The sequence below is a fragment of the Hakea prostrata genome, chromosome 5, assembly GCF_041222555.1.
Source record: "Hakea prostrata isolate BN-2017 chromosome 5, UWA_Hpros_2, whole genome shotgun sequence".
Taxonomy (NCBI): Eukaryota; Viridiplantae; Streptophyta; class Magnoliopsida; order Proteales; family Proteaceae; genus Hakea; species Hakea prostrata.
In genome coordinates, this window is record NC_142604.1 from 16,142,912 (window position 1) to 16,252,983 (window position 110,072).

At 39.4% G+C, this 110,072-nt stretch overlaps 9 protein-coding genes and 3 pseudogenes across 12 annotated transcripts; 6 read left to right on the forward strand and 6 right to left on the reverse strand.

The window, feature by feature from the left end:
- The first annotated feature begins 965 nt into the window (after positions 1–965).
- LOC149015428 (putative xyloglucan endotransglucosylase/hydrolase protein 23 pseudogene) lies at positions 966–2,109 on the forward strand (annotated as a pseudogene). Its single transcript, XR_016173564.1, has 3 exons — positions 966–1,462; positions 1,545–1,738; positions 1,821–2,109. The product of XR_016173564.1 is annotated as a putative xyloglucan endotransglucosylase/hydrolase protein 23 pseudogene (transcript).
- A 4,912-nt stretch (positions 2,110–7,021) lies between these two features.
- LOC149015429 (uncharacterized) lies at positions 7,022–9,864 on the reverse strand. Its single transcript, XM_089156530.1, has 3 exons — positions 9,640–9,864; positions 7,458–9,206; positions 7,022–7,141 (listed from the first exon to the last, which is right to left on the reverse strand). The coding sequence occupies exons 1-3, from the start codon at positions 9,862–9,864 to the stop codon at positions 7,022–7,024; spliced, it is 2,094 nt and encodes a 697-aa protein (XP_089012656.1).
- Positions 9,865–9,964: 100 nt separating this feature from the next.
- Positions 9,965–11,377, reverse strand: LOC149015430 (uncharacterized). The gene has a single exon (XM_089156531.1). It carries the CDS (start codon positions 11,375–11,377, stop codon positions 9,965–9,967), a length of 1,413 nt encoding a protein of 470 aa, XP_089012657.1.
- A 6,162-nt stretch (positions 11,378–17,539) lies between these two features.
- LOC149015431 (putative xyloglucan endotransglucosylase/hydrolase protein 23) lies at positions 17,540–18,878 on the forward strand. Its single transcript, XM_089155042.1, has 3 exons — positions 17,540–18,002; positions 18,089–18,282; positions 18,384–18,878. The coding sequence occupies exons 1-3, from the start codon at positions 17,715–17,717 to the stop codon at positions 18,784–18,786; spliced, it is 885 nt and encodes a 294-aa protein (XP_089011168.1). The 5' UTR covers positions 17,540–17,714; the 3' UTR covers positions 18,787–18,878.
- A 1,224-nt stretch (positions 18,879–20,102) lies between these two features.
- On the forward strand, positions 20,103–20,964 carry LOC149015432 (xyloglucan endotransglucosylase/hydrolase protein 22 pseudogene; annotated as a pseudogene).
- Positions 20,894–22,398, reverse strand: LOC149015433 (putative xyloglucan endotransglucosylase/hydrolase protein 23). The gene is made up of 3 exons (XM_089154993.1): positions 22,069–22,398; positions 21,792–21,985; positions 20,894–21,685 (listed from the first exon to the last, which is right to left on the reverse strand). Exons 1-3 carry the CDS (start codon positions 22,342–22,344, stop codon positions 21,283–21,285), a joined length of 873 nt encoding a protein of 290 aa, XP_089011119.1. The 5' UTR covers positions 22,345–22,398; the 3' UTR covers positions 20,894–21,282.
- Positions 22,399–29,630: 7,232 nt separating this feature from the next.
- LOC149015434 (putative xyloglucan endotransglucosylase/hydrolase protein 23) lies at positions 29,631–31,428 on the forward strand. Its single transcript, XM_089155122.1, has 3 exons — positions 29,631–30,252; positions 30,337–30,530; positions 30,634–31,428. The coding sequence occupies exons 1-3, from the start codon at positions 29,965–29,967 to the stop codon at positions 31,034–31,036; spliced, it is 885 nt and encodes a 294-aa protein (XP_089011248.1). The 5' UTR covers positions 29,631–29,964; the 3' UTR covers positions 31,037–31,428.
- A 6-nt stretch (positions 31,429–31,434) lies between these two features.
- On the reverse strand, positions 31,435–32,557 carry LOC149015435 (xyloglucan endotransglucosylase/hydrolase protein 22-like). Its single transcript, XM_089155120.1, has 3 exons — positions 32,204–32,557; positions 31,929–32,122; positions 31,435–31,837 (listed from the first exon to the last, which is right to left on the reverse strand). The coding sequence occupies exons 1-3, from the start codon at positions 32,501–32,503 to the stop codon at positions 31,438–31,440; spliced, it is 894 nt and encodes a 297-aa protein (XP_089011246.1). The 5' UTR covers positions 32,504–32,557; the 3' UTR covers positions 31,435–31,437.
- A 1,415-nt stretch (positions 32,558–33,972) lies between these two features.
- On the forward strand, positions 33,973–36,030 carry LOC149015436 (diphthamide biosynthesis protein 3 pseudogene; annotated as a pseudogene). Its single transcript, XR_016173528.1, has 2 exons — positions 33,973–34,393; positions 35,844–36,030. The product of XR_016173528.1 is annotated as a diphthamide biosynthesis protein 3 pseudogene (transcript).
- A 2,047-nt stretch (positions 36,031–38,077) lies between these two features.
- On the forward strand, positions 38,078–52,516 carry AMY2 (alpha-amylase-like 2). Its single transcript, XM_089156003.1, has 13 exons — positions 38,078–38,682; positions 39,726–39,809; positions 39,975–40,008; positions 41,967–42,004; positions 42,274–42,400; positions 42,487–42,713; positions 47,312–47,457; positions 47,547–47,656; positions 49,478–49,566; positions 49,713–49,835; positions 51,021–51,056; positions 51,858–51,956; positions 52,043–52,516. Exons 2-13 carry the CDS (start codon positions 39,792–39,794, stop codon positions 52,232–52,234), a joined length of 1,239 nt encoding a protein of 412 aa, XP_089012129.1. The 5' UTR covers positions 38,078–38,682; positions 39,726–39,791; the 3' UTR covers positions 52,235–52,516.
- A 14,159-nt stretch (positions 52,517–66,675) lies between these two features.
- LOC149015438 (rop guanine nucleotide exchange factor 1-like) lies at positions 66,676–71,858 on the reverse strand. Its single transcript, XM_089155857.1, has 6 exons — positions 71,280–71,858; positions 70,975–71,091; positions 70,348–70,880; positions 68,253–68,606; positions 66,989–67,478; positions 66,676–66,912 (listed from the first exon to the last, which is right to left on the reverse strand). Exons 1-5 carry the CDS (start codon positions 71,560–71,562, stop codon positions 67,059–67,061), a joined length of 1,707 nt encoding a protein of 568 aa, XP_089011983.1. The 5' UTR covers positions 71,563–71,858; the 3' UTR covers positions 66,676–66,912; positions 66,989–67,058.
- Positions 71,859–74,405: 2,547 nt separating this feature from the next.
- Positions 74,406–109,708, reverse strand: LOC149015439 (uncharacterized). Of its 2 annotated transcripts, XM_089155051.1 has the most exons (5): positions 109,455–109,708; positions 109,166–109,377; positions 107,737–107,811; positions 77,956–79,071; positions 74,406–74,800 (listed from the first exon to the last, which is right to left on the reverse strand). In XM_089155051.1, exons 2-4 carry the CDS (start codon positions 109,263–109,265, stop codon positions 78,227–78,229), a joined length of 1,020 nt encoding a protein of 339 aa, XP_089011177.1. In that variant the 5' UTR covers positions 109,266–109,377; positions 109,455–109,708; the 3' UTR covers positions 74,406–74,800; positions 77,956–78,226. The 2 variants fall into 2 exon arrangements, with proteins under 2 accessions (XP_089011177.1, XP_089011176.1); XM_089155050.1 differs by having other exon boundaries at positions 109,166–109,708.
- Positions 109,709–110,072: the final 364 nt, after the last annotated feature.

A 110,072-nucleotide genomic window follows, 5' to 3' on the forward strand; every position in this document is an offset into this window, starting at 1 on the left:
TATTAGGCAAGGACGTTACTTATACTCTTAAACTTTTGATAATAATACTAAGACTTCCGCTATAATAACTCTAACATTCTTTCTTTTACACTTTGATTATGATTTTGATTAACTTTGACTATTAACATGAGGTGATTGTAATAACCTTGATATTTTTTATTTTTTATTTTCTTGCTCTTGGATTATGTAGTTATGGATTGGCTATAAATCTAAATTCCGTGGTGTAACAAGCCCCACGGGTATTCAAGCATGTCTAGAATCGACTGGGTGGGGTGTGACAAAAGCATGTGCTTTAATTCGGATAGCTCATAATTTCTTCCTATCATATGCTCAGATTCTTGGACTTGCAATTCATGTTTCGTGTCAGGATCATGGGAATTATCACACTTATGGTTATGGCGTTCCTCTTGTCTATGGACATGATGATACATACCCGTTTTTTAGGAGTTCGTACTACTATGGACATAATGATGAATGAATTTGGATGACTCTAGAGGCTCTAAATGGACCATATCTACTTATGGGGGTTATGATGATCAATGATGAATTGTACCTTGGTTCCAATACATGTAGATGAGTTCACATTAGTGAGCCATTCATTTAGTAATTTTTTTAATTAATTATTACTTACAGATGAATGACAGAATGAGAGGTATCTATGAATATTAAAAAAACATATAAAACAAAATAATTCAACCGTAAATGTGCGCTTTCCTGAACATGCTTGCAGCGGATCAGCATGGTCAAGGCTTCATTCCATACCCTACGTAGTCATTGAAGAAGCAGCTCCAGTTTCGTCTCTTTGTCGGCGTCTACCATTGGTTGGCAGCCACCCCACCCCGCGTGATGGAAAAGAAAGGAAGTTTTCAACTTCAATTTATGAGAACCCTGCCTTTTCCAGGCTGTTAACTCATTTGGATCCAACTCTCACCAAAACAACTCATTTGGATCCAACTGTGAACAGCTCAAATTCCATTCGATGCGCTCTCAAGTCTCACTTCCCAGTCCATGCCTTTCTTCCCTTCACGACTCCACTTCTCTCCTCTATTCCCTGCCAACCCTCTTCTATATAAATGTATAGACCTCCAATGCAGCCACAACTACTCAGTCTCACTGCAGATTTAAAGCAAACACCTTCCCTTCAAGTTTAGCATATCCACTGTTTCTAGCTCTTATGGCTGCTTTCTCTTCCTCTTCCTTCACTGTTTCATTAGTGTTGGTGTCTATCTTATTGGGCACCTCTTTAATGGCTGTCTCTGCAAGTAATTTAAACCAAGATTTCACTCTCACTTGGGGCGATGGTCGTGCCAAGATCCTCAACAATGGGGACCTTCTCACTCTGTCTCTTGACCAGGCCTCTGGCTCTGGTTTCCAATCCAATAAAGAATATCTGTTTGGAAAGATTGATATGCAGCTCAAGCTCGTCCCTGGCAACTCAGCTGGAACTGTCACAGCCTATTATGTAAGCTCCAGTTGATTCTCACTTCAATTTTCCATATCTGTTCTCAAATGATTCCTAATTCAGAAGTGGTATTCTGTTGCAGTTATCTTCAAAAGGGGCATCATGGGATGAGATCGACTTTGAATTCTTGGGAAACCTCAGTGGAGATCCTTACATTCTTCACACTAACGTGTTCGGTCAAGGGAAAGGCAACAGAGAGCAGCAGTTCTATCTCTGGTTCGACCCAACTGCAGACTTCCACACCTACTCCATCCTCTGGAATCCCCAACGAATCATGTAAGCATTGTTCAAACCCACCCAATTTGAAGTACCATCTACAGTTTAGTTTCTGATTTTGATCTTCTTTTCCCTCCTCTAGATTCTCCGTTGATGGAACTCCCATTAGAGAGTTTAAGAATTTAGAGTCAAAAGGTGTTCCCTTCCCAAAGAACCAACCCATGAGGATCTACTCAAGTCTCTGGAATGCAGATGACTGGGCTACGAGGGGTGGGCTCATCAAAACAGATTGGACTCAAGCTCCATTCACAGCTTCCTACCGTAAGTTCAATGCAGATGCCTGTGTTTGGTCTTCTGGGTCGTCTTCCTGCAACTCGAATTCACCTTCCTCTGCATCTGGTAACAGCTGGTACTCGCAAGAAAAAGGTTAGATGCGGGCCGGCTTGTGTGCCGGGCAGCCGCCTCCGATGGCAAAGTTAGATGATGAACCGAATGAGGTCTCGTGCAAAAGCTACACAAGATTATGCTCAAAGTGTATTGGTTGCTTACCGGAGGGGTAGATCTATGCATTTATAGTGCGGGTGTTACCTTTTACGTGTTTGGTAAGTTGGCTTGACAAGGACTGATGTTTCTCCTCGGATCATGCTCCCTTGTCGTTAGCCCCCTTCAATCGTTTGTCGAGTTGACCTTCTATAATAAGGATGATTGCTATATTTGTGGCGTACGTTACGCCTTCGGTTATAGAAGATCGGCATCCCTCCCGACTAACAGCAATGTGGAGCCCCATTCAGCTGGGACCCGATTACGTTGCATCATGATATGGACGGGTGTAACCCGTTTAATATGACGGTACCCATTAACTCGGGTTATACCCGCCTGGTGCATATCCTTCCGTATCATAAGCCCCCTATCCCGATCGTTGCTTGCGATGTTCGGGATAGTTAAGTGGTTGGAATGAGTCGTGTCTCGGGAGGCTCCTCGTCTTCCCTTCCCTCGGGACACTTCCAGGGATATCCCTTAGTGGGCGCATTGAATGCCTGCGCACTAAAGTGACCAGCCGTTTTTTGTAACGGCTGTCCTCAGGACTTCGCCCAACCTGGGATTGACACGTCAGGTGGCTAGGCGTAGGCCTCATAATGAGAGCTTCGGGGGAGGCGAACCGTTTTTGCTTTGCAACCGTTGATCGTCAAGAGTCGTAACCGTCTGATCCAGAAGTGTAACGCCTCTTCCGGTAGTATAAATAGGGGCCTTTACCTTCCTTTTCTTCTCACTGTTTTCTTCGCTCTCGACTAAGCAACGCTCCCGACTGACTTCTGAAGCCTTCTCAAGCCTTCCCTGCTTTTTAATCAGTAAGTTTCTTTTTCCTTATGGCCCCGAGAAGATATAAGGCCCCGAAGAAGCCAAAAGTAAGCTTGAGAGGGTTTAGGTATCAAAACAAGGTTCCCGTCCCCATCTACCGTGATAGGCGTCGTCGGGCTGAGGGTTATACCAGCGAGGGTGATAGCGATCAAACGAAAAAATACAACCTGACCGGGGATCGCCTGAAAGAACTCCATGAGCAATCTTCTGATGAGGAGAAATCCAAATCTAATAGCTGCTCAACCCAGGACGACGATCCCCGACTCTATGATGAGATTCAAGAGATGTTCCGTAAGGACAAAGAGAGGCAGGCGATGCAAGCCTCGGCTCCATCCCTCGCACCCGATGAAGTGGAAGGGGAAATAGAGACCGGGGTAGAAGCAGAGGAAGAGGCCGAGGTTGAGACCATTCCAAGTGTAGAATCTCGGGAGGGTCCTGATCAAAGTTTCGATTCGAACCCTGTTCTCGTTTCTGATTCTGCCACTCCTTCCGCTCAGAGTGCCCTAAGACCCGAGTCTACGGCCACTTCCCGAGATCCCCCTGCCGTATCTTCCCAAGCCTTTCTTCGGACTGATGTCCCATCTACCTCCCGACCATCCAGATCAAAAGCTCCCCCTCGACCGCCCTTTCAACGTCCTAGCGGTTTCCGGGGGGCCATCCCTCGTAAACCTGACGTTAAAAAACTCGACTCCGCGGCCTTAGAAATTCTTCAAGCCGAACCCTTAACTCCCTGGCACATTAATTTTGTCCAGAACTCCTCGGGACCTGAATTCTATCTTTGCTCCTTGTTTCCCGAGGATCTGGATAGGTTCTTGGGTAGTTTTGGTATTCCTGAGGGGTATCAGGTTATTATCCCGACTGACAGCCAGAGAGTAAATAGTCCTCCCGAGGGATTTTATCCCTTATATTATGATGCTTTTATCGGGGGGTTACGTCTTCCGTTGCATGATCTTTTCATAGATGTGCTTGAGCATTATAAGCTCAGTCCTTCCAATTTGAGCCCGAACAGTTGGAGGATTATGATCGGGTTCGTCGGTTTCTGTAAGTCGATCGGGGTCTTCCCGACTTTTGGCTTATTCCACCATTACTATTCCCTTCATCCTCACAGCCAACGCGGCTGGTTTTTCTTATCCAAAAGAATTTCCCCTTCTCAAGGGAACTTTATTCTGAAGGATTCCCTCCCGTCCACTACCAAGAAATGGCGGGAGTTTTATCTCTTTTTTAAACCGCCTTCTCCCGAGCCCTTCCGTACCCAATTCCAAGAAGTCTCCAAGGGGAAGATTGACCGTCTGAACATTCCTGTCGCCCTTCATCCCGAGGAGGAGGACTATGTAGATATAATAAACTCGGTTGACGATGACGAACTCGCAGTCCATGGGTATTCCATGGAGTACGAGTCAGTTCTTCAGCTATGGGGTTTCTCCCCGAGTAAGTCTCTTTTTGTTATTTATGTGTTGTCTATGTTGTGCTGACCTGATACGTACTCTTCGTCTTTCAGTGAGTCAAAACATCTCCGAAGATGATCTTCTGGCCATGGCGCTCGGGAATATGGATGAGGCCAAGCGACGGAAGCCTGTGTCTACAAGCAAGACTCCTTCGGGAGTACTCAAAAAAGTCCCGGCTCAAACTCCTGCCGCTGCCAAGGCGATAGCCCTTCCTCCCAGGGCATCCCCGGACAAGAGTTCAAAGAAAAAGGCTCCTTCCTCGGGAGCTGAGAAGCGTAAGGGAGACGGCGTCCCTCGTCCTTCAAAAAGGGTTCGTATTGACGAACCGGCTCGGGAGGTTGCCCCTTCTTCCTCGGGTGGTGACCTTGGTTTCAACTCCGTTTTCAGCGACTCGGAGTATGCTTGAGCGGTGGCTGAATGATGCCACTAACGATGCTGATGCAACATATCTGTGCAACCTCCCGAACAGGGAATTTTTTAATGAGGGATTCAGGTACCTGTCTTTCCTCTTTTTTCTCCCGAATCACTATTATGAATCTTCTTACCCGGGTAAATTCTTTCTTCGGATATGTTCGTTGGTCTTGTGCACATTTTTTACGAGTCTCTTCGCAGAGCTCGGGACCAAGCCAAGCAGTTAGCGCTGGCCGAACAGCTCCATGGGGAGTCGAACGTTCGGGCCCGCACTGCTATTTCTGCCAAGGAAGATGCGGAGAAGAAAATGAAGGACGCCGAAGAGAAGGCGGCGAAACTGAAGAAGGAAAGGGATGTCCTTTCCAAAAGCAAGAGCAAATACAAAGGGAAGGTCAGTGACTTGGAAGAGAAAGTCGGGAAGATGTCCGAGGATCTGAAGGCATCTGAAGCCCTTCTATTGGTGGAGAAGAATGAGAATGCCCAGCTGAGAGACAGATTGAAAGAGCTGGAGTCCTCGGGTACAGGAGCTTCAAGGCGAAGTGTCTGGAGGAATACTTCTCGACTCCCGAGTTCAAGAGTCTCCTCCGGCGGTGGCTACTCCCCTCCTTTAAGAGAGGTATGCGGGTTGCCTTTAAGAAGGCTCTGCGCAGCAAAGCGACCTTCCTCGCCCCGAGAGAGCTGGAGAAACTCTTTGGACCCCCCAGTTTATGATGAACTCAAACGCCCTCGTCCCGAAGGCCTTCCCGAGATTGAGGATTTCCCCTTTCCTGATGCTGTGGACTACATTGATCCTCTTCCCCAAACCCCTCCTGAAGACGAAGTAAGGGAGGAAGATGAGGACGAAGCAACAACAGTTCGGGAAGGAGATAGTGAGTTGCCGGAGGAGCATGAACGGGGCGAGGAGGAGATCCAAGGTTCGCCTGCCAACACTGTAGGCCTGCTGGAGTCCCTCGAGGGCGTGACCGAACCAGCTGTTGCGGAGGACCTTCCCGGGAGTCCTTCGATTAAAATTGATTAAGTCTTAATGCTGAATATTGTAATCCTTTTATGTTGAATCAAATTTTTCTTCGTTTTTGCATAAACACGAGTATACGATATTTTTAAGAAAAAATGCAATTCCCATTTAAGAAGGAAGTAATTAATCAACGGGAATCATCCCGAGGGGAACACGAGTAAATGGTATCTTTAAGAAAAGATGCAAGTTCCTTTTAAGGGAGTAATTAATCGGGGCGAGGGAATCATCCCGGTGAATGGTATCTTTGAGAAAGATGCAAGTTCCTTTATAAAGGAGTAATTAATCAGACGGGAATCATCCCGAGTGAATGGTATCTTTGAGAAAAGATGCAAGTTCCTTTAGAAAGGAGTAATTAATCAGACGGGAATCATCCCGAGTGAATGGTATCTTTGAGAAAAGATGCAAGTTCCTTTATAAAGGAGTAATTAATCAGACGGGAATCATCCCGAGTGAATGGTATCTTTGAGAAAAGATGCAAGTTCCTTTAGAAAGGAGTAATTAATCAGACGGGAATCATCCCGAGTGAATGGTATCTTTGAGAAAAGATGCAAGTTCCTTTATAAAGGAGTAATTAATCAGACGGGAATCAACCCGAATTTATTGTGTCTTCTTTAGAAAGATTTGATCCGAAAATGTGAAGTCACAAACGGTATTGACCCGATGTCTTTATTGGTAAAACTTCTTCAAATTTGTGGAATGCCATGAGCGATCAATCGGGTTTCCGTCTTCGATTCTCTTCAGTCGGTATGATCCTGGCCTTGTTTCTTTTTCCACCAGATAAGGTCCTTCCCATGTTGGAGCTAATTTTCCTTGATTTCTTGGGTCTGAAGCCCCTGTTCGTCTTAAAACCAGATCCCCCGATCTATATCTTCGGTTGTTAACCCGAGAGTTGTAGTGCTGTGCCACTCTTTTTTGATACAATAGATTTTTCTGTTGTGCTTTTGTCCGGGTTTCTTGTAAGAGATCTAAATTCTCCCTGAGTCCTTCATCATTTTGTTGTTCATTAAATGTATCATAACGCAATGATCCCGCCAATACTTCCACGGGAGCTAGGGCCTCAGTCCCATAAGCCAAACAAAAAGGGGTTTCGCCGGTTGGGGGTTCGTACCGTAGTTACTGTATGACCAGAGTACACTCGGGGAGTTCCTCGACCCACATTGCCCGATTATCCTCCAACCTCTTTTTGATCCCGTCAAGAAGTGTCCTGTTGGTGACCTCAACCTGCCCATTGCTCTGGGGGTAGGAAACCGAAGCGAATCGATGTTCTATATGGTACCTCGTACAAAAGGCTTTGAACCCGGCACCTTCAAATTGTTTGCCGTTGTCTGTTACTAGTATCCGGGGTATCCCGAACCTGTATATTATCTTCTCTTGAAAAAACTTTTCCATCTGTTTCTCCGTGATGGAAGATAATGGCTCAGCCTCGACCCACTTTGTGAAGTAGTCTATTGCAACCACCATGTACTCCCGATTCTTGGGAGCTTTCGTAGTAGTTCCCGACTAGGTCCATTCCCCACATCGCAAATGGGGTCGGGTTGGAGATGGATACCATGGGGACCGCTGGTAACTTTGGGACATTAGCGTGTTTCTGGCACCGTTCGCACTTACGAACATATTCAATCGCGTCTTTTTGTATTGTAGGCCAGAATATTCCCGATCTTAATATTTTTTGTGCTAACGCCTTCCCACCCATATGTGCACCACATATGCCTTCGTGGATTTCAGCAAGGGCGTAACTCGCTCGGGACGGTCCTACACATTTTAAGAGAGGATTCGTGAAGGACCTTCTATATAGGTGCTCCCCGACCATGGTGAACCGAGCAGCTTGGTTCCGAACTTTCTTTGCTTCTTTCGGATCAGTCGGGAGGATGTCATCCCGAATATACGAAATTAGAGGTGTGGTCCAGTCTGATTCCTCGCTGATCTCAAGGGTTTCCAGTTCTTGGATACTCGGGCTATTTAACTCTTCAATGTAAACCGCTGAGTCCAAGTTTTTGTAACTTGCCATTGACAGTCGGGAGAGTTCATCTGCATTCTCATTTTCCTTTCTTGGTATCTGTCGGTATGTTACCTGCTCAAAGAAGGTTTGAAGCTGTCCAACTTTGACCAAGTATTTAGCCATTCTTTCATCCTTAGCTTCATACTCCCCCCTGATTTGGTTGACAACCAATTGAGAATCACTTCTCACTTCCAGCTCCCGAACCCTGAGAGCTCGGGCCACCACTCGCAAGCCTGCTATGACTGCCTCATACTCTGCCTCATTGTTTGAGGCTGGGAATTTGAATCTTATTGCGTAGCTGATGGTGAAGTTCTCGGGACTACAGAGAGTCAATCCTGCTCCCGATCCTGAAATATTACTCGAACCATCAACATGTAGAATCCACAACTCGGATTTCTCTTCTGTTGGCACTTGGTCATTTCTCTGTGGTATAGTGCTTTCGACTATAAAGTCGGCCAACACCTGGGCTTTTATAGCCGTCCTCGGCCTGAATTCAATCTGGTACTCGCTAAGTTCCACGGACCACCCGACCATCCTCCCTGCTACATCTGGCCTTTGAAGTATTTTCTTTAACGGGAAGTTAGTCGGGACTATGATCGGGTGCGACTGGAAGTAGGGTCTTAGTTTTCGTGATGCCACGAGAAGTGCCAACGCTTGCTTATCAATGTCCGGGTACCGTTTTTCAGCATCTATAAGCACATGGCTCACATAATAGATTGGGTTCTGAACTGTATCACCCCGAACCAAAACTGCACTGACCGCTGTTGGCGAGATTGCCAGATAAACCGTAAGAGCTTCTCCAGACGGGGGTCGGGCCAAAACTGGTGTTGTCCCGAGGTATGTTACAAGATGATCGAAGGCCTGTTGACACTCCGGTGTCCAAGCAATTGTTCCCGAGCTTGACGTGGTCTTCAAGGCTTTGAAGAATGTATTACACTTTTCCCCAGCTCGGGATATGAACCGATTCAAAGCGGCCACCCTCCCGGTTAAACACTGGATTTCTTTTATAGTAACTGGTGGTGTCATGTTGGCCAATGCTTGAATCTTTTCTGGATTAGCCTCGATCCCTCTTTGGGAAACCATGAACCCAAGAAACTTTCCCGAGGATACCCCAAAGGCGCATTTTTCAGGGTTCAGGCGCATTCGGTATGTCCTAAGCACATCGAATGTCTCCTCCAAGTCAGCCAAATGTCCTGCCCGAACCAAACTTTTTACAAGCATGTCGTCCACATATACCTCCATGTTCCGCCTCGATCTGTTTTTGAAAGATCCTATTGACAGCCCTCTGATAAGTTGCCCCTGCATTTTTTAAACCGAATGGCATTACTCGGTAGTAATAGCTCTCCCGGTCAGTCATGAAGGAAGTGTGTTTCTCGTCTTCCCGACTCATTAAGATCTGGTTATATCCCGAGTATGCGTCCATGAAGCTAAGGACCTCATGACCTGCAGTAGCATCGATCAAAAGATCAATCCTCGGGAGAGGATAGCAATCCTTGGGGCAGGCCTTATTCAAGTCGGTATAATCGGTACACATTCTCCATTTCCCATTTGCTTTTTTCACCATAACTACATTGGCAAGCCAGGTTGGGCATTCGATTGGTTCTATGAAACCCGACTTCTCCAATTTTTCTACTTCTACCCTGATTGCCTCATGCTTTTCAATTGCGAAATTTCTTCGTCTTTGGATGACCGGGGTAGCATCTTTCTGTATCCAGAGTTTGTGCTCTGCTACCCGTCTGTCTATCCCGGGCATATCATTTGCTGACCATGCGAAGATATCTGCATTATCACACAAGAACCGGGTAAGTCCCTTCTTGAAATCGTCTGGCTGCTCTGAACCAATGAACGTTCCTCGATCGGGAAAGGATTGACTAAGTTGGATCCTTTCCAGCTTTTCGACGGGTTCCGCCCGCTGCATGCTTTCTTCATCGCGGTCATCCCGAACCTCGACGTTCATGGCCGTTCCCGAACTTTCTGGCTTACGCTTTTCCTTTAGATAGTTTGTATAACATTGTCGGGAAGCCGATTGATCTGAGCAACATTCCCCGACTCCGGATTCAGTCGGGAACTTTAACTTCATATGCCTGGGAGACACTCTTTGCTTCAAGTGCGTTCAACGTTGGTCGTCCCAGAATGACGTTGTATGCCGACAGTTCCCGGACCACCATGAAGTTTACCCGAACCGAAGTATCTCGGGGTGACACTCCCACTTTAAGATCGAGATGGATAGTTCCTTCTGCCACTGTGGATGATCCCGCGAAACCATATAGTGGCGTTGATGATGGTGTTAACAAATCATCAGCCAACTTTAATCTTCTGAAGGCATCATACGAGATGAGGTCGACAGAGGATCCCGTGTCCACCAGAACTCGGTGAACCTCCCGGTTGGCTATCTTGACTTTAATGATGATTGCGTCATCATGCGGTGACATGACACCGTCAAGGTCAGCGTCCGTAAAGGTTATTGGCTCGGGACATACTGGATTTTGCCTTTTCTTAGGCAAATGTACAGCCCCCACGAACCGAGCCTTTTGTTTCGCCTTTCTGATCGACTCCACAGTTGGTCCCCCCATTATGACGTACACGGGTGTTTCCTCCCGATCTTCCTTCTCCTTGCCTTTGTCCGCTTTTTTGTCAAGCTCTTTTGGGCTTGGGGATCGACCTCTTTTCTTTGGCGCCGGTGAATATGCTTGACTCTTCCCCGACTGCCTCACGTATTGACCCAACTTTCCTTGTTGAATCAATTTTTCTATTTCGAACTTCAGATTCCGACAAGCATCCGTATGGTGCCCGTAATCTTGATGGAATCGGCAATATTTGGTCATATCCCGGTCTTCTGGAGGTGCACGTATCTTCCCGGGCCATTTCAACTCCTTTTTATCCCGGATATTCATCAGAATCTCTGACGGCTTCGAGTTTAAAGGAGTATAGTTTACCTGTTCACGCTTCCAGTTACTTTTTGGCCTTTGATGCTTGTCACTTGGGGATGGTTTTTCCTCACGATCTGATCTTTTGTCCCGATCCGATCTCCTTTCCCGATCTGCTTTAACCCGGGCATCTATCACCTCATAGACACTGGCTTGCTTTTGGCACCTGCGTAACAGCATGCCGTACGTTTTTGGCTTGTCCGTAAGCAAGACCTCCAGAAGCCTTTGGTGAGTAATGCCACTCCAAAGCGCGCTGTATGCCACTTGGTCATCTAGCTCCTCGATCTCGATGGCAACTTCATCAAATCTTTTCAGATAATCCCGGATGGACTCATTTCGGCCTTGTCGTATGCCAAAGAGACTGTCGGATGTCTTTTTACTCCCGATTGCGCTTCGGAACCGAGCTATGAATTTTTGGGCCAGCTCCCGGAAATTATTTATTGATGCCGGACGTAGACTGCTAAACCATTTTATAGCCGGGCCCTTCAGTGATGCTGGAAAGGTTCTGCAGAGCAATTCATCCTCCCGACCTAGCACCGTCATCACTGACTTAAAGTAGCTGATGTGCTCTTTTGGATTTGTTTTTCCTTCAAAAGGGGTGAAGGTTGGCATGATAAAATTCCTTGGTAGAGGCATGTTCATGATTTCGTCTGAGAATGGCTCCCGATCTACTACATCAAGATCCTCGTCATGATCCCGATCTTCTAGTTTTCGCTCGACCTCGGCCACTCGCCTCCGCAGCCGGTTCTGCCTTGTACCTTCCTCATCGGATTCGACTCGTTCCTTTTTTGAGTGAAGGTTTGTAGTTTCCTTCCTTTGGGATGGTGCCCGAGAGGTCGAGATTCTCGATCTTGAAGGTTGGGGCTGGCTTTCTCCTTCCTGCTCCTTCTCCACGATCTTATCAACATGCTCCCGACTATACCTGGGGGGCAAAGACCCTGTTTTAGGCGGCAACGAAATACGTTCTAAAGCACTGATCCTTGTCCCATTAGGCGTGGTTTGGCGCTTGCTTCGATCAGATTGTACCTCCCTCTGCTCCCGAGTTATTTTTGTTCTCGGGATGCGCCTTGGATGTCGGGCTCCTCGCACCGTCCTGAAGGCTCTCATTAGCCTTCCCGACTGAGTGTTACGCCTTGGTCCTTGTTCGACCCCAATTTGATGTACTAAACCACGTAATACCCCTTGCATTTCGAGCATACCTTTACGCAGTTCGTCCATATCTGCCATAATGGCCTGGTCCCGAGGTCCTCGTGATGTCCCTTCTTCAATTGGATCGTCCAGAACCATATTGTCCGGGAGCATCTCTTGTTCTTCGTGAACTGGCGGATTAATCGTTTCTTCGGGAATTACTCGATCATCCCCAGCACTTTCTTGTCGGGAACGTCCATTTGTGCGTCTTACCATGACTTGAGGTTTTTGTCGTTCCCACAGACGGCGCCAAACTGATGCGGATCAATTATGCTTCTGGATCCGACTGAGCCTCCTCTCGTATCCGGGACGATGAGTCCTGCAAGAAAGGTTAGATGCGGGCCGGCTTGTGTGCCGGGCAGCCGCCTCCGATGGCAAAGTTAGATGATGAACCGAATGAGGTCTCGTGCAAAAGCTACACAAGATTATGCTCAAAGTGTATTGGTTGCTTACCGGAGGGGTAGATCTATGCATTTATAGTGCGGGTGTTACCTTTTACGTGTTTGGTAAGTTGGTTTGACAAGGACTGATGTTTCTCCTCGGATCATGCTCCCTTGTCGTTAGCCCCCTTCAATCAGCTGTCGAGTTGACCTTCTATAATAAGGATGATTGCTATATTTGTGGCGTACGTTACGCCTTCGGTTATAGAAGATCGGCATCCCTCCCGACTAACAGCAATGTGGAGCCCCATTCAGCTGGGACCCGATTACGTTGCATCATGATATGGACGGGTGTAACCCGTTTAAAAGCCCAAAGGGAACCCCGCGGGGGCTTCCCCCTATTATAAATATAAAAAAAAAAAAAAAAAAAAATACTGTTTTGATCTCTTTCTACTTTGTACAAGAAGATCCGTTGACATGCTTATGATCTCTTATATTCCAGAAATAATCAATCAACTTCATTATTTATTTTACTGCCATTCAACATAAGTTCTCTCAATAATCACTGTGTGTATCTATTTCTCATGGTATAACACAATGAAGCAACGAAGCCATCTTTGGTTTATCGACTGTTGGTATTGATGGAGCACTTTGGAGGAAGACCTTGAGGGAATCGCTTGGCATCAGTGCAATACTTGTAGATCACACATAGTTCTTTTGCACCCATTTCAGTTTTACTTGAATTCATCTCTTGATACATCCAAGTGTTATTCTTCGAAGAAAAAGCACATGAAGATGATGAGGAGCTACCAGAAGACCAAACGCATCCATCAGCTTAATTTATAGTTTCTATAGGAAGCTAAGCAGTGAAGGGAGCTTGACTATACTCCAGTTCGTTTTCAAAAGGCCTCCCTTTGTGGCCCAATCATTGGCATTCCAAATGCGTTCGACCATAAAGTCTTACTGTTTGGTTCTTCGGGTAAGGAACCCCAGTAGATGACTGCCTGTTCTTGAATTCTCTGATAGGTATTCCATCCACACAGAAACTAACAAAAAAATTCTTGACTAGGTTCTTAATGCAAATTTAAAAATCTAAAGTGTAAATTAAAACTAATTTTGTAGGAGCACTTATTCTAATTCGATGCACTTCATCTAGCAGGTAATCTTCTTTATCCAATTCGACTGTTTGTTAAATTTTGGTTCCATTTTTCTCAATTTCGTGAAGTTTTAATTTTAAGTGGAGAGTTTGCAGATACGATTTTGATGATGTTTCTAACTGCCTGTATTTAGACATCTGTCAGTTGGGAATCATGGTCTTCACTAATTCCACATGGTTAATTCAAGAGATCTCATTAAATTACATCCAATTTTTTTAAGAAAGTATTCCTACTGCATTGTCTAAATTGCTACATTTGACCACATTACTCTTGTATGTTCTACCATTATGTTTTCATGAATTTTGGCTGAATGACGGGATAGCCGACTAGAGGGGTCCATGATTTGGGCTTATTGGCAGCAATGGGTCATCTTATTATCAACATGGTATATGTTAGATGCCATGAATTAAGGTTAGAGAGACACGAGTCAATTTTACGTGGTTTAGTTAATCTTTGCAACCTACATCCACGATAATGTGATTTACTTCTTAAGAGATAGAGAGAGATAGAGATAATCAATTTTATGTGGTTTGGTTGATCTCTACAACCTACATTCACGAGAATGTGATTTACATCCTTAAGAATGATTGTAGTACATATTACATATTTATAGTTACAAGAGTCCTGCTCAACATTAAATCTTAGACTCTAACTTTAGAGTTTGATTTACTCAAGTTATCTATTTGTGTTTGGTATGAACTGTCTCTTGTGTGTTTGCTGGAGTTTCTTGAGTAGTTGAGTTTGAGTTTGGTTCTTGAAGTCTTGCACGCATGGAGTAGTGGTGGCTAGGGTAACCCTAGATCCGGCTAGGGTTGCCTGTGATTTTTCTGTTTTGCCCTCAGACTATGAAAAACCATTTTTATCCTTAACACGCCCCTTCAAACTCAAGGGCGGAGATGAGACCTTGAGGTTGGACAAAAGAGTACTAAACCGTTGATGCGATAGAAGCTTTGTGAAGATATCTGCAAGTTGATCCTTAGTAGATATATACTGAACTTGGAGATCACTCTTGGCAACCTTATCTCGAACAAAATGAAAGTCAATCTCCATGTGTTTAGTATGTGCATGAAAGACAGAATATGCTGTAAGATATGTGGCCCCCAAATTATCACACCAAACAATAGGAGTAGAAGGCAGATAAACCATTAACTTTTTGTTAACAATGATTGTAACCAAGTGAGTTCAATAGCCGCATTAGCTAGGGCTCAATTTTCCACCTCAGTACTAGAGTGAGCTACAGTTTGTTGCTTCTTAGAACTCCAAGAGATAAGATTGCAACCCAAAAAGATATTATAGCCACCAATATATTTTCGATCATCAGGGCAACCGGCCCAATCAGCATCAGCAAAAGCCGATAAAGAATTCGGAGATCGACGATGAATAAAATGCCATTAGAGGAAGTGCCTTTTAAGTAGTGTAAGATGCACTTGATGGCAGACCGATGATCGACAATGGGAGAGTGCATGAAATGACAAACTTTAATGATTGCAAATTAAATATCAGGTTGAGTCATAGTTTCATATTGAAGAGTACCAACAATGCTTTGATATAGAGTAGGATTCACCATTAATTCACCTGTAAACTTACTTAGTTTGTCAGTGGTGGAGGTAAGAGTAGAGATAGGCTTGCTATTAGACATATTTGCCCTCTTAAGAAAATCTTGAATATATTGATGTTGAGAGAGATAAAGACTATCATGAGATTGAGTGATAGACATGCCCAAAAAAATAATGAAGAGAGCCCAAGTCTTTTAGGGGAAAAACAGAGCCAAGGTCATTGAGGAATCGAGCCAATAAAGCGTCAGAACTGCCAGTTAGAATAATATCATCAACATATACCAGAATAAACATAGTGCCAGCATATCCACGAAAAATAAATAAAGATGTGTCAGTTTAGAGCCAATAAACCTGTATTCAACAAGAAATGAACTAAGTTGGTCGAACCAAGCTCGAGGAGCCTATTTTAAACCATAAAGAGATCGGTGAAGTTTGCAAACATGGTTAGGATGAAGGGAGTCTATGAAGCCAGGTGGTTGATTCATATATACAGTTTCATACTTTCATGCAAAAATCTATAAAGGAAGGCATTTGAATATCTAGTTGGCGAATAAGCCAAGACTTTGAAAGTGTTAAGAGCCAGGATTAGCCGAATGGTAGTTGGTTTGACCACAGGGGTAAAGGTTTCATTATAGTCAATGCATTTTTGTTGATTAAAACCCTTAGCCCCTAAGCATGCTTTGTATCTTTCAATAGAACCATATGCCTTTTGCTTGACTTGAAAAACCCATTTAAATCCAATGACATTATGAGAAGGAGGAGGAACAAGAGACCAAATACCATTATGCAAAAGTGTAGTGAATTCTTTATCCAGAGCCTTTAACTAGTGAGGGTATTTGTTAGCAATAGTAAATGAAGTAGGTTTAATGTGGGGTGTGACCAATTTGGGTGAGATGACCCCTAGGGTTTGCTTTTGATCTAGTGATAATGGGATGAGTGTTTTGTGAAAATAGGGAAGTGACGGGTGGTAGAGTAGCCTAGAAGTCAAAGGGTAGGTCAACAACTATATAAATAGGAGAGAGAGAGAGAGAGAGAGAGAGAGAGAGAGAGAGAGAGAGAGAGAGAGAGAGAGAGAGAGAGAGAGAGAGAGAGACTCGGCCAAGGGAGGTGAGGAGGGAGAAGATTCAGCCAATGGGGCGGGGGAAACTCTAGAAACGTGGGGACTAGGAGAAAAGGCCATAGGGGAGACCCAATGGAGGAGGTGTGAGACCCAATGGGAGAAGTAGGGGTGCAAGGGGTCTCCAGGAGAGTTCAGCTGAGGTGGGGCTCTTAAAATTGAGGAAATGGGGGTAGGGTTTCCCATTAAAGGTGGAAGCCCTAATAATTATGGAGGGAAGTGGTGGGGTAGGGGAGGGAGTTACCTCACTCGTAAGGAAATGAAATATTCTTTTATCAAACACAACATGACAAGAAATCAAGATTTTTCCAATAATAGAATTAAAACACTTGTATCCTCTATGGTGAGAAAGACATGTAGTTCGCCTTCTGCCTTCTTGCGAGGAGTTTTGTTTGATAAGGTTTTTTTTAAATTATTTTTTGGTAACATTTATTTTGTAGGTTGAATAAAAGAAAGAAACTTCAAAGGGCTTAAAGACATTTTGGTCATAAAAATTACTAAACCTACGAAAACCATTATAGTTATTAACATTATGTCCTTAGTTGGTCTTTCCAGGATACCTTATAGGAGAGGCAAGTGAAAAAGATCATCTTTTATTGACCAAAGATGATATGGATCAAACTTTAAGGGGTCTAAATAAAAATTATCCTTTTTTTTTATTGGTGGTTGGTGGTTTTTCTTCACCCATCTAAGTGCTATGCATAATATGAGAAACAAGGGTATTTGAGTACATTTGTCTCTTCTAATTTCATAGAAAATTATTTTGGTCATTTAACAAAGGAAGTCAACTGAATTTGACCACGTTAGTTCACTTGTAACCCAAAATTAATTTTAAGCATTTAAATAACACAATCCGAGATTCTAGCCCATAATAAGTGACTCAAACCTAAATAACTTAAAATAATAAATGCAAGGTAGTGGGTTGGTCATGGCCAATTCAGATGAGTTCACATCTGTGGGCCAGTCATTTAATATTTTTCTTTGACTATTTACGTATGAATGAGAATTAAGAAGTACCAATTTACACATTTAACAAAAAATAGAAAACCAAATAATTTTGCAGCACTTTCCTGAACATACCTGCAGCGGATCAGAATGGTCATGGCTTCATTAGTTCATTGGATACCCTACACAGCCATTGAAGAAGCAGCTACCCGATTTCGTCTCTTTGTCGGCATCTACCATTGGTTGGAAATTTGAATGCACACCGCGTGAGAGAAAGTGAAGGGTGACTTCCATTTTCTATGGGAAGTTGGGAACCTTGCCTTTTCCAGGCTGTTACTCATTTGGATCCAACTGTGAACAGCTCAAATTTCATTCGAGTCCATGAGTTCTCGAATTCACTTCTCTCCTCTACTTGCTGCCAACCTTCTTGTATATAAATGTATAGACTTCCAATGCAGCTACAACAACTCAGTCTCACTGCAGATTTAGAGCAAACACCTTCCTTCAAGTTTAGCATATCCACTGTTTCTAGCTCTCATGGCTGCTTTTTCTTCCTCTTCCTTCACTGTTTCATTAGTGTTGGTGTCTGTCTTATTGGGCATTTCTTTAATGGCTGTCTCTGCAAGTAATTTCAACCAAGATTTCACTCTCACTTGGGGCGATGGTCGTGCCAAGATTCTCAACAATGGGGACCTTCTCACTCTGTCTCTTGACAAAGCTTCTGGCTCAGGTTTCCAATCCAATAATGAATATCTTTTTGGCAAGATTGATATGCAGCTCAAGCTCGTCCCTGGCAACTCAGCTGGAACTGTCACGGCCTATTATGTAAGCTCCAGTTGACTCCTCAGTACTTCAGTTTTCAATCTCTGTTCTCAAATGATTTCTAATTCAAAAGTGTTATTCTGTTGCAGTTATCTTCAAAAGGGGCATCATGGGATGAGATCGACTTTGAATTCTTGGGAAACCTCAGTGGAGATCCTTACATTCTTCACACTAACGTGTTCGGTCAAGGGAAAGGCAACAGAGAGCAGCAGTTCTATCTCTGGTTCGACCCAACTGCCGACTTCCACACCTACTCCATCCTCTGGAATCCCCAACGAATCATGTAAGCAATATATATGTAAACCTATCCAAGTCTGAAGTATCATCTCCAGTTTATTTCTTAATTTCTGATTTTCTGATCTCATCTCGATATTTTACTTTCAGATTCTCTGTTGATGGAACTCCCATTAGAGAATTCAAGAATTTAGAGTCGAAGGGTGTTCCCTTCCCAAAGAACCAACCCATGAGGATCTACTCAAGTCTCTGGAATGCAGATGACTGGGCTACCAGGGGTGGACTCATCAAAACAGACTGGACCCAAGCTCCATTCACAGCTTCCTACCGGAACTTCAATGCAGATGCCTGTGTTTGGTCTTCTGGGTCGTCTTCCTGCAACTCCAATTCACCTTCCTCTGCATCTGGTAACAGCTGGTACTCGCAAGAGCTGGATTCAACAAGCCAAGAAAGATTGACATGGGTTCAGAAGAACTACATGATCTACAACTACTGCACCGACACAAAACGCTTTCCTCAGGGCTTTCCTGCTGAATGTACCATCACCGCTTAATCTCATCGATCTCCATACACGCAGAGGCTCGAGAACCTACATGATCACTCAGTTATTAATTCATTCATTGATTTATTTATTTACTTTTTTTTTTTTTTTTTTTTTGGCCCTTTTGTAAAATCCATGTAACCAAATTCTTTTATTTGTTTATTGATTATATTTCCCACAACATAAACAAATTTTCTAAAGAAAAAATATTAGAAAAAAAACTTGTTTCTGCATACTATTTTGTATAAGAATATTTCATTGACTTTTTTTTTGGTAGAAGAAGATTTCATTAACATGCTTATGCAGTTATGCTTTTGATTTATTTTGACTTGTTTCTATTTTGTATGACCTTGCCCTCTAAGAGTATAGAAATTACAGTTCACTCCCTTATCACTTTATATTCCATTATAACGAATCAATATCATTTTCTATTTTAATGCCATTCAACATAAAGTTTCTCAATAGTCACTGTGTGTTTCTCTTTCTCATGGTATCGCTTGGTATCAGTGCAGGGGTTGTAGATCATATGGTTCTTTTGCACTCATTTGAGTTTATTTGAATCCATCTCTTGATACATCCAAGTGCTATTCTTGAAGACACATGAAGATGATGAATATCTACAAAAGCCAAATGCAACCATCAACTTTATAGTCTCTATAGAAAACTATGAAGAGAGCTACCAAAAGACTAAACTATCCTAGTAGCCCAATCATCTGCATTCCAAAACCTACCATAAAGTCACAGGTGGACCTAGGATTCAACACCGGAGGGGCTGAATAATAATTACAAAATTTTTAGTACTAATTTTTAGAAAGAAAACCTTATTGATAATAATTCAAAATTGATATTAGATTCTTAGAAAAACAAAAGCAAGTGAAACCCACAATACACATTTCTAGTGTCAATATCAATGGAACTTTTCAAAAAATGTTGCAGGTGTTAAAGAGTCTAAAATTCTAGATATAATACAACTCTCCTATTTTCTTGTGTTTTGAATTCTAGGGTAGAGTTTGTATTTTGTTGGGTTTGAATTTAAAATTTAAATTTGATTTGGTATATTAAAAACAGGAATTTTTTTTCAGATGGTTAGATTTAAAAAAAATTACTCAATAAGATTTAAATTTTTTTTTTTAAAAATAATTACCAAATCCCAATAGTTGACTTTCTTCACTTGAAACTTGATTTTAATTCCAGAAGCCACTCAACACTGCCAACTTGGGCAATCCCAGTGTCCCTGCCTCCATCCCTCCTTGGTTTACTTCTATTGCTTTCTCCACTTCTACAAAACCCAATAACCACTCACATATGTATATAGAACCCAACCCACCATGCAGACAAGTAATAGACAGACAAAACCAAGCCCTGAGCATCATGCGGAATCCTTGTTTTTTTTGTTGGGGGGCCTTTTTTTTTTTTAAAAAAAAAAAAAAACCCCAAAACAAAAACTCTCTCTCTTTTCCCCTCCCATTTTACCTTTAACACCTCCCCCCCCCCCCCCCCCTTTCTTTTCCCTTTTTCCTATAAGTCAAACCACTAATATCTACACACAGGGAAAGGGCAATAAGGAATGACAATTCTATCCATAGTTCGACCTAACAGAAGATTTTCAAAACTACTCTATTCTATGGATCTCTCTTCGCGTTGTGCAAGTGCAACCCTTTTCACATTTACGTCGAATTCACCCTTGAAAGCTAGCCTTGAGCAACATCTCATTTTTGATCTTGGTTTTCAATTTTTTCTTAGTTTCAATGTGGATGGAATACCTATCAGAAAATTCCAGAGGACAGAGTCATCTACTACTGGTGTCCTTACCTGAAGAACCAACCAATGAGACTTCATGGTGGAATTTGGAATGCTGATGATTGGGCTAGAAGGGGAGGCCTTGTGAAGACGAACTGGAGTCAAGCTCCCTTCACAGCTTCCTATAGAAACTATAAAGCTGATGGTTGTGTTTGGTCTTCTGGTAGCTCCTCATCATCTTCATGTGCTTCGTCCTCAAAGAATGACACTTGGATGTATCAAGAGATGGATTCAAGTAAACTCAAATGGGTGGAACAGAACTATATGATCTACAACTATTGCACTGATACCAAGCGATTCCCACAAGGGGTCTTCTTCCAGAGTTCTCTATCAATACCAACAGCTGATAAACCAGAGAAGGTTTCGTTACTACATTCTATTGTACCATGAGAAAGAGAAACACAAAGTGATCTTTGAGAGAACTTATGTTGAAGGGCATTAAATAAAAGATGAAATTGATTGATTATTCTGGAATATAAGAGATCATAAGCATGTCAATGAAATCTTCTTGTACAAAATAGTAAGTCAAAGCATGTTTTTTTGTGAGAATTTGTTTTCTGTCGTAGAAAATATAATCATATACTATGAAAAATAAAAGAATTTTGTTACATGGATTTTACAGAAGGAAAAAAATAAATGAATCAATGAATGAATAACAGAGTGATCGTGTCTATTCTCAAGCCTCTGCGTGTATGGAGATCGATGAGATTAAGCAGTGATGGTACATTCAGCAGGAAAGCCCTGAGGAAAGCGTTTCGCGTCGGTGCAGTAGTTGTAGATCATGTAGTTCTTCTGAACCCATGTCAATCTTTCTTGGCTGGTTGAATCCAGCTCTTGGGAGTACCAACTGTTACCAGATGCAGAGGAGGTAGAATTGGAGTTGCAGGAAGACGACCCAGAAGTCCAAACACAGGCATCTGCATTGAAGTTGCGATAGGAAGCTGTGAATGGAGCTTGGGTCCAGTCTGTTTTGATGAGCCCACCCCTCGTAGCCCAGTCATCTGCATTCCAGAGACTTGAGTAGATCCTCATGGGTTGGTTCTTTGGGAAGGGAACACCCTTGGACTCTAAATTCTTGAATTCTCTAATGGGAGTTCCATCAACAGAGAATCTGAAAGTAAAAAAAATATCGAAATGAGACCAGAACATCAGAAATTAAGAAATTAAACTGGAGATGATACTTCAGATTTGGATAGGTTTACATATATAATGCTTACATGATTCGTTGGGGATTCCAGAGGATGGAGTAGGTGTGGAAGTCGGCAGTTGGGTCGAACCAGAGATAGAACTGCTGCTCTCTGTTGCCTTTCCCTTGACCGAACACGTTAGTGTGAAGAATGTAAGGATCTCCACTGAGGTTTCCCAAGAATTCAAAGTCTATCTCATCCCATGATGCCCCTTTTGAAGATAACTGCAACAGAATACCACTTTTGAATTAGAAATCATTTGAGAACAGAGATGGAAAATTGAAGTGAGGAGTCAACCGGAGCTTACATAATAGGCTGTGACCGTTCCAGCTGAGTTGCCAGGGACGAGCTTGAGCTGCATATCAATCTTTCCAAACAGATATTCATTATTGGATTGAAAACCTGAGCCAGAAGCCTTGTCAAGAGACAGAGTGAGAAGGTCCCCATTGTTGAGAATCTTGGCACGACCGTCGCCCCAAGTGAGAGTGAAATCTTGGTTGAAATTACTTGCAGAGACAGCCATTAAAGAAATGCCCAATAAGACAGATACCAAAGTGAGGGAAGAGGAAGAAGAAATCGCCATGAGAGTTAGAATGAGTGGATATCCTGAAATGGGAGGAAAGGTGTTGGATATAAATCTGTAGTGAGACTTTGTTGTTGTGGTTGCAGTACAAGTCTATACATTTATATACAGAGGGTTGGGAGGGAGTAGAGGAGAGAAGTGAATTCGTGGAAGAGAAGAAAGGCAGTCGAAAGCTCATGGGCTCGTAAGTTGAGAGCGCAGCGAATGAAATTTGAGCTGTTCACAGTTGGATCAAATGAGTGACAGGCTGGAAAAGGCAAGGTTCGCATAGAAATTGGAAGTTACTCTTCGTTTTCCGAGTGAGACTTTGCGCTGCTGCCAACGGTAATGGTAGACGCCGACAAAGAGACGGAACTGGGGATTCGCTGCGAATATGTTCACGAAAGTGCACATGTTAAATTATTTGGTTTTCTTTCTTTTCTTTTTGTATATTCATAAATACCTCAATGATTGCCTCCCTGGTGTGAATCTACATGTATTTGGAACCGAATTTGCCATTACCAATCCACTACCTTGCATTTATCTTATTTTTTATTCTTTTTGGGTACTACGGTTCGTCATGTTTTTTTTTTGGTAATTCAGATCTTTATTGAATAGAAGAGCAGGGGTTATACAAAGCATCCTGATTACAAACATCAAGAAGTCAAGATTCAGATAATTGCCATACTGTCTGGCCTGCTAAGGACAGGGCATGCTGTGCTAGAGAATGTACTACTCTATTAGCATCCTTAATGATATGACCAAACTTTAAGTTGGTGAAAGCCTCTAAGAGGAATCGAATCTCCTCAATTATCTCCGAACCGGGGGAAAGAGTCGGGCATTAGCGGATGAATTAACGAAGGCAACCGACCACCTCACAATGAACAAAACCCTGCTAAGCTGCTACTGAAACTCCTTCCTTAACTGCAAGGCCTCTCCCATCCGTGCATAAGTGACATTATCATTTTGAGAAAAAGCAAAAATAGGGATACCTCGATGATCACGTATAATAACACCAAGACCTCCGAGTGAGCCAATTGGTAGGGCACAGAGATCTCAAATATGGAGCTTGCAGTGGTATCCATACTTCAGAAACCTTGATCTAATTAAGGTGATCACAGGAGGAGAACAATCCTGGGTGAGCTGCAGCAAACTGATTTTAGGATCTTTGAGCCTGTGCAAGTAACTCCTCAGAACTAGGCTGTTGGATTCCAAATGCGAGATCTTTGGTTCGTCAAGGTTACATTCTCATGGGATAGCTTTATATGTAGGACAAATAACTATTTTATATATACGGTGGGGTATTGAGTCTAGTTTTAAGGAGATTTAAACCATTGACATGTGAAGCATTGGTCTTTATCAACTGGGCCAATTCCTTGAAGTTACATGTATCAATGTTGCTTGGAATCCTCCATGACACATTTAGGAGAACAGCTTATTTCTGAGCATTTCTAATCCACTTTATCAATGTCAAAAGGTGGGATCATCTTCCCAAATTTTGGTGAAAAGGTGTGAGGAGTGTATAATCGAATAACAACCTTTGTATATTTTTTTTTGGGTAATTTTCATCTGACCCTGAGGTTTGGTTCAAGTCACTTTTGGTCCAGTTTAAGTTTTCTTTTACATATGGCTCCCCTGTAGTTTCAATAAATAATTAAATAAGGACAAACTCAACAGAAACCATTAATTTAATAATTTTGTGACAAAAATACCCTTGTTATTTTTTTGATTTAATTGTTTTAGTTTTTTTTTTCCTTTTAATAAACTTCTTTCTTTTCTTCAATCTACCAAAACAAAAAACAATTAAAAAAAAATTCTAGCAAATAACTCCATCTCCAAACGAAAGTGAATATGCAAGTTGAAGCTTGAAAGCTCCACCCTCTGCAATATCTCAAAACGAAGGCGAAATGTCAACAAACTATTCATTTGGCTCTTCATTTTTTGGACGTCTTGGTTTCGATCCTCGAGGTTTTGAATCTCCTCTTGAATCCTTTGTTCCATTTTGAAATTAGATTTGGAAGCAATGGCAGCAAATTCTTAGCAAATGTTTAGGTTTGAGATTTCAAGACCAAATTCTTAGCAAAGGTTTTGCAAGACCTTTGCAGCATTACGTTTCAAAGTCCTGGAAAACTTGGGATATCAAGTTTAGGAAGAGGAAGATGGACCAATTCTAGGATATCAAATTCGAAAACGGGGTATTCTGGTTATCGAGGCTGTTGATTCAACATGGGACCAAATCGCTGTTGATTGATCTCTCTTCTCTCCCATCTTCTGCTCCACGATTCTCTACGATCCTTAACAAAGCTTTTGATTTTGAATAAGTTTTTTTCTATTGGGATTAATGTTTTCCCTCTTTTGGATTTTGCTTTCCCTCATCGTTTGAGATTTTTTTTTGCTAAGGTTAATATTACCTTGGTTTTTCTTGCTTCCTTCATTGTTTTAAATTCTCAAGATGTTTATTTTTGAAGTTACTGGTTTGGTGATGAAGCTTATGTGGACTAGAGTTTCTGATCTAGGCACGGCCCGAATCAAGAGAAACCAGCTGTAGCATCTCTCTTTTTTTTTTTTTTTTTGGGTTTGCCAACCCAGTTATAAACCGTGGTCACCCCACGACACATGGTGGTGGGTGAGTCTCCGAGCGGGAATTTTCACCACAAGGATCGACACCGAAACCGCAAGTAACCAAGCCTACCATTTGGACCAACCCCCGAGGTAGCATTTATTTTTACTGCATTTTTTTCATTTTATCTCATTTTTTGGGTTGATTTTCTGAACTGGGCATCGTCCCTGAATTTGTTTGAGTTTTTTTTTAATTGTTTTTTGTTTTGGTAGATTGAATAAAAGAAAGTAACTTATTAAAAAGAAAGGGAAAAAAATAAAGCAATAAATTGGAATTAAAAAAACAACGGTATTTTCGTCAAAAAAATTATTAAACTAATGATTTTTGTTAAGCTTGTCCTTCTTTAATCATTTATTGAAACCACATGGGAGCCATATGCCAAAGAATACGTAAACTGAAATAAAAGTCACCTAGACCAGAGGGGTATAGATGAAAATTATTATTATTTTTTTCCCCTTCTGAAAAGGTAGTTCATTTATAGGATATTGTTGTAAATTATACAGGAATTTTAAAGTCTATAATGTAATTAACCAGCAGTATCATCCCGCGATAACACAAGGAGAGCCGTCCACAAGTGATTACAATTCAACTCCACCTCACCCAAGTATCTACAAAGCTGGCCAGAAAATTGGAACAGGCGTTGAGCTCGCGAGCTAGGCTGGATGTACAAGCACAAAACCTTTGTGACATCTCTCTGATGTTCTCTATTAATCGTAAAGAACCACGGAACTGCAAAATGAGTCATTGATAATTGAGATGGCACCGAGAGAGTCAGAGCACACTTGAGCACGCCATTTGATAATTGAGATGGGCACCGAGAGAGTCAAAGCACACTTGAGCATGCTGATGTCTTTTTGTCATCGCGATGGTCGATCGTTCCAATCGATTAATGTTGTCATCCTGAGCTGCACCGAGGATTATAAACTCAGGTCTCCATGTTTATTCCTCCCTATCACTCCGTAGCCACCTTGGCCATTAAAATGGATCGACACCCAGCCATCACTCATCGAGCGTAAGGGTGTCAATCGGTACGGTTTTGGTAATTCGGTACGGTACCAACTTTTGAGTAGCAAAAACCAAAACTGTATCGTACTGAATTTACACTGTACGGTACGGTTTCGGTATTTGCAAAAATAGTTCGGTATGGTTTCGGTATTAAATCGGTACAAAAAATGGTGTAAATACAGTACCTAGTGCGGTACAGTTTTAGTACGAATGAACTTATGCCATTTTTGTTATTAATTTATTAAAATCATAATGAAATTGCGGTCGACCAATCGATAGAATTTGATATTAACAGAGACAAAACAAATAAATCTAAGAAGATGAGTGAAGGATGAAACAAAAAACTGAAATACGAAATTAGGGATAGGGTAAAGGTAAAGTGTTTTAATTGCAAAATTACAATTTATATCCCTTAATTTGGTATGGTACTAATTTGGTACGGTTTTGGTACATATTGACAGTATGAGTACCTAAAACCGGAACCATACCGAATAAATTCAGTTTCGATACGTACCATACCGAATTTTGAATGGTATGGTATGGTGCGGTTTTAGACGGCGTAGTTCGGTACGGTTAGACGGTTTCGATATGCAATTGACATCCTTAATCAAGCGACTTCTCCCAACAAAGTCCCTTAAGAATAAGGTGATACAAAATTTACCTTAATCTACCCCCTCTGAAAGAATGTTTTGTTAATTGAATTGTCAACAATGGGCTTTATTAAGTTGGTAAATCTGTTTTGAGTATCATTCGCTGATAAACTGTATAAACAAAACTAAGTAGGTAGACTTGAGATATTAATGATTCACCATTGAAATGTCCCTGGACCCAACTCAGTTTAGTTGACCAAGAATTTTTAGAGCTACAGTTGAATCCATTGAGAAGATGGACTCTGCACCATATTTGCTGTTGTAGAATCCCCTAAAATCCTAACTCGATAAATCTTCATCTTAGGTTCATGAACTTGGAGTGCTAGTAGAAGGCAGCTATGGACCATCAAAGTCGAGGCCATGTGTCCAAAAATTGATCCCATGGATACGATGATGAAGGAGATGAAAGGGCCACCATTTTGGATTTTTAAAAAGAGAGAAAAGTCCACCTGAATATGTTAAAAAGGCATTTTTGTCATACACGGAAACCGAAGTAAGACGACTCCAATGCCAAGGTTAAGTATACCATTGAGTTAAGCATAATTAGAGGTTTCTACCCTGCAAAGCTCATCGGAAACTGCTTTTGAATGAAGAAGATATAGGGGCGGTTGATCAAACTAACTGATCGGCCTCTACCTAGAGAAGCGTATTTTCTGGTTTTCAAGTCTAGAAACCTAATCTTAATGTTCTTTAGCCTCATACATGAATTGTTTTCATATTCTTTGGAGGTTGAAAGGTTGGGAAAGGAAAAAAACTTGGGGTTTAGTGGAATCTTTGCATGATTGACGACGCCAAAGCGCTAATCACAATGATAATTGCGTGTTGAAGTAAGGAAACCTCTAAAACCCTCTCTGCAACCATTATTTTGAGGTATTTAAGATGATTGTATGCAATGATTGTAGTGGTTGTAGTAGTTGGTTGGATTTGAATGGTTGTTCATGTTTACCTTTAGGTCTTCCAACTTTAATGAGTGATGGATTGTGTTATTCATTTCATTTGAGACCAATTCATCATCTCACAGATGTCCGTGGGCAAGACTCTGTTAACTAAATTGGGACTTTTTAGTTGGAGACTTATTTGAGTGTTTGGAAGGTGTTTTTGAGATATTATTACTAATTCATTGAAGTCCTAAAAGTCCACATTAGTTTGGGTTTCGAAATAGAGCAAGAAGAGGCATTTTGGTTTGCAGCCATGGGGCAATCAATCGAGGCAAGCTGCCCGTGGTCGACCGGCTCTGACCAACCGGCCCTTGCTCGGGTGCATGGTTTTTGTCCAATTGATGTTTATTCTTGTCTCTAACTTGAACCTAATTTAATCTATCTACATATTTTCTAGAGTTCTTGTAGCTTGTTAATACTTTAAATTGTAGGTTTTCCTTGGAGTCTAGGAGATCATTTTGTCATTGAAAGATGATGAATACATTATCATGTATTTGTATATTTGATTAATTTTAATTATTGTTATTGCAAATGTTGTATATATTTTTATGAATTGTATGTGAGACTATGCACAGATAGAATGTAATATGATATTTTATGCTTATGTAATTATTCAATTCATTCAATTGATGATTGTGAAATTGATATGTTGGGAATTGGGTGGTAAATCATTACTTATATGTCAACTTGGAGTCGTGGGTTTACCCATTGCCCCTAATGCCTTTGCATTCATTTAGTCATTTATGTGCATTATATATAGGTATCTAGATGCATGACCAGATTACATTTTGCATGTTACTACCCATTCAACAAGAGTATTAAATCCAAATTACCCATCATAATAGTGGTTGGGTCCTGTGGACATCCAACAGAGGTATCAAGTCCATGAGAAGATATATACCCAATGTTATCATGCAATGATAATGTTGCATATATGGAAGGTTTGAGCTCGTAGTCGTTTAACATAGGTAACCAATCCGTGAGGAGAGACAAGAGCGTCCACCTAAGCATATGTACGACCATAGGGTTATGAAATATTAGTCCAACAGAGATAACTAGTTCGTGAAGAATAACATTCCTAGGTGGAGAATGATACACAGACCAAGATGACACTAGACATGAGGAAAGATATCCGGACTACATGTGGTAAAATATGAACTACATTTTCAAAAGAACAAAAAACTATTAGAATTGGTATTCAATTATACGCTCCTCACACCCTTTCACCTCAAATTTAGGAAGATGGTCCCACCTCTAAACATTGATCAAGTGGATTAGAAATGCTCAAAAGTAAGTCTGTTCTCCTAAATGTGTCATGGAAGACTCCAAACAAGGTCGTTATATATAAAATTAATGCGTTTGTTTGCAAAGATGGGGTGTGAAAAAAAAATATTTGGGTCCCATATGTAGTGGGATAAGGGAGAATGAAATGAAAGGGTTTTGTAGAAAAGTGATAGAGTGGGTCCCACTTTTTACTTTTCCCAACTTTCCCATAAAATTCCACAAAATATGTGGGGTGGGAAAGTTAGGCTGCCATATCAACAGACAAGAATCATTCAAGAAAACTTATCTCTCACTTTCCCACTCTAAACAACTAAACAATCTACCATTTTGGGATTTAAAGGAAAAGTAAAAAATCTACATTTTTTTCAAGAATTTTTCTCACCCCACCTTTATTCCAGCAAACAAACGCAGCCTAAAGAGTTGAATTATTTGACAAAGACCACCATGTCACATGTCAAGAGTTTAATATTCCATAAGACTTGACTCAATACCCCCACTTTATATAAAATAAGATAAATGCAACGTAGTGGATTGGTAATGGCAAATTCGGTTCCAATACATGTCGATGAGTTCACATCAGGGAGGCGGTCATTTAGTATTTTTTTTTTAATTCAACTTTTTGTTATTTTTTTGATAAGCTTTAATTAACTATTTACATATGAAGGAGAGGTATCTACGAATATATTAAAAGAAAAAAAAGAAAACCAAATAATTTAACCGTAGTAGTGCACTTTCCTGAACATACTTGCAGCGAATCAGCCAGTGAAGAAGCAGATCCCCAGTTTCTTCTCCTTTTTCGGCATCTGCCATTGGTTGGAAGGCACCCCGCGTAATGGAAATTGGAAAACGAAGGGTACCTTCCAATTTCTATGAGAACCTTGCCTTTTCCAGGCTGTTACTCATTTGGATCCAGCTGCGAACAGCTCAAATTTCATTCGCTGCGCTCTCAACTTATGAGCCCATGAATTTTCTACCGCCTTTTTTCCTTCCCTTCCAGGAATTCAATTCTCTCCTCTACTCCCTGCCAACCCTCTTGTATATAAATGCATAGACTTGCACTGCAACCACAACAACAAAGACTCACTACAGATTTAGGGCAAACACCTCTCCTCCCATTTCAGGATATCCACTCATTGTAGCTCACATGGCGATTTCTTCTTCCTCTTCCTTCACTGTTTCATTAGTGTCGGTGTCTGTCTTATTGGGCATCTCTTTAATGGCGGTCTCTGCAAGTAATTTCAACCAAGATTTCACTCTCACTTGGGGCGATGGTCGTGCCAAGATTCTCAACAATGGGGACCTTCTCACTCTGTCTCTTGACAAAGCTTCTGGCTCAGGTTTTCAATCCAATAATGAATATCTGTTTGGGAAGATTGATATGCAGCTCAAGCTCGTCGCTGGCAACTCTGCTGGAACTGTCACTGCCTATTATGTAAGCTCCCGTTAACTCCTCTCTTAAATTTTCCATCTCTGTTCTAAAATGGTTTCTCATTCAAAAAGTGATATTCTGTTGCAGTTATCTTCAAAAGGGGCATCATGGGATGAGATTGATTTTGAATTCTTGGGAAACCTTAGTGGAGATCCTTACATTCTTCACACTAATGTGTTCAGTCAAGGGAAAGGCAACAGAGAGCAGCAGTTCCATCTCTGGTTCGACCCAACTGCTGACTTCCACACCTACTCCATCCTCTGGAATCCCCAACGAATCATGTAAGCATTGATCAAATCCACCCAGTTTTGAGTACCATCTCCAGTTTAATTTCTGATGTTCTGATCTCATTTGGATTTTTAATTTTTTCTTCTTTACTTTCAGCTTCTCTGTTGATGGAACTCCCATTAGAGAGTTCAAGAATTTAGAGTCCAAGGGTGTTCCCTTTCCAAAGAACCAACCCATGAGGATCTACTCAAGTCTCTGGAATGCAGATGACTGGGCTACGAGGGGTGGGCTCATCAAAACAGACTGGACCCAAGCTCCATTCACAGCTTCCTATAGCAACTTCAATGCAGATGCCTGTGTTTGGTCTTCTGGGTCGTCTTCTTGCAACTCGAATTCTCCGTCTTCTGCATCTGGTGACGGCTGGTACTCGCAAGAGCTGGATTCAACAAGCCAAGAAAGATTGACATGGGTTCAGAAGAACTACATGATCTACAACTACTGCACCGACGCAAAACGCTTTCCTCAGGGCTTTCCTGCTGAATGTACCATCACCGCTTAATCTCATCGATCTACATACACGCAGAGGCTTGAGAATAGACATGATCACTCTGTTATTCATTCATTGATTCATTTATTTTTTTCCTTCTGTAATATCAATGTGACAAAATTCTTTTATTTTTCTCCTTCTGTAAAATCAATGTGACAAAATTCTTTTATTTTTCGTAATGTATGATTATCTTTCCAACAACAGAAAACAAATTCTCACAAAAAAACATGCTTTGACGTAGTATTTTGTACAAGAAGATTTCATTGACATGCTTATGATCTCTTATATTCCAGCATAATCAATCAATTTCATCTTTTATTTTAATGCCATTCAACATAAGTTCTCACAATAATCACTGTGTTTCTCTTTCTCATGGTACAGTAGAATGTAGTAACGAAGCCTTCTCTGGTTCATCAGCTCTTGGTATTGATAGAGCACTCTGAAGGAAGACCTTGTGGGAATCGCTTGGTGTCAGTGCAATAGTTGTAGATCATATAGTTCTGTTGCACCCATTTGAGTTTACTTGAATCCATCTCTTGATACATCCAAGTGTTATTCTTTGAGGAAGAAGCACATGAAGATGATGAGGAGCTACCAGAAGACCAAACGCAACCATCAGCTTTATAGTTTCTATAGGAAGCTGTGAAGGGAGCTTGACTCCAGTTCGTCTTCACAAGGCCTCCCCTTGTAGCCCAATCATCTGCATTCCAAATGCTACCATACAGTCTCATTGGCTGGTCCTTTGGGTAAGGAACACCAGTAGATGACTCTGTGTTCTTGAATTCTCTGATAGGTATTCCATCTACAGAGAAACTAACAAAAAATTGAAAACGAAAACCTGAAATTAGTTAGTCTTTCTTGTTAAGGATGAATTCGACATAGATGCGAAAATGGTTGCACTTACACAATGTGAACAGGGTTCCATAGAATAGAATAGTTATGGAAGTCTTTAGTTGGGTCGAACCAGAGATAGAACTGTTGTTCCCTGTTGCCCTTCCCCTGTGTGTAGATATTAGTATGAACAACATAAGGATCTCCACTCAGATTTCCAAGGAATTCGAAGTCGAGCTCGTCATGGTTTGTACCTTGAGATGATAACTGCAACACAATCAATTAAGATTAACCACAAAGGTAGCTCTAGCTAAATGGAAATTGAAAGAGAAAGCTTGATAAACTCACATAGCAGGTGGTAACTGTGCCAGCTGAGTTACCAGGGACAAGTTTGATCTGCATATTAAATAAACCAAAAAGATATTGGGTTTTGGATTGAAAGCCTGAACCAGAGGACTTGTCCATAGACAAAGTGAGAAGTTCTCCATTGTTGAGTATTCTAGCTCGACCATCTCCCCAGGTGATGTCAGTGTCTTGGTAGAAATTACCATCAGCAGAAGCTGTGATAGATGTTAATAGTAGACAAACCAGCCACATTAATGAAGATGAGCAGCTAGTAAAGGAGAGACTAGAAGAGAGGGAAGACATTAAAGCTCGAGAGTACTAAATGGGTAAATAGTTGATTGACTTAGTGATGCTAAAGGTTGGTTTTGTCTGTGTATGTGTCTGCGTGTTGGGTTGTATATATAAGCTAGTGGATATTGGGTTTGGTAGAAGTGGAGAAAGCATTAGAAGTAAAACCAATGATGGATCGAAGCAGGTTGGATTGTGGAGTTTACTGGGGCGTGAGCTGGCAGCATTGGTGGCTTCTGGATCACGTTTCTAGAACTCGCGTGGTAAGTGAAGGATGTGAACGAAGCATAATAAGATGGCTTGGGAAGGGATTCCACTGGCAAGAAGCATAATATGTGGTTGTGAGGTGTGAATGAAACACAATTCTTTCTATCGCACTATGTGGTTGTGAGGTGTGAATGAAACACAATTCTTTCTATCGAGTGCGACCTATGCAAGCATTAGCCCTGTGCACTACCAGCGTAAGTACTAGCCCCGTCAGCGGAGCCCCAGGCCTAGTATAGTCCACAGAAACTGATATGAATCATGCCCAGGCCAAAAAGCACTCAACTGTCCAATGCAAGAAACAGAGGAGTAAAGGGGATTCAACCCTAGGACATAAGGTTTACCAAACCACTTGGGAATGAGTTTGGGACCACTAGACCACCACCCCCAGTTGTAAATAGATCAGATTTGATCAGTGACAATACTATATCGACATCCAATTATATTTAGACGAATTGAGATCAATATCTTATCTGTTTTTAGACATTTAGTTGTTTACAGACATTTGAATCTAGATAAGTCTTTATATAGATTCTTTTAAATAGATATAAATAAGATTGAATACAAGTTTTTGACTACATGTTGACAATTTTATTTGAGAGAGTTAAGTTTAAAATTTAAGAATTTAGCACCAGTTGATCGATTGGATGATAATAGGTCGAAAAATGGGTATACCATATTTGTATCCTTTTAGTAAGATACTCCTAACCCTAAATGAATACAAATTTGAATCCAGAAACATATGTGAATTATCATTTCCTTTTGTTCTTCTTCAAAAATTTCTTTTGCGGTGGAGGGTTGGATAAAATAGTTATCCGTCTACAACCCTACTCTCTAGAGTGGAAGATCTGAAGTCTATTTATGAGGGATTTATATCTGAGAATTGACAACGTATATTATGGGTAGTCTCCCCTTAAAAATATGTGATGGAGGGATGTGAGTGTGGTGCAAATTTTACCATGGTAAGGTCCATGCATATATGAGAGACAAAAAAAATAAATAAAAAAAAAACGAAAAAATAAAATGATAAGTGACCACTCAACAAATCCAATGCCCAATGGTTTAGGTCAACTTATTTATGGGCTTGAAAAAAAAGGCCCAAGCCCAGGCCCAGGCCCAGCCTAGAGAAAAATTAAAATGGGTTTCAGCTCTCCTTCATGAATTCCTTGCATTCCTTATATTAGGACGGGAATGCAATTCTCAACCGGCATGGCCTGAATTCTGAAAGCCTTCCGTCAATGTAAAAGACTTTTAAGCCCTAATCCATCTCTCTATAAACCCTAATCTCTTCATTTCTCCTCGTATCTGATCTGTTCTTCTTGGTTTCATTAATCAAAATTCGTTTAGTCGATTGGAAGGGAAGAACAACGATGTCGTACGATGATGTAGAAATCGAAGACATGGAGTGGAATAAAGATCTTAAGGCTTTCACCTATCCGTGCCCGTGTGGTGACTTGTTTGAGATCACCAAAGAGGAGTTACGAATTGGGGAAGTAATCGCTCGTTGCCCTAGCTGTTCTCTTTACATAACCGTCATATACAATATAGAAGATTTCTTGGGAGAAGTATCCAGCAAGAGTAATCCTGAGCTTTCAAAGCAGCAATCCATTGTTGTCGCATAGAAAATTTCATGCCATATTGGTAAGTCCGCTTGTTTTCTTCTTCGAATTTCCCTTTCTGGTTTTGTAAAATTGATAGTCTATAAAAAAAACAAATAGAAATCAGCACGATTAGGTTAAACCGTAGAATTCTTTATAAAGGATCGCAAATTTTTGTTGCCTTGAGGCTGTAGAAGTCATCAGTTAGAGCTTGAAGGTGATTACATTATGGATAGTGAAGAGTAGATAACAAATATACTCTAGGTTTATCCGAAGATGTTAATTGATGGTGCCTAATTTAATGATTTCATTATTTTAAATGCAAGCCATTTGTTGTGTTTGATAAATTTCATCAATAATCTGAGGTATGTAGGATTGGTTTGTCATATGATGGGACTCCAAATTCATTCAAATGGTTATTTAAGGCGTCCCTAAAAGCACATATGCATAAAAAACCTTAACTACTTGTATTGATTAGGATGTTGCAACGGAAATGGGATTTGTGTGGCATTGTTTGTGTACTTAGCATTCGATGCAGAATGGCTCAGATATATGAGGAATTTGATATTTAAGATTTTAAAACTTACTTGTTTCATTACAAGGAAATAATAGCGGTTGAAAACTTATGGGTTACATTGCATTTTAATTATCTAGTTAAAGGCTCTTCGTTGTTCGCATTAGGAACTCTCTTTACTTGCAGAACCCTTTGGAGATTTGTCTCTACCTAAGAGAAAGATTCAAGGGAAATAGACCCCTGCTAGATTGGATTATGAATGTTATATTGTAACACGTTACATGGCATGGAATTGGAATCCAGGGAATTTGTCCTGAACTCAAGGGATTCATCCTAATGTAAATCAGTTGATAAGAAATTTTAAGTTCTGGGTTTGTTTAAATTGAGTCCACTCTCAAGAAGGGGGTGAGGAAAAACAAACAAATAAGCAAAAAGGCACAAAGGGGGGGGACCCAGAGGAAGGGGGAAAAGGCACCGGGGCCCGACCGGAGAGACCCGACAGGAGGGCAAGGCGACAGGGGGGGGGGGCGAAGGGGAAACGACAACCGACACAACACAAAAAGACCACAGGTCAACCAGGGGGGGAGGAGAAGGAAACCAACAGCCAGAACAAGGGGGAGGGAGGGGGCAAACCCAACCCGCAGGGGGAGGACACCCCACAGCAAAGGCAAGAACTTAGAATTGCAGGGGCCAGCGGCCGAGGGCGAAGAACACCACAGGGAGGTGCACGGAGGGGGGGCGCCGGTGAGGGGCCAATCCTAAAGACACACGGGGCACCATGCGGGGCGCGGTGCAACCAGCCTTCGGTTGCTATTCTCTCTCAATGTGCTCATTTTGTTGTTTGAGTTTGTTCTTACCCCAAGATGGGGTTCCATGGAGCTTTTACAATACACCATTCCTAACCATCTTCACTGAACTATGATGAACATGCTGCTGTCATGCATGATATGCTTACTGGTGTTATTACTTGTTATTGCAGGACGGCACAACATCCCAATGAATCGCACAAGTGTTTGGTCTTTTTGATTCCTGCATGGCATATGTATTGCAAAAGACCACAGGCTTCCGCACCCTTTGAGCAACTACAAGTGCTCCCTATCGCCTTATATCAAGGTCTTCAAAGGGCAGCGGTTTTAAGATAAAAACGTGAATTCATCGTTTCAGATTTTGATCCATGGTGCAGATTAAAAAAATTGGGCGAATGATTTTTCTGCAAAAAACATATTTTTAGTGACACTTGTTATTACTCAACTTAGAAGTTTCCGCTCCTGAAATATTTGAAGAAATTTCAAAGATGAGCTTCTATTACATTCTTGTAATATGAAATATTATCATTTACCTGCCATTTGTGAGTACTAGCTTCCAAAGATTACCTTTTGTCTTGAAATATTGAGATGAGAATCCAACCATTTTTGAGTACATAGTGTCTATTTTCGATTGGAAATGGGATTCTAATGTTATCTTTTTACCTACATGGTCCTCTTGTTGCTTGCAGGAAGCTCAAACCATTTGGTATTCTGCACTTTCCTGCTTTTAAAACCTTTAATTAGATGAAGTCATTCCCATCAAACCATTTGGCATTCTGCACTTTCCTGCTTTTAAAACCTTTGATTAGATGAAGTCATTCCCATCCATTAAGAAAGGTAAATGGAGAAAGGGACACGATAGGTAAGAGAGTTTCAAGTTGTATTACACATGGATTTAGTGTTTGCAATGGTTAATTAATCATAATTGTAATTCGATATTGACATCAACTTGTATTAAAAATTGCTGAAGTAAGGTTGCATATAGAAAAAACACCCCCAACTCCTAAACCTTACTTATGTGGAAGCTTACTAATTACGATGTTGCCTTTCTTTTTTTTAAAATTTTTTTATCATCTATTCCAAAGTTGACTAATAATATTATTGATTACTGTTGTTAGGAAAACCCTATCTATTGTATATAAGACAAATTAATGGCATTCCATTCTAACCAGGCTATACTTGATAACTCCTTGGAATAATTTTGTGGACATGCTTATCCTCCATACATGTCCTCTCAATCAAAAGAAAAAACAATTAGTTTTTATTTTATTACCTGATTCATCTCTTAGAATAATTTGCTGATTAGGTCTTCTCTAGCTTTCAACCAAAATAAATAAATAAATAAATAATCTTCTGCAGTTTAAAAAGTATGCCATGTGTCTTTTTTGTGTTTTTATTAGAATAATAATATGAAAATAAATATAAAAATGGAAAATATACCAAAAGAATTTATGAAAATGCTAATTAAGGAACAACTTTTTTTTTTTTGGGTAAGAAATTAAGGAACAACTATGTGCATAGATTTGAACAGAAGATCAGAGTCGATGGTTTCTTATTATTTATTTTACAAGAACTAAAATGTTTTATAGAAAATGAGTGAATTTGTAATGACTTCTTCTCAATCATACTTGCTTCGATTGGCTAATTTATTTTGTTTGATACTATTTTGGGTATTGAAAATTATACATAGCATGATTCAAGAATCATATACAAAATAAATACGACGAAATATGTAAGGGTATCAATTTACATCGTGAGTCATTTACCAAAATCATAGTACTTATATCGTATCATGCTACACTAAATAAATATGATACAATACATTATGGCATAGTTATATCGTATTATATTGGCCAATGTATTTTGGTACAATTCAATAGAGAGACCTATTGATATGTATGATGTCGGTATTCGATATAGTTACATATTTGTTAGTATCATATCGTGGGATATTTTAAATCTTACTTTTAGATAAATGATATGATATAATATGAGAAAAAATGAATCGTGTTGAATATTTATCATACCGACACTAGGGTACTGAATTGACACCCTTACTCTCACAGGAAGAGTTTAGATCACTTGGATCACTTCTCCAAGGGAACAACGCTTCCCTACGCGTTTTCACCACAAATTAGGTGGGATCCACATATAAAATATTAATAAAATAGTGATGGGAGCTATAGTGGGCCCCACCTGATGCTGTGGTGAAAGAAGGGAAGCTTCTCTCGAGGGATGCACGTGTATTTACCGGCAATTTAGGGGGAACTAATTGGTCGTAAAGAAATTGAATCTAACCGTTGAAATTCCGGTTACATGACGTCAACGATCATCAGTAATCGAATAATTCATTTCCTTTTATAGTCGACTTCTATTGAGTAATGTTTTTGAATTTAGAATCCTATTTTAAAATTTCGAAGAAACAAGCTTTACAGAATCCTTACCTGAAACTGAAAGAGAAAAAGGGAAAAAATGCTTTGAAGAGACGGTGGGAGAATCAACAGAAAGCTAAAAAAGAGAGGGAAAAGCTGAGGGATCCGCTCCAATGGAAGACAGAGTATAGATAAGGAAACAGATCAAAAAGCTAATTTACTTTCCCAGCCACCTTTCCACTCTTCGTCTCCTCTTTCTTTTCGAATTCCTTTGATAGGAGAGGGAAATTCGAAATTGGCGGTGGATGCTCTGTGGTTGCGTCTTCTTCGAATCCTTCTCATCTAATCTGTGCCACGAACAGTAATTGAAGCCTCTCCCACGAACAATACTGAAGGAATCACCGCACAAGCTCCAATTTTCAAAAGTTGCAGAGAGAGAAATTGAGGTGGTGATCAATTTGAGTATTGGGTTGCTGTCTGTCTCTCTCATGGACGGAGGAGGTGCTTGATTCCCTTGGGTGGGCATCATCGATTTCGACTTTTCTCGCTATTTATAAATGCCGAAGGTGCAAGGGGAAGCTTGTGATCCCGACTTCTACGTCTCTCCTCTCGTATTTGATCCAAGTTGAAACTTGCTAAGGTTTTTACGAAATATCCCCATTCTTCTTCTCATGCTTACACTTTTCTCTGAATAGCTGCACATTTGTCTGCCTTTCTGCATAACGAGTTTTGTTTGCTACATCATTTCTATTTTGGTAACTCCATTGCTTAGCTATCTATATGCAGGAAAGAATTGGGTAGTTTAGCGGATAACTCATTTTAGTTTTAATAAAAAATAAAATTGTTGTTATTTCTTGTGTTAAATGTGAATAAACAAAAAGCTACACTTTTTCTGCTCCCATTGCATTGTAGTGGAGCAGTCAATGGTGAGGGATGACACCCCTCACCTAGAGATTTCATGTGTTGTTGGGCACTAATCTAACCTCTCCAGCAGAAACGGGTTTACCTTCTTTGCAATACCATATTCATTGAGTTTGCTTACCTGTTACATTCTATAAATTTGGGAGTGGATCCAGAATGAAGATCATTAATGATAGGAAAAGTTGCGTGTCACTCGTAAGCGGGTTATCTTTGAGTATATTGCAGTTCTCTTATTCAGTTGAACTCTAGTTGTTATTGTGTTTTCTTTTCTTTTTTTTTTTTTTTTTTTTTTTGGGGGGGGGGGGGGAGGAGTGGTAATTAGATACCAATGAGAGTTGAACTTGTGGCCTCTTAATTTGAGGTGTTGGTCTTTACCAACTGAGAAACTCTAGTAGTATTGATACTTCATTTCAGGGATCTGGCTGGTGAGAATTTTCCATATGGCATATGCTCTCCAGGTCATCCTCTCTTTCTATGGCTTTCTCAATGGCCACATAAGCCATTTTTGACCACTTGCAATGATAAAGTTCTTGCTGAGTGATGAAATTTGACAATGTGGCTTGAGCAAAGCATCTCCTATCAATCAAGTGGTTGTGATGATCCCATTATCCCTTCTCCTAACTGCTCAAATCAAATCTGATGAAAGTGCATGGTTACCTTGACCAAGATCTGTTTATTGTAATCATTCTTGTTTTTTTTTTACTTACTTTATGAGTGGAGCATCTGAACAAAGTTCTTACTTGTGGGTGATTGTGGATGCAGGGATTTCATTATTGTGGATTTTGGTTGGTCTGGAATTTATTTCTGTACAATTCAACTTGATTAGATATGGGTTACATGAACAATGTACGGATCTTACCTCTTCTCTGTTTGCATGTCTTATCATAATTAGTTCTAGTTCTAAAAATTATTTGTTCATATTTGATGATATTAGCTGGTTGTAATTTCTTCTTGTAGAAGGCTTATTTGTTTATTACTTTTCTCTCTGTAATCCTGTTTTGTGTAATGCAGGGTTTTGATGATGGTGTTCAGGCGACAGATCCAGGTAATCCTCTTGAATATCTTTCATTAACCTACTTCCTTGGTAACATAGAAGTTAGTTTATGTGTCTCACGTTTTCTTTTTCTAGATTTCAAATATTTATGAAATGCTCAATGTATGATCACTGATTTTATTATTTGAATGTCCCACTGATGGGTACTTTGAATAAAATGAAAGTAAACAAAATACTCTGACAGAAACTAATTTTTTGATTGCAAAATGCTTGTTTTTTATCAACTGCATTTTGACAATAGAGTTTTCTCCATTAAATACGATATTTATATAGATGGCTGTGAAAATTCACATCATGGTTGTTGTAAGAAGTAACTTTTGTGGTATGTATTTTATAGTGCTTCTATTGCCCCCTTTTATAAGGGAAATCTTATTGTCACCAAAGTTTGTTATGCCAAGACTATACCTTACTTTTTTGCCCTTTTAATATAGCACACTTCTTTTTCCCTTGATGGTATATCATGTCATTTCACAGGAATACTCAGAACAGTGAAGATATGCATCATGGTTGGTCTTTGAAGACCATCATTCTTTTATCTGTTCAAGTCATCAGCTCAAAATTCATTTTCTCTGTTAGTTTCCTAGTCTGACGCTAACTCTAACATCAATAGTGGCATAACTAAAGATATTATTAACAGGAAAGAGAAAAAAGGATGGCCAAACCCAGTACTCAAGGCTCCCATGTTTAGCATTTTCTAGGGAGTTGAAAATGAATAACAATCAATCACTTTCAATTTCTAATTTTCCTTTGGCTCACCCCCTTTTTTACTCTTAAGGGGGGGGCCCAATATGGGCTCCACCCGTTCTTTGTTTTTGTTGAAGAGGAAACCCGGGGCCGCATTTTTCCCCTCTTCCCCCCCTGACAATAAAAATTGCATAGTTTCTATTTCTAAGTAGGAGTCTTGCACTAAGTTTTGGACAAAGTCTTCACAAAAATATCCATCAGACATCTTGAGAGATATAGAATAAGGTACCTAGTTTTTGGATAGAGGTTCATCCGGCCAGCGTTGATTAAGTAGAGGTGTGTGGTCTAGTTCAATTACCTAAAATGAAAAAGGGTTGAGTTCTAATCTAGGATTATATAGCGCTCCAACCTTGTAGGGTGACTACAAGATGCATCCTTGCTTTTATGTTGTTGAGTTTATAATATTTATAGATATAATATAATCAGTTTTTGGTTAAAAAAAAAAAAAAAAAAAAAAAAAAAAAAAACTTAGGTAGCAAGACCCTACATTAGAAATAGAAACTATGCAGTTTTATTGTTCACACATGTTCTTTGTTATTATTTGAAGAGGCATATCGATTCTTGCTTCTTCTTCCTTTTTTTTTTTTTTTTTTTTGAGTAATCAAGTTTCATGAATTTATTTTTGAATGCCATTTTGTGTGATCAAAGAGATTAAGTGTTCTCTAGTATGAAAGCAACCTGATCCTTGATATAAGAGAAAAAGTATAGGTATAGGCTCCAGATAGCAAGGGAGTGATGTAGTACACTGCATGGTTGAAGTTGGACTTGTAGATGGTGAGGGAAAGTGCAATGAAACCAGGAAGATTATAGGAACTTGACCTAATAAATAACTGATGTCCTTAATGAAAGTTGTCCTTTGTCCTATTTGGGGCTCTAAATAGGACATGGAACCAAAGTGAACTGAGTTTTATAAGATTTATAAGATTATCTTCTTTGGCAAAGGGGACCTATGTAAAGCTCCATTGTGATCTATAGTCTTTGGATATTCTTTGTGGGGCAATGCCGTTATTTCTTTTTTTTTTGGTAAACACAATGCTGTTATTTCCAATTCATATCTTTGGTCCAAATTCATCCTTACACTTATACTAAAGGCAAGTGACTTACTTGCAAGCTGCAACCGGGATTTCCTATTTTTAATATGTGCTTGTCTGTTCTTGAAGATCTTGTTGATGCTGATTGCAGTATGCTTTCTGAGCCATTTGCAGGTGCAGCATTACGGAGCGGAAGAGAAATCCTTCTCCAGGTAAATCTTGCTAACGTTATTATGGTAACTGCTAACATGGTCCAGGAAGATCTATTTCTCCTCAATCATACTTCTTTTGAAGTAGTTTAAGCCTCAGTTTATGGAATTCTTAAGTTTATAACTAGAAGTAAATAAGGGAGACTACTTGGTCTAAGCTTTTGAAGCACATCCATTTTACGACCAGCTTTCTAGGAGATCTTACTTGTTGCTTGAATTCTGCTATTTATGGGAACATCTGTAATTCTCTTTAAGATCTTGTGGTATATCAGGCTTTCAACTGGGAGTCTCATAAGCATAATTGGTGGAGTAACTTAGAAAGAAAGGTTCCTGATATTGCTAAGTCTGGATTTACATCAGCGTGGTTGCCACCAGCAACTCATTCCTTTTCGCCAGAAGGTCAGCTGAGTAGCAATTCCGTAGAATTATTGTTCTAGTTCTGCTGGTGTTCATGTATTTATCTTCTCCTTCCTGTCTTTTTATAGGCTACCTTCCACAAAACCTTTATTCGCTCAATTCTGCATATGGATCTGAACATCAACTGAAAGCTTTACTTCAAAAAATGAAACAGCACAAAGTTCGAGCAATGGCTGACATTGTTATTAATCATCGAGTTGGGACTGTGGTGGGGCATGGGGGCATGTATAATCGTTATGATGGAATTCCACTACCTTGGGATGAAAAAGCTGTTACATCTTGTACTGGTGGAACGGTAAGTATTACCCTCGTCATTGTATTGCAGAAATTTGTCACACTCTGAATTGTCTAGTTTGAAAATATGTAATTTAAAAAAAAAATCCTTTTGGGATTATCACTCATAAGTGAAGACCAGAAAATTGCATATGAATGTCTAAATAGAAACGTACATGCTGTTTGCATTGAATAATTGGGTTTGTTGGTTTTTAAGTTTTTCATTTACCACGATTGATGTTCTTATTTTTCTTTAAACAGCATATAGGAAGGCTCTGCTTGAGATATTTTACACTTTAAAGTGAATCTCTCTTTCTATTTAATTTCAGCAAGTGTTTAGGAGATCTATTAAGGATGAAAGTGCTTGTCAGTTCTCTCCCACTGCCCCCTGGAAGTGCAGAGCATAGGCTTGACATTCTCTAGAGTTCAAACAAAACTTTCCTTGAGTCTTTCCTGCTGTTATTTGGAAAGTGAAACAGCAGTTCAAATCGAACTGTCATTGTAAGTTAGTAAATGAGAATGCATTAGTCTGTGTACAATAGCGACAAGAAAGTTGAAATAGCATATTGGCCCCACTTGACAGTTGTTTACCTTGGTCTATGTACAAAACGACAAGAAAATGGAAATAGGATTTCCTTTTGAGCCTCTAACACAGTTTCATGAAACTCCATTCAATAGAAGAAAATATTGGAGGCTGGAGATTTGCAAGGCTTCCTTATTCTTGCCTTTTATTGCTATCCTCATTCTTCTCGTCATTTTAGAGTCCCAAATCCCAATTGACATGATCATTTTCCCTTCTTTATTCAACTTTGTGGACATTTGAAGGAAGCCACCAAACCTCAGAATCTATACTTTCTTTTTTTGATTAAAAAACTATCATTAAAGAGTTCCAAAGGGAGGAAAAAGAATGTACAAGGGGGGGGGGGGAGAGGAACCGCCTTCATGGAGGAGGTTGGAGAGAAGAACTCAAACCCCAAGTAAGAACAATGAGACTGTTCCTTGGGGAATCTTCACCAGAGGGTGGGGGTGGGGACATACTTAAGCTTAGTAGAGATATCAAAGCAGATGGCTTTCCAAATCAACTCCAAAGATCTAGATTTGGAAGTCCATCTTCTGATGTTTTGCTCCTACTACTAGTGACACCAAAGACCAGCTTACCAACATGATCACAAATAGAATTACTTGCAAAGGACCTAAAGTTCCAAGACCAATCACAAGCAAAGCCAAATGAATGTCTATAGCAGGGCCAAATGGAGAGGACTTTCTACTAGAGGGAGCGAGCAAAGGGACAAGTGGAGAACAAGTGGTCGATATCCTCTAAACCATTCTAGCGAAGGATGTAGTTAGGGTTAGCAAGGATGTGGTGGCTAATGAGGAAAGGCTTGGGTGGGGAGGCTTTGGTTAAGGTCTCTCCAAAAGGTGAGAGAGTGACAAGGGATATGAGCTTAGAACTAGACCAAGGGGGCCCAAGGAACAGGAGGGGAGTGGGTATGGGTGAGCTTCCAGGTCGGAGAAATGGAAAAGGATTTGGAGGGGGAGGGGGACCAGATGGTTAGGTCGTTGGGAATGTTTAGAATTTTTTTTTGGAGGGGGGGGAGGCAAGTCCAAACTTTTGTGAGATTCGGGTAGGATAAAGGGGACCAAACACCATCGGTGATGAATAAGACAAGGGTGGACTTGGGAATCCTGGTGTCGTACATTGAGTGTGAACCAAGGAGGGTATGCAAAATGCCCATCTGATGTTCGGGTCCAACTAGAAAGAAATAGAGGAGCTGGTGGAGATATGGGTGGAAATAACGGTGAGAGCACATGGTCTCAGAAGGAGAATTTATATTTTATTAGCTATAAGAATGTTATTAATTGTTAGCTTCTCTTTTAAACATGCTTCTTGGACTGAGAGATCACAAGAAGTTTATTGAGCTTGTATGTTATGTTCCCTTGACACATTTCTTCAAAATAAGTTTAAAAAATTGTCTTCGAAATAAGTTAAAAAAGCTATCACCGATGTACAAGATAGTGATCGAAAGATTTCTTGAAAGATTTGTATGAACTCTCATGATATATGTTCCAAGACACTTGAAAAAGCATGTGAAGCTCATCAAGAAGTAGGGATGATTCCTTAATGGCTCACCATCTGCCTTGCCCGTTCATCCTTTATGATCATCTTAAATAAAGTCAAAAGAAGACCATCCATCTTTTATTGAATTTTCATGAATGAAAAGCTTCATGGAATCGAGCTACAAGTTCTGATTTTTCATTCTTGCATCCCAAATAGAACTCATCACTTTTGCTTACAATTGATTCCTTTTGGCTAGGATCTAATCTATAGAAGAAGTTGGTATTACTATCACCTGCTTAAGCTAACTCTGGAATGTTTCCTCTTCTATCAGACCAGTCTTCTCCTTCGAGTAGTCATTAATTTCTTATCATTTGAAACTTCTTATTTGTATCTGTGCACTTTACTTTAACCCTTTTATCTGTGAAAAAAGTCATAACACTTACATTAAATTGAAGCAAGATCCACAATATTCCTTGTCACCAGAAGCTGGATTTCCCAACATATTTCAAATTTCAATGGATTAGATCATTCAAGTTGTGATGCAAGTGACTGAATAAGAACCGGTAGAGTGATTCTCATCCATTCTGTCCTCCAATCTTCTTATCTCTATTGGTGTGGCATCTTCCCTCTCCCCAAATCTACCATCCATGCCATGAAATCCCTCTTTTTTGTTTTCCTTTGAAAGGGCCAAGAATCCTATCACTTTGTCCATCCTATCAGTTGGGCTGCCACCTGCCTGCCTAAATCTGAAGGAGGGCTTGGTATCCACAGGATTTATGATGTTATTTGGCCTATCTCCTCAAACTCATCTAGAAAATTGCCTCTAAACATGATTCCTTGGGTATCTTGGGTCTACTTATATCTCCTAAAAGTGGACTCCATCTAGACTACCCCATCCCTTTCCACCTCTTCTTGGTTTTGGAAAAACTTCTAACTCTTATGCCCTTAGCCCTTTCTGCAATCTCTATTCAAATCTCCGGTTCCACCACCTACTTTCTGGCTTGATCCCTGACATCCGATGGATATTTTGTTCTCTCTTTTTGGTCCCCAAGCTATTTATGATTTCTGTATCCCCAAAACCATTGCCCTCTCCTCTTTCATCACTAATGGGTCTTGGTCCCCATCTTCCCATCCTAGTCTCACACAAGTTTGGAACTCCCTCCCCTCCCGATCATCCTCTGCTTCCAACATCACTATTTCGATCCCATCCCATACTAAAACCTTCACAACTACCTCTGCTTGGAACCTCCTTAGGTCCCCTTGTCCCCCTATCCCATGGGCCCCTTTAGTTTGATTCAAAGGCCACATCCCCCGCCAGTCCTTCACCCGTTGGAGAACCCTTAACTTAGCCCTCCCTACACAATCTTTCCTCATTAGTCGCACATCCCCGCCAATCCAACTGTTTCCCTTGTTGGAATGGTGTTGAGGACCTTGACCACCTTTTCTTCACCTGTCCCTTCTCCTGATCCATCTGGAGTTTAGCCCTTGCTTCTATTTGGCCTAGATCGAGGCAGTCTTTTGGTTTTGTTGAGATTGAAATTGGATCCTAAGAATGTCCTCTAGCTCCACGATTTGCGACCATGTGGGTAAGCTCGTCTTTGCTGCCATTGTTCACCACTTATGGTGGGAGCGCAGCATGAGAAGATGAACTTCCAAATCCCAATCTTGAGTCTTGATTTGGAATGCCATATATTTTGATGTTTCTTCTAGGCTCATTTCTTTGCCCCATTCCCCAGTTTTGATTCTCCAAGGAATAGGTTGATTGTTAGTTCCTGGAGTCTTAATTCTTCTTTCTAGTTGCCCTCTTGACTGGTAGTTGCCCCCTCCCCCTTGTTTCTCTTTCTGTTTTCTCTTTGTATTTCTCTTTGGCCTTGGCTTTTTAATATAATTTTTTTATTCATCCAAAAAAAAAAAGAACTGATGATCATCTACAGGAATTGGTTATAGTTAGAGCCTAGAGTCTCAAGTACTAGGAATTGATCCAAGAAATGCACAAAGGGATTGCTTTTTATACAAACTTCACCCAGAATGATTTCTATTTTACTTTATGTCTCAAACTAGATTGCTGAAACAGAGTCTGTGACAATCTATTATGGAAGCATTGCATTTTGTCGTATCCTCATAATTGTTAAATTTATAACTCTAGAAATAATAGCATGACATGCTAGTAATGAAAAGTAACTCATATTCTCTGTGGAATGTAAGATGTGATTTAATTAGTTATTGCATCTATTGGTCTTCATAATTCAGTAAGTCTTATGATGTATATCAGAAGAAACAACCAGCATGACATTCCTTGGATTCTTCTTCTCCCTATTGTTCCTCTTTTTTATTAATATCTTTTCCCCATTGGTCCTCTATTTATTTATCTTTTTTCTGTTTGTGGCTGTGAGTGTTGAAGATGGAAGGACATCTGCTCATTAAAGAATTAAAATCTGCTAATATAACTGATGTTGCCGTCAGTTAATTTGAAATTTGAATGACATTTATGCTGTTTAACCTTGATTTATAGAGATTAATAATACTGTTTGGTTATTTCATTGCTTTTAATGCTTTTTCAGGGTAACCGGAGCACCGGAGACAACTTCCATGGTATTCCAAACATAGATCATACTCAGCATTTTGTTAGAAAGGACATCATTGGATGGCTACAGTGGCTTCGCAGTACTGTTGGCTTTCAAGATTTTCGTTTTGACTTTGCAAGAGGGTAAATTTGTGATTTCATTTTCCTTATGTTGGAATTCATTTTTCTATCTATTTGTTCAGAGTTTATCTTTATTTGGTGTTCATTATCAGCTATGCAGCAAAGTATGTGAAGGAATACATTGAGGGAGCGAAGCCCATATTTTCTGTTGGAGAGTATTGGGATTCTTGCAACTACAGTCATGGTTTGGACTACAACCAAGGTATCCTACTTTCGAAAAAAAAAACAATTAGTTGTATATTTGAAAAAATAGGAGAGCTTAGATTTATTCAAATTATTCCTTGTAGGACTTAGATCTCTTCCTGTGGGATATTGGTGGTTCTTTGTTGGTTTAGAGTATCATATCTAATACTCTTCTGTACTTGGTTAAAAATAAAGCTGGGAGTTTGAAGTTGGTTTCAGTCAGTAAATGTAACTCCACAGTTGAAATAAGATTTTGTGTTGGTAGTCAATAAACCAGGGGTAGGTCCTAAATATTGGCATAATAGGGTTGTCTATAAATGATTAGTGAACATACTGGTTCAGACAAATAATAAAGTTAATTAGTATGATACACCATTCAAATTGAGGGCACCATAGGTTTTCAATAACTTCATCCATGGTACATCATTAGTAGAAGGTAGAAATCCACTTTAATGCAGTAGTGTGTTGTCAGCATGGAACTAAATCTCAGTGGTCTAAACTAATGCATGGATTGGGTTCAAACTTACAAAATTAGGCAGCACAACAAGAATGCCCTCCCCCAACCACCCCCTTGCCCAACCACCACAAAAAAGATCATGGGCCTCAAAACCAGAGAACTAGGTTTCGACTAAGATATTGTTGAAACCATAGTTGTCATGGCGATGAGGCGATGCAAGGCGGTTTAGGCTAATTGAGGTGATGAGTCGACGAGGTGCCCTCCGAGGCGCTTTTGAGGCGGTTGAGACATTTTAAATGAAATTTTTAGTTTTCATCTCATTCACTCTAAATCTCTTATATAATAAAAAAAAACTAATATCATACTACCTCAAGTCATCCAACATACTACAAACCACACATAATAGGTCCTAAATAAAAAGTTGAGGAAGGAAGAGAAGAAGTTGTTTGTCGCTGGCCATTGCTTGCCGGAGTGTCGTCGTGGGAATGGAAGAGAAGAAGAGAGAAAAGAGAGAAAGAGATTAGGGATTAGAGTGAGAGTGAGAGTGAGAGTGTGAGACTTGAGTCAAGAACCTTTCCTTTTTCGATTTTGTTTGTTTTTATTTTTATTTTAACATTTGATCACATGTAGTGTCATTATACATATGCATATAGGTTCAAACAATAGATACTTTACAATCGGAATCTAATAAGTATTTCAATATATGCCTTCGATTAGGCATCTTTCTCGTGATCTAAAAAAAAAAAAAAAAAAAGCGGAAGCCTTATTGCCTAAAAATAAGGCGAGGCCAATTTGAGGCACTCCGAAGGAGCCCAGACGCCGAGGCGACGCCTTGACAACTATGGTTGAAACCAAGAAATTCTTTGTTTTGGGCTTCTCGAAACTTAAAGTTGAAATAAAAATTTGGAACCTCAGTCATGGAACTAAGTCTCAGTCGAAATTGACAGAAACTTCCAATATTTCTCAATTTCGTGGAAGGTGGAGTTGAAAATTTCCTTGGTTTTGACCCAAGTTGACAGTTTTGACATGTTATGACCTTATTTCACAAATTTCAGTTTAATAACCTATACAATTTTCAATAATCCCCTCCAAAACTATGGGAAAACTTGAACCATGTCACTTATTCCTACATGCACTTATTTATGTGTAAATATCATCTAGGTATATGTTCTGTATTTGTATTTCATTTATTTAAGGTATTATTCCAAATAAGCAATTATCCCTTATTTGAATCTATTAAAATAGTTAAAAATAAGTTTGTGAAAGAGAAAAAGTATAAGCCCCTAAAAATCAGTTTCATTTACCTTAAGATTTTCTTTACTATCTTCTTCATTTAGAAGATACCTATTCTCTTCTCTGATAGTGCTGTAATTCAACATGCAGACAGTCACAGGCAACGGATTATAAATTGGATTGATGGCACTGGACAGCTTTCAACTGCATTTGACTTCACAACAAAAGGGATTCTTCAGGTATCTTGTTGAATGTTTAATATTGTTTATGATGGCAAATTGGCAATGGACTTATGCTTAGTCTCCTTGGGAGTATTTGTTATCGAGCTTCTGAAGGTTTGGATTATTTATGGGGAGATGAACCTGAGATATCTCTCACTCTGCAGGAAGCAGTTAAAGGACAACTATGGCGTTTGCGTGATTCTCAAGGAAAGCCACCTGGTGTAATGGGATGGTGGCCTTCAAGGGCTGTGACATTTATTGATAATCATGACACTGGCTCAACACAGGTACTTTTGTCTTTGATCATGTTCCTAAGGCCTGAACAATGGGAGCAAGCCATCTTCTTTGCCTCTAATAGTCTTATGCATGTAGGCTGTAAGGTCATCTTTTTTGCCTCTGATAGCCTGATACATGTTGGCTGTTGTAAAGCACATGTAGACACTATGGTGCTCTGTTGATTGCATCTTGGAATTTTACTGTGGTAACAAATTTGGCTTTATTCCTAATCTTCACTGGTGGTCTTATTGCCATAGGAAAAGAAAAGAAAGGAGCTGAGGGTTGGGTGGGGGGTGTTTTGCAGGGTGGCTGGGTGGGGATGCATTTATCTAGTTAAACTATACTAGATCAGATTGTTGGTATCATCTAAAAAAATCATTCTTCAAAAACTCGATGGTCTCGTTAGGGGGAGATCTATTGACAGTACAGTGTTTCTGTGACTCCGAGATAGTTTCTCAGAGCAATGAGATCATCTGTTTGTCCAGACAGTTCAATTATGGGTCATAATTGTATGTGATAAAAATCTTGTACACTAGACAAAATATCAAGGAAAAGCATCTGTCACTTGTTTTCTCTCTTAAATTTTCAATTGCTTGCAACTTTGTCAGCTGTCCAATCCATGCTCTGCCCACTTTGATGCTGATACAAAACCCTTTGTGAAATATTAAGCTTAAACTATTTGGCATGATTGACCTATCAGGTTTTTGAGCAAGTCTGAGTCTAATCTGATCCACAAATTGGTGGAGTTGATTCACCGAGATCATGGTGGGTTGGCCAGGGTCTCCATTCTGGAGATCTACAGAAATTCATTGGGAAAACAATATAAGTTTGAAAGTGAGTCGATGCATGAGTTGTAAATGCATGATATTAGTAATACCCATTACTTGGCATATCTTGAAGCATCAAATGAAACCCAAAATTCCAATAAAAAAAATAATATGCGTACCAAGCCCACCACATTGTGGGTGGGAGTGGTTAGTACAGGTTATACATTTGACCATCTTATAGCTAATCATATGCAACAATTTCCCCGGTCCTTGCTGCAGTTGTTCCTAATAAAAAGATAACTTCTTTTGAAATATTTGTTCTTTTAAATGCCATACTTTGCTTCTTGCACCGCAAGTTCCATAAGTCCTCATTGAATCTTCAAGCTTATTCTTTCTTTTCTTAATGCCATTGTTGCTTCATTCTTACAGGCTCATTGGCCCTTCCCATCTAGTCACATTATGGAGGTATGTACTTTTGGTTTTGCAAACAACCTCTGGTTTGCATAGAAAGTTTTGTTTAGTTCATTTCATCAGCCTATGGTCTTGATTCATGAATTTAAGTTACATATATTTCCAGTTAAGCACACAAGTTTATGCATACTAATTTACTCAAGCAACTCTTGGTGACTTTAGGTGTGCACATCACTGTAACTTCAATGATTATCTCGAATGAGTTCCTTAGGTTTACTGCTTCCTTGGTTTTATATTGTTTTCTGTTTTTCATCTTTTTGTTAATAGACTGCACACAATTTTAATTTAATTTATTGATTTGTTTATTTATTTTTTTGCACCATTTGGTGTCTGTGGAGAGGCCAAGATCATATTGACCAATTGATCCTGCCAATCTTTGGTCAGTACTTGGGACATTTTGTAAATCAATATGCTTGGTAGTGGAGAGTAGAGTCTGTAAGAATATAGTGAAGACCATGCTTTTGACCCTTCGAGCTGCTATATAGTTCAGTTTGTGGTCTACAAGAGTTATAACCAACGGGTGTAGTAGCAGACATCAAAGCATTGACAGCACAAGTTCTTGTTTTAGATCTAAACCAACATTTGAGACCTATCCAGGATAGTATTGAGACGCTGTTGGTTATCTATAATACAGGCAATTTACAGTTGATCTCTTCCTGGATAACTTGAGGATTTTAGATCTTTGACGATGACGTATTGTCTGGTCATCTATCATATGATTATATGATCTTTATCAAAATTTTATATTATCCTTCAAATTTTCTCATGGTTTAAATTGAGCATTAAATTGTACAGGGTTATGCATACATTCTGACACATCCAGGACTACCCAGTGTCTTTTATGACCACTTTTATGACTGGGGTGACTCCTTACACAACCAAATTGTGAAGCTGGTATGTTCTGGAACAAGTCCTCTCATAAGACATCATGTTGAGCAGAAATTTTACTTGCTAATATCCTTGCATATTCTGCTATGCAGATGGACATTAGGAGATGTCAAGACATTAATAGCCGATCTTCAATAAGGATTCTGGAAGCTCAGCCCAATCTCTACTCTGCTATAATTGGTGAGAAAGTGTGCATGAAGATAGGCGATGGGTCTTGGTGCCCAGCTGGTAAAGAATGGACACTAGCAACCAGTGGTCACAGATATGCTGTCTGGCACAAATGATGATTCCCCAAATAGCTAAATGCAGTGACATAGTATTAATGATCTTTGTATTAATAAAGTGGATGTGCTTCTAGTTCCCAGTGTAATATTGAAAATTGTATCGCCAAATATCTATGTGTCAGTCTTTTTGATCTAGAAGGTATTTTTATGTCAAGTTTGACATTTTGGAGAAATGTAGTGGAAAAGTATGCCAGGATATGGCTTTTTAGTGGAGCTCACCTGTAATATAGGATCACTGGAAAAGGGTGATGGTTTCCAGAAATACAGAACGTGTGAAATCACTTTGGGATTAATATGAATGTTAAATTACTATACAAGAAATCTTCCTCATTCTGTAATTTAACATTCATATTCCATGAATTTCAGAAAGTTATGTTTTTGCTGGGAGAAAAAAATTGTTGATCACCAAAACAACTGAAATTTAGCGAATTTCGACAAAAAGTAGTACCATATAGTGGCACCCTTGGTGTCCCCTACTAAACAGTGTTCTAACTTTCGGGATGCAAGCATTAACCATGTGAACTACTAGCGCAAATACTGATCTCGTCAGTGCAACTCTACCAGAGGCCTAGTATAATTCACAGAAGCCAATAAGGACCCCATGCCCAAGCCGAATAGCACACAATTGCCCAATGAGAAAAACAAGATGAGCATAGGGAATTCGAATTTAAGACATAGGGACCTGACTATCAAACCACTTGCGAATGAATTGAGGATCACTAGATCACCACCTTGGATGGTAAATCCAATTCTTACTCTCTGCGAGGAAGAATGCCCAAATGCTAATGAAAGAAAGACAAAAAAAACGATTCTACGTACCACTGATTGATGTATATCAGTATATGTTAAGTAGATTTTACTTGAAATAATTTTTTGTTTTTGTATTTCTTCTTTTCTTGACATCCAAACAATGTAATACCTGCACGGCTGCACCTTTATTTTTTTTAATATCAAATTGACTGATAAAGTTGCTTAGCCTTAGCTATTAAATATTAAAAGGTAACTACATTCCATGATTACATGGTAAAAACAAATACTGTCTTTTCCTAGTTAGCGTCAACGCCTACCCATTCATGATTTTTTTTTTCTGTGCATAAGCATATGTCTTAATTAAAGCTTTGAAATATATATTAGTTGAATTCGTAGGTATTTTTTCAGTTTCATCTCTAAATTAGGCTTCCTGCGAAAGAGATAAAAGAAAGTCGAGGATTCTACTAGTATGGAAGCTTAGCTTGACTTTGAGTACAAGAGCTCACAATCATGAAAGATTGGGATTTTCCATGCATCGAGCAGTGCAATGAGCAGCAGTTCCATATGTGCCACTCATCATCAGAGACAGCTACATGACAAAAAGGACTAAGGATAAAAAGATGGGAAAAATAAAACATAAAAAAAGCTTTTAATCATGTAACGAGGGAATAGAAATTGTAGTTCTGAAGAGTATGTTTGAATGTTAAGAAAAGATAAAAAAAACAACAAATGTAATGGGAATACACGGATTTATTTAATAGTCTATGACTGTATGAGAAAGTAAATATGTTTTTTTTTTAAATAAAAGAAATATTAGGTTAAAAAATGTGATTTTGGGATCAAACTCAAAAGAAAATTGTTTGAAAATCTTCAGAAACGTGTGATCTTAGATTAGTCAATGGTTCTAGGTCTTAGATTTAGATGCAATAAATTTGTTGAACTAAATTTTATTTTTGGTGAAAATATTTGTTGAGATGAATTTGAATCTGATCCTAAAATGTTAGAAAGAAACTAGTAATGATCTCTAGACTAGTAACCCACAATGTCAACTGACACACACTCAATTTCACTCAATTTCCCAGAAAAGAAATCTGAAAAAGAAACAGATAGTGTTCTCTCTCTTTTTTTTTCTCATGATGAAAGCAATTGGGAGGAAAGAAAAGGTAAAATGGGTTTTGACTGTGTGGGTTTTGGGAGTTTACTTTTGATTCGTCAATGAATGTGTGAGGTTATTAAAGAAAAAGTCAACATCAATAGGTAATTGTTGCAGAGACACGAAATCAGATGCTGTAATTAGTAGATCCTGTGAAGAAGCAACCAGTAGAGTGAGGACAGAGAAGGAGAATCCTATGAAAAACACAACCCTCCACCAGCAAATGCTGATTTGCTGAGTATCCAGAGTAAGAAGAATCGAAGTGGACCCAGATGGATTATGTTTTCCATTGATCTAATGGTCTATAATCCATATCAAAGGTTGTTCTTGTGAGTATTAGTAGAAACAAATTGGAAAATAAATAGAAGAGAGTTAGAATTTACTAGAAATTGTTTGGAAGTGAGGGTACTGGCGTTATTATTTGCGTTTTACTCTTTGGTTTGGTGGAGAGTGAAGACAATAGAGAATAGGGTTTTTGCAAAAGAAACGAGGTGGAAGTGGAGGGATTGATGGGAGCTTATTAGGAATCAGTACCAACCAAAGAGAGCCGTGAGGAGAGGGATGATTGATTCTTCCTAGATATTCAAATATCAGCGAGAGAGAGAGAGAGAATACCATCTGGTACTCATTATTATCTGAACTCTTTCTCTCTCATTTATTGCACCCATTAATATTAGAGAGATCGAACCACCATCCTACCCTTTTGTCTCAGTTGTTCTACTCTCTCTTTCTCTCTCTTGATGTGTTTATCTATATATATATATATTACGTTGTGATGCTGTGAGAATGAAGGCGAGATCTGAATATTATGTGGAGTATCAGTGAAGGGAAGAACTGATTTCACGTGGGTTTCACAAAGTGTTTCTCACAGAGTTTATTGGCATTCTGTCCACCTCCACCTCAAGATGCAACTCTCTCTCTCTCTCTCTCTCTGTATGTGTGTGTCTGTCTCTGTGCAATGGAGGTGGGCATGCTGCCAACTGAGCTCTGTTGGTTTCTCTTTGTAAAACATATGTGATAATGCTTAAACAGTATGGCACCCCTCTCTCTCTCTCTCTCTCTCTCTCTCTCTCTCTCTCTCTCTCTCTCTCTCTCAATCAAAGTTTAATGAGGTAACTAAAGCAAACTAACTGGTAAGGTACTTTCTTTGTAAGCTTAATGCGTTGCCCTCTCTGGACAAACAACACTCGTAGGTCATTTCCTCCTCCATGCAAAGGATTTTGTGCCATCAGGATTATCAGTACAGTTTCACCAGGATTCCCCTTCTCCCCCCACCCCACTTTTATGCCTTTTCTTCTGAAATCCTTTCTTTCATTTTCTATGTGCAGGTATTCAATGGTCAGGTAAACTGGTGGTGCAATCTATGTGCAGAGACGCTTATTAATGGTTGAGATGATCTGTTCAAGTTTTTCCTTTCCAAACCCTAGTTCCTTCTCTTTATCTTTCATATATTCTGGTTGTTGGCTAGGGTTACATGTACCATCAGGCATTACTGACGAGAGATTCAACAGCAAGGGCTCCACAGGGATGACTAATTAGAGCTTCAGTTAAAGTGAACCAAGGATGAAGTTGACAACAAATTATGAATCTAGAGGGGGAATATTTCCTTTCGACTGTGAGAGTCTCTGTGTGTATGTGTGTTGTGGTAGCTGCATGAGCTCTCTCAATCCGCCATGAGAGCCCATGATGGTGGATCTAAGGATCTGCATGGTTGGCCCTCAGTTGCTTCAAAATTTTTATGTTCTTGCTGTAGCAGCTGTACCTACTAGGTAGTTGTTGGTATGAGTCAATCTGTAATGGTCCCATTACAATGCATCATCAGCTTGTTACACACTTTTGTGTTGATTACAGTTTGACCACACCAGCTGAGTTTCACTGCTTTTCATTAAAGGCTGAGTTTGGTCCGTGCTAGCAGTAGTTGAGCTTGTGTTTGTTCAATTATATTTGTTGGCCTGTTGCAGCATGCTCCGTTGTCCACGCGAGGACATCATGACAAACAAGAAGTGGTGATACACTCTTTATTGTTCCATAATTATTACTTTCCCACTTTCCACCTTCAATTGAAGAGACCACAACAGCGTGTGCGTGTTCATTTAAGGCCGTCCATGTCTGGTGAAATGTCCTCGTCCATGCACAACCCATGGCTTCCTCACTGTACCTTTTATATTCTCTCTACCTTCAAATTCACATCAACTCTCCTACCCAAAAAAAAAGTAAAAAGAATTAACATCAATTCATCTATTCACCATTTCAATCTCAGCTGTTGCAAAGGAAATGAGAGAATTGATTGTCTTTTAGCTATAATTTTTTTCCCAGTCCAAAGCATCCAAGGGGCTCTCTTCTAGAACTTAATTATGTGGTCACAGAAGACTATTGATCATCATGTCCTTGTACAATAACGTCCAAAACACTTCAGGGACCAGTTACATAGAATATACTGTAAGATCCACTTACACTGAAGTGAATGTGGAACACATTGTGTTCTTTAAGATGGGATCCTAAAATGTCTTGGATGTCCTTGTATAACAAGGTTCAGTAGGATCTAATTGACTGAGTTAGTCTTGCCTCAGACTGGTTCAGCTTTGCCGATCCATTTGGTTTCTTAATCATTTCATTTCTGTAAGTGGATTTGATGCATGGTTTTTTTTTTTTTTTGGGTAAGAGATGCATGGTTGTTGTATAGCAATAGGAACACTTCAAAAATTAAAGATAACGAGGCCAAAACCTTAAGAAGGAACTTACCCATTAAAGTAGGGTTTTATTTTATGAAGCAAAAAGGAAAACAAATACAAAAAATAAATAGGATTTTAATTTTTCTTATTTTTATGAAGCAGCATGAAAAACAAATACAAATCAAGAGCCAAGCAAGGCATCCATCCTAACCAAACAACATAATTGCAAGGAAGTGGAAAGCCTTTGAAGGTAAATGAACTATAAAATAAAAGGGCTACACATTTATCCTAACCAAACAACATAATTGCAAGGAAGTGGAGACCCATTGAAGGTAAATCAACTATAAAATAAAAGGGCTACACATTTTCTTGTTTATATTCAATATTAGGGAATAATATTGTATATTATTTTATTATGTATCTCGTATTATATGGAACCTTATACGATATATACATTTGTGTTGGTCTAAGGTTTAGAACACATGGCATTTCACTCAACTCACTTTTATATAGTATCAGAGCGAGGTTCACTCCTATCTTCGCTCGCCTCTATTCGTTACAATTTTCTTTGTGATTCTTGCTTTCGTTCTTTTCTGATTATTGTTTGTGTTTTGTTGTTGTCAACCACAAAATCTCAAACAAGAACGAAGAATCAATGAACCAGATCACGCAGAGCAACAAGAAGCAACAGTTCTCGCCAAGAACAAATAATTCTAGCAAAAATCCCAAAATTGACGACACAAACAACACCAAAGATAACCACTAGCACAAAGACGATCAGACACAACAACTAAACAACAAGAATAGGGACCAAACACACACACACCACAAAAAAAAAAAAAAAAAAAAAAAACACCCGAATCACAAAAAAATTCCAAAAGAATGCACGTTTCTTGGTGATTCTTGTCCATTATGGCCTCTGAGTCCTCCACATATGTTGATGTCATCATTGATATCTCTGACCAATGTTTATCATTACCTCCCCATAAAGCTTTCTAAAACAAATTACCTTGTGTGGAGATCACAGTTCATTCCTCTGTTTAAAACCATTGGTTTGATGGGGTTTGTGGAAGGTACCAATCCATGTGCCTTTCCTTTTCTTGATCCTGTTGTGACACTTCCAACTCCTAATCTAGCGTATTTCCTTTGTAAAAAACAAGTTCAAATGTTGTTAAGCTGGCTTCTTGCGTTTCTTATTAAATCTGTGCATTCCCAAGTAGTGAATATCCCTACTTCTTTTGAGGTTTGGAAAGCACTTGCATATACCTTCGTCTCTTAATCTCAGGCTCATATCATGAAGCTCCTAATGCAATTGCATAATCTCAAACAAAAGTTCTTACACTATTACTACTATTTTTTGGTAATCAACGTTGTCACTACTTACTTATTGCGAGTCAAACAGATTTCAAATGCCTTAGCTTTGGGTTCCAGTCCTATTCCTGAATCAGAGCTTGTCCTATTCATCTTGGGAGGTCTTGGTTTTGAATACCAATATTTTGTCAATTCTATCACCACCAAAGAGTCTGCGAAACTTGCAAATCTTCAAAGCCTTTCATTGAGTGAAGAAATTTGTTGTAACAATGCTCTGCAGGATTTTCACTAATATTAGTGCTAAGCTTGCTCGGTCCTCTATATTTACCACTAGTTCACCTCATGATGGTTCTTCTGGCAATGTTAGACATCCTTGTTTCAATTCTAGTCAGCGTAATTTTTCTCCTAGATTGTTCCATGGTCGTAGTTCTACTAGTGGTGGTCTCTATTCGGGAAGAGGGGGTTGTAGTCTTTACTGCTTAATTTGTGATAGGTTTGATCATATAAGAAATTCTATTTTCAACATATGCACCTGATCCTTCGGTACCTCAGGCTCATCTAGCTCATGCTATTGTTAATTCATATGTTGGTTTTGTTGCACCTTGGTAACTCTAGAACTCTAGAGCTTCTCATCACATTACTCCACAATTGCAAAATCTTTCTACATCTATTGAGTATTCTGGTAGTGACTTGATCATGATAGGAGATGGGTTAGGTTTGTCTATCTCCAATACTGATACTTCTAATTTTACATTTGATAATGACAAATTCAAGATGAATGGTGTGTTATGTGTGTTGAATGCTTCTACTAATCTATTGTCTGAGAAAATTTGTAGCTGACAACCAATTTTACTTTGAGTTTCATTCTAACTATTTTTATATTAAGGATCTCTCATCGAGCCTTACTCTCTTGCAAGGACAACTTGAGAATGGGGTATGCATCTTGCCTATTGTAGAACAAGTTTCCCTCTAGGTAAAGCTTTAAATGCCATTAGAGCATCTCCTGATTTGTGGCACTCTAGACTTGACAGAGTAATATCCTCATTTCAATTACCATGTGTTGGTACTCGAAAATATACTATTTGTTCCTCCTACCAATTGGCAAAATCCCATAAACTCCCATTTACTAGATGTGCTACGCATACCACTGTCCCTCTATAGCTAGTTTATTTTGATCTCTAGGGTCCTTCTCATGAGGTGTCTAGTGAGGGTCATAGTTTTTACGTTGAATTTGTTGATGACTTCACATGGTTTACTTGGTTGTATACGCTTGCTCATATGTCTGATGCAATAAGGACTTTTCAAATTTTCAAAGCTTTAGTAGAGAATTAGTTTTCTACCGGAGTTAAATCTTTTTAGTTTAATTGGGGAGGGGTGTTTCAGTCCTTTTACTAGTTTCTTGAGTCATATGGAATGGTTCACCGCCTCTCTTATGCTCACACCTCTGAGCAGAATTGTAGGGTTGAGAGGTGCCATTGGCAAATTGTTGAAATGGGGATGCCTCTTTTAGCCTATTTAGGTCTTCCACTTCAATTTTGGTTTGATGCTTTTCGTACGACTGTGTTTATAATAAATAGATTGCCTTCTTCAGGTATCCAATATGACTCTCCTTATCACAAAATGACTAATCAGTGGCATGAATACCAATTTTTGAAAGTCATTGGATGATGTTGTTATCCATTACTTAGGCCTTACAACTCTCATAAGATGGATTTTCGTTCTACTCCTTGCAATTTTTCTTGGCTATAGTTAGCGACATCATGGGTATAAATGCTACAATTTTATTACAAGAAAGCTTTATATTTCTTGTCATGTTATTTTTTCTGAATCTCTTTCCTTACAAGCACAAGGTTGTTATGGAGCATTCTGGACCACAACGAGTCTCTATAGCTTCATTTGGTACTTTTCTTGTGGATATTTCACCTACAATAGCTTGTGGTGGTGTGAAATCCCCTGGATTTCTACCCCTTTAACCTGTGGTTTCAAAACCGAGAACCCAAGCCTCGAGTCGGCGACAACTATGGGCCATTCAAGTCGAGCCCGAAGGGTTGGAAATTGAACCAATGTTGGTAGATGATCATTGTGATGACTCAACAACTCTCCTAGAGTTTAAGTGAAGAGAGAAGATTAATCAAGATGGTGTAAAAATGGTGATTTTGGAACTTCCGTAGATCGGTGATGAAGAATACGATTGACAAGAATAAAGTATCAAATCGAATTAAGATCATCGAAAGACTTTTCCAATGAGCCAAAAATCACCAAATTCGGAGAGTCCATTTGGGAGTCCAACCATGGACGCTAAGTTGGGCCGGTTGGGTGAACCAACCCCCCACCCCATTTTCTGTTTAGGGGCAAAAACGAAAATTCGGCGTTTTTAAGCCCTATTTTATGTTTTAACTCACCTGTAACCACATTTCTTTATGCTAGGACAAGGTTGAGGCTGCGGGAAGAGGAGAAACCAAGGAGAAGAGCAGTTCCCATCCTTCTGAAGGTGATTTGTGATTCGAATCTTCGCAAAAACATAAGAAATGTTAGTTTTCTTTAATCCTTCTCTTATACATGGTTATGGGAGTAATTTATCTTCTATTCTTTTGAGGGATCTTTGAAAGGGAATAATGTTAGGTATCTTGGATGATCATCTTTTCTTGTAATAATGTTTCCCTTATGTATGGGAGTAATGGTACGTCCCCTTGCAAAAGATTTTGGAATTTTACTCTCCGAGTTACCCAAGGGTGATTTAGGAGAGCCAACTTGGGGCTTTTCAATCTTAGTTAAATTTGATCAAATTGAAGGTACCCATAGGATCCTTTTGCTGCCAATTAACTTCCCCCAAAGTTTCATTTCGTTTTCGAATTGGTGAGAAATAGAGACCATTCCTAAGTGAGGTTGAGAACTACTTTTTTTTAACATAGTTTTCAGATTTGGGTTTTCGTGGAAAGATTTTGGGATATCTTTTGAAATCCAAATTGACTCTAATTTGTGATAATTATTTCTCTTGCATAAATAGGTTTATGTATCTTGTATCTTTAATCACCAAGCTATGGGAGTAAATTACTAATCTTTGGAGAAAAAAATCTAGTTGGAAGGTGATGAATATACTTAACCTTATATTACATGTATAATAATGTTAGTTAATTTTTATTATTGATATATTGCATTGCTTTAGTATTATCTTGTGATTATGTCTTCTATTTTTCAATATCTTTGAATGGTGATATGAGAATGTATGAGATGGATGAGATTGAATGGATTGAGTTTTTCTTGTTGAATCCTAAATTATTGATATGAAAATATATGGATGATGTTGAATTAAATTACTCATTTTATTTTATGTTGCTTATTAGGGTTGTGGGTTCACCCATTTTCCTAGTGACATTATGTGATTGGGAATGGGGGAATGTCATTTTGGCGTTCTGTCATAGGACACTAGAGGAGACAGTATGGGACGCATTCATATGGTGCCCTTGGCGCTTTCCTTGATTTCTGGTTGACATATCTAAGGCATGTCTAGAAGTATTTGGTTAGGAGCATAATATCATAATCATTCATATATCATATCATTATCCTTAATTACATTATTGATATTCATGTTATATGTGTGGTGTGGAATCTTGTGAATGAATGAATGATATGATGTTGAGTTGACCTCACTAAATTCTGTTGAACTCATTCATTTTTATATGTCTTTTTCTATTAGATTATACTACAGGCTATGAGGATTTCTTCCAAATGGAGGATTCGTTGCCAACATATCTTCTTGAAGGAGTAACCGAAGAAAAAGTGGATGCGCATGGAGCTTCATGCCAGTGTTAAGACCGTTCATTTGGGTTGGACTCCATTAAAAAACTTGTCTAGTTTAGTTTTTCGCTGCAATGAAAATTACTCTATTTTCTTTTAAAAACTCTGATGTTATACCCTTTTGATTTGAAATAATGGATGATTGTAATCATTATTTCAGATTTGATAGCTTTATATGTGAAACTTGATTTATTATTGTCTGTTTGATTTTACTATATTATATGTTGTATGGAATTGTTACCGAACCTAGGTCTTATGATGTATCACCCCCATGGGTATTCAGGTATGCCCGGATCTGGATGAGTGGGGTGTGACAGGTGGTGTCATTGGGAATGGTTCAAGTGTTCCTTTTGTCTCTCAATAATCATGGATTTGTACCTAATAATCATTTCTCTAGTTTTTCTGTAATTCATTCAGGGGTTGTACTTAATGGGGGCATTACCCACTGGGACTGTTGATTTGAATGTTTGTTCTTTCACTGATGCTACATTACCTATTGTGTCTATCAATCTTTGTGATTCTCGACGATTGAATGGGACTAATGGGTCTCCTAATGGAGTTACACATTCTGTTGGGCCTTCAACTGGTCCCCTGGATGTTGCAACCTCTAGACCAATGGATATTTTAGCTTCTGGGCCTTTGAGTGTTGTTGACTATGTTACCTCTCCAACGACTGTAAATGACCTCATGAGTCGCCTAGTAGTCTTCTAAATGGTCCTTCATGCTCTAGACCAAGTTCTTCTATGAGCACCCAGAAACAAGTACGTTGAGCCCACCTGAACATTCTAACCTCATGTTGAGCTCCACTGGGCTTCTTGAGAAAGATACCATGCCTGGCCCTAACAAACTAGTGTGGACTCACAGTATGGTTACATGGAGTCAGGATGGTACTTGCATTCCCAAGGAACCCAAGAGTTTTTACTCTACTAGACATCCTCTTCCATTGGCCCTTGTTGCCATTACTATTTCTAATTTTGAACCTTCATGTTGCTCTCAAGCATCCAATCAAGAAGTTTGGCATAATGCTATGGGCCAAGAATTTAATTCTTGCAAAGCACACATAGACTTTGACTCCTCTCCCGCCTAATCATCGAGTCATAGGTTGTAAGTGGTTGTTTCGAATCAAGCGGAGGTCCAATGGATCTATTGAGGGTTACAAGACACACTTAGAAGCAAAAGGGTATACTCAAGAATATGGATTGGACTATGATGAAACTTTTAGTCCTGTTGTCAAACCTAACACCATCTGGATATTGTTTGCTTTGGCCATGTCTTCTAAAAGGATTGTTTGCCAATTAAATGTTAATAATGCTTTTCTCTATGGTAATCTTATTGAGGTAACATCGACTTTTGATTTTCTTAATTTTAATGAAGGGAAAATTAGACATTACATATTCAAACTTAATGGCTATTTAACACCATTATAAAGAAGGGGGCAACAGTAATTTTATAAAGAACGGAATTTTATTAGTAATAAAATCGAGGTACAGGGGCAATAGTAATTATTCCTACTATATATTATTGTGTTATGTATCTTGTATTGTACAAAACCTAACATGATATATACTTTTGCATTAGTCTAGCACTCAACTCACTCTCACATCCAGCAAATATGATAAATCATTGCACTAAAATCAAACTTTTGTGTTAGTCTATACCTTTTTTTTTTCACAAACAAATTCAATTATCACAAAATGAGTAAATTATATTTACTCCCCTTGAGTTTACAAGTTGTTAGTAACATTTTAATTTTTTTTCTATCATGAATATCCCTCTACCAATAGTTTTAAACAAGGGCGGACCTAGGATTCAACATTGGGAAGAGCCAAAGAATGAAAGCCAGATAACCTTCCGTTGGAAAAGCACAAATGCGTTTTTATCACACATATTGTGTGGCTTATAAAACACATTGGGAGTCCTACCTCTAAATTATTTTATTATATTAAAGAATATACTCATATATATTTTGTGGGGCAAACATATATTTGAAAAAAAAAGAGTAAATTATTGATAATAATATTTTTTTTCTAACAAAATATAAGTAAATTAAAGTAACAATACAAAAAAATATATATACACGTGACTTTAACCCTAAAAAGTTAGATGCAAGCCAAAATTTTCTTGGTAAAGAGATGTAAACTAAATTTTTTTTTTTTTAGTTAAGAGATGCAAACCAATGATAGTTAGTTACCTTGTAAACTATAGACATTTTATTCATAATACAAATCAAATAACAAAAATTGCAGAAGAAATAAAGAAACAAAGAATATAAAATCAAATAAAAAACTTGTCAATTCTTTTCACTCCAGCATCAGTGTATATTTTTCAACCATGCCTTCATAGCTCAGTGGTAGAGCGTCAGTCTTGTAAAGTCGTAGTTCGATCCTGCATGGAGGCATTTTATATTTTTTGCCAATGCAAGGTTGGTTGAGTTTTTGCCAATGCAAGGTTGGTTGAGTGGTAAAGATCCGTACTTCTCAGAGGAGAAGTATTGGGTTCAACCATTGCGAATTAAAAACGCACTAGTACCAAAAAAAAAAAAATGATAAATTGAGCAAGAGAAAGAGTAATTAATTGTGAAGTACTTTTTTTTTTCAAATTTCTATCACCCACACTTATAGAAAGGGAAGAGAATAACTAGGAAAAAATAAAGGGAAGAGAATAAATAAGATGAACAGAAGAAGAGAAGAGATAGGAGAGAATAAATAGGAATTGAAGAATTAGTTCCTAATTAGGAATGATATTTTCAATACTTAATAAGATTTTTTTTTCAAAAATTTCCTTTCACCACCTTTATAGGAAGAGAGGAGAATAAATAGGATTAAAAGATGAGAGAGACAAGAGAGAAAAATAAATAGGAATTGAGGAATTAGTTTTTAATTAGAAATGATATTTATATCTAGGGATAATTACTATTGGCCCCCTGTATTTTGATTTTATTACTATTGTATCCCTTGTACTTTTCAAAATTACTAATCCGACCTTTAACTTTGTCTACAATTACTATTGCCCCCTACCGTTAAATTCCGTTAGTTTACTGATGATGTGGCATCTTTATATTTTCTCAAAAACCCCAAAATACCCTTATACTTACCTCTTTACTTATTTATCATTTTGTCAAGTTACAATAGTACCCTTAATTACCTTTGGAGAAAAAAGTAACTATAATGCGTTTTATTCTAAAAAAAAAAAACAACCAAATAAAGAAATAATAATTGAATAAAACTCAAATAGAAACCGAAGAGGAAGGAAATTGAATATCACCTAATATATTTTCAAAATAAATGAAGTTTAGTGAAGGTGGGAAACCAAAATCGGATTTGAATTTTGCCCATTTCATTAATTCAAAAAAAATTAAATTTAGGGTAAAATTGACATTTAATCGGACTTTTATAAATGGGGTAACATCCTCTTTGGATTTCTTAATTTTAATGAAAGGCAAATTAGGCATTACATATTCAAACTTATTCAAACTTAACGGCATAATTTTGTAAGAACACGTTTAGTAATAAAAGCAAACTAGAATGGGCAATAGTAATTATCCCTTATATCTATTATTTTACCTTTAAAATTTGTTCTCAATATTAAAAGACCCAATAGTAATATTTCACATGTAAGAATAGAAAAAGCTGAAAAAATTAAATAATTTAATACAAAAATTAAAAAATATTATATATATATTTAATTCGGGGCACCTTGACCTCAACCTCTCTATAGGCCCCTCGTTTTAAACACAAAAAGACATACTTCTCGCAAATCTTTTTTACGATAAAGAAAAAATTTAAAAAAAAAAACCTAAAGAATAAAGATAACTAGTATACAATGCCACATGTAAATTTACGTAACCCTCAATTCAATAAAAATAAACGGTTTAAACGTGACTTAATCAACATAGATCTATCAACAGTCAAAATTCGGCAGTTTGTGGAAGTAAAGTGGTTAAAGGCCCAACCTCCCTAGAGGAGGTCTTGGGTTGGCATCCATTCCGCAATATTAATTATATAAAAAACTCCCTTGAAAATATAATTGTGGTGCGCGCAAGCTGGTCCAGATGAACCTCTTATGCAAAAATAAAAAAAAAAATCAAAACTCGGCAGTTTGGAAAAGAGTGGTGAGTCTAGTGACAGTCTCTTGCATAAAATAAATGTGGGTAATTAAAGGGCAAAGGAGGTCTTCCTCCCACTTCCCTCTACACTCCATGGGCCCCTATTCCTAGCCACGGGTTTGATGATGGAAAAAACAAATGAAATTGACCGTAACTACGTCAAGGCCTCCGGTGAGTGGTCCAAACAAATCCAGTTTTTTTACCCTAAAAACCAATTCGGTTGATCAGGCTGATTTTAAGATCTAAAGCTTGTCCTGATGCTTTCTAGTACACCCAAATTGCTTCAGCTTTTACCGTCAAGTTGAATTTCTGATCGTCCGATTCAAAATTCGGTCAAGATCAAATATTGACCGTTAAATATCAATGACCGAAATCGAAACTTTGACCAAAATTTTTATCCGATGACCCGAATTGTTTTGCAGGAAAGTCCTGGACTGGAGCAAAGTCTCTAGTAGACTAGGACACAGAGAAGCAGTACTATGATGTCCACATCTCACCAGCCTGGCTAGCTTTTTGTCGGGAATCATTTCCTAGCTATTAATTCCTATCTATAATAGCTGTTCTTTGAAGCTTCGAGATGGTATAATTGCAGTGAGGTTAATATACATATATTGCAGCAAGGAGCAAAAAGAGATTCCCATAAAATCCGTCATACTACAAATGCCTCTGGGTCAAAGTGCAAGTGGAGGATTGTTCCTCACTCCCAGGTCTGTTAACTGATCATCAGAAGGGAAATTTCTTTCCAACAGAATGGTTAAAAATATCATATGGACATCTAAAGCCTCCTCTAAAGTACTGTAATCTTTTTTTTCAGTCAAGCAAAGAACCTGCTTCAGTAATAAACATTGGTTAAACTTAACATAATAATCCATCCATCGATCACCAAGACCTGAGGCAAAAACGAGATCAGAATTTTTAATATGTTAATTCTATTTCAAAAAATATACAGGAAAGAAGCCACCAACCTTGCATTCTACTTGCTCAGCAAAACCAGCATTCAGGTAAAACCTGGTGACAATGGGTTACCATCTTCTGTCAATCCCGTTCCGGAGCATATCCAGAATCTGTTCTACTGCTGAGGTTTCCAGCATACGACCAATTTCTATCTACATCTGTTGATTTTTCTAACTTGGTATCCTGCAATCCCTTGTGATAGTTCTTCCTCAATGAGTGTCCCCTCCCAGGACTTTCAACTACTGGAGTGGCACTGAAGGTTGGTGTCGCTAATGGAGATGCAAAAGATGATCGTTTAATTGAGAACGGGCTAGGGGAAATTCGTTTCTGCTTGGGAAGACCTCCCAATCCTCCCTGTCCAAACAAAGACATTGACTCTGCAACCGCACATTGCCTAATAGCATCATCCACATAGAGGAGATCATCCATCCTTGCCATGATGTTAAAGGCTAAGCTTTCCATTACCCTTGAGTAGCTCTCAAGGATTGACTGTCCCACATCCTACAGTAAGAAAAAGATATGATTATTCTTCCATCTTTTTATTTGGTAGAATCAGTGTCATGCTATTCTATTTTTCACTTTTAATCAACAGTGGATAAAAAAAATATACTCATGATAACCCGCCACCAGGCTAGATAAAGAAGCACAAGAGCACCATTGTAATAGCCTGGGCTTGGAGGATGCTTGCAACAAAAATATTTAGTGACAGACAGTGGCTACTGCACACTTGGAAGAGGTAGACCCTCCATAGCTAATGAATGTTCAGCTTAGATAACTTGGACCACCCAATTAAAACTATCCATAGAATGCACAAACCCACAGATTCAGGATTAGGGATTTAAATGGCCATAATGGCCAAGTTGTATCAGGATCATCTCCTGATCTTAGTTGACTTGGCAATCCCAAACCAGAACCTTGCTTTCAGATGCCTGGGTAGCTCCTTTTGTACCCAAATCTGGCATTCCAGACAAAACTCAGCTGTGTGAGTTCAAGAATGGTAGTAGCCAACCGAATTCCTTGCTCCAAGCCCTAGATCCTTGTGTAATCCAATTTATGCATTCCTTCAGTGATCAGAAAATGTAAGGCCCTGAAAGAACATGATCTAGCAGAAGCTTGGAATTTTAGGTGTCTCGGATTTGGAACAATTCAAGTTCCTTATTAATTACCAGAGCAGACTATGCTGCAGTAACATGAAGCCCAACAAAATTGACTCATTCAAGGACAGAAAAGCATAGAAAATGTTTTCCAATATTAAACTGCAGAGAAGATTCAAACCTTGTTGTATTGGATCTTGTTCATATCCAAAGCAGTCTGAGGGAGCCCAGGATACCGTGTCCTTAAGCTCCGCAAAAGAGTCTCAGCACGTTGTGCTAAAATCTGACTCTTTTCCATCTCCCCAATGAGGCCTTTGACTTTTCCACCCCATGACGACCGGCCAGATTTTGCATGATTTGAACGTTTTTTCTGATCTTTTAGTCTCCAAACATGCACAGAAGCCTCAATCCTGTTTGCCACCTCTGATGTGTGGTGCTCTGAAGACAGGTCTAAGCAATCAAGAAGACAATCTGGGGAGAACTGGTCAGCAGTTATATAGCGGTGAATGATCTCACCCAAACAAGCTTTTCCACTCTGCAACAAAAGCTAAAACCATGTCAGGTTACAGATGAGAAAGAATTCTATTATGAATATGTATCAGAAGGAAATTTTCAATTGCTTGGGATAATTGTTCACAATGACTATCAATTTTATTAATTTTCATTTATATTCTTTAGGAAGTCTTTCACGAGGAAAACCCTTTTTGTACAATAAGCAGTTTGGAATTAGACTTTGGCAGTCAAATGAAACTCAATTCATGAAGTAATTGGAGACTAAATGTTTTGGACCAGACAAATAAAGATGGTCATGCGAATCAGTAACTAAAGAAAGTTCACAAACACTTGATTTCATGTGTTGCTCAAGCTGACCATTAATTTTCTTTTCAGCAAATTCAGATTTCATTCCGACATTCCAATGCTTTTGCAGCTGTCAATCTATTTTGGGCAACATCAGTCCTAAATGATTTTATTTTTTAAGTTTACAGCATACAGAGTATCCAAGACCAACAAGGTGGTTTCAAACATCAACTTAGAAGGAATCATAATATTTTTCTCCGTATTAATTGCAGAACGCCTCCATGCTCCTATTTTCTGAAAGCATTCTTTTCCAAATTTTTGTGGATATCTTTGAAGCCTTCAAATATTACTTTTGCAAATGCATGCTACAAGTTCAAACCTCACAAGTTGGCACTGAAATAATGACCAGGTGTCAGGAAACTAAATACTTAAAAGTTAAAAGCACTCTTTTTACTAAGTAAATTGCTTTCCTGAAGGATAAATTGAATCCTAAATCCTAATAATTGAACATATGAGATTTCTATTTGCATACTTCAGAGATCCAAAACCCTCAAACAAGAAAAAAAAAAACAGCACACAAATTGATTTAGTGCTTTCTTCCTTTTCCAGCTAGGTTTTGAATATCTGAATGAGATTTGAAACTGCAAAATTCATATTATGAGCAGAAGCCATAGAATGAAACAGTGAAACTCCAAACCATAGGCAGGAGCACAATTTCTGAACAGAAAGCTAGGTTAACCACTGAACGAATAAATGACATTTGAGGCCCACTTAGTGGCAGCTCCAATGTCATCAGATACCACAGAAAGAATGTTGGTTATCAATTATCTTTATGAATCATATTAACCGTTGCATGTCCATTTTTTATGCAAGCTTTCCCATGTGAAAAACCAAGTTAATTTCATTAGAGTGAGTCTCCCACCCTGACTCCAAAGTGGCAACAGCTTTTTGCAATTGTTATGTCCGGCTTTGTAAAACTTCTTGCCCATGACAGATTCAATAGGTAAAACACACCTAAGAAGCTAGAAACACAGTATCACAGTCACACAGACTGAAAAAATAAGGAGAGACTATATTAATGGAGTCAGAGTTAAAACAGTAAGGAAGCTTCACTAAGAAGAAAGGAAAATACAATTTCATCATTTCCAAGTTCCTTATGGATTAGGTATACAGCCGAAGGTAACGTTGAGAAAAAAACAGCAGGAAAAAAAAAGAAGTTGGATTCATTAGTATTAATTTGATTACTCACTTCTATCAAATACGTTAAATCAAACGTTAAAATGGTTTATCCTAAATAAAGTAGCTCAATTTACTACTAAGCAAAAACAAGTGGCTACATATGCATCCGATACAGGACAAATCAAAAGCAATAAACAGAAGAAAATATCTACAATATATTAGTTACCGCTAATCATTCTTGCAACACGCTAATTGAAGATGGTTAGTGTCAGTTCAAAAATAGGATTGGATTATTTTACCTTTGGCAAAGTATCTAAATAAGCCTCCGGGATTTCCATCTCAGCAAGGACACTGCTATTGATTGCCATGGCTGCCTTGAGGATCTGATTCGCACATTCCCTACATTGCTGCAATCTCTTTCTTGCATCTTCAGACAAACCACTGGGAGGAACCTTGGGACAGGGGAGCCACCACTTCTCTTCCTGCCTAATAGAAGGTCTTCCTAAAGAGGAAGGATATGCATCACCGTCACCAGCTTCAGCTACAATTATCCCACGATCCACATACCAAAATTCAGTATTCTGAAAGCCATCAAGGATGCTTAGCAACATGGCATCAAGCTTCTTAAGGGCTGGGAGGTTTATGTAAAGATCAGAGCGCGGTCGAGTAACCATGACCTCGAACGCCCCACCACCAGGAAATTCTTGCAGCGAAGGAATGAGTTCCACAATCGAATCACTCACGCTTAGAAGCCACTCCATCTCTCTACACCACATTGCCTTCTTCTGCGGCGCCAATGGCTCCAGCCTCCATAGCTCCCCAAAAACAGTTGCTGCCATCCCTCAAAAAGAAAAATCAAAAAATGCAAACTTTACGGAAAATTTTCAGGAAGCACACAATGAAAACGCAAAATCAGAATAACTAACCGGATAAATTAGTAATCGCATTGGAGATTGCCAAGGCAGTACATACTCCCTTACCCCCACCGGACATGTCTTCTCCAAGAAGAAGCTTAGCGAACCTCTCCTTCATCATCTCAACTTCTGCAAAAATATATCCGACAAAGATAAATTCGCTAGAGGAAGCAGTAGTGTAAGATGAGATACACAGATCAGAAACGTGAAAAACCAACAAGATACTAAGGTAATTAATTCCAAGTGAGATCTCCTCGAAGATTGTTTCCGGGAAAAAATAAAGCAAATCCAACAAAAATAGGTTACGCAAAACTAACCAGACAATTCAGTCTCCGGTTTTCCCGGCTTTTCATCCCAAACAATATCTCTCCCACCGATAACGGGTAACATCAAAGGCGGCGCCGGAAAACCTGAATTAACAGTTGAAGAATGTCCGGCAAGGGGAGAAGACGCGAGAGAACTGGAAGCTCCTTCACCATCGTAGCGCCGACATGAATAACTACTCGAACTCTCCGACTCACTGACGTCTGCACTCAAACTATAACTCCCAAATCGTTCACTCTGCTGATCGAAACCATCCTCAGACGAAACACTACCCATTGAAGAAAGAAAATCCAAATAAATCCCTTACTGGAGAACTTAGATCTCAGGCGTGCATTTCCTCCGGCAAGAAAAAGCTGATGAATCCTCTAGCCCTGCGTGATCCGCAAGAGTTGCAGACAGAAGGGAAAAAGGAAAAGAAACAAAGAGACCACGACAGCACTACAGAAGAGTAATCACTACCAAAACTCTCTCTCTCTCTCTCTCTAGCTTCTCTAGCTACTCTTGTGTTTCTGTCTCTGATGCTCCAAAAGCAAAAGAGAGACCACTTGCAGGGTCGGCTTTGCTTTCTCCTGTGTAACTGTGTAAGTATGTAACACACCACCGGACACCTCACCCGACCAAGTCTTTTTCTTTACTAGTGTTCCGTATGATCCTATCTGCCACGTCATCCGACACGTGAGAGTATTCTGCAGACGTGGATAGAGACGTTGCCAGGTGTGGGATGCCCAGGTGGGGCCCGTGTTAAAGAAATCGTCTTTTCATTTTTCCTCTTTTCTGATTTCTGATAAAATGTTATAAAGAAATAGTTGAATTTTGTAATGGCTTGGAGGGAATCGCGCGAGTACTAGGAAAGCGCGAGGAAGGTGGCGGCTATTTTTGTAAACGGAGAAATATATTAAATGATCTAGGTCCCACAAGGTGTAATGACCATTTTGACCATCAGAGTCTTTGATCTCTTATAATTATTATTATTATTATTTTTTTTTTTAATCGCTGAATTGAGAATTCATGAATATTATTCAGGCTTTACTCTTTACACACAAAAAAATATGTATGTATATTATTGGTCGGCAAAGGGTCTTCGTGCAGAAACGTATCAATTCATGATGAGATCCGTCCATCTGATTGAAAAAACAATTAGGAAAGGTGGTGGTTGAACGGTCATATAAGTTGCTTGGCTGAACAATTCTTGAACAGTTCTAGAAATCCTACCATTAATTTGGTGGGATTAAATCTAAATCATCCATGGTTCATATTTAATTCAATACTTTAATGGTAATATTTATTTACATAGCCGTTTCATCCATATTTATGCCAAACATTAATTAATAAATTAATTATTCTTGATTTGGATTTCATAGTTTCTTTAATAAGAGGGAACATTTTAGGGCCACCCTTTTTTACTTAACCCATAATATTAATGCCATTTCCTGAGTTCAACCCTAATATTAATGTATCTTTAAAGTTATTCAATTTATTAGATAGGCTTTCTATAATTAATAACATTAGTTTCAATTAGTTTTTATTTGTCTACTTCTAATATTACCTTCATGTCTTTAAGTTTAAAAATATTATTCACCAACACATACTTTCCAAACTTTGTAAGAATTTATGATTGAAAGAAAAAATAGTTATAGACGGTGGAAGGAGATGAAAAATAAAGCAAGCGTGGTTTTTTTTGTTCAAGGTTATTCTTGTTCTTTCGAAATATTTTTGTTCAAGGTTATTCTTGTTCTTTCGAAATATTTAACCCAAACGTGGACTTGAGATTCCTTCTCCTTTACCAATCTTAACTGTGTGTTCCACATTTATGATCTACCTAGAAATTCTACTACATCATACCTCATAATTGTAATGTTGAATCCATTACCTTGCAAGAAATGAGTTTTTTCTCTTGTTTTATTTTTTTATGATTGTTCAATTGAAGCTTGAGCTTGGATTGAAGGGTTTTCTTCATGAACTTGAAGGTGGAAGGGTGTTTTTAGTGAAGTTTGAGAGGAGTTGTGACCAGTTGAGGTAACATTATATTATTCTCAAATCTTGTATTATTTTGAAAATTAAATAATGGGTTCCCTCCCAGTGGATGTAGCTAATTTCGAACCTTTTCGGGTTAATGAACCACGTAAAATTATTGTGTCTTATTTGCATAAGATCTTTAATTTGAATGATTTATTCAATTACCTAGATCTTTGGATTGGGTCTTGTCTTTATATTTGTCACATAGATATCAAAATACGGAAGATCACAATTGAGCACATCTCCTTGTATGACCTCTAGAATGTAGAAACCAAGCTGGAATGGTAAACTTTGATTAGTTTAGCAGTGCACAAATAGGTACACTAGTATTGTAGCAAACCAACAGAAGAAATAACGTTGTGGGAGATTATGAGGAAGACACCCCTAGAAACGTAATTTCCCTTCATTACAAACAGATGAGCAAAATTAAGTACACCATTTTGTGAAGATAAATTTGATTAACTCAATGGTATTTTCTTAGTTCTCCATAAAGATGACTGATTGGTTCTGGGAGTGAGAATGCTAGCCATTTTGGGAATATAGGATTTTCTTTCAAATAATCCATTTAATATTTTTCCAGTTCAGATGGCAATTAAAAAGAATTAATAATTTGATGAAAGATAAATAATCATGACAAAACCAAACGAGATTGTGACAAATGAGAAATATAAGATAAACAAGCAAGACTAAGTGCCTGCTGATATTCCTCTAATGGTAACCCTTCTTTCAAAATTGCTTCAGTCATAATGTGCATGACCATCAAGCAAGAATTTGGTCCGTTTGATCTGAAATCTTAATGGAAATTAAAATCTCGACTGTTGAATTTCAATGGTCGAAATCGATTTTCACCCCACGGTCGAAATTTTTTTGCTTGACGGTTCCGCACATTAATTGCGCAGGACTCAAGCAAAGTCCCCTTCTTTGAGTGGACATTAAAGAGTCCATCCTAAAGAGACAGTTTGTGGGTCATGGATTAGGTAGCAAACAGACTTCAAGTACCTACTTATTCTACCCAAAAATGGAGCCTACTTATTGATGGAGGTTAAACAAGTCTAAAAGAGACAATAAAAGATGAAATAAATAAACAATGATAAAACAATTCTTGAAAACAATAATATCGAGAGAAAAAATTCGTCAAAAAAACATTTTTCCGGAAAAATTATTCATAAAAAAAATAATAATAAATCAATAAATATGGATCCTGTGCAACAATTAATGCATTCATCTAACTGCAATTTGTCTGGACTTGCAAATGAAACGACTGAAGAAATCACCACATCTTCTAGGTTTTTGTCCTTAACTACTTTAGTGCCTTCTCTTCAAGTGAGAGACGTTGACGTTGGAACAAGGAACACCAGTTCTCTCCAACACTGAGACCTTGAATTTTTGAGGGACAGTAGTTGCCAAGGGACAAGCAGCTGTTGATGATCCTAAAGAGGTGAATATTTGCTTGCTGGTTTGATAAATGGGTAGCCATATCTATAGTCTTCCTCCTTTCCTGCATGGTAGAATATATATTAACTCATCAATTCAGAAGTAAATTCTACAGAAATGATTATTTCTCAGGCTTTGAACTAGTAACTAAACAAGTCTCCTCAAGCTGTTCAAACTTCCAATGCAAAATTGCAAGAACTTTATTACTAGTGATAGGGAAGTACAAGGTAACTAATGATCATATCAATGTGTAGAATGCATACAATTCATAGTGTGATACTAGTAGTAATTGAACCAAAAACTATAAATAACATCACAAAAATTTGGAGGAGAGGAGAGTGAGAAAGGTTAGAAACACTAGATTTGATACAGTCGTCGGTTGATTTCTCTTCAGGTCATTAATTTCCTTGCTGTTAATTTTAAACTTCAATTTATGTGATTCTCAGTTCTCTTTCGTTAAAGAGCTAGTCCTCATGATGCATTTGTTTGAGTCGGTAAATTTGATTTTCTGGAGTTCTGTTCACCATCAGATGTTAATGAACTAAATGAGATGATTGTTGATTGCTTAATAAGATTTATTAACTCCATGTTCTTGTTTAAGTGTAGATTCCACTTATATGTGGTAAATTGTCAATAATTTTGTTCAAGCTTTTAGGGTATTTGGTCTTTAGAACCATTCTGATTCTCATTCACCTAGCTAAAACTTTGCCTTTTCAGTCATAGGTTCAGATGAGGGTTCATCTGCTTCAGTTTTGTCACCTGAAGACAGGCACCTCGGTGGCCTTCTTGTTGCTGGTCAAGACAAAGCATCTTGTCTTTAGTAGGTATCAGTTCTCCTTGTATCGCAAGGCTCAATCACACAAGCCTTCTTCCTATCTTCTGTCCAATATGTGAAAATATGAAGCTGTGAGGTAATTTCAACTGCAATCAAAATTTGTGTTTTTCTTTGTTAGGGAAAATTTGGAAATGCAAGCAAATTTTCTCCTCTTTTCCTTTTTGATCCTTCTACAATTCTGATCTGTGTCAGCTTTCCAGCAATCCTCTCGTTCGGTTTCTATAGTAAGGTTTCAGATCTAGATATATTAGATATCTCTCCCTGTTGGCAGCCAATGTAACTTCAATTTCATTGTTCTCACTTTTAAATAAAGTTATATGTAATGTGCAACAAATAATTGGATTCATAGTTTGGCAAGGTTAGGTTTTCCAGTGGAAGCTTTGAAGTAGAAAGATTGTCAAATTGCAGGGATGTAAAATAAGGCAGTCTAGTTCCTTGCATGTGCTTGGTAGGTGCATATAAGGCTAATACCAACTTACTAGGTTACTTAACTAATTACTATATAAATAAATTAATAATAACAATAATTGTTTTTTAATGTTCAATTGGGTAACCCTATGTGAAATCGTCCCCTACATAGGCCTGAATTACCAAAAGCTTACCCCTTGCATCTGTCTCTCTTTTGCATATAACAGTTCTATTTTAATTTTTTATTTCGATTCTCAGAGGTCAAATAACTGGGGAAAGCAGAAGTCTAACATGCAAGTGATCCAATTGGGTTGCCCTCTTGACTCTGCAAGTCAAATTTTAACTTATTTTTTAATAAAATTTCTACTCATTGTTACCCACGAAAGCACAAAATCTATATAAACACCACCACCCCTAAAATATATATTACCAGCTAGTTCAGAACTTGTTAGTAGCATTCTATTGTATTATTTTCTGCAAGTGTCCTTCCCTCAAGGAGATTCCTATGGCATCATACAGGGTCTAAGACGCAAATCAAACATCACAACTTACAAAACACAGAGTCCAAAATCTTGGCAGGAAATGACCTATTAGACCCCTTCCCCTTTCACAGGATAAGCACATACAGAAACATCTATAATACAGGCTATGGACATTGGAAAACAAGGTAAACAATGCCTGAAGATAGACAGAAACACAACTAAATTTTTGTCCATTGCATGATAGCTCACAGAATTAAGAACATTAGTAACCAGCTATTCCACCATTAGAAAATTTAAGGCACTCACAATCTATATCTATCCAGATATTTATCCAGAAACTAACTTCAATAATCTTCTCAACCCATATCATCCTGCTTTTGTGTTCAACTAAATTACTCCCACACCAACTTAATGCCAAGACTAACCTATCTCAATAGCGCAGAGCTGTAATCGGGAGCAGGATCTGTAAGGACTTTCCTACTCTAGAACATCAGTTTCCATCCAGTGATTGCTTTAAGTAAAACAAGTTATGCCTGAAGATACAAAAGCATTTGGGAAAAAATCTCTTTTAGAAGTTCAAGCACCAGCCTTAAAAGGGAAAGCAACCGAGTCTGGCACATCATATCTTCAGCTTTGAGGACGAGTGAGTTCCTGTGCCACAGGTGCAGAACCATAACTTGGAGCAGCAGCACTTCCCTCTGCATTTCTTTCCACTCCATAAGCTGCTGGCTGTGGATAACCATGGATCCCCCATGGAGGCTGTGCTGCCCATAAGCAGGGGTATTTGTACCCTGACCATAAGTGGACTGGCCTGGGACTGGCTGTGGAGGATATGGAGCTTGACCATAAGCAGGTTGTGAAGTAGAGAGTGGAGCTTGACCATAAGCAGGTGGTGGGAGTGGAGCTGGTTGCTGTCCGTACACAGATTGGGTAAATCCTTTCTGATCATACCCAGGTTGATGTGCTGTGGGCCCAGGGTAGCTATGAGTCCCATATCCAGCAACTGATTGGGTAAATCTTTTGTTGATTGATAGACTTTTCTATATTGCTTTCTGGTAGTGAACCTTGATGTTCTGTTAAGGAATGTTGGCTTTCTAACTTGGTTTTGGTATTGCCTAAGTTTCAACCATGTATCTGTAGGGCTAAAGTGTTGGTTAATTTTTCTTATCCTGTTTAATGAATTGATTCTCCATTTTTGCAATGTATGTTTTTCTCTTGTGTGATCTGGGATACAGATTAGAGTCTTTATTAGTTAAGGACCTGTTAACTGTTTGTTTAATTGGATTTTTCTCTCATTTCAACAGTCTCCTTTTTCCTCTAATCGTTGATAGCTGAAGGTCTTCTTCTGAACCAGAGTTTGGAAGTAAAGTTGACCCAGAAGAGAAAGCAATGGTATATTTACAGCAGAAAATTAAAATGTCTACATGCAAAAAAGTTCTAAAGCAAACAGATCAATATAAGAGATTAAAAGCAGAGCATTTAAACACTACTTACTGTAGAAACATCAATATGAACCAGTATTGCACTCAATACTTTGTGTTTTCCTACTCAGAATCTGATGTAGAATTTGATGGAGATCTTGTGGGCACCGGAATTTGCAGGTGACAAGCCATTTGGTCCAGCTGACGAGTCATTCGGTCCTGCTGACGACGCATATAAAGCACATGTTCCTCCAATTGTGCATATCTTCCATCCGTATGTTGTTGAAAAGCCAACAACTGAGCATGTGTGAAGTGTGACTCCTCATTTTCTGGAGGATGTACTCCTACATCTGGAGGAGGGTTTTAACTGCCACTTCTCCACAAGAAAATTTCTTACAGCGAATTCTAACTTCTTTCTCCTCAGAAGGTTTCTCCCCCTTAACATCAACTCCAGATACAATAAATATGTGACTTAGGATTCTACCGTAGGGTAGACCACGATTGTGTGTCACTAAAGCACATTGCATCATCTGAAGAATGATGAAGGGCAGGTTTAGATGCCTAAAACTATGAACACAATGGGTCACATAGGCTTGAAAAGAATTTATGGACTCACGATGACCCTTACGGGGGACAATGTTGTGTTGGATGATGTGGCTCAACATGTGGGGAATAGGTTTTAGTTGTTTTTCCTTGATGCAGATGATGCCGGTGTCACCCGTATAGTTTACCATAATATCACTATACGTGGTATCAACATTAACCAAATGCTTAAATTTCTTTCTAGGTTCCCAAAATATACAAGGACCCTTAACTGAAATTTCAAGAATGGCAGCTAGGTCATCAATACCTAGCTCAATATGGGTCCCTTTAACATAGGAGATGGCTTTCAAGTCTTCTTCCTCCCCAGTGAAATGCAAATTTGCATAAAAAATCCTAACTAGCTCAGGATAACACTTGGCTTTTAAATGCAGCATGTTCTCCCAACCTATCCCTCTAAACATATCACATATACCTACAGCTTGAAAGGAATTTATTTCTACCTCCCTTCCTTCTATTATTATCTGCTTCTTTAGGGTCTCAAACCTTTCTTTGGCCCCCGGCCGTACAAACCATTCATCCACTGCCGGAGGAATTTTCATTTTGTTTCCCCTAATCGCTTTTGGAGCCATAGTGGATTTGGTATTTGCTGCATAGATCACAAAACATATTAGCTAAACAACAATCCAAAGTATGAAACTCAAGTAACACATATGAACTAAGAGGCAATATAAAGTGGTTCACCTCAATTTCAATGACAACAATATATACTGCATAAATCAAAATTGATTTAAACATAGCAAATAAAGCTTGGAAGTATCCATCTGCAACTTGAATTAGAAAACCCTAAATACTACAATCAAATTGTTGCCCTCACAAAACCAACATGTCTAGTAGACAGCATGCACAAAGTGATCACTTGTTACAAATCATAGGCAAAGTCATTCTCAATTCAACAAAAAGATAAATGCTACTACACAAGAAAAACGATGAGGAGAATGGCTGTCAAACAAGGAAACTGATGTGGAGAATGGCAGTCAGAGTCTAGCACATACAAGAAGGATCATATTCAAAAAATTAAATAGTTAAAATCTGTTAATTAAATTTGTAAAGCTTCACAATATGAAAGAAAAACCATGACACAAGAAGACAAAATCAACTCAAATTTCTTCACCAGGATTTGTCAATCATGTTGCTAGTTGTGGAAGAAGGCTAGAATGATATCTCTGGAGGGAGGATCTGGTCAAATATGAATTATATCCAAAAATACTGGGGAGTTGGTCATAGAATTAAATCCAAAAATACTAGGATCAAATATGAATTATTCCATCAAATAATAAATAAAAAAATGCATGTCATCGTAGCATTTGACAAAATCTGACAAAGTTTCTAGACCGGATTGTAAACCTAAGCTTCCCTGTTTTTTCTTTATACGAGTGCTATCAGGTCCCAAGAAAGGATTCTCCTTGGGTATCTCTGAGCTTCCAAATTTAAACATAGCAAATAATTACTTGACATGGTGTCAACCTGAATTTCTTGACTAGCAATCAGAAAACCCTTGATGTCATAGCAAACATGCAGTAGCACTTTCAATTCACAAAACAAGCAATCAAACTTTGGACAGTAAAAATTTTCAAAGAACAAAGTAGCAATATCAATAGAAACCTTTCCTAGTTAAACATAAGTATAGGATTACTATAAAAAACACGAAACTTATTTGATTGTATGGCTTACCAAGGAACCGAAATGCAGGTTGCCCTAAGCTTTCTTCTTCTTCTTTTTTTCCCTAAAGACCCTCTGTGTTCGTCCTTTGCACCGTTCGCAGACCTCTCTCTCGTTCAGTTATTTGAGAATGAAGAAGCAGATGCAGGAACCCTAGCCTCTCTCTTCCTCTACTTCGTCGTCTGAAGCCTGAGCTCAACCTGGATTGGAGGTTTGTTGGACTCTCGTTCGCAAACAGGGAGCTCCCTTTAGGATTTGAGAATGTCAAAAACACTTTAGGGTTTGAAAATGAAGGAGAAGGAATGGCTTCCTCTTGTTCGCAAGCTCTCTCTTTCTCCTTAGTTCGTTTGTCAGAAAAACCCTTGCGCAACTGAGATATCTCTTTCTCTCTCCTCTCAGGTTGCTTCTCAATGGAATGAAGAAGACGAGGGTAGCTCCTTGATTTGAAATGTTTGAATGAAGTGATCGGTTCAGTCTGCAATTTAGCTGGTTTATGTATTGAGCCGAACTGGTTTATATGCTTAAAACGTTCAAACTTCATTTGGTTTGAAATGAACGGTTGTGCTTAATTTTTATTTGTTGGCTCAATCTAAGCCGTTGGCAGCTCAATGCGCAGCGCTGAAGCAATTTCACTAATGCTGAGGTGAACAAAGGAAGGGAGTAATTCTCAGTCCTCTAAACAAGGGCCTGCACTAATTGGTCATCTTGCATTATGTTGTAGAGAGGCACACAGCAGTAACAATGCCACAAGTTCTTAATTTCTATGAACAAAAAGCAAGGTTTCAGAGGCCTCTTTTCCCCCGAGACTTGAACCAATGTTTTGAGACATCCACTTCATGCATTTAGTGGTCCAAAGACCTTGTCTCAGGCTATGCTTCTTTAAAAGAAAAAATGAAACAAATCCAATTATGGATTTAGGATTATAAATCCAACTCTCCTTGACAAGTAAGGACAATTAAGTATAGGTGTCCAGTCAGTAATTTAAAAAAAATAAGGTCACCCAAGATTTGATGATAACAAATAGGGAGACAACTCCGATCTAGGTGTCCATGTCTACCATAAGGAAGTTTGGTTGGCAGCCAAGATACATTGATATGCCCATAGCAACTCTACTCATGTGTTTAAGTATTAGTCCAACTGAAGTTGGGCAAACATCCGTTGTGTTGATCCTAGCTGCAATCGATCTCCCACTGGCTTCCCCAATTCCAGGCTGACTTTTGCATTATCCCTCACCACTGTATCTAAGGAATTACAGAAGAACAATTCAAACTCATCCGGCATTTAATTGCATCACTCAAGTGGCACCATGGAAGAATGAACGCACAGTTTGCGAAGCTAAAGGAAGAATGGTATTCAATTCTTGACACTTTGATGTAGTGAAGTGGGTAAACTAACAGAGAAAAGTGGAAACTTTACATGAATAAAAATTAATACAATAGACAAGTTTGCTTCGACCTCTTATCACAAGTATATACCAGTAGCAAAAATATTCAGGACTTCAGTAAGCATTCAACCTCACTTCAGCATCAAAGTAAACAAGAAAAGCTGTTTTCTTACTGATATAGGGCAAGCATTGAAGGATTTAAAGCTTACCAAGCAGATTTGAGAATGAAAAAACGCAGCTCTTACCAAGGAAGCTGTTGCAAGAGATTCTTCTCGCAGTTTCCTTCACGCAGCTCTCTCTTTCGTTCGCAAATTTGAGAATGCGAAAACGCAAGGCAAATGTCGTCGAAACCCTAACGTCTCTCTTTCTCTCCTCTGTACGTTCAGGTTCACACGATTTCAGGTTTTATCACTGGTTTTTACTTCGATTTTGCTTGTTCGCAGGCTCTCTCTCAGAATCTCGGTCGCAGGATGGAGTGAAGAAGAAGAACGAAGAAAAGCCCTAAAAATCAAATCCCTCGATTTTGCTTGTTTTGAAATGCCTCGGTTCGATCTGTCAAGTCGGTCCAGCAACGGTTTGGTTTTTCCCTCCTTAAACCGTTCGGTTCACGTTCTACTTCACTTAAATGGTGGAAGATAACACATGGGTATAATCAACAGTCTCCATCCAATTGGACGACGTAGCTTAATTCTGGCCATTCGCAGCTCAGTGCTACGCATTTAATGCACAGCACTGAAGCAAAATTGCTAATCAAGAGGTCCAAATTACCTATGCGAGAGAGAGAAATTGTATCAAATGTCCAGATGAAAATTACTTTTTATCTTATTTTGAACAAAAGATGATTGCGCTCATTGTCTAGTGACCAACTAATAAAGTTGTAACTCTTTTTCTCTATTAGGAACCCACGAATCGAATGCAAAATTGTTAAGATTAGAGCGATCAATCACACACAATCGAATTGATAACAAGAAAGAATGAGACACAAATTTTACCCTAGTTCACCTCAATGTGAGGCTATATCCAACATTAGGTTTTTCACTATATTATTCATGAAAACAACTACATACAATGCTTTGTTACAAGAGAATAAATATATAGGAGCTTAGAAACCCTAAGCCACAACTATTCATGGGCCCAGGTCCAAACTAAAAAGAAACTTCGGGGCCCACAAAAACATGGACCCTCTAAAGGCTATAGAGGTGCTGCCTCCACACATTCGCCCGCTCACCGGGTAGCGGAACCTGTGCCTATCGGCAACACAATGAGAAGCATGAGCCATACTCAACAAACACTAATGTTATTTAATTGATAAAATAATGATAAATTGGTTATAATTGTGTCAATCACCCTCAAAGCACACCGTTAGCACTCATATAAATAATCCCTAACTACTCACATTTTATTGGTTTTTATAACCCATAATCAACCTTAATCCCCCCTCTCTCTCTCTCTTGCTCTGCAACTTGGCATGATCCTGGGGCCTATCATTCTCCCTTCCTATTGCTTATATACAGTTTTCTCCTCCCCTTATTCTTCTCTTTTGTTGTTTTTTGGGGTAATTGGACATTCTATGCTCCCCTATTTTGCTCAAATTTGAATTATTAGTTTATGTTTGAAACTTCTAAAAAATTTTAGGTCTGGAATCAATATATTCATTCAACCTTTAAGAATTCTCTACTTTTTGAGACTTTAGCTTACAGTTGGAGATGGTGCCCCAGCCTTCAAGAAGTCTATGTTCACTGAAATGACCTCGCCTTCTTCCTTCAAACCTGCCTTCACTGAAATGACACCGTTATCTTAACCGTTGATGCTATTGCCATGGCCAACTAATTCTCTATAGATATGCAGAAATAATACTTTGGGGAGCCATTCCTACTTTGTCTATGCAAAACCCCAAGAGATAGGTAGTTAGTGGCTTAGTGCCTCCAATTACACAGCAAGAAAGCAAGACACTCCTCCATGTTTTTTGGTGGTGGATTGCTTATATACTAATAAGCCCCTTGTATCACGAGTCTATACTCGAAAGCGTGGCAAGCAAATCCCCAAAAGCTAGTTAAGAAGGGAAGGAAACGGCTGGAAGATTTGAAGAGTCCTATTACATTCAGATTGCCTTTGAAGAGTCATATTACATTCAGATTGCTTTTAGGATTAGAATTGGGATAATTATGTTGATTAATACGGTAGGAAATTAATTGGATATTAATAGGAAAGAAGAGTAGGAAGGGGATACGTTTTGAGTTGTGAGAAAATTAAGGGAGGGGGCAATTGCTCTCGGGTAGAATAGGATCACCTACAGCTGTAGTGTGTTATGTTCTAGAGATTATTTTTTATTACAGTTGAGTATTGCCATTATCGTTGAGTGACAAATTGTCCATTGCTCTTCAGTTGAGATCGGGGTCTTATCAAATTGGCATCAGAGCCGTCGACTCTAGGGGAATGGTAAAGAGTCGAATGGAGCAGAGGGTAGAGGAATTGGAAAGTATCGTGAAAGAGATCCAAGGACAAGTTGGACTCTTAGCACAACACATAGAAAAAGGAGAAAAGGCGAATGACAACTTCAGAGAGGAATTAAGGTTCATGCTGTTGAAAGGAAAATCAACGGAGATGCATACCTTAACGCCGGAGGTGAATGAAACCAATGGAACTCCAAATTACAGCGAGCGAACGATCGAACCAGAGAAATCAAGAGACTTCCTTCCTAGACATCTTGAGATGCCGATTTTCATGGGGGAAGATCCGATGGGGTGGATCGCACGGGCTGAGAGGTACTTTGATCTGTACAAACTGAGCGACGTAGAGAAATTCAGAACTGCAACTCTGTTTTGAAGGTGCAGCACTAGGATGGATACGCTTCCAAGAATTGCAGCAGCCATTGTTATCATGGAAAGGCTTGAAAGAATCAATGATCCAGCGATTTAGCTTGGCACAAATGAAGACTCCCCAAGAGGCGCTGATTAACCATAAGCAAAGTGGGATGTTTGCAGCATATAGAGAAGGGTTTGAAAAGCTTGCAGCGGCTGTCGGAGCGGTGGACGAAGAATGGTTAAAGGGGATGTTTTTGGCTGGATTAAACGAAGAGATTAGGGTTGAAATTCAATTATTCGGCCTCACTAATCTGGGCCAAATAATGGATCTGGCCCAAGCGGTGGATGCTAAAAATGGAGTCAGAAAATTTAAGAAGTCTACTTGGGCCCAGCCCACTCAATCGGCCCAAACTTCAAACCCACGTTTCATTAATCTCAGCCCATTCAACACCAACAATAAAGGAACCAGTACGGTTCAGGGAACAGGAATGAACCAAGGATTTAATAAGCCGGTTCGCCCAATCCAAAGGAATGAGCCGTAGTCTTCTTCCTCACAGCGACAGGAAGCTCCGCTCGATCCCGCTAGCTATCCCAGGAAGAAATAAAGGATAAAATGGATAAAGGAGTGTGTTTCAAGCATGGTTATCAAAGCGGCCACCTAGGAGGCAAAGCGGTTTTTGAACCGCTTAAATTGTGACCGCTTAACTAACAGGCTGATTTCTTGCCGCTTTTTAGCTTAGGCACTACCACTTTGCCGCCTTTTGCGCCGTATTGCCCCCTAGATGCTAAAGCAGCTGCTTTTCTTACATTTTGTAATTTGTGCATATTATTTTTTCTTTTCTTTTTTTAAATCATAATTTATTCTACAACGCCTTATATAAATTTAAATATGTGAGCCATTTCGGAGTCAAGGCACAATTTGCAAATGAACTCCAAAGCCCAAAGCGTCGTCGGCAACCAGAATGTGAAGCATAAGCCATATTCAACATTGATAATCAATGAATCATTAAATAAACAATGACTTGGAAATTGGAATAACGAGATCTATTAATTTATCGTCTACATAACTATTGCTATGAATCTTATGATGCTTGATGAGATGAAGTTATGTTTTTATTCTTTTTTTGGATAATTTTTCATAATTGTGATTCTTGAATGTTTTTTTATTTTTATGAATGTGATTGTGGAATGTTTGTTTAGTACTTTAGTTTATTATGAAAAGTATTTGTATTAGAAAATAGTTATATTAAAAATATTGACTCAACCGCTTTGGTCGCTTTATTGCCGCCTAAGCGCCGCTTAGTCGCCTAATCGCCAAGACGGAGCCCCAATCGCTTTGGTCGCTTTGCCGCTTTAATAACCATGGTTTCAAGTGCGACGCTCCATACTCCAACGGCCATCGATGCCCGCTGAAGCAACTAAGGTTGTTGTTGCTTCACAACGACGCAAATCCAGAGGTTGCAGCGGCGGTAGAAGGGTTCAACGACGAAAATACTGCAGCCGAAATGGAACCTGTGCTTGAGACGGAACTCTCGCATACTTCCTTGGTGGGAATCGATTCACCACATACCTTGAAACTAACAGGACAGATCAATGGCTATGAAGTCATCATTTTCATTGATTGTGGCGCAACGCACAACTTCGTAGCTCAAAAGTTGGTAGGGCCCGTGGGATTAGTGGTAGAGAAGACAAAGTTTCAGGTCACTTTGGGTGATGGAACGATTAGCCAAGGTACTAGGGTCTGTCGACAGATTCCGATACACTTGGGCCGTGAGATCTTTGTACAAAAATTTTACCTTTCAATTTGGGTAGCATTGATATCATTTTGGGCATAGAATGGTTGCAGACACTCGGGGAGGTACGCAGTAACTGGCGTTTGAGAACCATGAACTTTGAGTGGCAGGGACGACCCGAGAAACTGAATGGGGATCCGACTTTGCTGCGTTTGGAAACAACATTGAAAAGCGTGCTACAGTACATTCAAGCAGGCGGTGATGGATACTGGCTACAGCCTCAGCATTCCGACGGAGACGATATAGAGGTACACGAGAGTACAACAGTATCAAATTTATTAACCGAATTTGCTCAACTATTTGCTGAACCCAATGAACTGCCGCCAAGAAGGAAACAAGACCACCGGATACGGCTAGCCGAGAGAAGTACCCCACCTAATATTCGGCCCTATCGTTACCCACACTCTCAAAAGAACGAGGTCGAAAGGTTGGTACAGAAACGTTAACCAGCAGGATTGGAACGGCCTAGTGTGAGTCCTTACTCCAGTCCAATATTGTTGGTTCAAAAGAAGGATGGCAGGTGGCGGGTGGCATTTCTGCGTGGATTATCGTGCCTTGAATAAACTCACAGTTCCTGACAAGTTTCCCATTCCTGCAATTGACGAAATGTTGGATGAGTTAGGCGGAGCCACAGTGTTTACCAAGCTTGATCTGAAAGCAAGATACCACCAGATTAGAATGGTGGAAGGTGATGAGGAAAAGACGGCTTTTCATACCCATAATGGGCATTACGAGTTCCTGGTGATGCCATTTGGGCTTTCGAATGCTCCGGCCACATTTCAGTCACTCATGAATGAGGTATTTCGAGAACACTTGCAAAAATTTATTTTGGTGTTCTTTGACGATATTTTGGTGTATCGCAAGACCATGGAGGAACATGAGGGTCATTTGCGAACCACCTTTATACTCCTCACACAGCACCACCTCGTCATCAATCGAAAAAAATGCATGTTTGGGGTTGCTACACGGGAGTATTTCAGGCACATCATATCTAAAGATGGAGTTGCGGCGGATCCACGGAAGATCAAGTGCATGGTGGAGTGGCCCCAACTCGCCAATCTTAAAGCCTTGCGAGGGTTTTTTATGTTTACTCAGGTATTACCGCAGATTCGTCCAAGATTATGGTAAGATTGCCACTCCACTCACGAATTTATTGAAGAAAGATGCATTTCAGTGGGGGTAATAAGGCAACAACTGCGTTTAACGCCCTCAAGACAGCCATGACAACCGTTCCAGTATTGGCTATGCTAGATTTCACAAAGGAGTTTTTTGTGGAGACTGACGCTTCAAGTTTTGGGCTGGGTGCAGTTTTGATGCAAGATGGTCATCCCATTGCCTACTGGAGCCAAGTGTTATCCCCTCGCGCACAAACCAAGTCTGTTTATAAGAAAGAACTAATGGCAATTGTGCTAGCTATCCAGAAATGGCGTCACTACTTGATGGGGAGACATTTCAAAGTACGAACTGATCAGAAAAGTCTGAAATATTTGTTGGAACAACGCATTGTGGCTATTGATCAACAGAAGTGGGTTTTGAAGCTTTTGGGATTTGATTTTGAGATATTGTATCGTTCGGGCAGCGAAAACAAAGCCACCGACAATCTCTCGCGACGGTCAGAGGGTGATAAGCAACTTTTCTCTATGACAACAGCAACTTAGCAGGAAAGTGAGGGTTTAGATGCGGCAGTTCACGCCTCAGAGCGTTACCAAAAGATTATTCAGGCCTTGATGAAAGGATCCCAAGACTATCCTACCTATCATCTCCAACAAGGAACATTACTCTATAAAAACAGGTTAGTCATCCCTGAAAGATCCCCCCCCCCAATTCCCAAATTATTGTTCGAGTATCATTCTACCCCATTCGGTGGGCATTCAAGTTTTTTGAGGACCTACAGGCGATTAGCGGCTGTGGTATACTGGGTAGGAATGAAGGTTGTTGTCCGCGATTTTGTGGCTAGTTGTGATGATTGTCAGTGCAGTAAATATCAAGCCATGAAACCCGCTAGACTCCTTCAACCACTGCCAATTCCGGATCGCATTTGGGAGGACATTAGCATGGATTTTATTGGTGGGTTACCCTTCCTAAACTGTTGGATGACATATTTAGGACTATCTAGTAGTGTTTGGCTAGGATGTCCCGTTATGTCAGACCCTAATCGGAGGGATATTGAGACCGAACGACCCGTGGTAGCAATGGGGATTCGTGGGCGCTCAAGACCGGTAACCAACCCGTGAGAGGACAGGAATCACATTGTGGGGGCCATTTATTGGTAGGGTTGCATATGGATAGACTTGGGCTCACGGGCGCTCAAAACCGGTAACCAACCCGTGAGAGGACGTGAGAGCTTCCCGTTTACCATATGTGGATAACCAGTAGGGTTGATGAGTCCGTAGTCAGGGACTATGAGGACTCTAGTGTGAAGGATACCGGAAAGGATCGTCGGGGACGAGGAATGGACGTATCTGGATCTCGACTTGATGTAACTAAGTAGAAGACTTGCATTTGGCTAGGCTTTACCCTGACATGCGCCGGTACTTAGACCAATGGTGATGTGAGAGAGTGGTGACCTATACCCCCAGCCATGAAATGTCCCGAGGGATGCCGGACCCATTACCAACTGATGATGAGTGATTGAGACCTTCCTAAAGAAGTACGGTGCTATGACTTAAAGCATGTCTGCCAATAGAGACCAGCATATATAGAGTTAGATTCATACATTCATTGTTTGTTTCATACCATATTGCATTTATGTTTGTTCTGAATTCCTGCCATTTATGTTATTATGGATTTAACTGCCTTACTGAGTTTCTTTGAAACTCATTCCTTTATTGTACAATGTTTGTTAGACTATTCTACGGGTTCGAATATCATGATGGCCCGTATAAAGAAGCGCAAGGAGAAGAGGCATATCTCCGGGAAGGTGATTGCGGTTACGACAATTACACTGAAGATCCCGCGAGTGGTTATGCTCCGTACGATGCTTAGTCCGACCATAGAGTGGAAGCGCCCTGGTGCCGTTTATGAGATTTATATTTATAGGGATATTGTCTATAAGATTGAGAACAATTTAGTTACCTATTGTACCTGCTATTGGGATTAGATTCTATCCTGCTTATTCTCTTTTAGAACTACTTTTCCGCTGGTTGTAGAGTGGGATTTCGCCTCACTTTACTTATCTGATTTAGACACTCTGATTATATTTAGTACTCTGATTTATATATGATTCATTCTTTTCTTATTTGGATCTATGGTTTATCTTTCGCACTTCGTTTATTATTGTTCATGATTATGTTATTGTTTATGTGGGAGGTTGATTACTCGATACCTGATCTTCGGGCTGTGGATCACACTCTCGGGTATGCCAGATAGGGTACCGGCTGGGAGGATGTGACAAATTGGTATCAGAGCCCAAGGTTCGAGGAAATCCTAACCACAAAAGACAATAACTGAACATTCCTGAGTCATAGATCTAAAATGACTCATCTACTTTTAGAAGTGAATAATAGAACATTTGGATTAGAAACTTAACCTATGAAGCATAACAGAACATTTCCGAATAACATACCATAATTATACTTAAACAAATGTCACTAATGCAAATAAAAGAAAGGTGCATAATATACAATAATTAAATGAAACAAAATGAACTTCATTAATTTCAAAAGCTTTTACAACGATTACATCCGAAATGCATAAATGAAAACCCTAGGGTACAGTCTATCTAGGTGATCTTCTCCGATCTCTCGTATGCTCCGAACTCCTCCGCTAGCCGAGTCACCCGATGCTCTATCCTATCCTGTCGTGACTCCATCCTCTCATACATCTGCTCTGTCCCGACCTCCATCCTCTCTAGCATGGAAGTCATCGATCTCATCTGTGCCCCAAGATCCGAAGTCTCGGGCGCATTAGAAGGGCCCACCGCCTCGAAGTGTGATGAAGGAAACTCGTGATGCACCGGCTCGGCCTCGTGCATCTCAGTATCGTCTCCGGCCTCGATCATCACTATCGGGACCAATATCCTCTCCTCCATCCTCTCGATTCCCGATCCTCATCCTCCGACTCCTCATCATCCTCACCCTCCGGACCAGGAGATCTCTCAAGCCGCTGCAGTCTCATCTCGACGAATGGTCCGAGTCCCGATTACGTATCCCCGTGAACCGGTGTCCACCGGTGTATCCTCGAAACTCACCCCGAAATGCTCGAAGATCAAGGTCGGTAGCCTCCCATAGCAAAGGTTCCGCATGCTAGGCCGCAGAACCAAGTCCAGCATGACCTTCTGAATGATGTAGGAGAGATCGATCTCGAAGCCCATATAGATGCGGTAAATGACAAAGGCCTCCATCACTGTGACCCGATGGTGATATCCGGCTTTCGGCATAATGTTTCGGCCGACTATGCGACCGATAATCCGTGCAGAATCCGTCATCCGTCCGCTGGTCCACGGAATGAAGCATCGACGACTATCCCATAGTGTAGAGCATATCTCGCGTAGCTCGTATGGCATCAGATAGCTGTCCAAATCTGCTCCTGCGGTATCCACACACTGCTTGTGGATAGTAAGGAACATGCAAGATCTCGGCCCGGTGCTCGGGTGGAAAAGCGAATCGAGTCCGGAAGACCCTGCTCCCGAGGACAAGTCTAAGTGGATGTCCTTGACCTCGAGCCTCCTCTGTGTAAGTAAGGTTGCTGAAGAACAACCTCACTAGCTCCGGGTATACCGGCAGATCCTCAGTGAAGAGATGAGTCCACCGCAACGTGTCGAATCTCGCCGAATCCTAAAGACTACGAGCTGGCGTAGGTGAAGTAGACGTCCCAACTCGATGTTACAGATGGCGAAGTAGGCCTCGTACAAAAACTCGGCCCGAGGTGTGTCGAACATGTCCGGTCTCCGAACCTCCTGTCCTAGGCTCGAAGGAACCCGACCTCCGCCCCTAAGTGCCCCTACAATGCGACCACGACCTCTACCTCGTCCTCGCCCTCCCCTCTGCATAGTGTGTATCTGTGAAAGAGACAAGAGACATTTCCAGTTGGTACTACTTTAAGATTTGAGCCAAAAGGGTATTTTCATAATTTTTCGGAAAATTTCAAATTTGGGGAAATTTTGATTTGAACATATTAGCATGTGCGCAATACTTGGAATTTCATGTCTATGAAGTTTGTTTGAAGAAAATCGATCAAAAATTTGAATTAAAGTGAAAATTCAGCAAGGAAAATTTGGGGATTTTGCAATTTAGGTCAAAATTGGATTTTTGAAAAGTTGAAATTGGTTAAATCAAATTTTATGGACCTATCTACAATATCATCTTGAGCATGTAGCATTTGATTTCGTGCGGAAATTTCAAGCGGTTTGTGAGAAAACGAAAAATTTTCTAAAGATAACAATTTCGGTATGAAAACGTTGCGAGATGAACACCAATATGTTAGAACTTGTTGTCTATGCATGGCATTGTGTTTAAAACCTAAGGAATATGTTTCTAAGCATTCCTAAGCATGATTTCTAGCATTGGATACAAGCAAAGCATGGTTTTGATTGAAATGCAAGCATGAGAAGATGAAAATGGAAGAAAGAATGAAAGATTTACCTTGTTTGTGATGGTTGTGTGTTGAAGTGTTGTTGTTGAAGCACCAAAACACCTCAAGAACACTTGGTAGAACCTTTGGAGACTTTCCCTAGAGCTCTCTCACCTTTGAAAGAGGATAAAATGAAGTTGGAATGTGGAAATGAGGCTTATAATGCGAATTTTTGCATTCTGTCTTGATTGGTCGACTCATTGGTCGACTGGGTCAGTCGACCAATCACTCGACCAATGGTCACAGAGACCTCATTTGATGTTGAATTTTTGGAAAATGTGATTTTTGCCTTATGGATTATTGTTTGATGACTATATGGATATATTTAAGCATGATTTAAGTTTTCAAATCATTTGGACTTGTGGTTTATGTTAAAACTTCGAAATTCGGTATTTTGATGTTCTCAGTTTTGCAGAATGGTTACTCTGAGAAGTGGGCGTGGTGAATCCAGTGGTCAAGGAGGTGGTGAAATACCTCAGGGAGGTGGTGAAATACCTCATGGAGGTGGTGAGATACCTAATGTTGATCAGGGTACCCATGAGATACCCGGTGCCCCGAATGTTGGAAGCTTCCGTGATATTGCCAATATTATGGGCAATATGATGCAGCAGACAAGCGGCTCGGTTCAACCGGATGTTGGTGGGTTTCATGACTCTGCACAATGAGACTCGAACTGGTGCTAATGTGAATCCTCATGCCGCAGATCCTGAATGCGGGAGGTTTAGCTGGAACTCCTCATACTACTTTGATGGAGAGTTTTACGAAGATGCAAGTACCCACTTTCACCGGAGTTACCAAGGACCCCTTGTTTCCTAACAAGTGGCTTCGTGAGTTGGAGAAGGCTTTCCGACATCCGCAATGCTCGGAAGCTCGGAAGATTCTGTTTTTGAACAGAAGTTGCAACAAGAAGTTGATGCATGGTGGATCTCCACTCGGCCTGTTTTGGAAGGTTTGCATGCAGGAGTTGTAACTTGGGAGTTGTTCAAAGAGGCTTTTTGCTTGAATTATTTCCCCGAGGCGGTGAAAGATGCGAAGGAAGCTGAGTTTATGGTTCTCACACAAGGATCTTTGTCTGTGTTGGAGTACCAACAGAAGTTTGAGGAGCTTCATTTCTTTGCTCCAGATTTCCCGAAGGTCGATCTCGCCAAAGCGAAGAAGTTCTTCAAAGGACTGCGCCCCGCCATTAAAGCTTACCTCACAGTCCAGCCTATAGTGAGCTATGCTCAAGTGGTGCGAGAACTCGAAGAAGTTGGAAGAAACAGAGAAGGAGAGTGAACGTGTGCAAAGGCCCCGGCAGCCAAGGAACCCCGGGTTGGTGGATCGTAATGATCGGCGTTTTGTGAGACCTACACCCTACCCCACTCCTACTTTTCAGCCTAGGAGTGTAGGTCAGAACTCGGGTTTTCAGCAGCCCGGCCAATTTAGACAGTATGGCGGAAACCGACCACCAGTGAGTGCAAGTGCTAGGCCTGTGAATGCGAATCCTAGGCCTTTTGTCTAGAAGCCCCCTATTGCAGCTACCCCAGTTGGACCCAAGCAATCCTGTTTGCTTTTACCGCAAGCAAGCTGGTCATTTTCGCTCGTGCTGTCCAAAGCGGCCTGTCCAGCGAGCTGCTCCAGTGGTGAAGAGTGCTCCTACTCCTCCCTCTCGGTAGAGTGTTCAGTATTTCCAGTCTTGAGCGGGATCCAAGCCATGAAGTGATTACAGGTACATTGTTAGTTGCTTTTATTTCGCATTTGTCTTATTTGATACGGGTGCATCTCATTCGTTCATGTCATCTCGCATTCATCAAGAAGACCGACCTAATCCCCGAGAAGTTGTCTAGTTGTTTATTGATTAGTACACCTACTGGTCCTGTTGTGAAACTAGATAAGGGGTTATCTAAATGTCCGGTGTTGATTGGTGAGAAGAACTTGGAAGCCAATTTTGTACTTCTTGATATGAAGGACTTCGATGTTATTTTGGGAATTGATTGGTTAACAGCCCACAAAGCTGTGTTTCTTTGTTCCTCAAAGAAGATTCAGTTCCATATTTGTGGAAGTCCGGTCTTAGAATTTCATGGTGAGAAGAGAAGGGTTTGTAAGAAGGTGCTGTCTGCACTGATGCAAGTCTATGCCCTAGTGGATGATGCTTCATCTGAAGGCAAGGGTAAAGTGGAGAAAAGAGTCGATGAAGTCGGGGTTGTCCGTGACTTTGTTGATGTCTTCCCCGATGATCTATCGGGAGTGCCTCCAGACAGGGGATGTCGAGTTTTCTATTGATCTCGTCCCCTGGTGTCGCTCCGGTATCTAAAGCTCCGTATAGGATGGCTCCTACCGAGTTGAAAGAGTTGCAAAATCAGTTGAATGAGCTCATTGATAGAGGTTTCGTACAACCTAGTGTATCACCTTGGGGAGCTCCGGTCTTGTTTGTCAAGAAGAAAGACGGTAGTATGCGCCTGTGCATCGACTACCGTGAGTTGAATAAGCTGACTATCAAGAATAGATACCCGCTGCCCAAAATCGATGATCTCTTCGATCAGTTAAAAAGGTGCAGTTGTGTTCTCAAAGATTGACTTAAGATCCGGATATCACCAATTGAAAGTGAAGTCTAGTGATATCTTCAAGACAGCTTTCCGAACACGGTATGGCCACTACGAGTTTAGGGTCATGCCTTTCGGATTGACCAATGCTCCTGCGGTGTTCATGGACCTCATGAACCGAGTATTTCACGATGTGCTTGATAAGTTTGTGATTGTGTTCATCGACGACATCTTGATCTATTCGAAGAGCGAAGAAGAGCATGCGAGCCATTTAAGTTTCACTTTGCAAAGATTGCGAGAAAAGAAGTTGTACGCTAAGTTTAGCAAGTGTGATTTCTGGCTTAAAAGAGTAGTATTCCTTGGCCATGTGGTTTCAGCCGAAGCTATTCGTGTCGATCCTGAAAAAGTCCAAGTTGTGTGGCTGATTGGGAAAGACCGAAGTCGGTAACGGAAATAAGAAGTTTTCTTGGATTGGCGGGTTACTACGGAAGGTTTATTGAGAACTTTTCTCGGTTGGCTGCTCCTATGACTAAGTTGACCAGGAAAGAAGAGAAGTTTGTTTGGTCGACGCTTTGTGAGAAGAATTTCCAAGAGTTGAAAGATAGATTGACAAGTGCCCCGGTTTTGACTATACCCGATAGTTCCGATGGTATGACAGTTTTACCGATGCGTCAAAGATTGGATTGGGTTGCGTACTGATGCAACATGGCAAGGTCGTAGCCTATGCTTCTCGGCAATTGAAAGATTATGAGCGGAATTACCCCACTCACGATCTAGAACTTGCCGCTGTTGTCTTTGCTTTGAAGATTTGGAGACATTACCTCTACGGTGAGAAGATTGCCATTTTCACGGATCATAAGAGTTTGAAATACTTCTTTACCCAAAAGGAGTTGAACATGAGACAAAGGAGATGGTTGGAACTAGTCTCTGATTATGATTGTGATATTCAGTATCACCCTGGGAAGGCAAACGTTGTTGCTGATGCTCTTAGTAGGAAGAACCAGAAGAAGACTTTGGTTTTGAATGCTTTGAGTTTACCATTGTGGTCTTCTATTGAGAGCTTTGATTTGGAAATTGTCCCTGAGAATTCAGATTTTATTCTTTCTGCCATGATGGCAAGATCTGGCCTTAGAGATAAGATTGTTGCTCTGCAGAGTTCTGATCAAGAACTTTGGATCAAAGTTGAGAAGATTTCTTCGAATCCTGAGTCGGACCCCGACTTTGGTATATCCATGGATGGTGCTTTATTGTTTAGAGGAAGATTGTGCGTGCCTACAAACGAAGAAATTAAAAAGGAAATATTGAAGGAAGCACACCAGTCAGTCTTTACTATACACCCGGGAAGCACCAAGATGTACAAGGACTTGAAGGAACATTTTTGGTGGATTGGTTTGAAGGCTGATGTTGATGATTTTGTTGCCAAGTGTGAGACTTGCCAACGTGTGAAAGCCGTTCGACAACCCCCATCTGGATTACTTCAACCTCTTCCTATTCCTAGTTGGAAGTGGGAGGATATCTCTATGGACTTTGTGACTAGCTTGCCTCGGACAAGTAAAGGCAATGACACTTTGTGGATGATTGTTGATAGGTTGACCAAATCAGCCCACTTCATTCCTATGAAGATCACTCATACTTTGGATAAGCTAGCAAGGCTTTACGTGGATAATGTGGTTCGCCTGCATGGTGTGTCATTGAGTATTATTTCTGATCGTGATCCTAGGTTCACCTCAAGGTTTTGGAATAGTTTGCAGAAGGCCTTGAGAACCCAATTGAACTTGAGTACAGCTCATCATCCACAGTCTGATGGACAATCTGAGCGGACAATTCAGACATTGGAAGACATGCTCAGATCTTGTGTGGTGGATATGGGTGGTAATTGGGATGAACACCTAGCTTTGGTTGAGTTTGCCTATAACAACAGTTATCAAGCAACAATAGGCATGGCTCCATTCAAGGCTTTGTATGGCAGTACTTGTAGGACACCTTTGTACTGGACTGAGACAAGTGAAAGAAAAGTCTTAGGTCCTGAGATGATTGAAGCTACGAGTGCTATGGTAGATATGATAAGAGAAAGGATTAAGTCTGCTCAGTCAAGACAGAAATCTTATGCTGATAAGAGGAGGACCGATTTGGAATTTCAAGTTGGAGAGAAAGTTTTCTTGAAGGTTTCACCAATGAAGGGTGTGATGAGATTTAATGTTAAGGGAAAGCTTAGCCCTCGTTTCATTGGACCTTTCGAGATTTTGGAAAAGGTTGGACCTGTTGCGTATCGATTAGAATTACCTCCGCCTCTTGCTGGTGTTCACAATGTGTTTCACATTTCGATGCTCCGGAAATACATAGAGAATCCGGAACACATTTTGCAGCAAGCACCTGAAGGACTTAGTGCTGATTTGACCTACGATGAAGAGCCGGCCGAAATCTTAGATAGGAAGGACAAGCAGCTGCGGAATCGCACCATCCCTTTGGTGAAGATTCGGTGGAAGAACCATACCCTTGAAGAAGCTTCTTGGGAGAAGGAAGAAGATATGAAGGAGAAGTTTCCTTACCTCTTTGGAAGCACAGGTACGCTTTCAATTTCGAGGACGAAATTTCTTTAAGGGGGGGGATATTGTAAAACCCAGCCCTAACCTTGACCCGGAAACCTTGTTATTTGTAGGTCCAGTGACCCGAAGTAAAGTAAGAAATCAGCTTTGGGCCATCCCAGTGGAGGACTTGGTGTCTGGCTTTGAATCCATGAGAGTTGATGATGAGGTTCTATTTATGGAAACTGAATCTTGATGAAGATCGGATTAGTTAATGGACTTGGAGTGCTCTCTATCATGGTTTGAAGGCATTTCTACCTATTAGGTAAGTCACTTGATATGTGTGCAAAACCCCTTTAGGATGGGATTTGATCTGGGTCTTCAATTCCCTGTTTAGGAGTTGCTTTGAACTGATTGGTCGACTGATTGGTCGACTGGACCAGTCGACCAATCCACTCGACCAATGGGTTCTGTCTTTGGCAATTAGGTCTTGCTTGCTCTATTTAAGTCCAATCTCGAGTCTACTTCGTATTTTCTGCCTCCAAACTCTTTGGAACGAACCAAAGACCTTTGCAAGTCATCTCCCTTGCATCCTTGGTGTTTTTCTTGACGGATCTTCGTCAAAACTCTTCCTTTTGCATCAAAGGTATGTCTACACTCTCTTCTTCTCCTCCATCTCTGTTTTTCTTTCCTTTTTGAGTTGAGACAGTAGAGGAGATGCTGCATTCTCTGTTGCAAACATCTTTGGACTTGTCTCTCATGATCTCCCTAAGGATTAATGGCTAATGCAATGATCTTAACCATGATCATTGCAAGCTTTTGAAGGAATCATGATCAAATCATGATCTTGTCTTTGTTTATCTTCTGATTTGAATTCTGATCTTCTTAGATCTACTATGTTGATCATGTTAGTAGTCAATTGCTGTGTTTTCTTTTCATGATCCATGATCTATCAATCTCTAGTTGTTTCTCTTCTACCATACCATGTTTTCTTCATGAATCATGATAGTTACATATATGTTAGGTTTTGTTTCCTTATTTAGATTTATGCTCTTAGGTCTATTTTCTTGAAGATCTAAGTATGCCTTTCATGATACCTTTATCTGAATCAATGATTCATTCTCCTATTGTTCTTGTCTTTGATTTCTATCTTGAATTCTTCAAGAACCATGATTGATCTAATTATGGTAACTTTTTGTTTCCTAAATTGTATCTTGAAGACTTGATTTGATAAGTGTTTTGAGGTCCCCTATATGTTAGGATACTACTAATGTAGTTTACCCCTTGATTAGTACCCTTTTGAACCACCAAATTCGGATTTTATATCTTAAAACTCTGATTTTATAGGTTATCGTCTGCATTGGTCGATCGATTGGTCGATCTGAGGCGATAGACCAATCCAATCGACCAATGAGTACAAAGCAACTCCGTAATTGGTCTGTTTTGGATGTTTTGATATCTTTTCTGTTAGGGATCTTTCCTAATATGTTGTATACACTTGTTTAGGACCTTCTTCTCAAGCTTGTCAAGATCTTACTTGATTCCTTAGGATTCTTTGCAAGTTATAAAAGGTAAGGATGGTTACTTCTTTAACAACATAAATTGCATATCTTAGTTTCTATATTTGAATCTTGTTAATTTATTTCTTTAATTAGACTCTTATAATGTTATACTACTGTGGTACTGTCTTGATATCAGTAGCATTACTTATTTATATTGAATTGACTCATGTATGATTTACTTACAAGTTGATTGTAATTATTGATTTCTTTCCATATATGAAGTTACCATATATGTGATGTTATGAATTGATGCTTGTGTATGCTTAAGTATGGTTTGGAAAGGAGAGGTGTCCTTTTGACACTTCTGTCCTTTGACTACTACGGGAATATTATGGGATGTTTCCGGAGATGCCCTCTGGACACCTTCCTAAACTGTTGGATGACATATTTAGGACTGTCTAGTAGTGTTTGGCTAGGATGTCCCGTTATGTCAGACCCTAATCGGAGGGGTATTGAGACCGAACGACCCGTGGTAGCAATGGGGATTCGTGGGCGCTCAAGACCGGTAACCAACCCGTGAGAGGACAGGAATCACATTGTGGGGGCCATTTATTGGTAGGGTTGCATATGGATAGACTTGGGCTCACGGGCGCTCAAGACCGGTAACCAACCCGTGAGAGGACGTGAGAGCTTCCCGTTTACCATATGTGGATAACCAATAGGGTTGATGAGTCCGTAGTCGGGACTATGAGGACTCTAGTGTGAAGGATACCGGAAAGGATCGTCGGGGACGAGGAATGGACGTATCTGGATCGACTTGATGTAACTAAGTAGAAGACTTGCATTTGGCTAGGCTTTACCCTGACATGCGCCGGTACTTAGACCAATGGTGATGTGAGAGAGTGGTGACCTATACCCCCAGCCATGGAATGTCCCGAAGGATGCCGGACCCATTACCAACTGATGATGAGTGATTGAGACCTTCCTAAAGAAGTACGGTGCTATGACTTAAAGCATGTCTGCCAATAGAGACCAGCATATATAGAGTTAGATTCATACATTCATTGTTTGTTTCATACCATATTGCATTTATGTTTGTTCCGAAATCCTCGCCATTTATGTTATTATGGATTTAATCGCCTTACGAGAGTTTTTTTGAAACTCATTCCTTTATTGTACAATGTTTGTTAGACTATTCTACTGTGTTCTGAATATCATGATGGCCCGTATAAAGAAGCGCAAGGAGAAGAGGCATATCTCCAGGAAGGTGATTGCGGTTACGACAATTACACTGAAGATCCCGCGAGTGGTTATGCTCCGTACGATGCTTAGTCCGACCATAGAGTGGAAGCGCCCTGGTGCCGTTTATGAGATTTATACTTATAGGGATATTGTCTATAAGATTGAGAACAATTTAGTTACCTATTGTACCTGCTATTGGGATTAGATTCTATCCTGCTTATTCTCTTTTAGAACTACTTTTCCGCTGGTTGTAGAGTGGGATTTCGCCTCACTTTACTTATCTGATTTAGACACTCTGATTATATTTAGTACCTCGATTTATATATGATTCATTCTTTTCTTATTTGGATCTATGGTTTATCTTTCGCACTTCGTTTATTATTGTTCATGATTATGTTATTGTTTATGTGGGAGGTTGATTACTCGATACCTGATCTTCGGGCTGTGGATCACACTCTCGGGTATGCCAGATAGGGTACCGGCTGGGAGGATGTGACACAAATTGTCCATTGCTCTTTGTTTGACATCGGGGTCTTATCGTATACCAAGAAATACAGCAGATTTTTTCAAAGCATTTTGTTCCCCTGTGTTGTTGAACATACTAATTTATTCCTTTTATTAACCTTTAACATGTCATAACTCATGTCTTACTGGGAAAGGGATAGACACCCTCTGCCTGCATGTGTAGTTAGCTAGCAGGCAGCACCAATGGGGGCATAAGGTGGGGCACCATAAGGGGGAAGAAGGCTCATTTCTAAGTGTCAAATGTCAGCTCAAGTTCAGCCATTTACCCTCAAGTGCAATGACATCTGTCATGTATATATACTATACGCACCCCCCCCCGGCAGTCCTATTCACCTTCTTAGCATGGTACACCATTTCACCGAAATTCAGCAAAATATCGCCAAATTTCGGGCGTTTCGGAGGCTGGCGAACTGAAACAGCCACCGAAACTCGATAATGCAAGATATATCACTCGCTATTTATCACTATTTCTCGCGGTATATCGGTAAAATATCAATATTTTGCGCTTTTTATGCGATTTTCTTGCAATTGTTAGGCGATTTCTCTCGCGATTCTACAGCAGAATCTTTAGGATCAATGGACAATCTTACCAATTCTATCCCAATGATTCAAGACTCAAAAGGTAATGTGCTAAATGTGATTAGGGAGGAGAATCTACATAGAATAATTTTTGGAAATAATTCAATTAGGAATACATTTTATAGCAAAATTTTCAAGATTAATGAGCAACCTTACAAATTATATTCTAGTGACTGAGGCCTCAAAAGTCAACGTGCCAAACGTGGTTAGGGAAGAATATGTACATGAAATAATTTATGGAAACAATTTAAATTATGATAGGATTTTGTAATAGAATCTTCAAGGTGAACGGGTAACCATTCCAATTATGTCCGAATGATTTAGGTCTTAGAAGGTAACATGTTAAATGTGGTTATGAAGGAGAATTTAAACGGAAGAATTTATAGGAAATAATACAAATTTATCAAATTAGGCATCAAATTAAGGTAGGCACCAAATTTGGGCTCAAAATGACCAAAAATACCCCCGAAATTGGGGTCAAAATCTAGCAATTTTTGGGTAGCGAACCGGCGATATCTGGCGATATTTCGCACCAGGCTTCTTAGTCGGAGATTTTTAGATGCTTGTTTTGTCAAGTGACCATTCCAACTTGGATTGGCTCGAACTTGGCATGTGAGGAGTGCACCTTGTGGCCCACCTGTCTACGAAGTTTTAATTCAATTTGAGCTGCATGTAGCAGATCCATGTGGTAGTGTAAAGATGGACCAGATGCAGAAAGCCTTTACCCATAAAGTTAAATTATTGATAATTGAAAAACCTATACATAGATAACTGGAGGTTTTGCTTCACTAACTACATTCCCGGTATTAGATAGTACTGTTCAAATAATTATTGTTAGCTTTTCTACTTCTATTTTACCTTTATCTGTTCTTCTCTTGTATCTTCCCCTTCAGTTTTTGAAGCTTATATGCAGATTAACTTCTAACATTGGAGTTGCCATTGGACTAAATCCATGTCTTCGTAGTTGACCCTTTCTTGGGTTTTTTATATTTGGCTACCATATCTTGCCATCATTCATTTTGCTAGCACCCAATAATCAATCTATCCACCCCAAATGAAAGAGAATCATTTTACCCTTCTTTTTTCCTCTATGTTTTGCTCCCTTCAATCAAATTTCTTTCTTCATTACCATAAATGACATATGAAATGCTCTGATATGCAACTGTAGCTTGTAAGGCTTCCTTAATATCACTATGTAGAACATAGGCATCTTAAGGCTTCATTTACAGCAAGTCACCAGTTTTATTCTGGAATTTTGTTGAACTTTTGCTTTCCATTTTCTGTTCAGGTATTGACCAAACAACAGAAGTAGGAAGGATGTACATTATGGAAACTACAGGCATGTCAAAAGTTACAATTACCACAGTCTATTTTTATTCCAATTATTTGTTTCCAATATATGAGTATCCTAAACTATTTTTCTGCTGTCCCAATTTTTCCAATCAGGAGATTTTGTAAGAAAGCACAACCTTCAAACTGGCGATTTCTTTACAGTCTATAAAGAAGAGAGCTCTGAAAAATATTTAAGTGGCAGTCTTCAGAATAACCATTTGAAGCCCTTTATGGCGATTTTATCCCTGTACCTCAGTTAGAATTTGTTAAATCTTCTATAAGTGAGGAAAACTTAAGGATTGGAAGAAACTCCATCACTGCTACCACCTTCTGAATTTATGATGCGAATGTTTTGGCTAGGGTTTATTTACGTCACTTTTTTCTTTTCTTTTCTTTTTTTTTTTTTTTTTTTTTTGGGGGGGGGGGGGGGGGGGGGGGGAGGATGGAGAGTTGCAACTTCCAGCAGGGCATTAGAGTGCTTCTGTTAAATCAACTGGTGGCACAACAGGGGATACCAAGCATTCTGATTTTTTCACATTCAGAGTTGGGGACACGGTGAAACGGTGGATTCTTGAGAAGAACATTCGGAAGATCGTTACATTTGTCTAGTCTCATACAGACTCTTGGTGGGATTCTCCAAAGGTACTTTTAACAGTCCAGGCAGGGTGGCCCTTTTCTTTACAGCTTCCCTGACATGGTATTCCTTTTCTAAAAGAAGTTGAGTTGCTATGGTCCTACCAATATTCATTACACTCGGATCTCTTGTTCCCAACATCACCAAGGTTATAATCTTTGCATGTTACATGTGCTTCAATTGACCAGCTTGATGGTCATCCCCAGATTCCCCACATCCTCATATTTTTCAGCATGATGTATTTCTGTGTTTGTTTTCACCACACAGGTTCCATAGTCACAATTGGAATGCAATGCCAACTACTTCGCAGAGTTGTCACTGCTGAGCAGCTATTTAAATTCATTGTGAATCTATGGTTTTGGAATGAAGTAGGTTTTTGAGTCACTTGCAATGTAACATCAAGCAGACTACAGTTTTGTAGCTTTCATATGTTTTGTATACAAGTCAACTTGATTAATATATATCTTGAATTTTGTACATCAAGTAGACTTGATTAATATGTATCCTTTACTTGTTCTTCCTAAATATTATTGTTCTTAGAATATTTTAGCATTTTTAAATTTTCTGTATCCATGAAATAGTATTTCAGGATAAAAAATACAATCACAGCAAATATATTGAAATTTTTTTCCCACCTAATTGGTGGCGGTTTCAGAAAAACCGCCACTAATTAGGCACCACCACCAATTAGGACCTAATTAGTGGCAGTTTTAGGCTCTATTGTCACCATATATTGTCACAAACAATGTATTAGGGGCAGTTGTACTACAACCTCAAAATACAAAGACAATTAGCGGCGGTTTTTGAAATTCCACTGTATATATAGCTATTATGAGTGGTGGCTTTTAAAAATCTGCCATTCACGTATTACATACACAGTACCAAAAACTGCCACCATTAAATGGCTGTGGTACAATTGTTGGCAGATTTGTGGCGGTTTCTAGCACAATTAGTGTGAAATACAGCCCTAGACCTAGCCTGGACACCCTATCTGTTTTGGGATAAAGAAGTGACTTGTGGATATTAGACCTATAAGTGGGACCCAGAGTTCAATGTGGATAGGTTTAGAAGACCCTAGAAAGTTAGTTCAGACCTTTCCCTAAGTTGGCTATAGGCCCAAGTGTCGGATTTAACCCTGGAGACCCAAAATTCAGAAGTTTGATGAAGGAAGACCCTTTGGTCGATCCCATCGACCAAGGCATCGAGTAGGGGTGTCAACGGTGCGGTTTGGGGCGGTTTCAGGCTGGCATAACGGTTTCGGGCTGAAAAACACCTAGCCCAAACATGGCCCATTAGCAAAATAACGGTTTCGAGCCGGTATCGGTTTGGTGCGGTTTGGGTTCGGGCTAACTAACGGTTTGGGCTAACGGTTTAAATTCAGGTTGACTAACTGTTTATGGTGTGTAAGAAAAAGAACAAGAAGAAACAATTGAGCATCCTACAACAAAAGCGAAAATTATATGGAAAGCAAAGTTGCTATTGGGTCAGTTTCCATTAAAGAAAAATCCACCCATTCTTTAGAAATTAAGAACCTAGATATTAAGTAGTAAAATGACTATTTGATCTTTGAATTCATGCTTAATTTTTTTAGTTGTCTATGCCAACTACATAATGGTAATATAATGATTCAAATACTATTTAATATAAAATTACAAAACGGATTGTAAAACAGGTTATAACGGGTTGCGGTTCGGTTTCAGGTTGGTGCGAGCTCCACAGCCCTCAGCCCAATTACGGGCCATTAAGGTTCGGTTCAGGCAGGTTCGGTTTTAACGGTTCGGGCTATAAATTGACACCCCTAGCATCGACCAAGGCAGCTCCAGATGTTGAATTTCTTATTTTTGGAAGTTTTGATCTAAGGATCCTCTATATAATGCAACCTCCTGTTAAACCCTATTGTTTGGCCTCTCAATTGCTAGTGAACATGGGAAGAACCCTAGAGCCTCCTCCTCAAGCCAAGGAAGATCCCCAAGCATTCCTCCTTGTTTCTAAATTGATTCATCTTCATCAAGGTTAGTGTTCTACCTCCTCCTCTGATTTCTTCTTCTTACTGTTCTAGTTTAATGTTTTGATTGTGGAGAAAGTATTACACTACTGTAACTACCTATTCTCTGATCTCCTTGTGTCTTAGAGTGAACCCCCAATCACTTTATGCATTCCTTGAAGCCATATAGTGAATCTCCTCAATTCTTCATGTTTTTTATTGAGTTTTAGACAGCATGATCATTCTACTATAGTTTTCTTTCTAATCAATGTTAGACATGTTTATTCTTAGTCTCTACTGCTGATCTAACGTATTCCATCTCTTTGAATGAATTCCCATTCATTCTAGCCATTCTAGCTTTCTATGTTGATCATTGATTTAAGCATTCTAGCAAGTTTCTATTTTTTATTCCTCTCACTCAAGGTCAGTAATCTCTTAGTTGTTATTTGATTTACTCTTGCTGTGATTATGAAGATGGTATTGCATCCTTGCAAACACCTATTCTACGATCTTCAAGGTTGTGAATCCATTCATTTTAATGATGCTATGATTCCCCTATTTGATTTTCTAAAAGAGATCATGGATATCTTCATGAATGCATGTTTGATCTTATTTCCTTAGCATGATTTGATCCATTCTTATGATAGTTCTTATCTCTGATTTGTTACTGATATTCCATTAGAGTGAAGCCTTGTTCCCTCTAATTCCCCTTTGAATCCATGGTGTGTTTTGTTATGAAAACCATGTTGTTTCTAATTTAGAAAGTCATGTTTCCAAATTAGAAAGTTATGATTTTAGACCATGGATGATGTCCAATTCATGCTAGATAGTCTTAGTATGTTTGTGTGAGGTTCCCCTTCGAATTTCGGATCAATCGGACTTCAAATGAAGAAGTTATGACCAAAGCAATGTAATCTGCCCGTACTGAATTCTGCTTGGTCGATCCCATCGACCAAGGCTGTTGCTGACAGCAACTTTTCTCAGTTTTGCTCCGTTTCGACTCCAATCCTTTGGGAATTGTTTCTTATGACTTATACATGTTTTGTCAAGCTTGTTTAGGTGATTTTGGATCTGTTCTCTGACCTCTTATTTGAAGACTATAAGTTCGGATTTCGAGGTGAGTATTCCAACTCACGATATGCCTAATTGCATGCCTTTATGTATTATAACATGAATACATGATCTAGCTGCTGCTACCTTGTTTTCTTTACATCATGATACTTCTGCAACTACAGTACATTGTCCATATTGTGAATTACATATTAGAATTGATTATTGATTATGAGAATGTGATATAGACTATGATGTGGATATGAGTGTGAATATGATATGTATGGAATCATGATGTGATGTGGATGCCTCTATCGTAGTTGTGGATTGGGGAATGCCATATTTGCGTTTCTGTCTTTGGACACTAGTGGAGGTGGTATAGGACGCTCTCCTATGGTGCCCCTAGACTCTTTCCTTAGCTACTGGTTGACATACCTAGGATTGGTCTAGCAGTTTTTGACTAGGAAAACCCCTATTATATCAGACTCGATTCGGAAGGGTGTTGAGACTGAATGACCCATGGCAGCAATAGAGATTTATAGGCGCTCAAGACCGGTAACCAACCCGTGAGAGGACATGAATCACATTGTGGGGGCCATTTATTGGTAGGGTTGCAAATAATAGACTTGAGCTTATGGGCACTCAAGACCGGTAGCCAACCCGTGAGAGGACATGAGAGCTTCCCGTCTATTATTAGTGGATGACCAATAAGGTTGATGAGTCCGTAGTCTGGGACTATGCTGACTCTAGTGAGAATGATACCGGAAAGGATCGCCCGGGGCAAGGAATGGGCGTATCTAGACCTGAGTTGATAGAACCAAGTAGATGACTTGCATTTGGCTAGGCTTTACCTTGACATGCGCTAATACTTAGACCAAACGGTGATGTGAGAGACCGGTGACCTAAACCCCAACCATGGAATGTCCCGAGGGATGCAGGACCCATTACTAACCAATGATGAGTGATTGAGACCTTCCCAAAGAAGTATGGTGATATGACTTAAAGCATGTCTACCAATAAAGACCAGCATACATACATAGAGTTAGAAGCATATTTGCATATATTGTTTCATATCATTAGACAGATGTTTGCCTTTGATTGCATGTGAAGATGCTTATTGTGTTTGGATTACTTGCTAAGTTCTTTTAAGCTTACCCTTCGGGGGACTTGTTTTTAGATGACATTGCAAGACTGAAAGAGAACTCATGCCCCAACACGTCGGACCCTTCCATACATGGTACAACTCCGGAAGTCCTTGGACAAGGTGTTGACCAAGGAGGCAGCCAACACATAGATTTGGTCTGCATTGATGGCTCCCATTGACAGCAACCAGCATCGTCTTGTTTGCTGTGGGATCAAGAGCTTGTGCTGATCTGAAGCTTCAAGAGCATAACCCAAAGGTGAAGAAGATGAAGATTGAAGAAGAAGAAGAGCCGACTAAAGATGTGGATTAGATCCTCTTGTTTCTTCAAGACTTTTGTTTTACTTGTATTAGCTTAGAGCTTTGCTTTAGTTTTCGAACTAACTTCCGCATATGTTTGTGGGGTATATTTCCGCTATACTCTACAGTTGTTTTTTGATTTGGTATCTTGTTATTCCGCACTCTGATATTCTTTTGTGATCCTTCTGAGATCATTTCTTGACTTTTATTAATAAATTACTTGATTACAATAATTTGTTCTTGCTTTTGATTATGTTATTGTGCTAAATGGATATGATCTTCCTAAACTTGATCTTCGAGGCTGTGGATCACACTCGGGTATTCCAAATAGGGTACTGGCAGGGTGGATGTGACAATTAGTGGCGGTTAAAACCGCCAAATATGAAGCTTATTTTGTAGTGAATAAGGAATTGTTGGGCATCATACCATCAAGGAACAAACTGATCTCACCAATCCCACTTGAGTATAGGTCACATACTACACTGAGAGCTCACAAAGGAGAAAATAGGACACCGACAGCTTGAACAAAAGAAATTTTAAATTTTTGAGTTTCAATACTTGCCTATTACAACTTATTTATTGTATCCTTTATATATATGAAGAGGTTGATTAACTTTTTATGTAGAAGAAAGCACATGCATATTCATAATTAAAAAAGCAAAAACAATTATATTCAGAAAAGTAAGAAATGCAAAAGTACTTACGATAATACTTGCCGAACCTACCCACTCCAATGGGATTCTTTCCTAAGCACCAACATGAAAGAGTCTGACTATGCTCTGCAATAATACAATCCATGTTAGCTACATCAAAAGAATGAAGCACAACATAAGTTCAAGGTTGAATTTCTTCCTTCGCCAGCATTCCTATGATTCAATTTCTTCATAATTTATCCCAATCACATGGACCAACAAAGAAAGAGAGTTACCAAACCTTTCTATCAAGAAAACTAACAAAAGATAGGGCAACATGAAAACAATTGTTATCCAGGTAAAATTTGGGGGGGGAAATAATAATAAATTACGGCCCGATAATGACTGATTTAAACCATATCAATAACAAATCGGTAGGTCTCAAAAGTCTCTATATCAGTTATAGTGTGACCGAAAATATGAAATTCCTAATATACCTCTATTTAATCTAATTTCAATTTTTCAATCAGCATGCCAAAATACCAGATTGTTAAAGAGAAAACATCATAAAACCCTAAACTGCAAGGGAAAACTAGAGTTGGAGGACGCAAAGTCCATTGACCATGAAGAACAGAACCTCCCAAATGAGGATATCGATCTTTGTTACCCGTTTAGGACAGGTAAGACTAGTCTGCTGAATCTGGCTCTAGACAAAGCAACCATTCCTACCGGAGAATAAGGACTGAAAGTGAGAGAAAGAGAGAGAACAGTGAATGGAAGTGATGCACTGACGCCGACATTACTGAGCTAAAATCAGAACAACAAATTTAAATTGATGACATCCTGCTAAGTCTCTCTCTGCATGACGACCCACTAATGCCTTAACTTCGTTAATCAAAACTTTCACTTGCCAAATTATGAAGAGAAGCAAAAGATGGTAGCAAAACCCAGAGATACAAAACATTAAATAAAAAAATCATGGTGAGAGGGGGAGAGAGATAGAACTAAGCCAAACAAATTTCAAGCAAAGCACAACTCTGAACATAAACATCACGACCAACACGAGCATTCACTAGAACACATGAATAACGACTAAAAATACCAATCATACCCTTTCTTATTCAAATACTTTTCACTTCCAAAGAATGAATGAATTATTAAACTCTTCAGACTTGGTTATTGGAGACCCTTTTATATGTAGTTTGTAAATAAGATATTAAAAGCCCTAAACAAAAATCAATCATCGAAAAATGTCTCAATAATCTACTGATAGAACAAGTCAGAAACTAAAAAGCTAATTCCATCAGAAAGAGATTTACAATCAGCTGGAATTATATATATCCAGTAAGGAAACTACCCATTGTAAAAATTAAAAAAAAAAAGTCGGCCTACAAGAAACATTACCAATGACACAAAGGAAAACGAACCCCAAAAAGAACTAGCTGGGAAGAAAACATAGAACCAATAGATGTAAGATACCAAAGAGAGGAACAAGATCTACCTTCGGTGCCGGCGTGATATCCCAAGCAAACCTCAGCCTCTTTCTGGGACGCCCATCCATGATGAGTGCGAGGAAACACCATCAAGAACTCCATCTCCATGGTTGCGCATATACCATAAAGTAGTTCAATATGTTGGAGGAACAGAAACGGAGAACGTCCTGACTCCTGAGTCGAGATAGCTTTGTTCTTCCGCAGAACAACGAATGAAACCCTAAATACCAAACCCAACACAGACACTCAATGCCTTAGGCCTTCAACTTTAATGTGTGATATTAAAAGATTTCCTACCTTCTTCATTGCCCAAATGCTCCTATGAGACACTTCTCTGGTAGGTACTATCATTAATCAGCCACATTAATGAAGGACCGAATCTAATGATACAGAAAGAGTACCTCAGTGATGTAAGATGTAACACAGGATTCTTGCACATAATCCAAACGAAATGCAAGAAATATATTCATATCGAGTGGGCATTCATTCTCATGTAGGAAAAGTGATTAGTTCATTGATTATTCACGTGCTTGGTTCAGAGTCTGACACTGGCTATTTTGTTTGAAAATCAAGTAAAGAAAAAAAGAGAATTTACATTTTCATAAAAACTTGTCTTTTGAATTTGGAGCTGATGAATGAATCTGGATCCCCCCTGAACGTCGGGGTTACTAGGCAGGTTCCGGACCACACAAAACGTGGGGCCCACGGGTCAAATGAAAATCTGGAGCACTTTGGGATTTGAATTTTGACTGAAGAGAGCATAGAGTTACGGACTCTGAATGAATACTGTATTGAACTTGAATATTGGGTAGCACTGAAGTAAAATCAATCAATACTGGTGGTCTAATACCCTACATTGAAACAATGACCACTACAACTACTTCCACTACTTATCATCTCTAACTATGACTCTAT

Bases quoted from the DNA above. Each gene is read 5' to 3' on its own strand.
- LOC149015434 (XM_089155122.1), top strand. From the start codon at position 29,965: ATGGCGATTTCTTCTTCCTCTTCCTTCACTGTTTCATTAGTGTCGGTG. The intron at 30,253-30,336 runs GTAAGCTCCCGT...ATTCTGTTGCAG, and splicing joins GAACTGTCACTGCCTATTAT to TTATCTTCAAAAGGGGCATC. The intron at 30,531-30,633 runs GTAAGCATTGAT...CTTTACTTTCAG, and splicing joins TGGAATCCCCAACGAATCAT to CTTCTCTGTTGATGGAACTC.
- AMY2 (XM_089156003.1), top strand. The intron at 42,401-42,486 runs GTCAGCTGAGTA...GTCTTTTTATAG, and splicing joins TCATTCCTTTTCGCCAGAAG to GCTACCTTCCACAAAACCTT. The intron at 47,657-49,477 runs GTATCCTACTTT...TTCAACATGCAG, and splicing joins TGGTTTGGACTACAACCAAG to ACAGTCACAGGCAACGGATT.
- LOC149015438 (XM_089155857.1), bottom strand. From the start codon at position 71,562: ATGGGTAGTGTTTCGTCTGAGGATGGTTTCGATCAGCAGAGTGAACGA. The intron at 71,092-71,279 runs GTTAGTTTTGCG...ATATTTTTGCAG, and splicing joins ACCGGAGACTGAATTGTCTG to AAGTTGAGATGATGAAGGAG. The intron at 67,479-68,252 runs GTTTGAATCTTC...TTCTTACTGTAG, and splicing joins ACAAGATCCAATACAACAAG to GATGTGGGACAGTCAATCCT.
- LOC149015430 (XM_089156531.1), bottom strand. From the start codon at position 11,377: ATGACGGTGCTAGGTCGGGAGGATGAATTGCTCTGCAGAACCTTTCCA.
- LOC149015435 (XM_089155120.1), bottom strand. From the start codon at position 32,503: ATGTCTTCCCTCTCTTCTAGTCTCTCCTTTACTAGCTGCTCATCTTCA. The intron at 32,123-32,203 runs GTGAGTTTATCA...ATTGTGTTGCAG, and splicing joins GCACAGTTACCACCTGCTAT to TTATCATCTCAAGGTACAAA. The intron at 31,838-31,928 runs GTAAGTGCAACC...ATTTTTTGTTAG, and splicing joins TGGAACCCTGTTCACATTGT to TTTCTCTGTAGATGGAATAC.
- LOC149015429 (XM_089156530.1), bottom strand. From the start codon at position 9,864: ATGAACGTCGAGGTTCGGGATGACCGCGATGAAGAAAGCATGCAGCGG. The intron at 9,207-9,639 runs GTAGCAGAGCAC...TAAAAAATGCAG, and splicing joins TGCCCGGGATAGACAGACGG to GGGCAACTTATCAGAGGGCT. The intron at 7,142-7,457 runs GTATCCATCTCC...TCCTACCCCCAG, and splicing joins AGTTACCAGCGGTCCCCATG to AGCAATGGGCAGGTTGAGGT.
- LOC149015439 (XM_089155051.1), bottom strand. From the start codon at position 109,265: ATGGAGATGGAGTTCTTGATGGTGTTTCCTCGCACTCATCATGGATGG. The intron at 107,812-109,165 runs GTAGATCTTGTT...GTATTATTGCAG, and splicing joins ATATCACGCCGGCACCGAAG to AGCATAGTCAGACTCTTTCA. The intron at 79,072-107,736 runs GTAAGTACTTTT...TGATCTATGCAG, and splicing joins TAGGTTCGGCAAGTATTATC to CAAATACCAAATCCACTATG.
- LOC149015431 (XM_089155042.1), top strand. From the start codon at position 17,715: ATGGCTGCTTTTTCTTCCTCTTCCTTCACTGTTTCATTAGTGTTGGTG. The intron at 18,003-18,088 runs GTAAGCTCCAGT...ATTCTGTTGCAG, and splicing joins GAACTGTCACGGCCTATTAT to TTATCTTCAAAAGGGGCATC. The intron at 18,283-18,383 runs GTAAGCAATATA...TTTTACTTTCAG, and splicing joins TGGAATCCCCAACGAATCAT to ATTCTCTGTTGATGGAACTC.
- LOC149015433 (XM_089154993.1), bottom strand. From the start codon at position 22,344: ATGGCGATTTCTTCTTCCTCTTCCCTCACTTTGGTATCTGTCTTATTG. The intron at 21,986-22,068 runs GTAAGCTCCGGT...ATTCTGTTGCAG, and splicing joins GAACGGTCACAGCCTATTAT to TTATCTTCAAAAGGGGCATC. The intron at 21,686-21,791 runs GTAAGCATTATA...TTTTACTTTCAG, and splicing joins TGGAATCCCCAACGAATCAT to ATTCTCTGTTGATGGAACTC.